The sequence below is a fragment of the Ochotona curzoniae genome, unplaced genomic scaffold, assembly GCF_017591425.1.
Source record: "Ochotona curzoniae isolate NIBS_2020 unplaced genomic scaffold, NIBS_Ocur_1.0 scaffold_1852, whole genome shotgun sequence".
Taxonomy (NCBI): Eukaryota; Metazoa; Chordata; class Mammalia; order Lagomorpha; family Ochotonidae; genus Ochotona; species Ochotona curzoniae.
The window spans coordinates 36996921-37105459 of record NW_024467087.1 but is presented as its reverse complement, the minus strand read 5'-3'; the positions used below and the strand labels follow the sequence as shown (position 1 = coordinate 37105459).

General features: G+C 40.6%; 2 protein-coding genes and 1 pseudogene across 6 annotated transcripts; 2 read left to right on the top strand and 1 right to left on the bottom strand.

Annotated features, from left to right (window-relative positions):
- The first annotated feature begins 25678 nt into the window (after positions 1-25678).
- Positions 25679-25852, top strand: LOC121169608 (annotated as a pseudogene).
- Positions 25853-52865: 27013 nt separating this feature from the next.
- On the top strand, positions 52866-85260 carry CSTF2 (cleavage stimulation factor subunit 2). Of its 3 annotated transcripts, none has more exons than XM_040999685.1 (15): positions 52866-52949; positions 54647-54725; positions 55662-55831; positions 56356-56492; positions 56974-57093; positions 57209-57346; positions 60858-60981; positions 67924-67986; positions 71018-71077; positions 71739-71880; positions 72487-72662; positions 72949-73238; positions 77573-77683; positions 78333-78458; positions 82590-85260. In XM_040999685.1, the coding sequence occupies exons 1-14, from the start codon at positions 52892-52894 to the stop codon at positions 78453-78455; spliced, it is 1791 nt and encodes a 596-aa protein (XP_040855619.1). In that variant the 5' UTR covers positions 52866-52891; the 3' UTR covers positions 78456-78458; positions 82590-85260. The 3 variants fall into 3 exon arrangements, with proteins under 3 accessions (XP_040855619.1, XP_040855621.1, XP_040855620.1); XM_040999686.1 differs by lacking the exon at positions 71018-71077 and adding an exon at positions 59452-59502 and having other exon boundaries at positions 52875-52949; XM_040999687.1 differs by lacking the exon at positions 71018-71077.
- A 222-nt stretch (positions 85261-85482) lies between these two features.
- On the bottom strand, positions 85483-108122 carry NOX1 (NADPH oxidase 1). 3 transcript variants are annotated; one of them, XM_040999691.1, is made up of 13 exons: positions 108057-108122; positions 104796-104891; positions 97732-97842; positions 97410-97494; positions 96955-97106; positions 96665-96846; positions 96404-96536; positions 89996-90088; positions 89160-89395; positions 88832-88994; positions 88064-88210; positions 87391-87515; positions 85483-85609 (listed from the first exon to the last, which is right to left on the bottom strand). In XM_040999691.1, the coding sequence occupies exons 1-13, from the start codon at positions 108099-108101 to the stop codon at positions 85483-85485; spliced, it is 1695 nt and encodes a 564-aa protein (XP_040855625.1). In that variant the 5' UTR covers positions 108102-108122. The 3 variants fall into 3 exon arrangements, with proteins under 3 accessions (XP_040855625.1, XP_040855623.1, XP_040855622.1); XM_040999689.1 differs by lacking the exon at positions 88064-88210 and having other exon boundaries at positions 108057-108101; XM_040999688.1 differs by lacking the exon at positions 97732-97842 and having other exon boundaries at positions 108057-108101.
- Between the last annotated feature and the right edge of the window lie 417 nt (positions 108123-108539).

Below are 108539 nucleotides of genomic sequence, written 5' to 3'. Positions count from 1 at the left end.
AAGAGGCAAATTCTTCTAACTTTTCTTTATTGTGGAAGAATTCCATTTCATTTTCAAAGAAAAAGAAAAACTTTGCAGGGTATGTTATCCTGGACCAACAACTTTCGGCTTTTATACACTGGAATATGTCGCTCCATTCTCTTCTGGCCTGTAGAGTTTCCTGTGAGAGGTCTCCTGTGAGTTTAATTGGCATTCCTTTACATATCAACTGATTTTTTCATGAGCACATTTAAAGATCTTTTCCTTATGTTCAATTGAAGAGAGCTTGATGATCATGTGTCTTGGTGAAGAAGGCTTTTGATCAAGCCTGTTGGGAGTTCTGTGCCCCTCCTGGATGTTGTTTCCCAATTCTTTCTCCAGATTAGGGAAAATTTCCCTTATTATTTCATTAAATACATTTGTAAACCCAGCTTCTCTTTCTGCACCTTCTGGAACTCCCATAACTCTTATATTTAGCCTTTTGATAGTGTCTTTCAATTCTTGAATACTTTTTTTTGGCCTGATCCAGCTCTGCTTCCAGCTTCTTGTTTGTTTCCCCCAGGTGACAGGAAATAGCTTCTAAATTTGAGATTGTTTATTCTGCCTCCTTTATTCTATTTCAGAGACTCTTCACTGTACTTTTAGTTTGCTCCACTGCATTCTTCATTACTGATATATCAGCTATCATTTGATTCATTTCCTGTGTGACATATTCCCTAAATTCTTTGAATGCCTGTTTTACGTGCTTCACGTTATTGATAAGAAGGTTTATAATAAGTGTTTAGAATTCTGTATCCCCTATTTTCTCAATGTCTTCCTCAGTGAACTCTGAAGTTGGCAAAGGGTTTTGCTCCTTTGCAGGGGAGTCTTCAGTAATATTCATTGTGCCTCTGTCTCTTCTTTTGCTCTTGGCCATTGTACTTCTGGTTATCAGATTCTTCTCTTTGGGGCAGGTTCCTAAGCTCTGTCACACACATGTCTACAGTTCAATTTTACTTATTGTACACAGGTCTTTGTTTGCAGTCACTTTGTCACACTCCCACCAGTGAGCTCCAGGTCTGGGTTCTTACGTTAGATTTCCACCATGGTCTCTGTAGTCCAGCTCCTGGCTCACCACTCTCCACCTCCTGTGATAGCATGCTGAGCCTGCACCATTGTCTGTACGATGTTTTTGATTTGGCTCTAGGGGGCTAACTGGGCTGTGAAATCCGCTCTGTTCCCACACTGCTCATCTGGGATCTGCCGCTCTGTCTCTGCTCCTGTTCAAATCAAGCAGATCAGCAGAATGGGAAGTTCTTCCTGTGGGTTCAGCTTCTGAGTGCTTGGCGATTGCCCCTTCCCACCTTGTTGCTGATGGAGTTCCTTCTGCTAGTGCAATTCAGATCACCACTCGCTGAATACCACTGGTGGTGTCAGTCACTGCAACACCACACCGATGTGTCCGCTGCTTTCCTGTGTCTGTCAGTCTCCAGGTACCCCTCTGCTGTTGTTCTGTCCTCTCCTATTTCCTGGAATATGCCCTCTCTGCTTCACACTGGCTAATGCTTCTCTATTTGTTTGAATATGTCCTCACCCTATTCCTCCCTCTTGATTCTCTCCATGCTTTTTGAAAATTTTATTTGGAGAATTATTAAGTTTTTTTTTGCCCATTTTGATATCAGAGTTCTTTGTTTTGTTTTATTATTTGTTTTGCTATTGAGTTACACAGTTCCTTTTATAGTTTTGATATTTACCTTCTACAACATATATGACTTGCAAAAATTCTTTCACACTGAAATGTCCTTCCATTCTATAGAGTGTTTTTCCATTCTGTTGATTATTTCCTTTGCTTTTTAGGTTGATAGAATCCCACCTGTTTTTGCTTTTTTTTTAACCTATGCTATTGAAGTCATATCCAAGAAATCATTGCAAAACAACATCAAGAAGCTTTCAATTTGTTTTCCCAGAGAAGATTCATAATTCCAGGTCTTATGTTTGAATCCTCAATTCATTTTCAGTTGATTTTATGCATAAAGATAAGGGACCAGTTTTCCTCTTTTATATGTGGATGTCCAGTTTTCACAACACAGTTTATTGGAAAGACAGTTTTGAAAAGACACCTTTGTCACTCAGATGCAATTTCTATCCTTTGTACAAGAGAAATCCCATCTCTAACACAGAGGAGACACAAAACTCTATGTGGTGTCATATCAATGTGAGGTAGTGTTCATTCGCTTATATACCTATACTTAATGAAAATTTTATATTCCCATCACAACTAGATTGTTCATCAAGGAAGCAAAGGAAGGAGAATGAGAAAATGAACTGTTGACATAAAATCAGCATTATTGTTAACATTCCTCAGTTGCTGAGAGATAGCATTTTCTTTATCTCCCTTTCCACATGCACAGGAAATCTGTTTTCCTCTACATTGCATATTTTTATTACATACTACTGGGACAGTTGCAGGATATACTCATTTGAAGTCTTTTCTAGATCCACATTCTCCAGTTCCACAGGAGACAGGAGACGTAGATAGAAAAAGGCATGAATTATACAAGACAAAGCCTGGTATGGTGTGGTGTAGTATGATGTGGTATGGCGTAGTGTGGTGTGTGTGTGTGGCCAAGGGGGAGGAGGAGGAGAGGGAGACACCACCCTATATTCTGAAACAATCCTAAGACATTACCAGTTTATATTGACAGGATCGCAATAAACATATGCAGAAATGAATTCCAAAGGTGTTGACCAATGGGAAAGAAATAATACTGATGGGATGTGTTCATTCACATAAATCTACAGATTTGGATTTCAAATTTCAAAACTCAGGCATGAGGGTATATTGTAATGGTCTGTTAAACTAATTAATCAAACCCTAAATTAAAGATGGTTTATATCAACTTTAGTAAAAATGCCTAAACATTTCTAATTATCTATAGAAAAAGCAGGCAAAGATTCAGGAAAATGGATATAATGGAATAGATCCCCACACAAACTGCTTACCTGTCCCCTATTTTACCTCCTGGGGACACACAGAGGACATTTCAAAGCTTTTTAAAAACACATTGAGGATCTTAGGGCCACTGTTGTGGTATACAGAGTAAGGCTTCTGCCTGCACCGCCAGCATCCGATATGGGAAACAGTTCATATTTAGGATACTCTGTTTCCATCCAGTTTCCTGCTAATATCCTGAGAAAAGCAGCAGAATATGAGCTCTATCATCCATGTGGGAGGGTGAAGCTCCTGACTCCTGGCTTCAGCTTGGTGCAGCCCCAGCTATTGTGGCCATGTGGGGATTGAAACAGCAGATGGATGATTTCTTCCTGTCTTTCCCTCTCTATACATAACTATGATTTTCAAATAAATAAATGACCTTTTTAAACACACAATGGCGATCTTCTCTCTCGTTTCTCAGAAATTTAGTTTGAAAGATATTAGTTGGGGGCAAAGTTAGAGTTGTTTGGAGGGCAAAGCATTAGAGTCTTTCTCTCTCTCTCTCTCTCTCTCTCTCTCTCTCTCTCTCTCTCTCTCTCTCACACACACACACACACACACACACACACACACCACTCCCAGACATTCCATGTTTAATAAGACTTCCAAGAACATTCACAAGTCATGGGTCCAGCATGGTAGCCTAGTGGCTAAAGTCCTCACCTTGTATGCGCTGGGATCCATTATGGGTGCAGGTTCATATCCCAGCAGCCCCGCTTATAATCCTGCTCCTTGCTTGTGGCCTGGGAAAGCAGTAGAGGACGGCCCAAAGCCTTGGGACCCTGCACCCACGTGGAAGACCTGGAGGAGGCTCCTGGCTCCTGGCTTCAGATCTGCACAGCCCCGACCATTGTACCCACTTGAGGAGTGAACCAGCAAATGGAAGATCTTCCTCTCTGTCTCTCCTCCTCTCTGTATTACTTGACTTTCCAATAAAAATAAATAAGTCTTTAAAGAAATATTCACAAATGATGCCCCTGATAGATCCAAAAAATTTTAAACATGTCTGCTTAGTCATTTATAGTGACTGGAAAGAGTAAAGCTCTAATTTGAAGATCTGTAGAATTTGGCAGAGAAAAATAGGTTTCAATTGGCTCCAGTACCATATAGACAGATCTGGAATTAAGTATAATAAAGACTTCCCAGAGTGAATTTACCAAATACATTTGGTAGAAAATTCAGATGAGTTGGTCGGTTACATGATGTAACAACAATGAAAACTTGAGTTTAAAAATACGCCATTGGGCCTGGTGCGGTAGCCTAGCAGCTAAAGTCCTTACATTACATGTACTAGGATTCCACATAGGAACCAGTTCTAATCCTGGCGGCCTCGCTTCCCATCCAGCTCCCTGCTTGTAGCCTGGAAAAGCAATTGAGGATGGCTCAAAGCCCTGAGACCCTGCACCAGAGTGGGAGACCCGGAAGGGGCTCCAGGCTCCTGGCTTCGGATTGACTCAGCTGCAGCCATTGTGGCCACTTGGAGAGTAAATTAATGGACAGAAAATCTTCCTCTCTGTCTCTCCTCCTCTCTGTATATTTGACTTTCCAATTAAAAAAAAAATGCTTCATTTGTCTGTAGAAGCATTGCTTCTAGCTGACAATATTCCTGGAACTTTAATAAATTAAATCTGAGTTTATCCAAATAAGCCAACGAAGTTCCTGACTGGTTTAAAAAATAATTATATGCATGGTAGTATATGAAAACACATAGTACGATGCTATTTGCTGATCAATCACCAATATCATTTCAACTGAACTGGTGCTTTGTTATATGAGTGCACGGAGAATGGATTCTCACATTCCCAAAAAAACACAGAAACCTGGCACAGGAGACAGGCAAATGTAATAGGGAGTTCTCACTTCAGTGTATACAAACTCACACAAACAATTCGAAAAGACCAGTGTCATGTAGTAAGTGAATTAAATAAATAAATAAGTAAATAAATAAGCAAACAACTAATCATCGTAATGCAAGACTTCAAAATATAATTCATGAGTTTGAAAGTCAGCCAGCTTTTTTAAAGAAGAAATTTCTTTGAAATGTGGAGTTAGAGAGAGAGAATCTCCCATCCACTGCTAATTATTCCCCAAATGGCCACAATGGTAAGGGATAGGCCATGCTGAAGCCAAGAGCCTAGAATTCCATCCTGAGCCACACAGCATATGTCTGAGCACTTGGGCCATCGTCTACGCTTTCCGAGGCACATTAGCAAGGGAGCTGGATCAGAAGCAGAGTAGCTGGCATTCTTATAGGATATTGATGTAACAGATGGTGATTTAACCCACCATAAAACAAAGCCAGCCCCTCATCTTATCATCATTCCCAATACTCGAGGTATAAACTGTATGGCATTTTTAAGAGTTCCACTTCATTATATGTATATATATATATATTTTTTTTTGCAAATTTGACTCTCTGTAAGAATGCAATATCACAATATGGACTTCATGTGCAAGTATTTTGAGAGTCTATAAAAGTGTTGAATCTGTTTCAGCAAAGAAAAAGATATCTTTTTTTACATATTTGCCTTTGTAAAAGATGTTATTTCTTGAGATCTGGGCTCTTTCAGCAACTAGATATGTGGTGGTGACACAATACCATTTTTTGAAATTAGCTTCATCAAAAGATTTGGATTATCCATAATGGCATTTCAGATGACCATACTTATAAAGCTGGGTGCTCACAAAATACTATACCTGAGTATTTTTGCTTATAAAAAGTTATTATTATTACTTACTTTATTATGTAGAATTATCTATGAAGTGTTCTGTCCTGTTTTTATATATGTTTCTCAAATAAATTTCCTTTTCAAATGTGAATAAATATTTTTGGAAATTTTTCAAATTATTTTATATAATTTTATTTTCAGGATTTTGATGTTTTGGGATTTTTAGACTTTAGGGATTTTTATATATTTTAGGATTTCAAAATCTACAATGATAGTATTCAGGATTGTGACTTTCAGGATTATGGCCCACACTTGAGTGCTAGAATCCAAGTGAGATTAGATGTGTGTCCACACTGAAGAACAATCCATGAGAATAAGAGCCAGGGCAGAGTGAGTACGCCATTGTCGAAAAAAGGTGGCCTGGGAATAAGCTAGCAAAGTCAAAAGACGGTGAGGAGAACATCCACATGAAGTGAAGGGGTTTGCCTACAGTGGCGGATCAGAGGCCAGGGGGGAGGGAAACCCTATCCCTTCAGAATGAGTGGCCTGAGAACAGAGTATTAGAGTCTAAGTGATGCTAGGAGAGTATCCAAAATAGAGTACAAGTCCGCATGCAAAGTCTGAGTTAAGCAGTGGGAGAAAAGAATCCATGGAGAAATGCTGCTGCCCCCCTCACCGTCCCACCACCAGCATGCAGCGTTAGAGCCTGAGTGGAAACACAAATCCATAATAACAGGCAGACCAACACAGGGCACCAGATTATGAGCAAGATGAGGAAGGAAGACATGCATATATAGTGTCTGACATGAGGAGTTAAGAGTCCAAGGAGAGTGAGTAAGGTGCCATCGAAAGGCAGAAACTTCCTGGTACAGGGAGTAAGAACACAAGTTGAATGAGAAAAGCTCCCGTGCACGTGAGAAAGAAGCCTAGAACAGGAAGTTTGTACTCAAGCAGAGTGACGAGGATGTGGCAGAGGTCATAGCCCAAGCAGTATATATATATATAAAAAAAAAAATCCACATGAGAATATTGGCAGCTTGGCACTGAGGAGTCAGAGCCAGAGCAGGATGGCCTGCATGGAGTGTCAGAATGCACATGTAGTTACAAGGTCAGCCACACAACAGAGGTGGCACAGTGATGCACAGCGCTCAGCATCAGCTGATGGAGAATAGAAATTCCCACCAGGAAGTATCCCAGTGTAGGATGTCAATGGCTGGGAAGGATGATGAAAAGGATATACATGCAGAGGGGTGACTTCTGACCTCAGCTGTTGGTGTCAGAGTGGGTTAGGGAGTTTTCTCTCTAAATGTAGGCGTGATAGAGGAGAAGCAAACTAATTATATATGGGGATCTAATCATGTTATTAAGGATAACTGAACCCAGGTTTCTCACTGTGAAAGAAGCGAAAAAAGGGAAAACCTTGTGATATTGAATTGGAATTAGATGTATCAATGAGAAAACATGACTTTTAATATAAAATGTTAATACAAATTTACATATCTGCATACATACACATTTAGATCTAGATGCACACAAATTTACATGCAAAAACACATCTGTCTCCTGAGAGAGTCTAAAAGCAATGACAACTTGGCAGAAACTATCACTTAGCACCCAGATATTGGCTTCTAAATACCATTTTCTGTTCAAAGAAACCAGAGTTCTGTGTGAAAATACTGGTTATAGACTTGGTGCAAGAAAATGATCAACATGAACCTGGAACAACTTTTTGTGCCATAGAGCAAGAAAGCATTTAAGCGCACAGGAATAAGGGGGCATGACAAAGCACAAATAAAGCAGCTTGAAGGGATTCCCAGCGATAAAATCAGTTACAATTTGAGCATTAGATTAATGATAGTAACCAACTACTAAATAAAATTGGAAACCATAAGCCCACTCTGACATAAACAAAGAAGGAAACTTCCATTACGATGATGAATGGGCTAGGTGCATGCTAAGTATGTCCTCACAATATGCTCATCAATTACTAAAGATGAAAACAGTAATTTTGACAGTGAAGAACCCTGGCATACATTGACCTCATTAAGCATATTAGTGAGCATGATTGGTAATATCAAAAATATAAATTATTTGTCATCTGATAGAAAGTGACAAGAATAATGTACCCTAATTTCTGTGTTGTTCCTCTCAAAACATACTCTTCTAGACAGGTTCAATGAGAGAAACCAATCCACTAAGAATTTGTTACAGATTTGACCTACAAGTATGGGAGATGTTTAAGCAATTTCCAATAGGCTGTTTCCTGTCTTTGCGTCTGATACTGGAACTTGAAGTTCACTAAGCAAGTGGTCAGAAAGGGAAGAGAAATGTAACATGGAGGAGAACAAGGGAAAATTGCAGTCCACATGCAGAAGCTGGCAGTTCTTGTTCCTTCTGGCCTTAGTGATGTGACTATCCTGTAGAAGCTGGAACCTTCGTCATGGAGCTAAACACATACCTGGCCCAGGAGTCAAAGGAATTGAGAAACAATCTAGGGGAAAGTGCAGCAGTTGCAGGCCCAGATGGTGCCCCACACCAATAGAGTGAGTCAACAATAAGCAACACCGTGTTTAAACTACAAAACGGCTTCTGCTTCATTTCTACCCTCCAAATCTTCCACAATAATCTCTTTTGTGGCCCTCTCTAACAGAAAAAAGGGGGGCAGGAATTCAGGCAAATGCCATGCAGCTGGTCGGTTGGCATATTATAAAAGTCACCAGAGATAAGCAATATTAATCCAATCATAAGGAAATATTTGAATGTTCAAAATTGGATTCTACCAAATAATTCCAACATTTATAAATTTCAAGACCACAAAACTGATGAAGCTTTCTACATCAAAGGAGATGAAAGTGACAATATAATTTTCTTTTCAAAGGTTTGTCTATTTATTTAAATGTAGAGTTGCAAAAGAGAGACTGGGGAAAGACACACAGAGATTACATCTTCAGGTTCACTTCCCAAATGGTTGTAACAGCCAGAACTAGGCTGGCCAAAACCAGGTGCCAGGAGCTTCTTCCAGAACTTCCACATGGGTGCAGGGGCCCAGGCATTTGGACCATCCTCCACTGCTTGCCCAGTGGCAGTTGCAGGGAGCTGGATATAAAGTGGAGTACTTAGGACCCGAACTGGCATTCATATAGGATGCTGACCTCACAGGCAGCAGCTTACTCCTCTATGCCATAATGCCAGCACCCAGGGCATTATTATTTGGTACAATATACAATTTTGTCCTAGATCCTTTTGTTCCATAAGACAATTGGCACAAGTTGAATGAGGAATCAGACATGTAATATATTACTGTTAATTTTTTGATGTTGCTGGTTCTCTTGTAGTGTTATAGCAGATTGTCATTTTTATCAGAAATACACTTTTAAATATATGGAGAAACACACACACAAGATTTGGGAATCAACAGAGAGCAGGTTGGAAATTCATTCTAAAAAGGATACAAAAATACATATTTTACCTGCCATTTGTCGATAATGTTTCTCTATAATTAAAATTATTTAAAAATAAAAAGCAATAAAAATGTGTTGATGGCTCCAGCATGGTAGCCTAGCAGCTAAAGTCCTCGCTCTGCATGCACCAGGATCTCATATGGGCGCTGGTTCCAATCCAGGCTTCTCTACTTCCCTTCCAGCTCTCTGCTTGTGGCCTGGGAAAGCAGTCGAGGACAGCCCAAAGCCTTGGGACCCTGCACCCATGTGGGAGACTCAGAGGAGGCTCCTGGCTCCTGCCTTCGGATCAGCATAGCTCTGGCCATTCACCTATGGAGTGAATCAGCAAATGGAAGATCTTCCTTTCTGTCTCCCCTCTTTTCCGTACATCTGACTTTCCAATAAAAAAAACTAATAAATCCAGAAAGTGTTGACACGGAAAGCACCTAAATTCTTGACAAAAGCATTAGTGATCATGTTCTGAAGAACAGAAATAATGAGAAAGAAATTGGTCCCCCTGACCTCACTTGGGAGCAATGAGCTCCCAAAAATATTACAGAGAGATAGAATAGTAATACACAGGGACAGAATGTTAATACAAGTGTTTTGTCTCACATGGATCCAAAGCATTGATTAACTGAGCATAGGATGCCTAAGAGTGAAATGTATTGTCAGCCTACAAAAGTGCTGCTTCTCGTACTATGATGGTCATGTTCCGTTGTCAACTTGACTAGGTTAAGGATATACAGAGAACTTACAAAGCATGATTTGGGGTATATCTTGGAAGAGAACAGACTGGTATGGCGCATTCTGGATATCCCATATGAAACGGAAGTCCTTGTATGTGTACCATCTATTATTTAGAAAAAAGCACAGTATTTCATGAGACTCTGAATTTTAAAGGTAACATGTATCGCATTTAGTAATGCTGCTTTGACCCATTTATTGTGACCCTTGTTAAGACTCCATTTTTGAATGAAAATCCTACTCAGAAATAAACTTGCAGCAGGTCCCAGTTGCAGCAAGCTAATGTCATTCAGTCGATCCAAAACTGTTCACAATGTCATGTCTGTAACAGCAAAGAAGCAGCACAAATATTTGACAGACGCCAGTAGGAAATTACTGTGAAGCTCAAAATAACTAATGAGCAAAGCCATGTTTTCCTCTATTAGCAATGACTCCCTATTTGAAAATTTCACTTTCAGGCATATACCTTAAAGAAGAGACAGCAATGATTATAATAAGACACTTGTATACTTAGGTTCCCATCAGCATTATTCACAACAACCAAACATTAAAGCTACCCAAATGTTCAGTGATTGATAAACACAAAACTAGTGCATATACATAATAATACATATATACATATGTATGTTATACACACACATGTATATAATAGAAATTTATTCAGTCTTTAAAAACTGAAGAAAACTCTATTATGTACCGGACAGCTGAGCCAGTAGCATGGACACGGCGAGGGTCAGGGAATCAGACACCGACAGGAGACCAGTAGTGGTGGAAGAGGTCTCTCTCAGCCTCCCTTTATTCAGCCATATATACCTTTCCCCCAAGCCTCTAGCAGCACAATCGGATGCTAATGAGTCTGACAGACAAGGTGCCACTAGTCTCCAAGCCATTTCCTGCAGGAGCCAACAACAGTATGGCCTTCTTTGTTTTAAAGCAGACTTGTCTGCACCTGTCTTAGGTTGTGGACTCTAGGTTACCAGCCTTACCCGTCATTGGGAATCTCCTGTCTTAGGTTGGTCAGTGCCCGGTCCATCTTACCCGTCACTGGCTGCCATCCAACGCATTGTCTGCTGCAGCTGCACAAACCATACTTGGGGAGGTTGGTTACCCTGTTCCATGGCTAGGAGTGATTTACCTCGGTAGCAACGAGCAGGCAGCAATTCTTGGGCTTGAGAAAACATAGCACTACACAGGTGAAACATACATAGAGGCATAATGGGAGACAAGAGGCCCTGACCATAGAAACATCTTAGTTCGGTAGCAATGCGCAGACAGCAATTCCCGGGCCTAGAGAAACATTTTGCACTGCAGTGGTTACACACAAAGAGGCATATGATGGAATACACGAGGCCAAACCAAATCTCACAGCATCTGCTGTTCTATGCCAACAAATCAACCCACAGTTACAGCGTAAGCATGCCCAACCCTCATGTTCATAGTAAAGTCCTGTTGTTCCAGAACACTGGCAGTCAGATCTACGACCTCGATCACTGTCACCACGATAGCTGCTGGTGGCAGCTGCGGATGTACTGGCTACGATGGTCGCCGTTATGCCAAAGTCTCTTTTGAGCTTATCAGGCCAACAGAGGCCTCTCCGTCAGTTCCAACAGGCACAGGCAGGATTCAGGGCGACTGCAGGATAACAGCAGAATCACAATAGCGATTCTAGCATGCTGTCAGGGTGCACTGGAACTCAGTGTCATTCACTTTAGAGGCCTTTTCTGTATGTAAGAGAGAAACATAGGGATAATACAGGCAGACACAAGTTCAAAATTCAAGGAGTTGAGGTACATCCACGTGAGCGAGTCCTCAAGTCCAGAGGAGTGATGGTACTGATAAATTCCATAGGAATAATTGCATTCCTAAAGAAGGGAAAACGGGGTGCATGCCAGTGCATGTCCATACCCCAACAAGCTGCCACATAGAAAAGGTGGGTATTTTCCCCGTGGTTATAACAGGGGAATAATAAGAAAAAGCACAGGCAGAAATTGAGCTATTATAAAGGTTGGGCCAGACCCCTAACAACTGGGGTCGCACACCAGATAGTCTGAAGTCTGGTTAAAGGAGAAACTGGCAGGAAATCCATAAACAAAGAAAATTCCTGCTTTCCATGGCACTTTGCCTTGGGACAAAAGGCCATAAAAGTGCCAGACATAGGACATTCCAGGCCTAGGGCAGATGTGTATTACTTCTTCCTGCCCTCCTTTCAATGATAAAGAGATCAGCCTGAGGCCCTCCCACAATGGCCAGAGGTAGTGGCCGACACTTCAGGTGGGGAATTGATATCTTAATAGCATCCTTGTCCCTTGGAAGAGAAGTGCTCTGGTGAATCTAAGACACGGTGGGGGATTTTATATTTTTTGAGAAAATGACTTGGGTACCCAATCTAACTCCTCTCTCAATAAGACAAAGAAAAGATAAAGAGAGGGGTGCTTACCAAATACTAATATACTTATATAAAGGTCTAATATACTTGCTTGTCCCATTGATCTTCCGATTCAAATGCCATCATCTTGGCTAGTACCTGAGCTTTCACAAGACTCAGCAGCAGGAGCTTGCCGGACAAGCCTCTCAGGAATCCACCTTGGAGCATTTTCGTTTTCTGGGAAAACACAAACTGAACCTCGCCCCCATATGAGGACAGGATCTGGGCCTTGCCACTGCCCAGTCAAGGGATCCTTCCACATCACATAACCCTTCTCCTTATGAGACGGATTCCAATGACGATCTGCAGCACACCGTCCGTCCTTCAGCATCCAATGTTAGGAAATTTAAGATAAATAGTACAAGATTCAAATGATCTCGGGGAGAAAAAAAGATAATCCTAAATAGTACGGTTGGCACTTTCCATAATATCTGTCCTTGAAGGTATTAAGCAAGGGGGGCTTAGGTCTGAGTTACCAGGTTGTTTACTGTAATGGGGACAGTATAGAGTGAAAACTGTCAAATAATAGCTTTATATCAATGACATAATATTTTTTGAAAAGACTATTAGTAATTTAAATTATAGAAATTAAAGAAATTGTGTTAACCAGTAATCTTATTCAAAGTAAATGAGTTTGTAGCAAAGTTTTAAAATCATTTAGATACTTTTATAGTCCTAAAAGAAAGCTCTGGGAGTATCTGTAGAATTCAGAGCTCAAGGCAACCTGCATTTACTATTGATATGCAAATTATGTCTCCTGGGTTTGCAGCTAAGGATCTAGATAGCTGATGAGACAGATGTGTAAATTTACCTGCTTTTTAAAATGTTTCCTATAGGAAGTTTAAACTTAATTCACAAAAAGCTAGAACATTTTCTGACTAATAAGGAGACAGTAACATATTATTACAATTTTAAACAACTTACACAGAAGACAAACTTAAGACACACATGTGCGTGCGCACAGACACACACACACCCTTTAAAGACTTAAAAAAAATTGTTCTCAATTGAACTTAGTAGTAGTAGTGTTCACCAGAAACTAGTAGCTGAAAAACCATGAAGTAAATAGCTTTGAACCACGACTTTGAGAGAGAAAAGTCACTATTATGAAATTCTTTTATCATAATAAGAATGTAAATTTTAGTCTTTTCAGTAAAATAGCTATGCTAAGAATACATAGTGAATAACCAGATACAACTGCAGAGCTAAACCATTAAAAGTGTGTAAACTAAAATTTAAACTTTCACAATTCCATAGATGTGTACAACATTTTGACAGGACAAAATTTTACTCCATTTAGCACTAATCTTAATCCAATCAGCCTGATCAACTGTCTCCACAAAACGGGAGATAAATTTGTGGGCATTCTTGAGGCTTTATACGAGTACCAAGGGAAACCCTAGAATTGGAAACTTGAATTCTTGGATGCCTATTTAAGGATGGCTAAAAATATCTTAAAAAAGGTTTTTGTTGTTGTTAGTATAACGCATTATAGATTAGAATCCATTATTGACATGGAATCATCACTCAAATACCTTAAAAACAAATACAAAATCTTTACCAATTAAAGCAGTGAGAAATTTGATAACCAGCCAAAAACACAAGACTTATTTAAAACTATAAAAATGCTATGTATACAATACCACATTAATTTAACTTATACCTTGAAATAATTTAGTACTGCGTTAGAGTTTACTTCTAAAACAAATTATTTGCGATAAAATTTCACATTTTTGAAAATATCACAAATGAAACTTAAGAGATTTGCCTTGTATTACTTGTATTTCTTAGAATTCTAAAACCCCAAAAGTTGCCATGGGCCATGGATATGCAGATGAAGCTAGCTTGCCAAACATTTATCACAACAAAAGACCTACCAAAGTACAATTTGCAAGCCTACAGGACAAGTTCTGTAAAAATTTTTTTTCTTGACTTTAGCTTTTTTCCTGATCATATTATAAAGATATTTAAAAGGTGGACAACCAGGCAACAGAAAACTTAGAGTCAGGTATTGGAGGTCTGGATGAATCAAAAAGCAGCCAGCAAAAGCATTCAGCCAAACTTCCAATGGGCGGGGGATCCTCGGAAGACTCACTTCCATCCTCTACCCCTTCCTCGTCCTCAGAAGAGGACTCTGAATCTACTTCGCACAATTGCTCTAGACTTTGTCTGTTCTGCGGTTTCTTTTCCTTATTTGCCCTGGTTTGGAATTCCTTCTGTCTACTTATTCTGGTTCGATGTTCCTTCTGTCTACTATTCCTGGCTTGCAGCTCCTTCTTTGTTACCCTGGTTTGGAGTTCCTTCTGTCTACTTACTCTGGTTTGCGGCTCCCTCCCCCTTCTTATAGATAATTTTTGAAGGAAGGGATGCACCACCGCTTGACGGGATGACAAAGCAATATTTACCAAGTGCCAGAGGAAAAAGGTGGCTACAAGGAGAGCAAACCATGGGGATACGTCGCAGATAGTTTCAACGAACTTCTGCGAGGCCTTAAGCTTACTGTCGGTGCCTTGTGAGTGGAGCAGATCTCGGACTCCCTTAATTACCTGCATTTTAGCGAATTATTGCTCCCTGATAAATTTACTTATGTCCCTGCGAAAATTTTTAAACCTGCCTCTACATTTCCGGGGTCCCTCAGATTGTCCCTTGTGCCCCTAAACGGGGAGAAGGTCTGGGGATTAAATCAATTATGCCCCTCCAAAGTTAAATCCTAAACTTGCCTCTGCATTTCCGGGGTCCCTCAGATTGTCCCTCGTGCCCCTAAACGGGGAGAAGGTCTGGGGATTAAATCAATAATGCCCCTCCAAAATTCTTAAATTCTAAACTTACCTTCGCAGGTCCAGGGGTCCCTCAGATGTTCGTGCCGTGCCGTGCCCCACGTTAGGTGCCACCTGTTCAGGCCAGCTGAGTCGGTAGCATGGACACGGCGGGGGTCAGGGAATCAGACACCGACAGGAGACCAGTAGTGGTGGAAGAGGTCTCTCTCAGCCTCCCTTTATTCAGCCATATATACCTTTCCCCCAAGCCTCTAGCAGAACAATCGGATGCTAATGAGTCTGACAGACAAGGTGCCACTAGCCTCCAAGCCATTTCCTGCAGGAGCCAAGCTTAACAAATGCTAATCAACTCCTCAGTCCACACTATTACATACTACAGTATGGATAAACTCTGAAGATTTTATAGTAGAAATAAGCCAGTTACAAAACGACAATATGTGACTCCGCTTATATGAGAGATCTAGACTAGGCACATAAGCAGAGAGCTGGATCAGAAGTGGAACAGCAGGGACTTGAACAGGTGCTCAAAAATAAAATAAAATGCCAAACTTGCTGGCAGAGCTTAGCTCACAGTACCACAAAGCTGAAAAAGCAACAAAAGTATTTTTTATATTTTTAATTCTCCTTTTAATATTGCTTACATAGTTGAGAGGGATGTACACCCATGCAAGCCTCCCACTAGGGTTGAGAGGGTCGAGGTGTGGATGAAGGTGGATAAGACAAATGTTTCAATTTTTTTCTTCTGTGTCTGCTAGGGCAGAGATGGGAGGGGTTGCTCCTTACTGTCAAACAGCATCAACACCTGAGGATGGGAGACAGTCATTTGATGACACGTTAGAGACCTCAATGTGGGGAAGAGTGTTCCAAAGGTGTTACTTAGGTGATTGTGATAGTTCTGAGATGTTGTCAGCTTTGGTGCACCAGAGTTGAGAAAATCTTTCAAGGCCTTTTGATTGACAAAGTCCACCCTAGCACATCCACAGACCTAGACACTTGCTGCAAAGCTTGACCAGAAGAGTTGCCCAACCTGTTCTGCTCCTGACAGGGTAGTTGATGTGCTTTCCTGACCTAGAGGAACTGGCCATCATGTCCCCTGCGTGCATTTGTGCATGCTGTCCACTATACAGCATCAGCAACTGAGGAGTCAGTCCCAATACATGTATTTCAAGTTCAGACCAAATATCTCATGATTTTCCCCTGTGCCCACGGTTTGAGTCCTGCCAACTGGTTGGGAATTCCCCCAAGAAACCTTGCTTCAGGTGACCTCAGACTTGACCTTTGTATGCACCAGCCAGTGCAGGGTCAGGTTCTGTCTGTCACCTGCACCAGCCAATACACATACCGGCGGATGCAGTTGCCAAGTCAGTTCCACAGCAGCCCCATATCTCACATGAACCATGGATACTGCAGCCTCACTCAGCCCAGCCTGTCACATGCTCAGTCTTCACACACACCAGCATGGCCTAGTAGGGGCGACCCACAATAACTTCCACAAGGCCCACTCCCCAGTTTTCACATGTACCACCATGCAGCCTTGCTCAGTCTGTCCCACATTTCATATGGCTCTCCTGCACCCCATGGGTGCTGCAGCTTAGCTCAACCTGACCCATCCACAGACCTGGCCCACAGGTGTCAACAGGTGCTGCCACGTTGTCCTGCTTGGCTGCCATATGTAAGTGTCAAGGTTAAAAAAATGAATGTTGGCTTTAATTTTAATAATTTCTATCCCTTTAAACAGTATTCAGTGGTCTTAAAGACTTTGGATTCTAGTCTTATCATTTATACACTTTAAAAGAAGCATGAATCACATGTCAGCATGATATGTTAGATATACTGGGATGAGTAAAATATATTAATAAATTAAAAACAAAAATTAATTATCTAAAATCTGTTTTATTACAGTACTTCAAAAAGCTTGTGGAAAATAGAATTGTTTTGTGTAAAAAAATTTGAAACCTATGCATAACTTTTTTTCATAATGCATATTTTCTATTAGCTTTTTTCCCATTTTATGAATTTTTCAAGTATCCGCATTTACCTCTACTTTTTAAAAATGCACCAAATTTATAAATTATTAATGTATCTCTCAAATATACTGCTACATTTGGCTATTATGGCCTTGATATCTAAACTCATGGCTTAATTGCAACCTGTTCATTTGTGCTTTACATTCAATAAATGAGTTCTGACTTATTTACTTGGAAACAGTGGAGAGAAATTTTATTCCGGATATAAATTATTATCAAATTTAAATTAATGCAAACCAAATAGTATTACTGTTACACATTCTTAGACAAAATTGCTTATGCATGTTTAAATTGCCTAAGCCTTTGATTATCTCCATCATTATGGGTGATCACAAAATAACTAGCTCTTTATTTCTCACTATCTGGAAGAGTATGCATTATGCTTGCCTTTCATGGTGGGAAAAAATCATGGTCTCATTGATGTGGAAGTTCCACATGACTTCCTGGGGAGTAATTTTACACATTAAGATCTCCTAATTGGTCAGAATCTAAAAAAAACTTACTTTGTATATATATCCTAGAAGCTAACTAGAAATTCATCAAGGTTAAAGCCAATCCACATATGCCATAGTCCACTTACTGAATATTCGTTTGTTACAATTTCACTGAGTGGTCATGGCTATACATAATCGATTATTGTGTTACAGATATAAATATGAATCCTCTTTCAAGACATGGGATCAAAAATACGTCATAAGATATTGAATCTGCACAGCTCAAGGTGAACTGAAGAAAGGGAACCACAAGGCATAACTTACAAGTCCAACTAGCATGTGACAGGCATCAATTACTCAGGCTTAATGGTTTGCCCAACTGATTCCATGAATTCTGAGACAAAATCAAGAGTTGATGGAAAAGTTCTGCACCTGTTGTGAAACATGTAACATTCCGGAGAACATTTCAGGAAATATTTAACATCAAGACACAAGAATAGTGACATCAAAATTGCTACGTTAGGCCCACCCTCCATATGTTCATCTGGAGGCTATAGGGATCCAAGGTAAATTTCACACTTCTGTTGTTGGACAGCTCAAAACCACACAAAGCACTTGAAAGATAAATGACCTGTGTGTTCAATGATGACAGTTTTCACATGTACCACCATGCAGCCTTGCTCAGTCTGTCCCACATTTCATATGGCTCTCCTGCACCCCATGGGTGCTGCAGCTTAGCTCAACCTGACCCATCCACAGACCTGGCCCACAGGTGTCAACAGGTGCTGCCACGTTGTCCTGCTTGGCTGCCATATGTAAGTGTCAAGGTTAAAAAAATGAATGTTGGCTTTAATTTTAATAATTTCTATCCCTTTAAACAGTATTCAGTGGTCTTAAAGACTTTGGATTCTAGTCTTATCATTTATACACTTTAAAAGAAGCATGAATCACATGTCAGCATGATATGTTAGATATACTGGGATGAGTAAAATATATTAATAAATTAAAAACAAAAATTAATTATCTAAAATCTGTTTTATTACAGTACTTCAAAAAGCTTGTGGAAAATAGAATTGTTTTGTGTAAAAAAATTTGAAACCTATGCATAACTTTTTTTCATAATGCATATTTTCTATTAGCTTTTTTCCCATTTTATGAATTTTTCAAGTATCCGCATTTACCTCTACTTTTTAAAAATGCACCAAATTTATAAATTATTAATGTATCTCTCAAATATACTGCTACATTTGGCTATTATGGCCTTGATATCTAAACTCATGGCTTAATTGCAACCTGTTCATTTGTGCTTTACATTCAATAAATGAGTTCTGACTTATTTACTTGGAAACAGTGGAGAGAAATTTTATTCCGGATATAAATTATTATCAAATTTAAATTAATGCAAACCAAATAGTATTACTGTTACACATTCTTAGACAAAATTGCTTATGCATGTTTAAATTGCCTAAGCCTTTGATTATCTCCATCATTATGGGTGATCACAAAATAACTAGCTCTTTATTTCTCACTATCTGGAAGAGTATGCATTATGCTTGCCTTTCATGGTGGGAAAAAATCATGGTCTCATTGATGTGGAAGTTCCACATGACTTCCTGGGGAGTAATTTTACACATTAAGATCTCCTAATTGGTCAGAATCTAAAAAAAACTTACTTTGTATATATATCCTAGAAGCTAACTAGAAATTCATCAAGGTTAAAGCCAATCCACATATGCCATAGTCCACTTACTGAATATTCGTTTGTTACAATTTCACTGAGTGGTCATGGCTATACATAATCGATTATTGTGTTACAGATATAAATATGAATCCTCTTTCAAGACATGGGATCAAAAATACGTCATAAGATATTGAATCTGCACAGCTCAAGGTGAACTGAAGAAAGGGAACCACAAGGCATAACTTACAAGTCCAACTAGCATGTGACAGGCATCAATTACTCAGGCTTAATGGTTTGCCCAACTGATTCCATGAATTCTGAGACAAAATCAAGAGTTGATGGAAAAGTTCTGCACCTGTTGTGAAACATGTAACATTCCGGAGAACATTTCAGGAAATATTTAACATCAAGACACAAGAATAGTGACATCAAAATTGCTACGTTAGGCCCACCCTCCATATGTTCATCTGGAGGCTATAGGGATCCAAGGTAAATTTCACACTTCTGTTGTTGGACAGCTCAAAACCACACAAAGCACTTGAAAGATAAATGACCTGTGTGTTCAATGATGACATGGAGGCAATGTAACTCTGCCAGACTTTCCACTGCAAGGCCACAAAGGTTGGTGTTCAAGACTTGGATGTCTTCCTACTGCCTAATGAGTTTTCAGACACACGGGGCCAGAGAGGCCAGAAATGATCTCATTATTCTGTTTGTCATGTAAATATTGACAGGTCAAATCATATTGGCCCATAGTTCACAATCTCTCCATTACTACGTCTTTGTATTTTGTGATTATCAGAGAGAATGGATGATAATACACATCAGGTATAGGGAGAATGATCACTATGCTTGGAATGTATTAAAGGATAGAAGATTCCATCCTGGCCATGGAAATGTACACATTTACCTTAAAGAACTTGGAGATAGATGGCGGAGAAGCTTCCTGCATACAACTTCCAGTAGGAATTGAAGTCATATAGGTGGTTATTGCTGTGTATTCTATACTGGTGATTTTAAAGGAAGCTGCAAATCTCCAGTTGATTAATTTGGGGGATCTCATAAGCTATTCGCTATAATAGCCCAAGATGTCGAAGAAATTAGTAAAGACTTCCAGAACATTTTCAGACACACTCCTCTGGGTTGAAGTGTTACAAATGGAAGGTAGCAGCAGGTGGAGTGGTGAAGGTTCCACTGGACAGTAGCATGAGTAGACAGACAATTCTGGTAGGGCCAATTGAAGAGGCTGTGACAGTGTACAGCAGGAAAACCAGACAGCTGTAGGGAAATACAGTCATCACTTCTGTATACTTTTGTTTCTTTGTTCTCATTTTATTGCATGACCTAGGACCTTTCATTTCTTCTTCGCCTTACTGCATAAGCAAGAACTTCCAGTTTGATTTAACAGGAATGGAGAGAATGGACATTATTACCTGCTCCTATGCTTAGCATTCTCTCTTATACTATTATATAAAATGTTAACTGTAGGTGTTTCTTGTAGATGACCTTTGTTCTCTGTGTTCTGAATGGAATTGTGCTCCTCCAAATTCATACACTGCTCTGACGTCCAATATGACCATTTTGAGATAGGTGCTTTACAGAGGTAATTAAATGAAGTCATAAGAGTAGGGCTCCAATCCAATATGACAGATGTCCTTGGAAGAGACACCAAAGATGTAAGCTCACTGAGAAAAGGTCATGTGAAGACTCAGCAAAGGAGAGGCCATCCACAAGAAAAGGAGATAACTCTTAGGAGGAAGCAATCCTACTGTCACCTTAATCTTGAACTCCCAAATGGCAGAACTATGAGAAAACAGATCTATTAATTAAGCCTCCCAACCTTCAAAATTGCATTATGGCAACAGCCCTCACAGCCTATTACACCTTATTTTTCTGGCACCTTTTATCATTAAAGTATGTTGAATTTAATGAAATTTTTTCTACGTCACTTGATGTGATCATGCAGTTTTTCCTTCTCATCCTGCAGTATAATGGATTACGTTGATTATTGACTTGGTCTTACATTTCCAATATAAATTCCATATTATCATGGTGTATTATTAGTTATTATTAGCTTTGTATGTACATGAATAGAATTTGTTACTATCAGAATTCCTATGTCTGTGTTCATGGAAGATGTTGGTCCACAGCTTCCTCTTATTGTACTGTCTATCCAATCTTAGTATCAGATAATTTTATTAATTATCTCTTTACAAATGCTTCAGTGTTTGAAGGTAAAATATGAAACAAAATATAGCAAATTAGCATCTTATTACAATACTTAGAGTAGTAGTCAAAGACCAAATGCTTTATTAACATTTATGCCAAATCAATAAAAGTAGACCCACAGATTAGAAAGGAAGAAATAAGAGTACCTATATTCAATGACATGATTATCTACATAGACAGTCCCAAGGTACTTATTTTAAAAACTCCCAGACATAATAATTTAATTTACAAAGATTATAGGGGACAACATTAATATGCAAAAATCAATCATTTCCACATATCAGTACTTTAACAATTCAGAAACAGAAATTTAAAAAGGAGTTGCGATTTGTTTCTTCCTCTTTTATTTTCTGGAAGAAATTGTATGTAATTAGTGTTATTCCTTCCCTAAATGTTTGGTAGAATTAGCCAGTGAAAGCTTCTGGGCCAGGCGATTTTTTCTCTTGGAATGTTTTCAACTGAGAATTCAATTTCCTGAATTTCAAGTTATTCATTTTGTCTTGAGTGATTTGGGGTAGTTTGTGGCTCTCTATTACTTCTAAGTTTCAAAATGTACATGCACAGTGTTGCTCACAGAATTCTTATTGTTATTCTTTTAATATATGAGGCTCTGTAGCGATATTTATTCTTTCATCCCTGATCCTGGCAATTTGTGTCTTCCATTTTTCTTTGTTAATATGGCACCAGTTTATTGAGTTTGTTAATCTAATTCAAAGAACCAGTTTAGTTTCTTTGATTTATCTATTGCTTTCTGTGTTTATCATTTATTTCGCCTTTCTGCCTTATTATATCCTTCATTTTGTTTGCTTTGGGCTTATTTTGCTCTTGTTTGCCAGTTTCTTAATGTGAAAGCTTAGATTTCTGCTTTGAGACTTTTCTTCCTTTATAATATGTACATTCAATACTATGTTTTCCTCACAGCACTGATTTAAGTACAAATACATATTTTGATATATGAAACTTTAATTTTAATTCAATTCAAAATAGTTTCCTGGTTTTCTTACAAGTTCTTCTTTGATCCATGAATTATTTAGAAATGATTTAATTTTACAGTGCTGAGTATTATACATTTGCTACTGATTTTATTTGATTCCCTTATGGTCATGAAGCATATTGTGCCTGATTTAAATTATTTTAAATCTTTTAAATTACAAATCTGCTGTGTCATAATTCTAGCAGTGATTGGTCAGCATATATTTCAATATTATTGTCTGGTTTACATGCTCCTACGACTTCCTTGTGAATTGACAGTTTCATGATCAGATAATAACCTTGTCTCTTTCTGATCATTTCCATTTCTTCTGATTTCTCTGGATTATTTGAATTACACACACATGCTTATTTTGTAGTATATAATTATATAAAATTGCTATGATAACTACTATATAATTATATACTATAAATTATATATGTGTGTATATAAATTCCAATACGTTACTTGCAACCTACCTATATAAGAGAACTTTTAAAAATTCATGAAAAATGGGGGCAAAGGATAAGGGTGTTTTTGTTTGTTTGTTTTGTTTTGTTTCGTTTGTGCCCAAAACCTAAAGACATGTGTGTGCATGAACTTTACCCTATATGAGCAAAATTGACATTTATACATTTGATTATTATTTACAGTGTTGGTCTATAATCTTGAAGAATACTAGGGTTTTTTTTTTTCTGCTTGCTATGTGTTAAAATCTTTACCTAATGAAATGTAATGAGCCTGTGATTGTAAAGTGAAATGTAAGTATACCATTGTAAAATTTTGAAAAAAAAAAAACAAAGAAGAAGAAGAGTGGAGGAAGGTGAGTAGAGAATACAGGCAGGAAGGGAAGGGTGGGAGGTATCACTATGCTCCCAAATCTGAAATTGTGAAATATGTGAAATTTGTTCACTTTATATAAATAACATAAGTTATAAACAAAGAAGAATCACATGCCTAGAAAACTTGTATGTACCAAAATAAATTTATCTTTTACTTTCAGTTTCCACAATCTTTTTAAAATACTGTCATATTGGTATACGTATAGTGAATTTATTAAGGAGGGAATCTTCGAAAACTTCTTCTATAACATCAACAACATCTTAATTCCAAAATCAGAAAAAAGATACAGCAAAGAAAGAGAACTATGTACCAATGTACATCCCTGATGAACATTGATAACAAAAGAATTGCAGGTTCTATGGGCTGACTGTGGGAGTGGATGTGTCAGAGCTGGGCCTCCTCAATGGCTCAGACAGAACAGAGCACCGCATATCCAAAAGTACATGGAGGATATGGCAGTACATTGGAGCCTCCAGAGGACACCTGATACCATGGCAGAGGATGGAGAACAGAACAAATTGATCAACTACCAGCCAATCATTTGCAGTGAAGATCTGGGCAGACAGAGACACTAAGGTGGACTATAGCAGCCAGTTGATTCAGGATCACCAGCAATCCAGGACTGTTGAATTGTCAAAACCTCTTGAGAAATTCATGATGCTGCAAATTTCTCTTTTTCTTCCTGTTGTTGATTTTGTATTGTGGCTTTTCATTTAAGAGGGATGTGTGGTGACTGTGTAATGGAGACTATCATGTCCAGATATGAGAATGCAGTGCAGTGTGCATCTCTAACTCCAGATCAAAGTTGGACTGCTAATGAAACTATTAGTTGTATCTTGGCAATGGGATGCTGGACTCTCTACCATCGTCCATGCCCGTAATGATGAATATGTAACTGTATATGAAGAGTTATGCTATAGTAATAATATAGAGGAATTCAGTGGGGAGGGCAAGGGGGCAGAGGAAATCCCAGGGTCTATGGAACTGTATCATAGAATGATGATAATAATTTTAAAGGAAGTTAAATTTTTAAAAAAAGAAAAAAGAAATATAGATGGTAATCATATGCTCTGGTTTTTTGTGATGTGCAATTTCTGTATAATTATTTCTCATATTCATGATTTGAAATTTTCTCAAAATGAAATAACTGAATTAAAGAGTATGAACTTTAAAAAAAGTTATCTGGACTCCTTAGTTCTATCAGCTCAACTCACAATAGCTAAGATATGTAATCAACCCAGATGTCCATCAACTGATGAAAGCATAAAGCAAATGTGATTTGGAGCCAGCACTGTGGCATAGCATGCTAAGCCTGAACCTGAGGCACCAGCATCCAATATGGGTGCTGGTTCAACTCCGGCTGTCCCACTCTCTGTTTATCGCCTGGGAAAGCAATAGAGGATGGCTAAAGCCCTTAGTCCCATGTCCCACACGAGAGACTTGGAAGAAGTTCCTGGTTCCTGGCTTAATAGTAGCTGAGCTCTAGCTACAGCAGCATTTGGGGAGTGAACGAGCACATCGGAAGATATGCTTCTCTCCCTCTCTCTCTCTCTCCTCCTCTCTGGCAACCATAAAGGATGCTGGCATTACAGGTGGTGGCTTAACTCACTATGCCGCAATGATGGTACCTCTTTGTACAGGTTCTGAAGTGGCTGATCTAGGTATTGAGAAATATACATGCTGTTTACTTACCACAGAGTGCTGGTATTAAACTTTTAACATTTAAGTGAATTGTAGAAAATTTATTTCTACTTAGGTCTCTTCATCCTCCAAACATTTTGAATAAATTTTCCTGAGTATTTTTTCCATATACATTAACCAACACATTAGATGTTACCATAAGGCATAATTTTGCTTCAATAATCAATTTAAAACAGGAGGAAAAGGATGTTCTATTATATTTATTCCTTTTTTAAACACAAATTATTATTCCTTTCTTAAAGTTATAATTTTTCTTTACTGTTTCTTTTCTCTTTAGAAGAATTTCTCTAAGCTTATTACCTTAAACATTTTAAGTGCACATATTATAAATATCATCACGGGCCCAGCAACGACAGCTAAACTGGCTGATCCTCCACTTGGAAATGCCAGGATGTCATATTGGCACCGATTCATGCCATGGTTGCCCCACTTCCCATCCAGCTCCCTGCATATGGCCTGGGAAAGCAGTCGAGGAAGCCACAAGAACCTGGGACCCTACACCTGCATGCGAGATCTGGAGGAGATGCCTGGCTTCTGGCTTCAGATCAGCTCAGCTCTGGCTATTGCGGCCATTTGGGAAGTGAATCAGCAAACAGATTTTTCTGCCTCTCTTTCTTTATGTGAATCTGCCTTTCCAATAAAGTTAAATCTTTTAAAAAAATAAGTATAGTGACACGGGTATGTATTCAATCTCTAAAATTTTTCATTTTGTGGAATTTAAACTTTATACTCATTAAATATTAATTATTTCTTCATCCAGCCCTTAACAACAGCCTTTCTGCATCGCTTCTCAGCCTTTTGGTTAAGATCAAGTGTAGTAACAACAGCCTTTCTGCTTTCTGTGTTGAATATTTTATCTACTTAGATTCTTCATATAAGTGTAATCATGTAGTAGTTGTCCTTGTGTGACTGACTGATCTCACTTAGCATAAAGTCTGAGGATCATTCATGCTGCAGCATGCAACAAGATTTCCTTCATGCTGCGTACATTCCATTGTGTGTAACTTACATTTAACCCCACTCATCTGTCAACGGACATGTGAGCTTCTTCTACCTCCTGACTACTGTGAATAATGGTGCAGTGAACATTAGTGTGCAAATATCTCTTTGAAGTCCTGTTTTGAATATCTTTGTATTCATACTCAGAGGTAGGCTCTCCAGGTCATATGGTGATTCTGTTTTGAAAAAGTTTTAGGAATCTCCATACTGTTTTTCATAGTAGTCTCACCATTTTGCATTGCCAACAACAATTCAGCAGTGTCACAACTCTCATTGTCCTTAATAATACTTACTTCTGCTTGGAGAGTGGCTACCCTGTGGGGTGTGAGGTAATATCTCACTAGGTTTTGGTTTGCAATTCTCTTGTGAGTCTTAACATTGAGCATATTTTCACATACTTGGGGGCCATTTGCATTTCTGCTTGGAGAACCGCCCATTCTATTCCCTTGATCATTTGCAAATTGGATTATTTTGTGATTGTTGTTGAGTTTCAGGAACTCTGAATATTAAGCACTTATCAGATGTATAAGTGGCAAATAACTTCTGTTGTTTTATGGGTTGTTTTTCATTTGGTTTAGATTATCATTTCCTGGGGGATGTGCAGGGATTTTAAGTTTGAAGGTTCCTGCTTGTCAATTTTTTTTTTTTTTTTTTGCCTGTGTCTTTGGTGTTAAGAAATCATTACCAGGCCCAATTCCTGATGCTTTTCTCCAGTCATCTTGTAGTAGTTTTACAGACTTGGGTCTTTCTTCAGGTCTATAAACCATTTTGAGTTATTTTTTCTATAAAGTGTCAGGTGAAGCCCCAATGCACTCTTTTGTCTGTGGATGATTAGCTTTCCAGCACCTTGAAGTCATGGCAGACTTTTCAAAATTATTTATCCATAAATGAAAGGGTTTCTGTTCTGTTCTATCAGTATATAGATTTGTCTTATATCAGCACCGCACTATTTTGATCACTGTTGTTTTATAGTTTGTCTTGATTCAGAAAGTATAAGAGCTTCTGTTTTGTTCTTTTGAAGATTGTTTTAACCAACCGTTTCCAGAGCTTTCTTATGAATCTTAGGATGTCTTTTACTTTTTCTGCAGTTATGTAATCAATTCTGCTTCTGGGTATACATGCTACAGGCCTGAGATCAGAACCTCAAAGTTACATCGGTCCTTGCTCATTGCAGCATTATTCACAATAGCCAATACATGAAATTACCTAAATGCCCATTGATAAATGAATAGCTAAAGAAAATGTGGCTTATACATACAATGACATATTGTTCAACCACAGAAGAGAAGTAAATTCTGACACTGTAACCACATGGATGAACCTAGAAGACACTACAATAAGTGAAATCAGCTAGTCACATGAACAAATACTGCATGATTGCACTTAGATGAGGTATCTAAAATAGTCTCACTAAGGAGGCAGAACATAGAATTATAGTTGCTAGGGATTAGTAAAGGGGAAAATAGGAAGCTGTTGTTCAGTGGGTATAAAACTTCAGTTAGACAAGTTGAGTAAGTCGGTGTGTACAACATAGTGTCCTATAGGTAACAATACTGCATTTCACATTCAAACATTTGTTAAGAGGGTAGCTCCTATGTTAACCATGCTTACCACAAACAAAGCAGAGAAGCCTATGGAAAATTTTGGAGGTGGTTGATGTGTCTATTGCCTTGACTGGGTTTATTTATAGATCGGTGCTCAGACTGCAAATCCTCGAATCCATGAGTATCATAACATGATGGGAAAGCGCAAAGGCTCACAGGCCCGTGCAGGAGAGAGGACGCAAGAGGGTCTGGATTGGCGTTGTAACAATCAAGTCTCATAAAAACTAACCCAGCCCTGCAAGAAAGGCACTAATAATCTCTCCTGATTATCACATCATCTAGTAAAGCTACAATGGCAATCCAATTTCAATGTGAGTTTCAGAGGGGACAAACGACATACACACCACAGTAAATTACAAGTATTTTAAATTGGTAACTACTTAATTTCAATTATATACTCTACCTTTCTGTCCCACTCTCACTTTACATTAATGATGATGAGCATTACTTCCTAATTTTTAAGATTTTATTTGGGGGCCTGGTGCTGTAGCCTAGTAGCTCGAGTCCTTGCCTTGCATACACAGGGATCCCATATGGGCACCAGTTAATATCTCAGCTGTTCCTCTTCCCTTCTGGCTCCCTGCTTATGGCCTGGGAAAGCAGGGGAGAATGGCTTAAGGTTTTAAAACCTTGCACACAGGTGGGAGATCTGGAGGAAGCTTCCGGCTCCTGGCTTCTGATCACCTCAGCTCCGGCCACTGCAGCCACATGGGGAGTGTCTTTCTCTCTGTCTCTCCTCTGTGTGAATCTGACTTTTCCATTAAAAAAAATAAATCTTTTTAAAAAATGTATTTGAAAGAGAGAAGGATCTTTCATCCACTGGTTCACTTACTAAATGTCCACAACAGCCGGGGTTGGGCCAAGCTGAATCCAGGAACTGGGAGCTTCATCCAGGTTTTCCATGTGGGTTGGAGGGTTCCAAGCAATGGGGCCATCTTCCACTGCTTTCCCAAACACATTAGCAGGGAACTGGTTCAGAAATAGGAAAACAAAAAACAAAACAAAAAAAAAAACAGTCCATGAGCCATAACCCATATGGGATGTTGGCATCACAGGCAGTGGCTTAAGTGAGCCAAAGCCCTTGTAGGATTTTGCCAGTGCAGGCAGTGGCTTAACTTACTACACCACAATACCAGCCCCATAACTTATGTCTTAAATTGTGTACACATTAATCTATAGTTACTTTTTTTGTTGTTGTTTTATAAACTGGAGACCACATTTGGAATAGTATTTTACACACATTGCCATTCTACAGAATCATACATGTCTCTGTAAGTTAACTTTTATCCTAGAGTTTTCTATTTTCATATTATTTTCTGTCCGTTTTTATCTTTTTGCTTCAACTTAACAGACACTGCTTTCAGCATTCTCAAAGGGCAGGTCTAGTATGATTAACTCTATCAGCTTTAACTGGGAAAAGTCTTAAGTTCAAGTTCACGTTTGAAGGATGGTCTTGTCAGATACAGTAACATAGCAATCATTTTCCTTTGGACACTTTGATTGTAACATTCCACTCCGTTTTATTCTACAAGGTTTCTGATGAGAAATCTGCTGATAATCTAGTAGGAGCTTACTTTATTTAACTGTTTTTCTGGCTGCTTTTAAGATTTTCTGCAACTTTTGACATTTCAATCGTGTTGTATCTTGGTGCAGGTCTCATTACATTTCCCTTAGTTGAATCCATTTGAGCTTCTTGAATTTGTACATTTTCTCTCTTTAGAGGTGGGGAGTCCACAGCTACTAGTTTATCAAATAGCTTCTCTTGCTAGTAGTCTCGTGATGCATATGTTGCTATGCTTCATGGTGTTCCACCAGCTCTTCCTTAGTCTCTGTTTACTTTTAATTATTTTTTCTTTTCTTTTTGCTCCTGTGCTTGGATAATTTCAAATGTCCTGTACTGAAGCCCAATGATTCTTCTCGCTGGTTAAGACTACAACTGGATTCTGGTAATAGTTTTTTTGTTTTTGTTTTTGTTTTTAAAGATTTATTTTTATTATTTTTTCATTGGAAGGGCGGATATACAGAGAGGAGAGACAGAGAGGAAGATCTTCCGTCCGATGATTCACTCCCCAAGTGAGCGCAACGGGCCGATACTATGCCGATCCGAAGCCAGGAGCCTCTTCCGGGTCTCCCACGCGGGTGCAGGTTCCCAAAGCTTTGGGCCGTCCTCGACTGCTTTCCCAGGCCACAGGCAGGGAGCTGGAAGGGAAGCAGGGCTGCCGGGATTAGAACCGGCGCCCATATGGGCTCCCGGGCGTGCTAGGCGAGGACCTTTAACCACTTGCGCCACCGCGCCGGGCCCTGTTTTTGTTTTTAAAAAAGATTTATTTTTATTATTTTTTCATTGGAAAGGCGGATATACAGAGAGGAGAGACAGAAAGGAAGCTCTTCCGTCCGATGATTCACTCCCCAAGTGAGCGCAACGGCCGATGCTATGCCGATCCGAAGCCAGGAGCCTCTTCCGGGTCTCCCACGCGGGTGCAGGGTCCCAAAGCTTTGGGCTGTCCTCAACTGCTTTCCCAGGCCACAGGCAGGGAGCTGGAAGGGAAGTGGGGCTGCCGGGATTAGAACCGGCGCCCATATGGGATCCTGGGCGTGCAAGGTGAAGACCTTAACCACTTGCACCACCGCGCCGGGCCCTGTTTTTGTTTTTGTTTTTTTTTAATCAGGATTATTATTATAGACCCTTCAGCTCGGGAACACAGGCTTGCCTCCTCATCAGTTTCTCTCTCTTTACTAATGTTTGCATTTTGTTCATGGGCCATTTCCCTGATTTTGCTTAGTTGTCGATTTTATGCTCTCTTAAATCACATTGAGTATCTTTATGCTGACTATTCTGGCTTTTTTTTTGTCTTGTAATCTATATATGTCTATTTTGCCAGGATTTGTTTCTGGATATTAATCTGTTCTCTCTCTTTTTAAACTTTTTTACAAAAAAAAAAAAAAAACTGGTTATTTACTTGATAGAGAGAAAGAGTCAGAGACTGAAAGAGATCTATTTGTTGGTTCATTACCCAAATGGCTACAAAAATCAGGGCTAGGTCTGAACAATGCCAGGAAGCAAAAACTCCTTTCTGATCCCCCACAAATATCTCATGGGTCCAAGTACTTGGACCAAGCGCTACACACTTCAACAGGAAGCTGGATGACCTGGGCTTGTAAACAACGCTCCAATATGTGATGCTGACGTTGCAGGCAGAAGCTCACCTTGCTGCTCCACAATGTCCATACTTTATTTTTTGACAGGTCACATTTCCTACTTGTTTGTATAACTTGTTATCTTCGTTTGGCCCTTTAGCATTCAAAAAAATCATCCACCCCACCCAGTCTTTGGAGTTTTACTTCTTACAGGAAAGATTTTATCAAGCCAGTCTGGCTAGAGACCTGAAGACCTCTCAAGAGGTTTTCTAGGAATCTACCCTGTCTGGGCCTCTTAATTAAAGCATCCTGCTGATTTAAATTATGTAGCATCCTCTGGTATCTATATTTGGTATTGCAGGCTCGCCGTTGATATAGCTATTAAATGGTACTTTTGCTCCATCTAGTGTCTGTTCGTGATACTGCACACTGATGTCAACGCTTGGCTTTAGGTAACCCAGAAATTCACACTCCATTTGATGTAGAGGTCAACATGTTACTTGGGACATCTGCATTCCATATCAGAGTGCCGAGTTATGTGTTCTACTGCACTCCTGATTCCAGTCCCTCTTAATGCACCTGGGAGGCAGCAGGTGATAGAACACGTAGTTGACTCCTGTAACCCACATGAAGAGACCAAGAAAGAATTTGTGGTTGCTTGTTTCAGCCTGGCCAAGACCTAGTTGTTGGGAGTAGTTGGGAAGCCAATCAGTGGATGAAAGGTCCCTCTCTTTCTGTGTCTCTCCTTCTCATTCCATTGGAAATGAAAAGGAATAAATAATAAATTTTATAGATTTCATTGTTGTGTCTATATTCCATTATTCTCCTTCCCTACTCAGGGATAAGAGAAGACTTGAGAGCTTTCTCCCAGTTGCATCTGCTGTTCTGGGAAGGTAGATGCGAGTAAGCATCATGACTTCCTACTAGTCTTCGCAGACTCCCATTGGCATAGGATTCTTTTTACTGTTTTCTGGATTTCTCGTAAGAACAACTGACTCTGTATAAGAATACTTCATAAACCTCACACCAAAGTAAAATTAAAAGGTAACGCATCTTTTCTGTAAGTTTTTTATACTGTTCATACTAATGTTGCATCATTGTCTCTTTGTTGAGGAAGTAGTATCTGTGATGGCTGCCACAGGTGCAGGAGCGGGGCTGGGTTTATTTAAGACCCAACACATCACTCTGGCTTCGGCTGAGAACTGGAAAGGGCCACAGAAGCCAGACCCATCATCAAACTAGCAGGGCCCCAGCCAGCCAATGTGAGCCTCGGCTGACATTCCCTACACAATTAAGATTTTAACAGATCCTGTGCCATCTTCCATGTTGGAAGGTGTATAAAACCCTCCTGTGCGTCCCTCTGCCTGCCTTTGTTCCCTTGCAATTCCTCAGCTCTTTCTCCCTTCTCCTCCTCCCCACTGTGTGGGGGTAAAGGCCTGAGGGCAGATTTCAAATAAAAGCTCTCTACATCTTTTTTTTTTTTTTACAGTTGGCTGGTATTTTCTTTTCATGGGTGATCAGCAAATCTAACATTTTGATGCCAAAATCCACACAGGGTTGCCAGGTTGCCCCCATTTTGGGGCCAAGGCCTCCCCTTCAACCTCCCTCCAAACAGCTGACCTCCTGGGACCTCTGCCTGCCACAGAACAACAGATGTGAGGAGGTAAGTCCCTCCACCTAGTCCCTGCTGTCTTGAAAGTCATCTCTGCTTCATTCCAGACCTCTGAGTCATGCGCAGGCCGGTCCTCCAATTCTTGGACCTCTTGCCAGGCGGGAGACATCCCCCTCACACTGGTCATCTGTCTCTAGGGTCTTCAGTGATATGGGAAATGTCCCTTTCACTGACTCACCCTCATCACTAGGGAAACAGGTTCCCTCCTAGCTTGGACTCCAAGGAAGGGACACCTTCCTCATACTGAACTAGTCATGAGGCAGCTGATTAGGACAGGATGGACAACACTAAGTCACAAGCCTATGATCACCAGACTCCCTTAGGGTGTCTATTGGATAACTAAAAACTGGGGGCTAGGCCAGGACTTATGCCAAAGACATCTCTTAGTCCATGGTGGCTTAGCCACAGTACCCCTTACAAAATGATTCAAAGTAGCTGGTGGAGAGTACGCGTGATTTTAATGTCCTCACAGATTTGGACAATTGCTGTTGCAGCAACAGCAAGTGGTTTAAAGTGCCGCCTGTACAGCCTTTTTGAGATCCACCTTATGCTCCTCTTGTTCCGTTACTCAGGTCCTCCTTACCCTAAGCCCGCAAGATCCGTGCTGTCAGCTCCCCACTTCACTGGCCCTCTCAACTCACTTTCTATCCAGAGGCTGCGCAGTCCTCCTAGCCACCCAAATTCCTTGTCCCCAAATTCTGTGCCTGCATCAATTAACCTCACCTGTTCCACTGCCAGCTCCTTAGAAAACGGAAACTTCTCCAACACCTCTGACTACTCCTCCACCCTCCTAATTCCTCTGTTGTCTGTCTGGCCACCACCCAGGCCTTGGACCCCAGGCCTGCACCACCTCAGCCAGTGATTACTCCTCCTGCAGTCCTGCTGACCTCCTGCAACTAAATTGGACCCTCCTCCTCCCACCACCCTCTCAGACTCCTACATGGACTACTTGTAAAAAAAAAAATAAGACTTCATAGGCTTTCAGTAACTGTTGACACAATATACTACTCCAATCAGATTAATGGTGGCATACTACTCACTCCAGCTTCCTCTCCACATGTCAATTCTCACACTTCACCCTCCATGTAAACCTGAGGTTACACTAATCCCACCACCTTGGGCTCTGGGCATTCTGGCCAGGCTGGAAAGTTCAACCCCCTACAGAGTTGCCATTTGGCTGCCTTGAAAAAAAATCTCAAAACCCTATCATTCAATCTGACTAGCAAACATTCTCCCCAGGAAAAATGCACCTTTCCTCCTAAGTTCCTCCTCCCGCCCAGCAACCTCAGGGTTAGATTCTGACACTCCCCTTCCTCAGCAACAGTCACCCTCCTTCCCCTGTCCTCCTCCTTCTTTCTCTGTTAAGCCACTTTGCCCACAGCTGCAGGTTTTTTTTTTTTCAATGATATTTTTAACTTTTTGTTCCTTCTCTCTTTATCAAGCCCCCTATGGACAACGTTTATACATAATTTAATACAACTCATACACGATTCTCTCAAAAAATACAATGTTATATCAAGGATAAAGTGGTACAAAATTAAAATCTAACCCACTATTACATTGTTCCAGGGTGTGAGATGCATCCAGACACTTTTATCTACTAGTTTTCCTATTAAGATAAAAAATAATTGCAAACACAGAAATGTGTTTTGGATGAAAAAGGTTGTAAAGATAAGAATCTTTGGGTAAAAGAAAAAAAGACACAAGCATGGCTTGTAACATATTCTGTCCTACAGAAAAAAAAATGGTTACATTGGACTGCAAAGGTGAAAAAGGACAAAATATTTAAAAGTTAGAGAATGTTGGAGAAGGGGCGGGGAAGAGATGGGAGATGGGAGAGGAATACATGGTCTTTAAAGTATTGCCTACAACATTTTCTAAATATTTATCACTGATACCTGAAATTAAAGTCCAATCTTTTGTTAAAACAACATTTGGAAATATACATGTTGTTTGAACATCTCCTTTTAAATGGATTTTAACTAATTGATCACTAAGTTTTCTAGTTACCTCCAGCAAGATCTAGATCTGACTCTGTTAAATTATCCCAGTATATAAGATAAGCCAGTGTGCTACCTCTTATCTACAAGTAGTTTCACTTTGAGATAATCCTTGTGTTCTCTGCTTTTCACTAGGTTCTCAATGTTTACAATCAGCAAAGTTATGTGCTTGTTTTAAAGGTATTTGAGTAATCACTACATGTCAATAATTAATCTGATCTATATTGTGTCATGCAAAGAGAGAGTTTATTTCAATCAGATATTTTAAACCTTGTTGGCATCCCTGACAGGCATTCAAAAAAACAAAAGTTTCAAATTTTGGCATTTTGATATTTGCAGTAAGGCCTCCTGCAAATGTCAAAGGATTTCTCTTAGAGACAACTGATTGGGCTAGTTGAACTACATTAGAAATACTGTCAGGGTGCAAAGTGGTGCAAAATCTTGTTATATTAAAATACTCCAGGGTGTCTCTCACTCTCTCTTTTCAAGAGGCACCCCACCTCCCAGCTCTCTCTCTCGGGAGGTACTTTCCCCTTCCCTCTTCTTTCCCTGCTCACCTGGTCCCTTCATAAATATACTTTTCTGTCTGAAACCGGTTCCTGGCTTTTTATTTCTGTATTGAGGAAAGAACCCATCGGACTTTTCTAGTAACATATTGTAGACAATGCTCTGAACTCCTTAGAAAGAGAGAGGGTGCTGTAAAAGGCTCGCGAGGCTGAAAACAGTTATTAAGTAGCCCAGGGAAAAAGCTTGAGAGACAAAATGAATCTCTCCATTGGAGCAGAGACATGGTACCTATTCAGCTGAGCACTGGCAAATGGACTTCACCCATATGCCAGGGGGCAGAAGGCACAGAGTAATGCTGATCATGGTAGATACTTTCTCAGGATTGGTTGAGGCATTTGTATGCAAGACTGAAAAGGCAAAGGAAGTGATAAGGATATTATTACAGGACATTATTCCATGCTTTCGGTTTCCATGCTCAATACAGAGTGACAATGGCCTGGGTTTTAGGTCAGAAGTGACTGAAGGCATAACTCAGGTAATGGGCATCGATTTCAACTTGCACTGTACATGGCATCCCCAATCCTCAGGAAAGGTAGAAAGGACCAACAGACTTAAAGAGACATATTTGCAAGCTGTCCCAAGAGGTTCAGGCACCTTGGTGGCAGCTGCCACTCTTAGCTCCAGGTATTGCTGTCACTTGGGCAACAAATTATTGGACGGAAGAGCTTTCTATCTCTCCTCTCTGCAAATCTGACTGCTGTTCATGCTGTTCATGATAATTTATTTTAAAGGCACAGTTGGAGAGAGAAAGGGCAAGGCAGGTGCTGGGGAGAGATTGACAGAGAGAGACAGGAAACTTTTCTGTCCACTTGTTCACTTCAAAATGGCTGCAGTGGTTGGCGCAGGACAAGGTCAAAGCCAGGATCTAAAAACTCCATCCAGTCTCCCATGTGGGGGACATGAACCCAAGCACTTGGGCCATTTTCATGATACTTTCCCAGATTCATTATCAGGGAACTGACTGGAAGGAGAGTAGCTGAAGATTTCACGTGGCACTCCAAGATGGAATGTCAGTATTTCAGGCAGTGGCTAACCCACTGAGCTGCGATGCCATTCCTTGTTCATTATGTTATTTATCAGTCAACATAATCCACTATAGTAATAGGTTCATTTTTAAAAGACTCTCAAGATAGCAACTCATAATATAAAACACTTGGCAATTCAGGGACTGGCATGTGGCATACCAGGAAAAGCCACCACCTGTGATGTTGTCATCACATGTAGGTATTAGTTCATGTTCCAGCTGCTCCACTTCTGATCCAGCTCCCTGCTTATAATCTGGAAATGCAATGAAAGATGGCCCAGATGTTTGAATACCTGCTACACTCCTGGGAGATCTGTAGCCATAAGATCTGTAGCCTTAAGGTTTCAGCTTAATCCAGCATGAGACGTTGAGACCATTTAAGAAGTAAACCAGTGGATGGCAGATCTGTCTGTCTTTATCTATTCATCTCTATATTATGTAATTCTGAATTTCAAAGACATAAATATTTTTACAAACTACTTGACAATTCATGACCTTTATGTAAACCTCAACATAGTTTTTAAAAAGTGTTTCAAAGTGGACATTGTGGTGCCCTGTGCAGTAGCCTGGTGGCTAAAGTCCTCACCTTGCATGTACCAGGATCCCATATGCTTCTCACTGCTCCTCTTCCCTTCAAGCTCCCTGCTTGTGGACTGAGGTTATGCAAAATTGTTATTGATTCTTCATTTTTAAAATGTTTATGTTTTTATTGAAAGTTACACTTAGAAAAAGAGTGGGAGAAACAAAGGTCTCTCATCCATTGGTTTACTCCCCAGATGATCACAACAGCTGGGACTGCACCAGTCTGAAGCCAGGAGCCAGAAGCCCGGAGCTTCATCCTGGTCTCCCATTGTGTATACAGGAGCCCAACGACTTGGGCCATCTTTCATTGCTTTTCTCACACCATTAACAGGGAGCTGGATTGGAAGTATGGAGCAGCCAAGACTCAAACCAGTACCCATATGGGATACCACAAGTCTAAAATCTATAGGGTGAATCAACAGGCTATAAAAATTGTTACTTTACATATAATCTTGAATCTGAAGACCACAGGCAGGCCGGAATCTATCTTTTTTATGACAGCCATCCTGGTGTGTATGAAGTGGTGTCGGTTCTAATCCCGGCAGCCCTGCTTCCCATCCAGCTCCCTGCTTGTGGCCCGAGAAAGCAGCAGAGGACGGCCCAAAGCTTTGGGACCCTGCACCTGCTTCGGAGGCCCGGAAGAGGCTCCTGGCTTCGGATTGGCTCAGCTCCAGCCGTCGCAGCCGCTTGGGGAGTGAATCATGGGATGGAAGATCTTCCTCTCTGTCTCTCCTCTTTGTATATCCGCCTTTCCAATAAAAATAAATTTTAAAAAATCCCATTTACAACAGCATAAAAATACTTCAGAATGAATTTTTGCATAGAAATGAAAAAGCTATAAACCAAATGTTACAAAATGTTTATGAAACAAATTAGACTCAAATAAACAAATATCTCTTATTCATGAAAATGGGAAAAGAGATCATGTTAAAATGTCCCTGCCACTCAAAGTGATAGACAGATTCAGTGCAATCTCTAGCCAATGACATTTTCCACAGAAATATAAGAAGTAATCTCAGAATTTGTATAGAACCACAAATAATCCTAAACAGTCAAAGCAATCCAACGAAAAGAATAAAGCTGGAAACATCACATTATTTAACTTAAAAATATACTTACAGGGCTGGCCATAGAACAGGCTGTGAGAAGGGAGGAGGTTTGGCCAGAACGACCTCTGACCTCTGTTAGCAGGTGAGTTTTGCTCATTGGGGGGTCCTGGCATCTGAGGCTTAGTGGTTGAGGACTTGGGTCCAGGCCTTGTGGGGTCCTGCTCAAGCCCTCCTGCCACCCAGTCAAGTATCACTGGGGAGGATTCAAGTGAAGGGATTTGGAAAATGGGAGCTGGAAGCTAGGGACACAACCTCCCCCACATTGCTGCATGGGGACCCGGGAAAGTGTGCTGATAGGGCTCACAACTTCTCAAAACTTCAACGCACCCTTCCCTGCCCCTCAACCCAGGCTGCCTCATCATCACCCCTGGATATCCAAGTGTCTGTGTCCAAGGCTGCTGCCTAATGGGGGAAAAAATAGCCCCTTGTTTTACATTGTGTGTTCTCTCTCTCTCTCTCTCTCTTTTTTTTTTTTGTTTTTGTTTTTGCAATCTTGTGTTCTTACACTTTATCTTTTCAAATTATTTTTTTAAAGATTTATTTTTATTATTTTTTTTTATTGGAAAGGCAGATATACAGAGAGGAGAGACAGAGAGGAAGATCTTCCGTCCGATGATTCACTCCCCAAGTGAGCGCAACGGCCGATGCTATGCCAATCCGAAGCCAGGAGCCTCTTCCGGGTCTCCCACGTGGGTGCAGGGTCCCAAAGCTTTGGGCTGTCCTTGACTGCTTTCCCGGGCCACAAGCAGGGAGCTGGAAGGGAAGCGGGGCTGCCGGGATAGAACCGGCACCCATATGGGATCCTGGGCGTGCAAGGCGAGGACCTTAACCACTGCGCCACCGCGCCGGGCCCTCAAATTATTTTTGAAGCTCTTACATCTGCTGCTTCATTCCTCAGGTTGCTACAATGGTCGGAGCTGAGCCTTTCTGAATCCAAGAGCAAGGAGTTTCTTTTGGGCATCTCACATGGGATAGGAAGCTTCCCAAAAATCTGCACATCTACAAGTAATGATTTTTTTTTTAATGTGCCATGCAGGTGACTCAGGTTTGGGTCAGTTCATAACACCCAGTGGCAGATCTGAGAACCAGGAAGGGGTGCAGGAGAGAATGGGTCTGGCCACAGTACCAGGCAGTTCACATTAGGGCTGGAGCTGAGGGCTGACTGCACCGGGTTGGGCAGCATCCACCAGCACGAGTTGAAATGGGGACAGACAGGGCTGGGCCAGGCTGCAGCACCTGCTGGCAAATGGGAGGTGAGATGGGCCATGCCAAACTGGGCTGCAGCACCTACCAGTACGTTTGAGACTGGGGGTAGGATGTGAATCCAGTAGGGAAATATTAGGAACTCCCCTGGTGAGTCACTGCCGCTGTTGGTGAGCGAGTGTGAGAGCTGGGACAGGGGGTAGACTAGGCTGGGCAGGGCTACAACATCCGTTGGCCCACATGTGAACTGGGTTATGGGGAGAGGTAGATTGGGCTAACCAATTGTATCCATTGTTACATACATGAGTCAAAGTAAGTTCAGGCTGGCTGGGCTTTGTCCCAGCTGGCAAGTGCCAGGATTGGGGAACTGCAGAACCACCTGGAGAGTGCAAGATCTAGGGAAGAGTCGTCCAACAGGGGGCTGTAGGCACCTGTCTGATGAACTCATGCTCCCACCAGTGAGAATAAGAACAAGGACTAAGGGTGAGCCTAGCTGCACAGGTGATAGCACTGGCATGACTGTGGGCTGAAAGGTGGAGTTGGTTGGGTTGAGTTAGGCTTCAATGCCCAATGAAGTATATGAGATCTGAATGGGATGTGGGACAGACCGGACCAGTCCATTGCACATGCTGGCAGACACAGGAACCAGAGCTAGGGACCATTTCAATGGGGGTTGTTAGGGGTTGTTTTGACTGGGCTGGAGCCTTGTTGGGTGTACCTGAGGGCCCAGCATGTGGTAGACAGGGCTGGGCCAGGCCACAGCAGCAATTGGTTTGCAGAGTATACATATTTAAACACATTAATGTAAAAACTGGTATGGTATAACATCTTTTATTTCCCCTCAAGATGAGTGTTTTCTGTTGAAAGTATAAATTTCACAAAAATAAAACAGAATAATATCACTCAGTAAAGATAAATGTGGCAAGAACACACAGTGGAGAAAGAAAAGTCTCTCTAATAAATAGTTCTTGGAAAACTGGATAACCACACAGAGAAGAATGAAATTGTACCCTCTTCTCACACCATATTTTTAAAATCAACTCAAACATGATCAAAGCTCTGAAACTTCAAACTACTAGAAGAAAACAGGATTATCTTACATGTGCCTGGGCAATGAATTTTCAGATAAGATCCCCAAAAGCATAGGAAACAATGGCAAAAACAAATAAATGGGATTAAATCACACTAAAATGTTTCTCACATCAAGGTAAACAAACAGTGAAGAGATAACCTACAAATGAGAGAAAATATTTATAAACCATACTTCTGATAATGGGATATGAGGAATACAAGCAATTCAATAGCAAGATACAAATAATCCAATTAAAATGGGCAAAAGACTCGAACACACATTACTCAAAAAAAGGACATACAAATGGCCAGACAAGTGAAAAAATGAATTGCATCACTAGCCATCAAAGAATTATAAATTATCCATACACTGTAAGTTAAATAAACTCATAATTACAACTTTTAAAACTGTCATATCTGAACTTTCTTTTTAAAAACATGTATATTTGCTTTGATTACATTTATTACACAACATTTTGACATATTTAAAAATTGATAATTTAATAGCTTTTAGATAATCACCTATTTATTGAGTGAGATCATCTCAGTGATGACATGTACTGCATAGCAGGCTGACAATTGTCATGGTGATACAAAGCTTATTGTTATAATGGCTGGTATAATAATTTTGTAGTTTTTGGAATCCTAGATATCACTCCAAAGCCGATTTCAGAATAAAGCAAAGTTACAGAAAAAAAAAATCAAAATTAGCACAACAATTAAATATCACCTCACACCTAAATGGCCACTATCTAAATAGCATAAAAACAAGTACATAAGGTCAAAGAGAATACACAACCCAGAAATTAATTATGTGCATGCAGCCAACTAATATTTGATAAGAGTGCCAATAATATATATATGTATACATAATGAATATACATATTTGTAATTTTTATTTTGATAATCTTTACATAGTTGATTAGGGCACAAAGGGTCAAGGGCCATGGGAAAGTGAGTAAGACCATTGTTTCCATGTTATTATTATTATTTTCTGGATCTGGGGTAAGGGGAGAGATAACGGGAGAAGCCTCCCCCAGCTTCCCACCCATCCAATGGTCCCTGATGTGGGGCATGCTCCAAGGGTCCTGCTCAAGTGGTTTTGATAGTTCGTTATGAATTGCTGCCAATCTTGCCATCCCAAGCAAGATAAAATCTCTCCAGATTCCACTGGCTGACATAGTCCACCTTAGAGTCTCTGTTTGCCCAGATTTTCACTGGCAACACAAGGCTGGGGTTGTTGAATGGTTTGTTCTTCCCTCCATCCTCCGTTATGGTAACAGATGTCCTTTGCAGATTTCGATGGAGTGCCATCTCCTCCACTTGTACCTGGATATGCTGTCCACTGCTCCATCTGAGCCTCTCGGGAGGCTCAGCTTTGATTCTTACATTCCACGGTCAGACCATGGAACCTGCACTTCTCTTCATGGTTGGGGTTCTGAGATCAGCAGTGCAATTGGAGGGATCCCCAAAGAAACTTTGAGGTGATCCCAGACCCGATTCTTGTGTGTGCCTGCCAGTACTGGGTCCGGCACAGTCCATCACCCGAATCAGCTCATGCATATGCTGGTGGTTGCAATTGCTGGGTCAGTTCTGTTTCCAGTCCTGTCTTCTACACAAACCAATGGGTATTAAGGTCCAGCCTGATTCTGCCCAGCACACACGTGATCCTCAAACAAACCACTGGGAGCTGCAGCCTAGTCAGAGTGTCACGCACCAGAATATATATTGAAGAAGGAATAGTCTCTTCAATAAATAATGCTGGCAAAACTATATATATATATATCTTGTATATATATGTATATCTTGTATATATATGGCAAAAGTTTATATATATAAAAGATATATATATCTACAAACATATAGATATATATATGTAAAAGAGTGAAATTAGATCCCTACTCTTATCATATACAAAAGTCAACTCCAGATGGATCAAAGATCTAAGTTTAAATCCTGGGACTATAAAATTCCTTGAAGAAAAAATGTATTAAAAACACTTCAAGATATTGGTGTAGACGAAGACTTCTTGGATAAGATCCCCAAAGCACAGAAAACAAAAGCAAAACTAAAGAGAAGATTCTATGCAGCAAAGATAGCGTTAAGATGAACAAACATTCAACAGGAGAAGACATTTGCAAGCCACTTACTCTGTCAATATCCAGAGTAGATCAACAACTCAAATAACTTAGCAACAACAAAAAAACCTACCCACGTTAAGAAATGGTCAAAGAACATGAATGCACAGTTCTCAAAATAAGAACGACAAATGGCCCACAAACATAAGAAGAAATGCTCAACATCACCAGCCATCAAGGAAATGAAAATCAAAACCACAATGAAACATCACCTTCCCCCATCAGAATGGCTATTATCCAGAAGACAGAAAGCAACAAATGCTGGTAAGAATGTGGAGAAAGCGGAACACTTATACGCTGTTGGTGGGCATGCAAATTAGTGCAGTCACTATGGGAAACAGTGTGGAAATGTCTTAAACCCTCTCCCTGCAAAAAAAAAAAAAACAAAAAACAAAAAAACAAAAAAACAAAAAAAAACTTGACAAAAAACACACCTTGTCATACGATTTAGCAATCTGACTACCCAAAAGACATGAACTCATCGAATTAAAGTTATTCCTGCTCCACTGTGTTTATAGCAACACTGTTCACAATAGACAAAATATGGAACCAACTGAGGTATCCATCATCAGATGAATGGATAAACTTGAGGACAAGAGTGACACTTCAAATCCAGGACTATGATCCACATGGTAGTTAAAAATTTCACTGGTTGACTTTGTAGGGTCTGGATGTTCCACGGTTTCTTGTGCACTTACTGAGGAACAAGAGCAATTATAGTGTCTATAAACTGAACAAACATTTGCCATGAAATTCACAGATTGCTGCCGGCATTTTCCTTTCAGAATTTCTGATACCTTTATATTTCCACTCGTAGTGGAATGCTATCCACCATTGTAGCAATCTTCGTTATCAGATTGAGTGTTGTAATATTGGATTTGTGTGTGTGTGTGTGTGTGTGTGTGTGTATTTAAATAAACTTTATTTAGTAGTGGGCCCAAAGCATAAGAGTCATATTGGATGGAAGATCTTCCTCTCTCTCTCCTCCTCTCCATATATCTGACTTTCCAATCAAAATAAATCAATCTTTATTTTAAAAGCCATACTGAAAATTCAGACTTGCCAAAGAAAATCCAAAAGGTGCCAACTTTCAATGAATACATGAAAGTTCTCAATTCATTGAGGGAAAAAGTCATATGCTGTGGTTGCTAAGATCTAATAAATGGTTTGGTACCACCTGAAGTTTCAGGCATCTACTGGGGGCCTTGGAATCAAGTCCCTGCAGCAAACTCCCCCAGTTCCCTTTTGAGGGATGATGAGGGTAATGGCAGTTCTTGTTTCATATAAAAAATGTCCATGAAAACAGACAGTGTGACTAGAGTAAGATTTATTTAAAGTGATAAACCTCCTACCACAGGACTCAGGAGGGAGACCCGAAATGCAGAGCAGCCAGAGAAGCTTGCCAGTGCTTGCTGTTTTATGCACAAAGTGGCTTTCTGATAGATCTCTTTCTGAAACCTAAATACAGATTTAGCCAATCAGGGAAGGAGCAAAATAATAGCCAGTCAGAAGGCAGGATAACAACCAGGGAACTAGAATAATTACTAATCAAGAGGGAGGGATAACAACCAAATTAGGGGGCTGGAATAACAACCAATCTGGAAGCAGGAATAGCAAGCAATCAGGGGGCTAGAATAACATCAATCAGGATCTTGAATAGCAACCAATCAGGAGGCAAGGAAAACAACCAATCACGGGGTACATTAGGGCCCGGCGCGGTGGCGCAGTGGTTAAGGTCCTCGCCTTGCACGCCTGGGATCCCATATGAGCGCTGGTTCTATCCCGGCGGCCCCACTTCCCTTCCAGCTCCCTGCCTGTGGCCCGGGAAAGCAGTCGAGGACGGCCCAAAGCTTTGGGACCCTGCACCCATGTGGGAGACCCGGAAGAGGCTCCTGCCTTCGGATTGGCATAGAATCGGCCATTGCACTCACTTGGGGAGTGAATCATGGGACGGAAGATCTTCCTCTCTGTCTCTCCTCTCTGTATATCCGCCTTTCCAATAAAAAAAATAATAAAAATAAATCTTTAAAAAAAAAGTGTACATTAATGAGACAGACTATGCAAAACAATGTTAAAAACTGATGTATATGTTAATAAGGCATGCCACCTGTAACAATCAGAAAGCTGAAAGTGTATGTTAATGAGGCATAGTAACAAGACAATCAAGGAACTGACCATGTATATAGAAAAAAAGGAGCTAGCATTGTGGTGCAATGGGTAAATCTTTTGCCTGCAATACCATCACTCCTTATAGGCAGCAGTTCAAGTCCTAGCTGCTCCACTTCCAATCTAGCTCCCTGATAATGCACCTGGGTGAACAGCAGAGAATGGCTCAAGTACATGGGCCCTTGCACACCTGGGATACCCAGAGGAAGCCTTTGGTTTCAGACCAGCCCAGCTCCAGCCACTGTGCCCGTGTGGGGAGTGAATCAGCAGATGGAAGATATTTCTATCTCTCTGTCTCTCCCCACAACTTTCTCTGCCCTTCAAACATAAACATCTTTTTTTTTATTATTGGAAAGGCGGATATACAGAGAGGAGAGATAGAGAGGAAGATCTTCCGTCCGATGATTCACTCCCCAAGTGAGTGCAACGGCCGATGCTATGCCGATCCGAAGCCAGGAGCCTCTTCCAGGTCTCCCATGCGGGTGCAGGGTCCCAAAGCTTTGGGCTGTCCTCGACTGCTTTCCCGGGCCACAGGCAGGGAGCTGGAAGTGAAGCGGAGCTGCCAGGATAGAACCAGCGCCCATATGGGACCCCAGGCGTGCAAGGAGAGGACCTTAACCACTGCGCCACCGCGCCGGGCCCCAAATATAAACATCTTTAAAAAAAAAAAAAAAGGAACTTACATTGGAGTTGCCGTTTTGTAACAGAAATATATAAATAAATAAATATATATATATATATATACGCACACACACACTCCCTATCCTCCAAGCCACAGGTTTCCTGTCACCCTCTCTCAGGGGTCCTGGAGAGTTACATCATATATGCTACTACTTTTTCTCTTAGCCATGTGCCCATGGCAAACCCTGCATCTCTGGCATCCCTGCTGAGGTAGCACTTATTTGGTAAGTGATAAACCAGCCTTCTTCACAGCTAAGAATCCTCTATAGAATCACCCCATCAGCAATGTTCAGTGGTGTTATCTGTTTGAAATATAAAGAAAATAAAATAGGTAAAAACAATAGTTTCAACAAATGAGACAAAGCCACAGCACAACAAAAGGGAAAGGGACTGCATCAGTCTTACCAGGTCTTCATTCCAAAAGTTGATCATGAGAAGAAAAGGAAAAAAAAATCTCTATGTTATAGGATATGAAAATGGGCTTTTATTCTAACAAATCATCTCTCCCATTGTGTTCCTTTCAATTTCTTTTAGAGAAGGTAATACACATTGCTAGGCAGTATTAAAAATATAAATTCCCATAATTTCATTTCAACTGTTTTATAATTTTTCAGTATTTGTTCCAGACCTCCGCTGCTTATTTAACCCTCTTCCACCACATTATACATATTTTACTTTCTAAATAAGTTGCATCACCCAATTTTTCTGGGTCCAATCATTCAATTTAACTTCAGTACTTTGTATAATGAGACGACAAAGGCAAGCAATACAGTTTCCTTATTTGGATTGTGGAGGAATGGAAATTTTTCAGAAGTCATTACCTGCTGGTAGCTATGAAAGGTCACTTCTGTGTTGACCAAAAATACATTTCCTCTGCACTCACCTTCCTGTTATCTCCAAAGTAGATTTGGCACCACCTGCTATTTATATTTACATTTTTGCTCAGAGCATTTACAGCAAGAGAACTCCAATGATAGGTACGGACAGAGGCAGTACCAAAAGGAACTAAAAATGGCAAAGCAAAATAGTCAATTCCTATCGAAAATGAGACGTTACTTAGAGTTATGGGCTGTGAGTGGCTGAATATTCTGAATAAAGGTTCCAAGTTGTGAGACTCAGTAATAGGAATCTCCTAAGGAAAAACTCATCTTAGTTTGAGTAAAGAAGTCTCCTTACTCAAAATGCAGGTGATCATTTTCTATAGGCATTAGAGTGAATCTTTTCCTCTTCATTAGCATATGCATAGTAGTATTTTGGCTGGGGTGCCTACACAGAGAAACGACACTAATGCAAATATTTGTTGGACATGTCAGAAGATAACAAAATATGTAATATTTTGAGCATTTATACCATGCACAATTCAGTGGCTAGTAAAAGTAGTGCTATAAAGACACGAGACATGGAGGTATTATTACTCCATAAATTACAACATATTGCATATGAAAAATTATCTGACAGTCTAGTGAAAAATTATTAGAAAAGACATCTCAAACACGGGGGACGATTCAAAGTTATAAAATATGTGGCATCTAATATGAGGTTCTGACACTCAAAGATCAGGGGCTTCACTCAGTAAGAAGGGCATTAAAGAGGAGGAACACATAATCAAAGGAAGATGATTCTTAAAGGAATCACATTCAAGAGCTTACCATTTCTAATAGGCGAACAAGAATTTCTATTCTACTAAAAAATAGAAACTTGTCAGTATACCCTGACACAAATATATCACAATTCAACCAAAAGGGTCTTTTTGCATAGAACAAACAACACTGATAAAGAATTAAGAGTAGACAGAATTCAAATGGAGGCCCAGGAAAATATGAGGATATTTAACAGTAATGGTTCCTACAATTATCTGTCATCTACACAGAGACTCCATACACACAACTCAGGTATGGGGCAGTGGTGACATGGGCAGCACCTCAGTGATGAGTCCAAAGGACAATACACATTGGGTTACATCAAATTTAGAGAATGAAATATAACCAAAGAATAGCTAAATAACACAGGCATTAAACAAAAAAGTGATTTATCGCAGTTGTTCATGGCATTATAATAATAAATGAATTAAAACTATAATAACAATAGTAGCTAGGCCCAGCACAATAGCCTAGTGGCTAAATCCTTGCCTTGAATGTGCGGGGATCCCATATGGGTGCCAGTTTGTGTCCTGGCTGCTCCACCTCCCTTCCAGCTCCCTGCTACTTGTGGCCTGGGAAACCAATAGAGGATGGCCCAAAGTCCGAGATCCTGCACCCATGTGGGATGCCTGGAAGAAGCTCCTCACTCCTGGCTCCTGGTTTCAGACCAGCTCAGCTCTGGCCATTGCCAGATTTTATGACTATGAAAGACATTTTGATATTCTAAAAGGAACTATGGCTGCTTGGAGAAATGAGTAATTCTTGGGCTGTAGCAAGCAACACACACAATGAGTATCTTACAGTGTTTTAAAAACAGTAATATGGGACATTTCAAAGAGACACAGAAGCCAACCTGAAGGAGCAAGCTTCCAATGGGCAAAGCTGAAACAATTTGAGTAATAAAACAAAAAAAAATTCATCCTTATATAAGAATTCTAAATAATTTCTGCATATATCTAGTCTCCAGGAAGTAGATTTTATTATTCCCAAACCCTCTAAAATGTAGAATTTATCGACTTCTTTCCAAAGAACAGAGTATACCAGGGGGGTTGGGGGGGTGGGTAATTTCACAATGTGAAACATGGCAAATGCTATACTGCCCTCTGATCAAAGCCTTAATACAATATGGTGAAAATTGGCACTCAACTGTAGTCTTTCTCCCAAACACCCATAATTCCAACCTAATCACAAGGAAAGTCTCCGTGAAATCCCAGCTTAGGGACAAATACCTGAGAAGTGCAGCAGGCATTTAGCCTAGAGGTTAATGTGCCTTGTTTAGATATTGTCATCTCATACCAGTGTGCCTGAGTTTCATATCTGGCTCCAGTTCCTGACTTCTTGCTAATGTGGGCCCCCAGAGACAGCAGCTATGGATCAAGGAGTTAGATTCCTGTTACCCAAATGGGAAACCTGGATTGAGATCCTACCTCCTGGCTTTGACCCAGGCCCAACAACAGCCATCACTGGCATCTGGGAAATGAACCAGCAGATGGAAGCACTGCATCTCAATCGGTCTCTGTCTCCCTCTCTCAGATAAATAAATACATAAATAAACATACAATATTCTGAGCAGTACTCCCCAACAGAATGCCATCGGTGTCATCAAAACAAGCAAAGTCCAATAAACTGTCCCGGTCAAGAGAGCATACAGACACAAGACAACAAAATGGAATTTGGCATAGTAAAATTAATTCTGGAATATAAAAACACATTAGATAAAAACTAAGGAAATCTGAACAAACCGTGGAATTCAGTGAACACTGACTTATTAATTTTAACAAACGTACCTTTCTGATCTAAGATGTTAATAAAGCTATGTGCAGGTTAGGGGAAATACCTTTATACCTTTTTAGTATACATAAAATTATACCAAAATACAAAAATTTTTTAGAAACATCAAAAAAACAGGGAACAAAGAGCTAAGTCTCATCTGTATTCCCTATTACTTGTAAAATCTCATAAAACACACTTTCTGAGTGGCATATGCAAGATGGCATGATAGGAATCTCCAGCACTTCCTTCTTCTGCACAGAGACACTTAAAAACAATCATATATTGACTAAAACAACTTATAAAAAGTCTAGAACATAGCTCTAGATCTACAGCAACCCAGAAAATATCAGGTTAAAAAAATGAAAGTGCGGGTCCGGCGGCGTGGCCTAGCGGCTAAAGTCCTTGCCTTGAACGTGCCGGGATCCCATATGGGTGCCAGTTCTAATCCCGGCAGCTCCACTTCTCATCCAGCTCCCTGCTTGTAGCCTGGGAAAGCAGTGGAGGACGGCCCAAAGCTTTGGGACCCTGCATCCGCATGGGAGACCCGGAAGAGGTTCCTGGTTCCGGCTTCAAATCAGTGCAGTACCAGCCGTTGCGGCTCACTTGGGGAGTGAATCATCAGAGGGAAGATCTTCCTCTCTGTCTCTCCTCCTCTCTGTATATCTGACTTTGTAACAAAAATAAGTAAATCTTTTTTTAAAAAAATAAAAAATAAAAGTGCATTCAGAACAGCGGGAAATTTCGTGGCATTTATACTTGCCTGCAGTCTAACCATCCTTTCTCTGTGAAGACTTAGGGGAGGCCTAGGAGTCAATTGCCTCCCAGGAAGAGATTAAAACAGACTTTATTTGCACCATTCTAGTCTGTCTAGGAAATGCCTAGAATGGATTTCTCTTTCATCTAACTCACACAGGGCAAAGCTTGCATCTCTAGCTAGGAAAAGCAACCAGAAGCAGTATGCACTGGTCATGAAAAGCTGCCCATCTGGAACAAGAGATTTAATTTAGAATGCAGTAGAAGGTCCAGCCCTCCACCCCCAAGAAGCAGGGGTGAGATTCTAGGAAATCAGGACATTTAAAAGCATCCATGCATCCAGACTGGGTAATAAACACACATCCAGAAAAGGCCTGAGAAAAACCCAAGAAATAAAGCATGTCCTGTTATGAAGGTTCGTCCTGGTATAGAGCCAATCCATAAAACGTGGGCAACATTGCTGTTCTTTGAAATGCCCACTTTTCAACAATAAAAAATAATCACCATATATACAAAGAAACAGGAAAACACAGCACCCACCCCCCACCCCCCCCACACACACAAATGTGGCAGCCCAGGTGACATAAAATGGTGAAAGTGAAGCTGGGCCCCCTAAAGTATTCTGAAATGTCCATGTCTTGACCCTTGCTATAACCTCGAGTTCTAGAGGAGTCCTTTGCAAGAGTGAGAGTATGTATCACAAGAAAATATCTCATTCTGGGATGGGATCTTACTCTTTGTCTGGCAGAGCCTCTGAAAGTTGCAACCTGTTTGACGCAGGCCTCCCAGGGAATGAGAGAGATTAGAGATAGAGTAACATAAGTAACAATCTTATTGTTTCTGCTAGTGCTGCTTGTCAGTTGGGATGCAGGTAGTCGACCTTTCTCTTATCCTCAGATTAACACTCAGCTACAAAATTTCTCCAGGCTAAAACACGGGTCTTTTGTGCATTTATCACCAACTTTACCAACCAATTGGCTGGTTCTGAGCTTGGGTGTTCCTGTGGTTCCGATAAGACAACAAGAGCAACCCTGGGAAAGAAATGTGTCTAACCAGGAGAAGACAAGAATTTCTGACAGTTCCCCTTTTGTCACACTGCACCAATGTTAGCCTAGTTCATCGCATAGTCTTTTGCACCCATACCAATGTTAGTTGATTGGCTAGTTTTCTCATGCCAGAGTGAGGTAAAAAAAAAAAAATTGTGACAGCTGTTATTTGGGGTTGCTCCCCTGTTCCACTTGTACTGGTATGGGGCAGTCTGTCAGCCAGCGAATGAAGATTCCTTAGCTTGTAAAAGTTTGCCTCCAACTCATTTTGGGGATAAAATCAGCTAATTTGCAGCAAAAACAATGTGGAAACTCTTTGAAAAAAAATATAGGCAGGGCCCAGTGCACTAGCTTAGTGGCTAACGTCCTCACCTTGAACACACTGGGATCCCTTGTGGGCGCCAGTTCTAATCCTAGCAGCTTCCCATCCAGCTCCCTGCTTGTGGCCTGGGAAAGCAGTGGAGGACAGCCCAAATCCTTGGGACCCTGAACTCACATGGGTGACCCAGAATAAGCTCCCGGCTCCTGGTTTTGGATCAGCTCAGCTCCAGCCCTTTGCAGCCACTTGGGGAGTGAATCAGTGGGCAGAAGATCTTCCTCTCTGTCTCTCCTTCTCTCTGAATGTCTGACTGTCCAATAAAAATTAAAAAATCTTTAAAAAAAAACAGGCATCAGACATGCCAGACAAATATGATGCAACTTCTTTAAATATGCTTAAAGTACTAAAGAAAAACTCCAACAATTATGGGAAATCAGGAAAGAAATCTATACAAAAATAACATTATCTAGAAGAAAGCAAATAAATTCTGATGGTAAAAATACAATCACAAAATTGAAAAAGTCACAAGAGTGGTTTGGCAGTAGAGGAAAAGAAGAAAAATCAATAAACTGGAGGATATATCCTTTGAAATTACACAGGCTGGGAAGGGAAAAAGCAATTACTGAAAGTAGACAGTTCCTAAGAGACTTATCAAACACAATCAGGCTAAGTGATACAAATCAGAGAAGTCTCAAAAGGTGAAGAGACAAAGGAATAGAGGAATTACTTGGGAAAGAAAATGGCCAACATCTTTCCAAATTTGAGGGAGATCAGATTGACGAATCTACCAATCTCAAGGGTCTCTATTAGGATAAATCCCAAACTATAGTACAATACATTATATCCATGTATCAGGAGCCAAAGTGGGCATTTTTAAAGCAGAAAATAAGAAGTGACAAAGTAGCATCATTTAAAAAGTATCTGCAGGGCTCAGCACAGTGGCCCAGTGGCTAAATCCTCACCTTGCCCATGCCAGGATCCCAAATACGCACAGGTTGGTATCCCGGCTATTCAACTTCCCATCCAGCTCCCCGCATCTGCACTGGGAAAACAGTAGAGGATGGTCCAATGCCTCAGGATCCTGTACCCATGTGGGAAATGCAAAAGAATCTCTAGGCTCCTGGCTTCAGATTGGATCAGCTCCAGCCATTGCAGCCATTTGGGGAGTGAACTAGTGGATGAAATACCCATCTCTCTCTCCGTAAACTTGATCTGCTTTTTCACATATATATTTATAAATTTATATTTATAAAACTTTGTTACCTTTGCCACAATTGTTGAAATGGCACACTCAACCAGGTAAAAACCTCCTTACCTTACTTTTTTTCTTTTTTTTTTTTTAAGATTTATTTATTTTTACTGTAAAGGCAGATTTACAGGAAAAAAGGACAGGAAGATCTGCTAATTCACTCCCCAAGTGGCTGATCTGAAACCAGTAGCTTCTTCCTGGTCTCCCATGCAGATGCAGGGATCCGAGGCTTTGGGCCGTCCTCTACTGCTTTCCCAGTGCACAAGCAGGGAGCTGGATGGGAAGTGGAGCAGCTGGGACACAAACTGGTGCCCATATGGGATCTAGCCACTAGGACACTGTGTGAGGCACCTTAACTAATTTTTAAACTATCTCAAGCAGGATTTGGCACTTCTAATACATGTGGAGTTTAACATCAATGCTTCACATTCTTTGTTTATTCTATGATATCTTTCTATTTTGGAAGACAGGAAGTTCTTCCAAGGCTTATCAAGTTCTTTTTTCATCTCCTAACCCTGTGCCTACTTCTGCGCTTCCTCTTACTTGGGTAGGATTTGTCTTCGGGGAGTCAACCTTGACTTTGCAGTTAAGCGATGTTCCAGGAACAGTAAGTGTGTATCTTTGCTCAACGTTTTCTGCTGTTTCCAACACCCTGCCTGCCAATATCCTCTGCGACAATGCCTCTCCACCTAGCACAAGGAGCCTAGAGTTACCGGTGTACACACGCATCTGTTTTTTTCCCGCCCCCCTTCTTTTTTCACCTCCTTTGGTTAGATGCTTAGACCTACAGAGCTGCTCGTTCTCTCATTGTCTTGTCTGGCGCGCCTCTTTCCCCATCTCACTTCATATTCCGTTTAAGCAAAAGGACGTGGGCACCACTGGAAAAAAATCGTTACCATGGTAACTGCCGTGGCCGACATTACTGTGTTCGACAAGTGTCGGTGTCAGCCTTCGGAAAAAACATAACAAACCAAGAAGAATTTCGCAGGCTAAAAGCTTTCAAATTAGCCCGCCCCGGCCTGAATTGGAATCAAGAAAGAGTTACTCTCAGACTTCAGCGCAGCCCAGCCCAGCAGCAGTTAGCTGTCTTACGGACGTAACGAACGCTCAGAGGCGACGGAATGACGCTGGGGGCGTGGCCTTGCGTATGCCACGCCCAGTCGTTTTCTGCTCACGCGCCGTAGGGAAGCGTGGTCGGTGCTGGGCTCACGCGCGGTACGGAAGTGTGCTGAAGTGCACCGGAAGACGCCGGAGTAGAGCGATGGCGGGTTTGGCTGTTAGAGACCCAGCGGTGGATCGTTCTCTACGTTCAGTATTTGGTGAGAGGAATTTGGTCCAGTCAAGTATCTTCGGGGAGGGCCGCTCCCCCCGGCACCCCCATGCTTCTTGAATCGCCCCGGGAACTTGTGGCACTCTCCCTACGTAACCTCCGGGGCGGCCAACTGGTGGACTCACGGGCAAAGACGCTCCCTTTTGCAGAGGTTTCGCAGGCTTTCTGCAGTATCCTTGAAGAAGTTAGATTTACGTTCAGCCTTTACCCATTTCTCCTTTTATGAGCTTCACTTATTGTCTAGAAGAGAGAGTGCATGGCTGTGGTCCTGAACTGTCCCGTAGTACTTACCACCCCCGGAATACAGATTGTTTGTGGAGTATATAGATTCCCCTGTCCACTTCTCCGTTGTATTGTAGGAATTTTCATTCTTTGCTTCTTCGTTGTAACGTTTTAGTTCAATGGTAGTGGCAACTAATCATCTGTCTTCCTGAAAGGGACTGTGAATAAATGAATGAATAATAATAAAGATCTCCTCAGAGGAACTTAAAGAAGACCAAAACAGTTCTGAGTAATTTTGTTCGGCTGGAATAAGTTTGTTTTTGTTTTTTGTTTTTTAACGTACGAAAGGAGTCGTGGCCATTCTTCTTTAAGGGTGTATGCATCTGAAAATATGGACATATGAACTCATTTTCAAAATCCTACACATTTTTGAAATTTTTTTGAATTATTGTGTTCACTGATACAGTATTGTAGGTATAGGAATTGGCCCTTCTCCCTACCCATTTGCCCCTCCCATTGTTCCCTTCCAGATAATTACAGTAGTGTAGTCCTCCAGCAACAGTAACAAGTTCAAAATTATGTTACCCACCTACACCATGGCATTGTAGGTAGAGACAAAGGTAGGAAATCTAGCATCAGATTGTCAAGGTATTTTTAAGCATTTCTTTAGGAGTCCTCCTTTTATTCCGAAGTGGTGATACAGATTGCAGCATATCTTAACTTCCCTGTTTGCTAACCACCATGGTACAGGTCATCTATGAGAATATACTTATACTTGTTCACCTATGTAGTTATTCGGTTTGTATTTTTTGTGTGAAGGTTACACACAGAGAACATGATATTTGTCCTCTTGGGATTGGCTTATTTGATTGAGCATAATGCTCTGCAGTTCGGACCATTTTGTTGCAAATGGTAGAATTTCATTTTTTATTATTATTATTTTTATGTTGCGCTACATAGTGTTACAGGTATAGTGCTTCTCCCCTTTGCTTTCCTCCTTCCCCCTTCTCTCCTCCCCGTTGTCCTTCAGGTGTAATCCTGACTCCAGCTTTCTGCTCCTCACATGTATCATGACATTGTGTAGATAAGCCCTGTAGAGAGTCTAGTATGTTGTGATCAAGGTATATTTAACAGTTTATTAGAGGCCTTCTTGCTGAGTAATTATTGATAGAACTTGCAGACCTTCAGGTAAATACCGATGCCTCAATATTAATTTCAGCAAAAGTTTAACAAGCTAATAGTAGACAGATCTGTAAACTAACATTCATCAATTCTTGTACCTTTTGTGTTTAGCCTCAATGGTTTATTCACTTAGTAAGAGGCCTGAATAAGTACATTGCAACTGAGATTTTAGGAACACTGTTTTGAGCCTGTTGTTATGTCAGTGATGTGAGTGGACACTGCACTTTAACTAAAGATCTGCAAGCTCCAAATTAAAGTATTATCTGTTTTTTTTCCCCCTAGTGGGAAACATTCCTTACGAAGCTACCGAAGAACAGTTAAAGGACATCTTTTCTGAGGTTGGGCCTGTTGTTAGTTTCAGGTGAGACATACTTTTATTTCTTGGTTTCTTAAACATCAGAGCAAATTTGACTTTTAGTAATAATGGCAAAGTTTTTTTATTTGTATTTCAAACTGGTAATTTTCCACATTGTTTATTTGTGTAGCAACTTTAGTAGTATATAATTGATACTATGTAATTACCGTTCATTCTTACCTAAAAGGTCTTTTATTTTTTCCTTAAAAATGTTTTAAAAGGGGGCCAATATTATGGTGGAACTGATTATGCCACTGCTAGCAATATTGTCATCCACGTCAGAGTACTGGTTTGAGTTCTGGCTGCTCTGCTTCCCTTACTTGCTTTCTGCTGATGTATCTGAGAAGACAGTAGAAGATGGCCTCTGCCACCCAGGATGGAATTTCTGGCTCCTGTTTGGCTCCCACGTAATTTGAAGCTGTTTGTAGAGTAAACCAGTAGATGGGCAATCCTTCCTATCACCCTATGTTTCAAATAAATATAAAGGACTTTTTCCTTTATTTATTTGACTCAGTGATGCAGAGGCAATGAGAAAGAGAGATCTTCCTTCCCCCAGTTCACTCTTCAAATGACTACAGCAGCTAGGATTTGGCCAGGTTGAAGCCAGGAGCCAGGAGCTTCATCCAGGTCTCTCACGTGGGTGCAGGGGACCAAGCACATGGGCCATCTGCTGCAGCATTCCCAGGTACATTAACAGGGAACTTTGGAAAGTAAGGCAGCTGGGACTCAAAGTGGCATCCCATGGGATACTGTCCCTGCAGGTGGCAGCTTTACCCACTGCTCACAAATGTTAGCCTCTTAAATATTTCAGTGAGGCAGTTATAAGGTTATTCATGTTATAGTGGACCAAATTAGAATGTGGCATTGTTAGCAGGAATGCTGTGTGTGTATATGTGTATGTACCTGTACCATTTGTTCCTGATATCTGGTTCTGCTCTCTAGATTGGTATATGATAGGGAGACAGGAAAACCAAAGGGATATGGCTTCTGTGAATATCAAGACCAAGAGACAGCACTTAGTGCCATGCGGAACCTGAATGGGCGTGAGTTCAGTGGAAGAGCACTTCGAGTGGACAATGCGGCCAGTGAAAAGAACAAAGAAGAGCTGAAGAGTAAGTGTAAACCCAAGTTGTATGAAAATATGAATTATGATTAATGTGATAATTAAAGTGTTCTGTTTATTATATGTTTTAGCATATCTTGACATGCTTACCCATACCACTTTTTAATCAAGGTGCCTGAGTTAGTGAAGCGTGTGTCTTTTGAGAACACAAAGTGGAATAAAGTTCCAGGTTCATCAGGCCACTAGTAGTGCTAAAAATGTCATAGTAATAGACCCAGGAATTTTGTTTTGAAATCAGCATCTTTTTTCTGTTAGCACTTTTTGCTTCTGAAATAACTTGAGAAGTCAATACGAATTGCTTTCTAGTTTTTATCTGTGTGATTATGCTCCCAGCTCTCCTTTGACAACATTAACTATCCTCTGACTTTCCTCCATGGAAACCAGATTTTCAGACCTTCAAAAAATGGGAGGTTATCAACTGACCCATACAACAATCCTGAGAAATAGATGCTTGCAATGACTTAGCTTTTTATTTCTCCCCCTAATTTCTACCTTTTTTTTTCTCCCAATCAGGCCTTGGCACTGGTGCCCCAGTCATTGAGTCACCTTATGGAGAGACCATCAGTCCTGAGGATGCCCCTGAGTCAATTAGCAAAGCAGTTGCCAGTCTTCCACCAGAGCAAATGTTTGAACTGATGAAACAAATGAAGGTGGGAGGAGGCATTAGGTTAAGGATAAAGTAATTTACATTAGATTTCCAAGAAGTTAATTAATGAGTTAATAGAAAGCATTTCCTGATCTTAAACAGAACTTGTGGCTGAATACCAGTATTTCTAGCACATTCAGTAGTCCATGTGTACACAGTATATTTATTTTGTGCAAAAACTTGCTATTTTTATATGTACAAATGAATCCGTTCAGACAGCTGGGTTTTTATGACCCATAGATATCAGATACAGATATTTAAATGTGGCTTTTTTCCTAAATGATCTTGTCACTAGATTTAAAATGCCTTTTCCTTCTCCTGACTTCCGTGACCCAGACTTTATGTGCCATGTAAAAAAAAAAAATCTGATGGCTGAAGCAGCCTCTTGAGTATTAACCTTTCTCAGATGGGAAAGTTCTAGATCACTCTCTGTTTCCAGGCAAATAAACACGAAACCTGATAATGGGATTTGCTTCTCTTCTCAGCTCTGTGTCCAGAATAGTCCTCAGGAAGCACGGAACATGCTACTTCAGAACCCTCAGCTGGCTTATGCTCTGCTGCAAGCACAGGTAGTGATGAGAATTGTTGATCCAGAGATTGCCCTGGTGAGTGCTTCTGTTTCTTCTATGGCAATGGGACGACATACCTTGAGTGGGATAGGAGCTGCATTATTGTGTTGTTAAACAAGACAGCTCACAGGGTTTTCTTTTCACTTTTTAGAAAATTCTGCATCGCCAAACAAATATTCCAACACTGATTACAGGCAACCCCCAGCCAGTCCATGCTGCTGGGCCTGGCTCAGCACCCGGTGTGCCAATGAACCAGCAGAATCCTCAGGCTCCTCAGGCCCAGGCTTTGGTAGGACTTATTCTTTCATATTTCTTTTGTCTGAGAATATCATGTACTTTTTAGGAGAAAGTCTTGAAAAAGAATGGTCAGGAAATAGAGATGATACTTGACAATTTCCAGGTTTCAGAAATTAACAGCATCTGAATCAATAATGATTCAGTTTTAGTTCTGTGAAATAGAGATTTGTTTTTTTTTTTCTTACAAGTTAACTTTGTATGTATTACCAGATATGCATATACTGTGGTTGGTCCTTCATTATTCCATGTACATTATCATATTTGTCTTCACAGTGTTTAAATGAGGTTAACATTCTTAATTTTTGTTTAATATTTATTTATTTGTTTGCCTGGCAAAGATACAGAGAAGAAAAAAAGAGCGAAACAGATTATTCTTCCATCTGCTGGTTCCCTCCCCAAATTACCACAGCAAAGCCAGGAGCTTAGAGCTCCAACCACGTCTCCCACCTGGGTACAAGGGCCCAAGTGTCTGGGCCATTGTTTCCCAGGTGCATTAGCAGGGAGCTACAACGGAAGTGGAGCAACCAGGATTAAGATGGGATGCTGGTGTTGCAGGTGACCTCTTAAGCCACTGTGCCACAACACCAGTCCTGAGGTCGCACCTTTGTTTTCTTTATTATCAAGGAAAATAGAAATTCACTTCCCAAATATGACAAAACCCTGAAGATGTGAACAGAGAAAAATCAAAGACAAATGATAAATTAGGAAAAAAACTATTTATCACACATAAGAGAGATAAAAGGCTGATTAATAAAGAGCTGTAATGGGTGTTTAAAATTATTTATTGCCTTATTATAATAGCAAAAAAAAATTGTAAATATTCTTGGGCCAGCATAGTGGCACAACATGCTGATCTGCCCTATTGCAGCCGCATCCTATATCAATGCTGGTTCATGTCTCAGCTATTCCACTTTCGATCCAACTCCCCACTTATGACCTGGGACAGCAATGGAAGATGGCCCAGATCAAGTCCTTGGGACCCTGTACCCACATGGGAGACCTGGAAGAAGTTCCTGGCTCCTGGCTTTGGATCAGCTCAGCTCCAGTCATTGTGGCCACTTTGGGAGTAAACCAGCAGGTGAAAATATCTCTGTCTCTCTTTCTCTGTGTAAGTCTGCCTTTCAAACAAAAATAATGGATTTTTTTTTAATTGAACACTTCCTAAATGTGCATTGCTGGGAGAACAGAGAAAACTTATTTACCCAACGAAATACTCTGCAAAAGTTAAACTACATCTGTCAGCATGGATGACTTTCAGAACCATAACTGTCTAAAGCAGTAAGATGGACTAAGATGTGAGGCATCAACTTAGATAAGTTAAAAACAGTACCATGTGAAAGTGAAGCAGTGAAAAATTTCCCGAAATGTGTCATGTTGTGTTTCTGCATCAATCTACAGAAATAAATCCTGAAGATATGTTGAGTAAGTTAGCAAAAATATATTCAATATGTAATGATTCATATAAAAAGTTTATAAACATCTGGTGCAACCCTCTGACACAGTGATTAAGCCACTGTTTGTAATGCCTGCATTCTATGTTGGAGTGCCTGGGTTTAATCCCTGGCTCTAGCTCCTTTCTCCAGCTTTCTGCTAATGCAGAACCTGGGAGGTAGTGCACCTGTCTCAGGTGATTGAGTCCCTGATACTTATGTGGGAGACCTAGGTTGAGTTCCCTGCTCCCATCTTTGGCCTTTCTCAGGCGCAATAGACAACTGGGGAGTGAACCAACCCATGGGAGTATAAGTGGTCACCCCCCTCTCTCTCCCTCTCACAAAGTTTAAAAATTGTTAAATATGTAAAAAATGTCTAGTGTTTAAGAAGAGGATTCAGTATGCAATTTGGAAAGATCATATGGAAGATTTTGAACTTATAATTTTTTGCAAAGTTGGGTGATTATTTTCTAATGATTTAAAACTCTGTAATTTTTCATAATTAAAAAAAAACCTCTTATAAATTAGTTATGAAATCACCAATAACCCAGTAGTAATTGGGCAGTGAATGTAAGCAGTTTACAAAAGTAGAATATATAAATGTATGAAAAAGTATTCAAACTCAAGATAAATATAAACTATAATCTACCATTTTTTTACCTATTAGGGTGGCAGAGCTAAACAAGATGGATGGATTGTACAGATGTACAGGGCAGAGGTCAGCAAACATTTTCTGTAAATTCCAAGATAGTAAATACTTTTGGCTTTGCAGGTCATCAGGATCTCTGTCACAACTACCCTACCATATTACTGTAAAATCAGTCATAAATAATACCTAAAGTGTGTGTGGTTGTGTTCCAGTAAGATGATGTTTATAATACCAAATAGTTTTGGCCCTTGGACCATACTTTGCCAGCCTCTGCTTTCAAGAAATACTTTCCCTAAAGAAAGGCAAGATTAAACTAAAAGAAAGTAGCTGGTCCAAAATTAACACAATTGTAAATGGCAAGTCAGGCATCTGAACCAGGTTTGATTTGACCTCATAGCCTATTTTCTCTTACCCATCTCTGTGTATGGCTTCCTCCTTTCTGTTTCAGTTTTGTTCGTGTTCTCCAAGTGTATGTGTGATTTTTTTTTTATGGCTTAGCTTTTTATTTATTAGACTCTTTCTTTTCAAAGATAGTTCTCAGTTCCCTATGGAGTACAGAAGATAAAAAGATAACATTTGCCTTTCCTCCAAGGAACCTTGTTTTCTCTCCAAGGATCTTTATAACATTCCAGCACTCATATTGTGACAGAGGGATGGGCCTCATCCTTTGATGCTGACATCCCATATGGGCACTGCTTCAAGTCTCAACTGCTGTGCTTCTAATCTAGCTCCTTGCTAATGGGTCGAAAGAACAGCAGATGATCCAAGTTGCTGGGCTTCCACTACCCTCAGGGGAGATTTAGATGGAATTCCAAGCTTCTGGCTTTCGCCTGGCCCAGTCCCGGATATTCCAGGCATTTGGAAAGTAAACCAGCAGATGGGAGATAGATCAGTCTCTCTGTCCCACTGTGTTTGTCTGTCACTCTAAATCTTTTTTTTTTTTTAAAAATCTGACATTTCTCCCCTCCCAGACTAGAATTATATGTGAGGACAGGAGTGAGGGAAAATTGATGAAAGTTTTAAAAGCCGCTTTTCATCTGAAAAACAGATGACCGGTGGTTGTGTCTGGAGTTTGGGGCATTCCTTGTTGTTGTTAATGCTCTTAATGCCTGGCCCCAGTTATAAAGTTGACAGCTTCTATGCTCTATGCTGCCTTGCCGCAGAGATAAGGCTTATCTGTCTCAGTTTGTAGAATATGCTGAATCTTAACTGTGTTTCATATAAACATGCTCATGATAAGTATTGCCACTTGCTTCTTTGAAATTCAGAGTGTATGATAGATTTAATGTCCTGTGAGACATTCTATACCAAAAGAACGCTTGGTAATATACTTAGGACTGTGAATTTTATGAAGCTTTAAAACAGACTTAGTGTGTTAAGTCTCCATGAAAGCAACTACATACTATGCTTTTTGTCTTGGTCAGGGTGGAATGCATGTCAATGGTGCACCTCCTCTTATGCAAGCCTCTATGCAAGGTGGTGTTCCAGCACCAGGGCAGATGCCGGCTGCTGTCACAGGACCTGGCCCTGGTCCCTTAGCTCCTGGAGGTAACTCTCATTTAGAGTCTTTTACCATTTCTCTACTTTGCTAAAGTTTTGTCATCACAGCTGTTGAGGTGAAGCCAGATTGTTTTGTGGTAATAGGATCTTGATTATAAAATGAATACAAGAGAGTATATTAGAAAGCCATGGAATGTGCATGTTTTAAAATTTCATGGTTTTTAAAGTTATTGCACCCCCAAAAAATTTGTTATTTGGGTAGCTGTGAATGGACTGAATTCTCCCATCAAAAGCTAGAGACTATTAGACCAGGTTAAAAAGCTCATAAAAAAGACAAACACAAGCACAGAATACATAGTCCCATCTGTTACTGTGTTTGTCAGGCCAAAAACTATGTTTCAATAAATATAATCAGAACAACAACAACAAAAAAGCAGCTTAAAAACTCTGCTCATTGAAAGTATATCGATAGGTAATTAAGAATATTGCTATTACAGTTAATTTTCCTTTTAAAAAAGATTTTATTTAGTTGCCACAGTAACTGAGAGACAGAAAAGTCTTGTATTAGCTGATTCACTCCCCAAATGTTTGCAATAGTCAGGGCTGGGCCAGGCCATGACTAGGAGCCAGAAACTCCAGCCCCGTTTTGCACGTGGGCAGCAGGGGCCCAAGTGGTTGCTCTGTCTTCTCCTGCCTTCTCAGGCGTGTTAGCAGGGAACTGGATCAGAAGAGAACATCGGGGATTCAATTCAGTGCTCTGATATGGAACGGTGGTATTGTGAATGAGTGCTTGTCCCCATGCACTGCAATGCTGACCCAGTTAACATCTCATTGTACCTAAAACCGCTGAGAAAAATAACCCGTTTTTATATGAATACCTTTGTGACTCTAAGATGTTTTATCGACATTTAAAGTTTTTTATACAATAACTTTCTTTGTTTTATTTCCCTAATATGAGTTAGATTGACCATAATGCTGCTCATGAGAACGATTTAGATGACTGTTTTGTAGAGAAATCAGTCCACACAGCTAAATTGGCAGGGATTGGATTTTTTTTTAAGATTTTAATTACTTTTATTAGAAAGATACAGAGAGAAGGACATACAAAGAGAAAGATCCTCCATCTGCTGGCTCACTCTCCAAGTAATTGCAATGGCTGGAGCTTAGCCGATCTGAAGCCAGGACCCAAGAACCTCTTCCAGGTCTGCAACTTTGGTGCAGGGTCCCAAAGCCATGGTCCATCCTCTGCTTTCCCAGTTTATAAGCAGGGTGCTGGATAGGAAGTGGAACAGTTGGGACATGAATCAGCACCTATATGGGATCCTGGGCATGCAAGACAAAGATGTAGCCACTAGGTTACTGCACCAGGCCCCAAGGGTGGATTTTTTTAAAGATTTATTTATTTTTATTGCAAAGTCAGATTTGTAGAGAAAAGGAGAAACAGGAAGATCTCCCATCCGCTGATTCACTCCCCAAGAGGCCACAATGGCCAGAGCTGAGCAGATCTAAAGCAAGGAGCCAGGAGCTTCTCCAGGTCTCCCACACGGGTGCAGGGTGCCAATGCTTTGGGCCGTCCTCGACTGCTTTCCCAGGCCACAAACAGGGAGCTGGATGGGAAGCAGGACTGCTGGAATTGGAGACCATATAGGATCCCGGTGCATTCAAGGCGAGGACTTAAGGTGCTGAGCTACCACATTGAGCTGCAGGGGATGGCTTTTTTTTTTTTTTTTTTTTTTTTTTTTAGTTTTAGAGCAAGATTTATTAGAAAAGCTGAGAAGAGAGACTCTTCTCAGTGACGGGAGGGGGCTTTGAGATAGAAAGGACCCTTACCCCTGCCATAGTGGCAGGAACAAAAGTGAAAAAGACCCTAGTCCACTGCCATAGTGGCAGGAGGATAAGAAGAACCCATATTAATGGTGGGGAAAAGCATCTTTTTAAAGGTTTACCTCAAGATGTTTCTCCATAAACAAAGAAAATTCCTGGTTTCCATGGTACCTGGCCTTGGGACAAAAGGCCAGAAAGGTGTCTCTGGCCAACTTCCTTGGTCCCTTTCTAATGATAAAGAGGCCAGTCTGAAGCCCTCCCACTTGACAATGGCTGGAGACAGAATGGGGCTGATGCTTCAGGTGGGGAATTGATATGTTAATGTCACCCTTGTCTCTTGGAAGAGATGCGCTCTGGTGAATCTAAGACATGGGGGATTTTATATTTGAGAAAATGACTTGGGGACCCAGAATACCCTAACTGCCTACTGCCCAGTCTAACTCCTCTCACATTCCGCCCCCCAGAAGAAGTAACCCTAACTGCTGTTAGCGGGGAAATGGGACAGTGATGGCTCTGGCTGCTTCCGCTGACAGGGGATGTAGTTCAAAGGCAGCAGTTGGGTATTCCTCTGGGGGGGGGTCTGTCTAAGGGTCCCCAGCAGAACGCAGAAGTCATCAGAAGCGCCTGGCAGAAGTCATCAGAGGTGTCTGGCAGGTTGTTCAGGCTCCGAGTGTTCCTTCTTGTTGAAGTCTAGATGACAAAACAAAGACAATTATAATCTCTCCCAACCTAATATGTAATGGGCTCGGCGGAAGCACCAGTTTGAATACTTGAGTTTTAGAACTTAGATATGAGAAACATTTTGTTAGAGCAAACATTGACTTGAGCAGTTTAGTTTAAGACTATGAACTAGATTCATAGGTTTAAATTAACTCTTTTAAAGCTCAAGTTTTGAAACAGTTAAACTCAGTGAGCATTATAGAACACATGAAACTTTCTGAGCTACATGAAATTGTTATCTAGGACCATTAGAAGGCACAGAACCAATGAAAGTTAACATGTGACATTAAGACTTGAACCTATATAGTACATGTAAACGTTAAGTTTCCATGGAGTTACAATTTCGTCTAGCATTGACAATCCTGAATTAAGATTTAAACTTACTTGACTTTTGAAAACACTACAGTTGTTTTGTATACAAGTGATGGATTTTTTAAAATAACAATTGTACTTTACCAGTTGCTGGAAACCCTAAGAGTGTCAGAAGACATTGAGCCTAAAACATAAAGCACAACACTAAAAACATTTCATTACAAGACTTATCTGGATCATAGCGTAGATGGCAAAAGATTTAACTAGTTGTGAATTATAATAACCCAACAGCTTATGACATTCTAGTAAGAATTCACAAAACTTCACACATTAGGGCAAAGGCAATGAACTAGTCCTGTTTTTGTAACAAGCCGTACATTGACAGTTGGAGAACAGAAGAGTCTTAAATATATGAACAGAGAAATCCCCAATGGTTTAGTAAATGAGGAACACATGAACCCTGCCTCTGAATAGTGAGGGTGTCCTACCTAGTGATGTCTAGCCAAGAGCTGAAGAGGGAGATGGCATATATGCCCTGTCAGGAGCCTGGCAGCAATACAGGCTGAGCAGTTACAGGCTAACTAACTTTTCCCTAGAAAAGCTGCTTTTCTGAGCTTCTAGATTAGTCTGTCTGTCACCTAAGCTAATTTGGGGCTCCTGAGAGACCCTGATGGTGACCCTAAGAGAGGGAAGAAACCAAAGCTAGCTAGGACAGTTTTCCCTTCCACTGTGAGAACCACCCGGGGCTCCTGGGTGCTGTTGTGAGGTGTCCCCGAAGTCTGTGGATGGCCTAGAGCCTGTGCAGGTTCCCAGGCTGCTTCTTGTCCCATGTGGGAGATCCAATGGGAAATGACTGACCTGAAGTACTTGGCCTTCGAGGACAGTCGGATCTCCAATGACCTCCTTGGTAGTTGGGACATGGCCCTGGGCATTCTTTCTGACAAAGTGTCTGTTGCTTCTGCAATGAAGAGCACTTGGGAGGTCTCCAGGAGTCTCACTGGAACCAGGAGCACACACCTCTCTCATCCTGCTCTGCCATGGCACAGGGGATGGATTTTTAAAGAAATTTTCAGTAAATCAGATTTTTCATTATCCATATTATCCTAATTGAGTTCTAAATCTATAAAAGAAAAATCGGCTCAAACTTTTATGCAGTTTTGATTTATAGGAGTCTAGGTTACCTTAAAATGTTGCAAGTTGTCCTTTTATATTACATGTATGCAAGCCATAATAGTGTACAGGTTGTTACAGGTGTTGAAAAGTGCTTGGATTGGTCCATATCTTGTTCAGTGAGACACATGCAGTGTGGTCTCATACTTGAATGTCACAGCAGTGTGAGAGTGCTATAAAAGTTTCTATGTGCCCGCTCTCCATTTCTGTCCTTAGCTTGTCATAAGCTGTTAGCACACAGTATGTAGATCAGCACCGTTGGTGGGTGACATTTTGAATAATGTGCTAGTGGGCAAGACTACATCTTTAGGCATAAGATAAAATCTTAGCAAATTTAGAAGAAAAGACAGTTTTGCAGACCATATTCTTTAATTATAAGCCAATTAAGGTAGAGATATTAAAATGTGACTAAAATAATCTGTTCTTGGAAGATTAAGGGACATACTGTCAGTAATCTTTCAATTAAAGAGGAAATGTCAAAGATTATGAATTTCCTGAAAGATAGCAAGAACCATGTGTGTGAATGTACGTGAGCGAGACAAAAAGTGTGAGTGAGGCCAGCATGTGGTAGAGTGGGTTAAGACACTGCTTGTGATGTTAGCATCAGATATCCTACAGCCAGTTCAATTCCTGGCTGCTTTGCTTCTGATTTAGCCCTCTTCTGATGTGCCTGAAAAGGTACTGGGAGATGTCTAAGTGCCACTCATGTGGGCAGCTCAAATGGAGCTCCTGCCACTGGTTTCGCCCTGTCCTAGACCTGGCTGTTGAAGCCATTTGGAAAGTGAAACAAAAGATGGAAGATTGATTTCTCTCTCCTTTCTCTTTTAATCTGTCTTCCACATAAATACATATGTTTTAAAGTGTGAGAAATAAGGAAGGCAGCACTTAAGGGAAAATGAATACCTTTAAATACCTGTATTAATAAAATACAGAACTCTATGTGCTAGGTTTAAGGAATTAGAAAAATAATGAACCAGAAGGTATCAGGACAAGGAAATCAATAAGGATGAAAATTGAAAGTATAAAAGAAGTTTAAGTAATTAAACTTTCAAATGATTTTTTGTGAATTTGTAACATTTGCCCTTCTAAAATAACACTTAACTAAGATTTTTTTTTTTGTTTCAGATACAGAGCTTTTCCATAGTTGAGGAGAGAGAGCCTCAGAACAAAGTGGTCAAAGAAAATGAATAAGTACTTCATAAAAGAATGAGTCCAAATAACCTACCACAACAAATTCATTTTCAGTTAGGTGATTACAAATTAAATAACAGACCTCACTTAGCCCAAACCCATCAAATTAACAGATTTTTTTTTTTTTAAGTGTGGTAACAAGGATCCAGTGAGATAGCCTAGTGGCTAAGTCTTCATCTTGCATGAACCAGGGTTTCATATGGACACTGGTTCATATCCCAGCTGCTCCACTTACTATCTAGTTCCCTGATTGTAGCATAGGAAAGCAATCACGGATGGCCCAAAGCCCTTGGGACCTTATCCCCGCATGGGAGACCTGGAAGAAGCTCCTAGCTCCTTGCTTTAGATTGGCTTAGCTCTGGTCATTGCAGCTACTTGGAGGTGTGAACTAGCAGATGGAAGATCTTTCTCTCTGTTTCTCCTTCTCTGTAAATCTGACTTTCCTAGAAAAATAAATATATCTTTAAAAATAATAATAATGTGACATAACAGTATTGATGCAGGAAGTAGTATTCACACATTGCTGATAAAAAAGAAGTTTGGGACCCAGTAGGATGATTAATTGGTTCACACTTCACTTCCCAGGGCCACATCTTCTATGGCCACAGGTGCGTGTCCTGGCTGCTCCACTTCCCATCCAGCTCCCTGCTTGTGGCCTGGGAAAGCAGTAGAGGACAGCCCAAAGCCTTGGGACCCTGCACCTGTGTGCGAGACCCAGAAGAGCTCCTGCCTCCTGGCTTCAGATGAGCTCAGCTCTGAGTGTTATGGTCACTTAAGGAGTGAACCAGTGGATGGAGGGTCTGGCTCTCCTTCCTGTGTAAATCTGCCTTCCCTATAAAAATAAATCTTGAAAAAGAAAAAAGAAAATGAGAAGCGTTTCAGTTTTAATAAAGTCAGCTAACATTAAATATTCCCACACAGTTTAACCCCCCAATTATACTTCTGGGAATTTAGCTCATACGAATAAAAGCACTGTTATAGGATAATGTATAATGTAAAAAAATTATACCCTAAATGTCTTCTGCTCTTCCCTCAGATCTTATCTTTTGGTTGCTTCTGGTAATTGATTTTAATAGAACGAGTAGAACGGAACAGAATGTTGTGGCAAGATAAGGACTTTTTTTAAGATTTTATTTTTATTGGAAAGTCAGATTTTACAGAGAGAAGGAGAGACAGAAAGATTTTCCATCCATTGATTCACTCCCCAAGTGGCCATGATGTCCAGAGCTGAGCTTATCTGAAGCCAGGAGCCAGGAGCTTCTTCTGGGTCTCCCATGCGGGTGCAGGGTCCCAATGCTTTGGGCCATCCTTTACTGCTTTTCCCAGGCCACAAGCAGGGAGCTGGATGGAAAGTGGAGCAGCTGGGATACGAACTGGTGCCCATATGAGATCTGGAACATGCAAGGCGAAGACTTAGCCACTAAGCTACTGTGCAGGGCCCAAATTTATTAAATGTTAGATTTTAAATTAGTGCCCCTGGCTCCTTGTTTAGTTCGGCTCAGCTGCAGCCATTGTGGCCACTAAGGGAATAAACCAGTAGGCTAAAGATCTCTCTGTTTCTCCTTCTCTCTTTAATTCTGACCTACCTCTCCAATTTAAAAAAATATTGTTAAAAAAATGAGTAAGCAACCAAAATTTTTTAAATGTGTAATAGATGAAAATTCAGGTACAGCTCTACAGTAGAAGCAAAACATAACAGGTACTTGCAGCCTATGCTGCCAGTGTAAAAACTACTGTCCTCATTGATTTTTCTTTCCACCCTTTATCTTCTAGGGGGAATGCAGACCCAGGTTGGGATGCCAGGAGGTGGACCGGTGCCCATGGAACGAGGACAAGGTAAACACATATTAGTGTCGGATTGGACTTGGCTCATGTTAATGTTCCATATCTGCACTGTGGAATATACCACCAGTGACTGTTTAAATAAAGTTAACTGAAACTCAGTAAAATTTAAATTCAGTTTGTAAATTAAACAAGTCAGCTTTTCAATCCATGTACCCTATTGGACATTGCAGTTATAGAACTTGTATCTCTCATCACAGAAAGTTCTGTTGGATAGTGCTGGGCTAGACTTTCCACCTAGTGATTTAGAGCTCTGCTCTGCAAGATTTGATGATGAAGCAAGCGGAGCTCTTGTTTCCTGATAGCCTAGTGACTCCACTTACATGTTCTTTCTCCCTCTGTGACCGTTTGTTGATTGAGAAATTGTGGTTATGAGCATTTATTATGGCTTGGGTATGCCGACAGTCTGTCAGTCCTTTAATTGTGGCAGTAATATAGACAGCAGGGACAGTGACCGTCCCAAATCTCCACATCATTTATCTGTGTTGAAAAAGAAATGCAGAGGTTTGATTGAAAACAGCATCAGGAAGAGAGGGAGAGAAAAGAGGAGCCATCTGCTGCACACTGTGTCACACTGCAGCTTGCAGTAACAACCTTGAGAGTTAGGTGGCAGCACATCAGCTTTGCAGGCAAAAAGATGGAAGCTCCGAGTTGGAAGTTACTTGCTCAAGGGAACAAGGTAAGTTGGCCCTGAAATCTCAGGTGACATGAGCTGGTGTTGGTGCGCTCGTCCTCTCCTCCAGATAGGAGGTGGCAGAGTTAAAATACAGAAATCTTTGATTTCAGAAACAATAGTTACCCTGTCACATCACATTGCCTCTTATTTTTTAATATTCATTTGTTTATTTTGAAAATCAGAATTACAGAAAGATCTTTCATCCGCTGCTTCATGGCCAGCTGGCCATAGCAGCCAGAGTTGGCCAGGCTGAAGCTATGAGCCAGGAGCTTCTTGCAGGTCTCCCACATGGGTGACAGTGGTCCAGTGTATGGGCCATCCTCTGCTGCTTTTGCCAGATCGCTAGCAGGGAGCTGAATAAGAAGCAGGTCAGCTGTGACACTAACTGGATTACATATGGGATGCCAGCATTAGAGTAAACAGCTTAACAGGCTACACCACAACAAAGCCCCACATTGCCTCATATTAATTTCTTTTTTTTTTTTTAAAGATTTATTTCTTTAAAAGGCAGATTTACAGAGAGAAGCAGAGACAGAGAAAGATCTTCCATCCCCTGGTTGACTTCCCAAGTGGCTGCAAATGGTTAGAGCTGAGCTGATCTGAAGCCAGGAGCTAAGAGCTTCTTCTGGGTCTCCCACATGGTGCAGGGTCCAAGGCCCTGGGCCATCCTCTACTGCTTTAGCCACCAGGCCATTGCACCAGACCATAATGTTCTTCAGTGTTTTCTGCTTCTATGCACTGGGTCACTGTATTGAGAAATGACTTCTTTGGATAAGCATCTAGAAGCTAGAGTTGTTTTTTTTTTTTTAATCCTAGTATAGATCCCAAAAGTGAAACCCGTTTAACAGCAAAATATTAATATATAGGCCTTGGTCCAGTGCAGTGGCTTAGCAAGCTAATCCTCTGCCTCTGGTGTCAGTATCCCATAAGGGTGGCAGTTTGAGTCCAGGCTGCTCCACTTCTAATCCAGTTCCCTTCTTATGGCCTGGGAAAACAGCATAGGGTGGATCCTTGGGACCCTGCACCCCATGGGAGACCTAGAAGAATCTCCTGGCTCCCAGCTTGGAAGCAGCTCAGCTCTGGCCATCAGAAGTAATTGCGCAGTGATCAAGTGAACGGAAGAAATCTTTCTCTATGTTTATATTTCTCTCCCCACATTGTAATTCAGACTTTCAAGTAAAAATGGATCATTTCAATTTTTTTGAAAAAGATATAGGCCCATAATTTGTTGTCTGACAGCAGAACAAACTCCTGGCCAAGTACCTTGTCTTTTGTCTAAGCGTCCTGTGTTTTTCTGTTGTGGACCATCCCCGCTGGCAATCTGTGTACCCCAAAGTGTTTTTGTAGGAGCAAGAAAGAATTAAGGCTTCAGTCATGCTTCTGTGTCTTCCCAGGCTAGCCATTAATCAATGAAACTTTAGCTGTGTAACACATATTTCCAGAAGACATCTTTTGTTCCTGCTGTAGTTCACTTTTCTGGTCTAAAATTAACAAAGGAAAATTATCCATATGGTAAGGGTATGTGAAGGGTGTCTTCATGAAGAGACAGAAGTATGGTGAAATTTCTTTTATAATTTTCTTCAGTACCTAGCAGAAGAGTAACATCTTTTCATTTGCACCCAGTTTCTCTTCCTTTTCTGTAATCTCATGTTTGTTTTCGGCATGTGTAATGGTGAAAAGAGGCAATGAGGTATTTGAGAATGTTCTTCTTGCTTTCTAACCATCTTTGTATATAGCAGGTGCCTTTACCACATTACTTTTTTGTTTGCTGTGGTCATGCTATGTGTTAAGAAAACAATGGTTATGGCAAAGTGCTTGTGGAGTAATATCATCTGAAAATCATTTCATACATTTCCCATTTCAATACTTTTTTGATAATGAATTTTTATGCTCTTTCCAGAATAAATCTCGCTTCCAGATTCAGTGTCATTTTTTTCATGTTTTACTTCTGAATATATGTTCACTTTTTTCTTTCTTTAACTAGACATTCAAAGTTCCCTTTGTATATTTTGTGTGTATGTGTGTGCGTGTTTTAATAGCATCACCAGGACATTAAGGGGAAAGACGTGGTTGTAGGGGTAAAAATGGAAAATGGCTGGTTATTCCTGCCAGATAAGTACAGCCCTGCATGTTTCCCTTTAGGAAGCTGTCTGGTGAAAAGTGGGACACTTTCGGGTACCCAAAAAAGCTTGTGTGCTTTAGGAAGATTTTATAGCTGATGGGAAGCTAATGGACCCTTGGCTTGTTAACTTCCTTGTATACAGCTCCAGTTTCCATGTGTGTATGTGTCTGTGTGCAAGCTGTTTTAAGTATCTACTTTTTCTCCTTTTGAACTTACTGCTCACCTAGGAACCCTACAGCACTCGCCCGTGGGACCCGCCGGGCCTGCATCAATTGAGCGAGTTCAAGGTACCCATTGCATCTGCGGGTTTCCTTTTGCTTGTGGTGTTCAGGGTGGGGCTGTGAGATAAAAGTGTTGTCTGGCAGTCATTCTTGCATTCAGAACTCAAAAGAGTAGTGTTTGGGGGGAGGGATGTTGGGATGTATTTTTTCCTAATTTTTTCCTACTGCGGCCACAAGCTGAAGATTGACCTTTTCACCTACAGCAGGGACCATGGATGATATTGATGTCTGTCCAAGGCTGTACTCCCTCCCTCCTGGTGTCAGGAGGCTTGGGTGGAACAACAACAGGTTGAGGAGACAGCAGGTTCTTGTAGAACCATAGCAGTATTTGCTTATGCCAGGACCCTACCTCTCATTTGTAACTCTGATACTTGAACTAAGACTGATTAGAAGGAAACACAGGAGCCTAAGGTTCTTCAGGTTGCAGTGCTTGACCTTGGCAAGTTGTTCCCCAGTTTGTTCTCTGTATAATTCCATCCATACTTCTGACATGTCACAGATCCTGCCTACACTCTACTTCTGTTCTTGAGCTACAAGAGGATTCTGCTGTGGTGCATTGTCCCCCGCTCTAAGGTGTCTGAATTACATTGTCAGTGGTATATAGAGTCACCTCTGTTTTCTTTATGTGTCCTTCCCAGCAGTAACTCCCCATTTGTTTCCCTGTCAGTGCCGATGCAAGACCCCAGAGCAGCTCTGCAGCGAGGATCTTTGCCTGCCAATGTTCCAACTCCTCGAGGTCTTTTAGGAGATGCCCCGAATGACCCACGAGGAGGCACTTTACTTTCTGTCACTGGAGACGTAGAGCCTAGGTAAGTACAAACACAGAAGAAAACAATTGGAAAATTGGGGTTTTCCTTTGTCTTGAGAACAGTCTTTCTGTACAAGTTATATCAGTTGCCTACTTCAAAAGATAAAGTTCATGGTCACTGTCTAACACAAGCTCTTCTCTTAAGGCAGATATCCTTTCAAGCTAACCATGGCTACTATATGTTTTCAGAAGTTGGAAATCCTAGTATACATATCTAGATAGGGAAAATGTGTTGGTGATAACATCAATAGTAATAGTTTACATTAAACAAGGATTATATCTGACTTTCCTCCCGAGAACTTTTCCTTAATCATCTCAAACCCACAGAATGACCTTTCTAAACGCTGGTTAATGTTAGTTCTGTTTTATAGGTAAGAAACTATGGGAGCATAGAAAAGTTAAGCAAATGTGCCTAAGATCACACAGCTAGCAAATGATGGGAGCTAGTTTTGAACCCATGTGTTCCGAATCCAGAACCAGTGTTTCTTTTCATATAATGACTCTCCATTAATTCTTCCCTAATTATGAGTGCTACCAAATATCAAATTCTGTAATAAATAGATACATATCTCTACAGCTTTTATGTAATATTTCTTTTCATCTCTAGAGGTTACCTGGGACCACCTCATCAGGGTCCACCCATGCACCATGTCCCTGGCCATGAAAGCCGTGGACCACCCCCACATGAGATGAGGGGAGGGCCTCTAGCTGAGCCTAGACCTCTAATGGCCGAGCCAAGAGGACCTATGCTAGATCAGAGGGGTCCACCATTGGATGGCAGAGGTAAGGAGAGACCTCATCACAAAACTAATTGGTAGTCTTAAGTTGATAGTGAGCCTAGCTTTCTTTGACTATAAACTGGGAGAGAGAATGCTGGGACAGGGAGGGAGCTGTAGGGGTCATCAAGCATCTTTAATGCTTATGTACAAATCTGAGAAACTGAAAAAGAGACAGTCTCACAGCTGAGGGGAAATGCAGCAAGAATAGATTCCTGTGTCTCTTAGCCTTGCTGGTTCTTGTAATGGAAGCGAGTAGCTCCACAGTAGTTATCTTACAAATTTATTTACAGGTGGACGAGATCCACGAGGAATGGATGCACGAAGTATGGAGGCTCGAGCCATGGAGGCAAGAGGATTAGATGCCAGAGCAATGGAAGCCCGTGCTATGGAGGCTCGTGCCATGGAGGCTCGCGCTATGGAGGCCCGTGCCATGGAGGCCCGTGCCATGGAAGTCAGGGGGATGGAGCCCAGAGGCATGGATCCCAGAGGCCCAGTGCCTGGTCCTAGAGGACCTCTACCTGGTGGAATCCAAGGTCCCAATCCAATGAATATGGCAGTTGGCCCTCAGGGAGGTAGACAGGTATGTGTAATGTTCATTTCTAGCAGCTGTGTGGAATCTTGCTGTATTCAGGAATTGGTTGTTGAGCCTGTTACTGTGTTGTGACTTGAACTCTTTCTGAGATTACTAGAGATGGAAGGATCTCCCTTTATTTTCTGTGTTCTTTAGGATAATGGTTTTTCTGGCCACTAGGATTGTGATGCCAGAGAACAGCTTTATCCTATAATATCAGTTGCTATTTACATTCAGAGCGGAGCTCTTTGAAATGAAGGCGTTATGGGATACTATTCATTGGGATACAAACCAATGTCATATACAAGGCTTCTTCCAAAATAGACTTGCCTGCATCTCATCTGCAGGCTTGTTAGAATCTATCATTAGGCTGTCAGCTTGGGTAGTTTAACAAGGCTTTCCCCAAATGACTCTAGTATGCAGCCCTGAGAACCCCCAGGGTAGAGCATATGAAGAACTATTCGTGGTCATTTAGGTAATTGTAAGATTTCAGAGATGTGCTTTATTTAATTTATTGTCTCACACAGCCTAAGTGAACAAGGGAATGAAAAGATATTTCCTGATGAGTACCCTTTTAAAGCTGTGGAACTGAAGTCTTCTCTCTGTATTGGCTCTCCCCAGCTGTGTGCTTATAATGGTTTCTAGTTGCCATCTCCCCTCTCCTTATCCCTCATTGGCTGTGGGAAGGTGGTTTGCACGTGTATTTTCCCTGAATTTTTACATGTTAGCGCCTTCATTTCCCTCTAGCCCCCTTTCTCCTTTTTCCTCTCTCTGTGTACTTGTCTCTTACATCTTCATGTTTATATGTCTTCCTCCCTGTTTGTGTGTGAGCAAGAGGAGGGGATGTCAAAGCTGGATTGAAATGGAACATGTCAGTCATCCAGTTCCCTCCTTTTATAGGCTTGGAAACCGAGGCCCAAGAATCAGGTGATTTGATCAAATTCACATAGCTGAAACGCAACAGGGCAAGGAATGGAATCCACCGTTTTTCCACTGCTGCTGTCTTGTTCTTTTACACGCTTGTGTGTGTGTGTGTGGGGGGGGTATATATATCCACATAGTCCTTGAAGTAAACACATGATTTTTCTGATATGTATAACTTTTAAAAATGCGTTCCTGGGCCTTAATTTTTATTGTGCCTCTGTGGTCAGTAACTTCATAATAGAATTTTTGTGTGCATGCATTCACTCATTCAACAAATGGGTAGATAGCATCTGTTGCATACCAAACAGGATCTAGATAGGGGAGACAACAGCAGTGTGAACAAAGTCCCTGTTCACATGGTGCTTACATTTTAACGGATTCCTGCTGCTAATTCTCTGGATATCGACATGGAAAGTAATAATGGGAAGACCACTTCTGCATATCTTGCTCTATTTTCTTTGCTGGTCATTGAATCATTACTCAATACCATTAGATTTATGTAGTTTTCATGAACAGAGTCTAGCAAGGTGAGCAGATCTGAGGTGGAGACAGTAAAAGACAGTTTTATTTTCAAATCTTTTTAAACATTTTTAGTAAGAATCACATTATCTTATACGTGTTTGCACTATGGCATCCCCCTTCCCCCCCCCCCAGGGTCCTGTAGATAAATGCTTTTATTCGAATTTTTGTGTATCTGTTTACGGTCATACCACCCTGAACGCGCCCGGTCTTGTCTGATCTTGAAAGCTAAGCAGGGTTGGGCCTGGTTAGTACTTGGATGGGAGAATTTTTGTGTATCTTTCTAACAAATACAAGTGTTCTTTTCCCCTTTTCATTGTCTCATACCTTTCTTTTTTTCTTACTTAATAAGATGGCCAGAATTCAGGATTTTATTTATTTTTTAATTGGCACACAAAAATTATACATGCCATCCAAAGAAAGAAATATATTTTAGAGTGCTGTTAATAGTTTACTCTGGGCAAAAGCAAAACCTGAGATTGCCTCAGATGAACCATGAGGTATGGTCACTCTTTCCTGCACTTATATGAAAACGTCCCCTTCTAGAAACAAAATAGCCGTTATTGAATTAGATCACATTGTAATATTTCAAATAAGAATATTAGTAATATTAAAAAATCTTACAGGTATTTCAGATCCTTAAAAGTGTGAGGGTTCAGTGCAGTCTCTAGATTCAATATTAATTGAAAGAGAACAGTGATAATATTCTAGCACTCTGTACAAAGCTATACAATGCTTCATAGACACATTGTCTTTGCAAATTAGTTAATGCATGTAAATGATGTTCCAGATGATAGAACTGTTCTGTCAGGCTTTTGAACTATTTTAATGAAAAAATATCAAGTGCATTTTATACTTTCTTTCTTAAGATACAAAAATTATTTCTTTTATTATTCAGGATCATCATTAAATAGCTCCATTCATATATATGCTATAATATAAAACATAATCTGTCTCCTGCTTGGTTTCTGCTCTGCTTCACTGTCAGGCTTTTGCCTTGGGCATTCACATTGCTGTCATATTATCTGATCCTAATAGATGTTTGGCAACATTTCTTTTATGCTTTGTTGCTTCTAATCTGCTGGAGAAGCAAATAACATGTTCATTGAAAATTTGTATTTGGTCAGAGTACCTAAGTTTTGGATGAATGCTTGGGTGTGAGTATAAACTCTTTGTAGAATGATCTCACAATTCTGCTGGGTACTCAGAAGCCTTTCCCTGGGTTCTGGCAGTTGTACAAAGGGTTCAACTTACTGAAGAGCTTAGATGATTTAACTGCACTTTTATGTGAGTAGTCATATGCAGGTATGTCAGAAAATTCAATGGAAAATGCATGCTACTTTTTTTTAAGTATCTTTTCGAAAGGCAGAGAAATAGAAGATAAAGAGAGACAGAGTTCTTCCATCTTTACCTCCACCCCTCAGATGACTGCCAACAGCTTAGCTAAGCCAGGCCTCATCCAGGAGCCCAGAGCTTTGTCTGGCTTTCCCATGAAGATGTGACCACCCAAGCACTTGAGCCATCTTGCTACTTTCTTGGGAACATTAGCAGGGAGCCGAATTGAAAGTGTAGAGGGTAGAACTCAAATGATGCCTATAGCGGATGTTGGCCTTATTTATTTATTTGTTGAAAATCATCCACATAGAGGAGAGAGAAAAAGATCCTCCATCCTCTGGTTCATTCCCCAAGTAGTTGTGATGGCCAGAGCTTAGCCAGTCCAAAGCCAAGGAGCCAGAAGCTCCTTCTGGATCTCCCACGTGGGTGCAGGGTCCCAAGGCCCTGGGCCATCCTCTGTTGCTTTCCCAGGCCACAAACAGGGAGCTGGATGGGAAGTAGGGTATCCTAGACACGAACCGGCCCCATTATGGGATCGAGGCACATGCAAATTGAAACTTTAGCCACTAGGCTACTGTGCTGGGTCCATCCCAACATTACTTTTAATTACACTTTTTTTTTTTTAAGAAAAGATTTGCTTATTTTATTAGAAAAACAGATCAGATTTACAGAGAGAAAGAGAGACAGATCTTCCGTCTGCTGGTTCACTCCCCAAATGGCCTGCAGTGGCCAGAACTGAGCCAATCCAAAGCCAGGAGCCAGGAGCCAGGAGCATCTTCTTCCAGGTCTCCCACGTGGGTGCAGGATCCCAAGGATTTGGGCTGTCCTCTGCTGCTTTCCTAGGCCACAAGCAGGGAGCTGGATTGAAAATGGAATAACTGGGACACAAACCATTGCCCATATAGGATCTAGGTGCTTGCAATTTAGCTATTGAGCCACTGTCTTGAGCCCTAATTCCACTTTTCCACAAACGTTTTGGAGTAGCCTTGTATTTTTGGTGTATATTAAGCAAGAAGCATTGAATATCTTCTGTTGAAAGCTATGACAAGCAAATGTAGGACTAATAGCAACCTTTTCCCCAGAGGCCTTTCCATCTCATTCCTGTCTCTATGACCTGTGATTATTTCTGCCTTCCTAATGGGATAAGATTCTTTGGGATAACATTGAACTAGGCAGTAGCTCTGTGAATGTAGCTTCCCCGGTAGATCAGCACACATACCTGTTGCCTTGTGTTGTGTTTCCACTAAGCACTCCTTCCCAGGGTGATGGTGTTCTGTCTTCTCCGTGCTTATTTGGCTGAATTTTGCTAGATTAAATGGCATGCAATCATAGTGTGTGATGACACTAAAGCTTGGTTGACAGTATGTCTAACTTGCTAGTTCATCTCTGACTAACCCCTCTCTTCTACCATTGCTAACAATAGAAAATGACGCCCAGAGTCATTAGTGTGCATTCGCAAATTCATATCCATCTGGAGGTCATAATTTTTCTTACTGCTGTCCCTGGGTTCATGTTCTCCAGATGTTAGGAGTTCCAAAAAATCTCTTCCCTTTTTTTGCATTTAGGTCCCAGTCATGCAGGGAGCAGGGTTGCAAGGAGGAAGTCTGCAGGGTGGAAGCCAGCCTGGTGCCTTTAGTCCTGGGCAGAACCAAGTCACTCCACAGGATCATGAGAAGGTAAACAATAGTGACTAACGGCTACCATACATACACATTTCATCATTTTGATTTCCCTTTTCACAGTTACCGTGTGGCAACTCTGGGGCCTCAAAGTCTTTATGGAGGTGGTGATTACTCTTGTGTTAGAACTCTTCTATAATATTGTTGCCCATGGCAGTTTATCTTGCATTTCAGAGTCATCTGTTGAGAGTGATTTTCTTGTATAAGCCATATGGACCTGAAAATCCAAACCTCTTTCTTCTCTTTCTGTTTTCACATGTGATCATTGTGGTGAGTTCATATCTTATAGGCTAACACTCGTACAGTAGAGAGACTTTCAAAACAGGATCTGCAACTGAAGAAATGCAGGGCCCGTGGGAACTTTGAGTTTACAAAGAGGTCTATTTTGAGTCATCTAATCTTAGACCTGTTGTTTTCATTGTACCTTTTCTGACCAGGGTGTGGTTTTTTTTTTTTTTTCCGTTTTGTTTTTTTGTTTTTTTCCGGTCGGGGGGACTGTTGTTTGTTTTCTGTGTCAGAAATATCCTTTTTTCCAGTTTGCTTCATCCTCCACTAAGGTAGCTCTTTGGACAGAAGCTGGTGGTGTTGGGAGTTTTCTTTTTCATGGCCATCATTCAAGCTTACTGCCGCCTTTCCTTTTGCACAGGCTGCTTTGATCATGCAGGTTCTTCAGCTGACTGCAGACCAGATTGCCATGCTGCCTCCGGAGCAAAGGCAGAGCATCCTAATTTTGAAGGAACAAATCCAGAAATCCACTGGAGCGCCTTAAAAGGTCAGCAGCATGGGCTTCCCCTGAATCATACCAGCTCTCTTTGTTACCTTGAGTATATGTGTTTGGTCTTAACCAAAAAGATTGTTCTCTGTGAGACCTTCCTTTCTCTTAGCCAAACTGTCTTTTCACTGCAGACTGTAGGTCACCATCTGGAGGGACAGGCCAAGACTAGAGAACATTTGTTCAGTTGTTGAATGCTTGCAATCTTTCTTAATATTTCCTAACGGTAAAACCTAGTATATGATGAGTTTAACAAAAATGAATCAGATGTAGAAATGAGAAATATAAGAACAGAAAACCCTTGCTTCTACAATCACTGACTTCAAAAGGTAGTTTGGAGTGTGTCATTGCACAATCATGTGTGTTGCTTGAGTTCAGATGTCCCATGAAAATGGAAAAAATGTACAGCATTTCAACGAAATACAAATATTTTAGCTTTCAGTATTTTTAAATAAGATTTACTCTATTTTAAAAGCAGAGTGACAGAGAGAGAGAGGAAGAGACAGAGAGGTTTTCCAACTGCTACTTCATTCCCCAATTGGCCACAGCAACCGGCGTTGGATCAAGTTCAAGCCAGGAGCCAGGAACTCAGTCCAGGTCTCTCACGTGAATGGCAGGAGTCCAAGCACTTTCTTCTGTTGCATTCCCAGGCACATTAGCAGGAAGCTGGGTCATAAGCTGAGCAGCATTCCCACATAGAATGTCAGTATTATAGTCCGTGGCTTGACATGATGCACCAAAACAGCAGCCCCACCACCTGTTTGAAGATTGCTGAAACTAATCCTGTGTCTCTCATTTATCAGTCAGGTGAAAAGGATCCCCAGATAATCTACCTCATAAAATGTTGTGAGACCAGTGTAGTGGTTTAGTAAACTAACCCTCAACCGGCAGTGCTGGCATCCCATGTGGGCACCAGTTCAATCCCAGGCTGTTCCACTTCCCATCCAGTTCCATGTGTATGGCCTGGGAAAGCAGCTGGCTCAAGTCTTTGGGTTACTGGCTTCTAGCTCCTGACTTTGGATCAGCTCAGCTGTGGCTGTTGTGGCCATCTGGGGAATGAATGAACAGATGGAAGTTCTCTCCCCCCCGCCCCTTCTCTCTGTAAATATGCCTCTCACATAAAAATAACTTTAAAAAAAGAAAAATATTTAATTTTAAAAAGTTGTTTGACTTTGATTATACACTCTGTATTTATTTTATTCTATTGTATTTTGAAGGCAGAGTGACAGAAAGGGATCATCCGTCCACTGATTTACTCCCCAAATGGTCATATCGACCAGGTCTGGGGCAGGTTGAAATTAGGAAGCTGGAACTCCATTCTCGACTCCTGCATTGGTGACAGTGGCCCAAGTACTTGGGCCATCTTCTGCTGTTTTCCCATGCACACTAGCATGGGCTGAATCAGAAGTAGAACAACCAGGACAGGTGCTCCTATATAGGATGCTGGGGTCACAAGCCACAAAACCAGAAGCTGGGTGCTTCAGCTGGGTCTCCCACATAGATGCAGGGGCCCAAATACTTGTACTCTCTTCTCTGCCTCCCCGGGTGCATTAGGAAAGAGCCATATCTGAAAGAGTAGTTGCAGCAGTTACTAGTACCCATGGGGGACACCATCATCACAGGCAGTGGTTTAATTCTCTGTGCCGCATTGTCACCCTTAAAATAGTTATAAATGCGCATTGTCCTTCTATCAGCTGAAATATCCTATTTTGAATGTCTACTTTTTAACTCTATCTGTATTATTCCCATGCATGTTGTCATAACTCATATTACATAATCAGAAACTCGTATATATAATTAGTGTTACAGTATATGATTGTTATTTTAAAAAAAATAACTACTTATTTGAGAGGGAGAAAGAAAGCTCCCATCTGCTGATTCAGATCCCCAAATGTCTGCAACAGCTGGCCAGGAATTCAATCCGCATATCCCTTAGGATTTCAGAGACTTGAGCCACCACCACTTCCTCACAGAGTCTGCATTAACAGGAAGCTGAAATCAGGAGCCCCAGGCAAAGTCCTAAATCTTTCTTACTCTGATGTGGGACATGGCCATGTTAACTACTAGGTCAAATGCCCACCCCAGTATGTTGGTATTTTAGTCTTTGTGATGTCTTCAAAACACCTATGCTCAAATATGCATCATATCTGTATGGGAAACTGTCATAGATGGATGCCCATCTAGGCTTTTGCTCTGACTGCTACTTTAGCATTTTATTCCAGATATGCACAGCATTTAAAAAATAAATAAATAAATAAAAGCATAGAGGCTAGCTATAGCAGTGACATGTTAATCTGCTTTTAGTGCTGGCATACCATATGGGCATCGGTTTGTGTCCTGGCTGTTCCAATTCCTACTCAGTTCTCTGCTTATGGCCTGGGAAAAGAGTGGAAGATGGCCCCAAGCAAGGCCTTGGGCCCCTGCATCCATGTGGGAGACCCTGAGTAAACTCCTGGCTCCCAGCTTCGGATCAGTTCAGCTCTGGCCTTGGCAGCCATCTGGGGATTAAACCAGCCAATGGAAGGCCTATTTGTCTGTCCTCTGTAGAAAAAAAAAAAATCTGCCTTTCAAATAAAAATAAATAAATCATTTTTAAAATTAAGTAACAAAAACATAGACTATCTGTTATATTCAGAGAAATGCTTTTTAATTGATGTCTGCCAGCTAAAGTATTCCCTTCAATGTGAGGAAATTGCTATTTTTGGATAGTGAACATAGCAATATTTCAGGTGTTCTCTTTTGCTTATATCTAACTTACAACCTTGCATACTAATCATAAGATAAAAATTTGTTCCTGCTTTTATATTTTTTCTTTTGAAATGGTCATAGACTCAAAGGAAGTTGAAAAATAGCCCCATGTACCCTTTACCTAGTGATAACATCTTTTTAAAAAGATTCTTATTTTTAATTTTTATTGGAAAGTCAGATATACAGAGAGGAAGATCTTCCATCCATTGATTCATTCCCCAAAAGGCCACAACGGCCAGAGCTGAGCTCATTCAAAGCCAGGAGCCAGGAACTTCCTCCAGGTCTTCCACACGGGTGGAGGGTCCCAAGGGTTTGGGCCGTCTCCAACTGCTTTCCTAGGTCACAAACAGGGAGCTGTTTGGGAAGCTGGGCCACTGAGATTAGAACCAGCACCCATATGGGATCCTGAAGCATTCAAGGCGAGAACGTTAGCCACTAGGCTGCTATGCTGTGCCCCCAGTAATAACTTCTTAAACAGCTGTAGTATGATCCTTTTTTTATTTTAAGTAGTACAAAACCAAGAAATTGATATTGATATTTTATTGTTAGACTACAGATCTTGTTTAGTTTTTGCCATATTTTTTTAAAGTTCTTAATTTATTTAAAAGGTGAAGAGTCATCCACACAAAAAATGATCCTCCCTCCACTGGTTTACTCTTCACATGCCCACAACAATCAAGTTAACTCAATCTAGGTCTCCCATGTGGGAGGCAGGTACCCAACCACTTGAGTCATCGCTGCTTTCTCCTAGGGTGCGCATTAGCAGGGAGGTGGAATTGCAATCAGAGCTGGAACTTGAACCCATGCACTGTGATATTAGAAAGTGGGCATCCCAAGGGGTATTTTCACCATTTTTTAAACCTACAGTAAATTGTACGTGCATGTATGTATGACTATAATCATGTAACTTTATGTGGGTGAAGTTTCACTGTTTGTGTTAATATTTGTTCATACTGTGGCCAGAGTGTTCCTGTGTCCTATACCTGGTTCGTGATGATCATTCTCTGCCATCATGGACAGACTTCTGTACCATCACCATCAGAGATCAGTGCTAAGTGGGATATTTAGAAGTGTCTGGAAACATTTTTAGTTACATGACTTTAGAAGATACAGTATGCCATTGGCATTCAGTGTCTTAGAGACCAGAGATGTTACTGGGCCTCCTATGCCTGTAGGACAGCCCCCTATCTCCAGAAACCCTGTTGCAAGCAATGATGGCTTTGGGGATGTGGGAAGCAGGAGACAGTACCTTCAAAAACTGTCCTTATGATTTGAGTTGATTACGACCTTCCTTTCCCCAAGTCTTGTAACTTTCTTCCTGATGTTTGGGGAAGAGAACTTTGTCCCCACTTCTGATATGTTTCTTCCAACTTTTTCTTTCAGGGTTTCAAAGCTACCTGGCAACATAATCTGGAAATTACTTCCCTACTTTGTTGAAATGTTGCAAAAAAGATGGCTTCAGTATCCTAATTCTTGACTGACTTGTTGGTGCCAGGTGGAGGATTTCCATCACCTTCTCTCAGAAAAAAAACAAACTGTTCCATTTTGTTGTCTCAGTTTGTAAATTTTCTGTGACTTGAAATAAACTATCAACACCATTTTAGTACACTGCAGATTGATACACATGACCTTTTGGGGGGTTTAAACAGCTCAACACCAAGGGTAAAACCTTAGATGTGTTTTCTACCCTTCCTTCAGCATTGTAATTTGAGATTATATTGTCACTCGCTCTTTAGATTAACCATTCATTCTTCTTGATAATACTTGAGAATTTCTTAGAAGCAAGGCTTTCTTGAATTTATTAGTATTTGCTTAATTTGCTTCCAACAAGAATAATAAGCCTTCTGCCTTTGGAAACTTTGTCAAACTTACAAGTCTTCTGGGAGAAAATAGCACATGCTTAGAGCTGTAAAACGATTACAAGGCCAGCAAAGCGAAGAGTCTAGCACAGCAATGTGTTTACAAAAATCAAAATATCTAAATGCATTTTTTTGTCAATAGCAGATCTGAACATGCATAGTTCAGAATTAAAACAAAGGTTGTGTTGGCACTGGTCTGAGTGTATCAATAGAGGACACTGTTGAAATTCTCTCATTGTATAACTTCAGTATGGCAGTCAACTTCTAAAGTTGAAAAACTCAACTAACTTTCACATGTTTGAGGTTAAAAAAACAGTCAAGTGAGCAAAATATGTTTCATCCTATCTTTCAGGAAATCACTAACCTGCTGCCCTATGTTATAAGCCAGATTTATTCTGGGAATTTAAGCAGAAAGCCTAAAACTTTTGCATTATTCTCAAGAAGACCAAATGTAGAGAACAAGTATTCAGGTTGCCTGTTAGGTCTGCCCTTGCTTCTTACCTTGCAGATATTTCTGAATATAATCAGTGCTCTAACATGGGGTCCTCTGCCTATTCTCTCTCATAGTGGCATTAAGGAGAAACATAGTTTCTCTCCATCAGGCCAACCTCAAGAGGTTATAAGTTGCCTTAATCCTTAGTGAAGTTCTATTGGAACTACTTTTGATTCTATTTGTATTCTCGGAATCCTTCCCACAGGGCTAGGATTATGGTCAGGTGTATTAAAAGCCTGTGTAGACTTAGAGAATGTAATAGCATATTGCTTTACATGTCAAGCAGCAGAATGCAAAGATAATCAGCCTGATAGACATTGAAATGGAGGGATTTTCTATTCTGATACAAAATCATTTACAATAGAAATGTGCTGAGTAAGCTATTTCTTACTAACCTGGTGAAGAAAATGTGCGGAAACAGCTGAGGAGCTTTCTGGCTATCCTGCACATCCCCAGTTCAGCTTGGATGGTAGTGATGCATAGAGTTTATTATTTTCATTATCTTTTGTGTTTACTTCCATGACTATCAGAAGGACCTTCAAATGTTAATTTTGGCAACATACTGAAGTGTTAGTATATTTAGACAGCCTTTCTCATTAGGAACTCACATTTCAGGGGACACTAGCATTCCAAATTCAAAGGCCTTCAAGATGCGATTATTTGATCAATAATTCTCTAACAAAAACTTCATTTTCAAGGTTCCATTATATGTTTTCTCAAAGACACATTAACTTAATTTAGGTAACCTGGATTCAAGTGAACAAATCAGAAACAGCACTAGTATCCCAGTCTATCCCTACAGAAGCACCTATCACTGTCTTACTGGTGTAATAAAACAGTTAACTACCATGGGTCCATGGGCTGCATTTATTGTGTTCAGACTAGTGACTGAAAAACCAAGCTCACTAATCCTTCCTGAATAGTTAGTAACAATCATTTGTTCATTCTTGGCCAGTTGATGGTAGAAAAATTGATGCTATAATGCTAATTCACTGGGTACATTATTAAAGGTCTATAGTAGGTGAACTCTGGGTACACTGAAATGCAGAGTTTTTTCCCTTCTTTTGAGGGCCTGAGGCTTCTTTCCTCCTAGTCATTGGTGGTGACTACTAATATCCCAGAGTGCACATGTGCTAATTGTGGGCTAAGGTTAGATAGATGACAGAAATAGAAAGCATAAGAAGAACAAATTTTGCTGATGTCATTTGATGAAGCCAAAAAAAAAAAAGCTATTGAAATTGTAAAGTCTTTATTTTTAAACTAGACATTAATAAATCCTTTTAATAAAAACAGTGATAAAGAGCCTTTGTGTTGAACAAATAAGTCATCCCAAAATGGAGTTTAAGGTTTTTTTTTTTTTTTTTTTGGTTATTTTCAGCAGAATAATAGAAACTGACAGAATAGCTCACTTTTCAATTATAATGGAATTTCAATTATAATTTACATACTTTCAAGAATTTCTTTTCCAAATGGAAAGCCCAAAATATAACAAAAGATTGATTCACTAAGCAAAGAAGAAAATCCTTCAGTTTTTGACAAGCAGGATTAAAGCATAAATTGCTGTTCACACTGGATAAGATTATGTTTAATGTAACAGAGTATGTGCAGTTGATATTATGTGGGGTTAGAGTTCTTGATAATTTTATGCTCATTGTTTATTTATGTTTATGTTTTGTCATTCAATAAATTTTTATTTAAAAAGCCACCCTACTTAGAAATCTTCTATGAGGGTAGCAGGGTGGGGTGATAACCACAGACCATGAGAGAGTAACAGCTGGAATCAACAGAGCTACCCGGGGTTACATTGTGTAACTGTTCAGCTGCCAGAGCTCTTGAGAACTGTCATGGCTTTTGAATGGCTGTCCAAGTCTGACCACAATAGTGGAAGAGATGAAATGCAGATTGCCATCTTCTTTCCTGTGATTCAGAAGTTTTCTTGGTTGAAGTAGAATTGAACCTTCCTGGGATCCAGGCTGGAATGTCGGTGACAGCATTTACGCAGGCTCTTTGCTATACCATGAGGACCACATAGGAAAACCCCCACCGCGGACCTGCACAAATAAAGTAATAATTAGAGGTAGAATTCAGTAAAGATCGTTGGGTGTCAGTTGGAATGAACAGACTTCCTCTTTAGGCCTCTGTTGTTCCAAACACCAGTTAAAAAAATTGGTTGATTTCCTGTTAGTTTATCTTTTCTGTTTTCAAGCCCCAGCTATGTTGCCAAGATCTCACATTACTGTCAGCACTCAACCTTACATTTATTGAGAACACAGTCAAAAGATGTATTATAGTAGTCAAGTATTAGACCCTGGATCCAGTCAGGTTAGATTCAAATCCCAGCTCTGACATTTGTCCACCTATGTAACTTTAAGAAACCTTTGTATTTCAACTTTCCCACCTATAAAATGGATATAAATAGTGCCCACCTACCTCAGGGTGGCTTTTGAAGAGTAGATGAAAACATGGTTTTCATACATGTTTTCATACAGTTGGGAAAATGTGTGGCTCACAGACAAGTGCTTACGTGTTACTTGCGGTGAAAGCCATTGACCGTGATCTTATCCCCACCTCAAAATTTCTCATAACAAAAGAGGGGGATGTTCTTTCCAACTAAGCTGTGTCTCATCCTCTCTTTTAATTGAATTATGGCATAATCATATACCATAAGTTCACTCTTATTTAAAATGTACAATCAGTACATTTTAGTATAGCCACAAAGTTGTGCAGTAATCACTGTCTAATTCTAGAATACTTGCATTAATCTACAAGATAAATCTCATCCACATTGGCAGTCACTCATTTCCTCCCAAACATCTGATCCTACCTAACTGCTAATCTATGTTCTATAGATTTGCATGCGCTGAACATTTCATATAAACGAAATCATGCAATATATGGCTTTTGTGGCTAGTTTCTCTCATTGGGTATGTCTTTAAGGTTTGTCTGTGTTGTCAATATTTAATGCCTTATAAAACTGAGGAGTTCTATGTAGATATACTACATTTGTTTTATCCGTTCATCTGCTTGTAGTACATGGGTTGCTACTACTTGAATATTATAAATGAATTTTTACATGCTATGTATGTTGAAGTAACAAGCTTTTATATAGACATATGTTGTCATTTTGGTTGTATACTGAAGAGTGCAATTGCTGGGTCATAGGGAAACTTTTGTGGAGCTGCCAAAGAATCCTGTACCATTTGACATTCCCACAAACAACGTAGGATTTAAAGCTCTCCATTTCCCATCCACCATCTGCTTTTGTCCATCATTTACTAAGCCCATCTTAATCTTCTCCCCTCTTTTTTACATTTATTTCATTTCTATCAGACCCTTTCCTATCTATAAATGTGCCAAGATTGTCATTAGGCTGAACAACCATTTTCTTGGTGAATTGCTTGAATAAAGCTTGCTGGGGCAGCATTCTCTCACCAATGATAAGACTGTGACCCTTGTTCTTGCTAAGGTCCCAGATAAGATTTCTTCAGTTTTAAACAAAATGTAAGAATGGTTTCTGCTCCAGAGAGATCCTGTGTGTGTGTGTGTGTGTGTGTGTGTGTGTGTGTGTGTGTGTGTCTGTGTGTCTGTGTGAAGTGGAATTTAAAAACAAGCTTATTTTGTGCCAAATTATTACAATCCATACATATGGGAGGTCTTCAAAAAGTTCATGAAACATGTGCTACGAGCACCTCTGCTGGTACATCACAATTCCTGTGCCTACATTCACTGCATTTTTTCATGTGTTTTCAGTTCCCCAAGAATGTTCAAAATGCAATTATATCTTTCCTAAACCTCTATCTTGGTAAACTCAACTAACAGAGAATATACTTACTTGGGGTGGGCAGATGCTATAGAAGAAAATTCATTGTCCCACATGGGTCTCCCAAAGGAGGTTTTCTGTTTCAGACCTGTCAAGATGTCAGTGGTCTTGTCATAGTTTAATGCAGCATGGCCGGCCTGGAGTCAGAAAAATAGCAAGTTAGAAAAAGCAAGTCCTGATTGCTGCCTCTTTCTGCAGCCTCTTTTAAAGTTGGATGTAAGGAGGCCAGCACAATAGCGCGACTGACTAAACCTTTGCCTGCAAGTTCCAGCATCCCATATGAGCACTGGTTCATGTCCCGGCTGCTCCACTTCCCACTCATTTCCCAGCTTATGCCCTGGGAAAGCAGTGGTAGTTGGCCCAGAGCCTTGGGACCCGGCACTCATGTGGGAGACCTGGAAGAAACTCCTGGCTCCTGGCTTCGGATCGGCTCAGCTCCAGCTGTTGCAGCCATTTGGGGAATGAAGCAACAGATGGAAGATTATTCTCTCCATCTCTCCTTCTCTGTAAAAATCTGCCTTTCCAATAAAAATAAATAAATCTTTTTTTAAAAAAAAGTTGGATATGATGCTGAGGGGCAGTAGGATATCATAAGAAATAATTATCTCTAATCATCATGCACTGTCTTTTATCTGACTTGCATCCTGACAGTTAACACGAGAATTAGTGTGTTGTTTAAACTCACGATGTTGCTGTCCCATCCAGTGAGGAAGAGGCGGTAGTTTAGAAAATCCACTTTGCCTAATTCCTCCATCTCCCGTTCCAGGGATGTCAGCAGGTCATTGAACCAGGCAAAGGCACCTGTCTCCCTGCAAATCCAGTAGAAATAGATCTGGAATAGGCAAAAGAACATATCCTTGTCAAGTGCCCTTTATATATATGAATAACATATACTATAAATAATATCCATATATATATTTATACACATGAGGGGACTTAGAAAAGTTAATAAAAAAAGGAATGAGCATAATTATTGGTGCAAAGGGCTTCTGACATATATGTATAATTTCTCATAATAGATCTTTGAAGCCCTCCTGTATGCATGGATTTTAATCATTTGGCACAAACTAAGCTTATCTTTGAACTCCATTTTCCACAGACTTTGTGTTCTCGTAGATGCTCTACATTTATTGACTAATCTGGGAAATCCGTGTTTACAGAACAGCAGCCCTAAGACAACAGGAATTTTCCGTGTTCTGACAATTTTCATCAGGTTAAAAACCCTCCCGCAAGACTATATCTGGTTTAGGGTGATTTGAAGCTCCAAATCAAAAATCAGCCTCTGCTCTTGCAGGAAACTGGCAGAAGCTGATGCCATGGCAGAGAGAAGTGATTTCTCATTCTACTACCTCCTGGGAGAGTTTACTCCCTTAGCGATTGTAAAGAGCTAGCCCACAAGCCCAACAGACCAGTCGAGCCGAGGCCAGATAACAATTACTATATAGAAGTGTACCTTTTGGGTTTTGAGGTTCTGGTCTGCAAGCCGGAATTTGTGCCAGATGGATTTCAAGATGGAAGCAAAAGGGGTGACCCCAATTCCTGCTCCAACCAGCACAGCCACTTCATACTGGAAAACATCTTCGCTGACTGTGCCAAAGGGACCGTCTATCTCAATTCTGGCAGAAGACAGAAGACAACAGGCAAGTGAGTCACCACACCCTCTCTAACATAGCTGTTCCCGTGGCTGATCTCTGCTTGTTTATTTCTATTGTACCCCACCTAAGGGTCAGTGAGAACTTGCATTCTTTTGTCTGCTGACTCTGATGGCCTGAAAAACCCACCTGGGCAATGGTGACTGCTGTTGTTCAAAAGCCTCGATGAGTTTTTCTGTCCAGTCCCCTGCTACTCGGATATGAATGGAGAAGAAATCTTCCTCTGGTGCAGAGGTCAGAGTAAAGGGATGCCACTCGAAGACAGAGACTGAAGGACAATTAACAAAGACATATTGTCCCACTTCCATGCTGAAGCCCTTCTGCTTCATCTGCAATTCCAAAACTTTGGCTGGGTGCATGACCACCTGTGAAGGAAGCACACACAACGCAGTAGGCAAACTCATTCATTCCAGGTCAGGGATAGGAAGGTGAAGTACATGGGTAGAGTCAGTGACTTGTAGAAATGAACTGCAAACCCAAGTTTTTCCGAAAGGGGGCAGCAGCTACTCAACTGTTCAAAATGTTTGCAAAAACCCCAGGCCATTGACTTGGTGTTAAGGTTTTCTCACTTTTCAAGGGAGGCAAGAAGTGACCCTGTGTGTGTGTGTGTGTGTGTGTGTTGGGAGTGGGAGAAGACAAGAGAGAGAGAAGAGAGAACTTTCATTCGTATTGTAAAATGCTAGGAATGAATTTGACTTTTAAAACAAACATTGGGTGGGCCAAGCAAAATTTAGCTATGGACTAGGTCTGGCACAAGCTACATCAAAGACAGTTCTGAAGAAGATCCATCCTAGGCATTTCTCTGACAGACCTTTCCCATCGTTTTTGTCCCACACTGGAGAAACCGAGGTATGTTGACCCCATGTTATTTTTTATTTCCTTCTCATTGACAATGTGACAGTGGGGTCTGGAATCCAGCAGAGAAAAAACTCTTCCACATCAAGAGAAAAGCCCATATTCTTTACCTTGGTAATCACAACCTCCTGTCGGGAGCGCAAAAGACGGAGGATCCTTTCAAAAGTGTAGAGAATGCACGGTGCAAGGACCCACTTCCAGGACTGCAAAGAAGATCATACACTAAGACTGATTGTGTCACAGTTTATTCTTTCAATTAATAAATATTTGAGATTGCTGATGTGTACTAACATTAAACCACTCATTTTAAGCCTTGAGGATGGAAATCAAAAAGAAATGTTGCACAATCATGTGGTTTGCTAATCTGTTACTCATAAACAGAACAGTTTCTGGAAAGCTACAGATCTGACCAGGAAGGAAAAGCACAGAAGCAAAATACATGGCTAGATAACGGAGAGAGAGAATACAGATATACATATATTCTTAAATTGTATGTAAAATTTAATTTTAAGAATCTAAGACAATCTTTCAGGGAAAGTTGTCCAACCTGAAGAATTGATGGAGAAGACAGATGTGAACTAAAAGTAGCTGATAAAAAAACAAAATATAGCAAAAAGAGTGGGCAGTACATGTCTAAAGTGATTGGTCAATTGACCAGTAACAGAGACTTTGACACATATTCACCATCTCTTTTCTCTGAAGTTCAAAATTTTGCATATTGTTTATATTTTTATTTAGTCTAAATTTTCTAAAAAGTAGCATTTATATTCTTGAGATCTTCTCAAGGTATCAGGTTACTTAGATATATACAAAGTCTACTAAAAATATATTTGCTATAATACTCAATCACAGTTGCTCAAGTGTGACATATTGGAATGGTGCAGAATAAAGTTTCCATTTGTTTACTTAAAGGCAAAATGCTGGGGAGTGAGGGAGAAAGAGAGAAACAAAGAGAATGTCTTCCATCAACTGATTGATTCCAAAATATCTGCACTGGCCAGTCCAGGGCCAGGTGGAAGCCAGGACCCAGGTTTCAATGTGGGTGGCAGGGAATCAAGTACATGGGCCATATTCCACTGTCTTACCAGGTACATTAGCAGAGAGTTGGACCAAAAAGAGAGCAGCTGTAATTCCAACCAATGCTTTGATATGGGACACCAGCAGTGTTATAAACAGAAGCTTAACATACTGCACCACAGTGTGAGCCCCTTCTTTGCTCTTAATATTCGTTTTTTCTTTCCATTTACTTGAAAGATAGGCAGAGAAGGAGAAAGAGAAAAGGAGAGAGAGAATCTTTCATTTGCTGGTTCATTCTCAAATGGCCAGCCACAACAGCCATAATAAGACCAGGCTGCAGAAATCTAAACTCCAATTGTGTCTCCAATGTGGGCAGGAGGGCCCAAGAGCTTGAGCACCTGCTGCCTCCTAGGGTGCATTTCCAGGAAATTGGATCAAGAAGAGCTGGGATTCCAATCAGGCACCCTGATGTGCAATACAGGCACATCAATCCGGAGTGGTGACTTAACCCACTGCAACATATGTGCCTCAAGGGCTTAGTTTTCTTGTGCTTTTGCGGATAACTTCCTTGGCAATCTTTGAGGTAGGGATGGAGCAATGTAGTTTTCATAAAATTGAAAGTGAACATTATATAATTTGATATTATTTCTTATTTGAAAAAAAAAATCTCCAGATGAATTCAGAATACTTGAAAAATGATGGCCATTTAAGAAACGAAAAGCAGGTAGAACATTAATCTCTCTATAAATCACTGAAACACCGCTTTTAAAATAAATATTTTAAAAACAGAACTAGGTAATGGCAATATGAAAATTTTTGACCTCAGGAATAGAGAAGTTAATATTAAAATAAGGTAGCTTTTTCATCTCTCAAATTGAAAAACCTATTTAAGAAATAATACTGATTGTATTATTTTTATTTCTTTTTATTGGAAAGACAGATCTACAGAGAGAAGGACAGAGAGATCTTCTATCTGCTGGTTCACTCCCCAAATGGCCACAATGGCCCAAGCCAGGAACTTCTTCTGGGTTTTAGGGCTTTGGACCATCCTCTGCCGTTTTCCCAAGGTCATAAGCAGGGAGCTGGAAATGTAGCAGGCTAGGACACAAAGCAGCGCTTATATGGGATCTTGACACTTAGAAGGGGAGGATTAACCAACTGAGCCATCATGCCAGGTCCCATAATGCCCATTGTTAACTGGGATTCGGAGAAATAGGAATGCTCACACATGCAGCTAGTGTAAGTGTAAATTAGCAGCATCCTCCCAGAAGGTAATTTAGCAATGGACCTCACTGGTCTCAAAGGTATCCCTTCTCTTAGGATTTCACGTCCATGAAAGGCAGGTAAAGAAAACAATTAAGGAACAAGCATTAAGGCACTGCAAGTTAAACCACTGCTTGGGGCACTGATATCCCGTGTCAGAATACCTGTTCAAGTCCTAGCAATTTCATTACTGATCTAGCTTCCTGCTAAACTGCTGGGAGTCAGCAGATAATGGTTCAAATACTTGGGTTCCTGGAACCTAAACTGGAGACCAAGATGCAGGGCTGCAGCCTGACCCAGCTTGCATGCCTTGCCTGTTGAGAAGGCATTTGAGAAGTTAATTAGGGGGTAGAAAATTCTTGCTCATAAATGCAAAATAAATACATAAACAACTAAAATCAATAACTGCTATTCACAAAGCACATGTGTAACATCTAAAATATTTGCTAAGAACAAAATACCATAAAGCTATTTTAAAACAAACATTTCAGAAGAATATTTGACCGTAGAGGAAAACATATCTGACATGGGAGAAAGACGAAGATACTTACCTTAGATAGTAGAACTCTATACATAAATATATTTTCTACAATTAACATGTATTTGCTAATTTTCAAATAGAGGAACTATGACGGGGAATGTTTTTTGTAATGTGTCTAGAAGGAACACAGAAGTACAATAGAGTGACAAAGGTAATGTTCTTTTCTTTAGGGTATTATGTGACTCATCAAAACAACCTTTAACTTTTAAGCCTGTCTCCATAAAGGTCCGGTGTACATTAGTTCAGGTATCAGATTGGAAAACTATAGAAGCTGACATACAAGGTCAAACAAGGTATTAAGTGTGTTCACTGGTAAACTTAACTCATAAGTCTTTGGTAGTTCCTTGTCTTTAAGGTTCTTTTTGTCTACTAATGAGATAATATAGAGGGTTATAGTTTTAGTACTTCTTCTGACTTCAGAAATGAAATGTACTATTGACATATACCAGATATGATCTTCCAGAATTACATCTACAGTCATGTGTTACATGATGATATATTTTTTTTGGTTGATGATGGACTGCATATGTGATGTAATTGCCATGAGATTATGCCACCTAGTGACACTGTAGCTATCCCAGTTTGTTTGCACAATGATGACATGGCTCAGCATAGCATTTCTTAAAACGCATGCCCATTGTTATGTGACACGTGATTGTAAATAGTACAAAACTCAGTAGTACAAAGAACATTCAGTGCAACAGAGATCTCCCTTGCATTCTTGCCTCCCAGCTTCCCAGAAGCAAATAATGTGGACCATTTTATGAACCTTTCTACTAAATATTCATTAAAATCATTTAAAATTATTTATTTGGAAGGTAGAATGATGAATGGAGGGTGGAGGGGGGGAGAAAGAGAGAGAGAATCTTCCATCCACTAGTTCATTCTCCAAATAGCCACAATAGCCAAGGAGGAGCCAAGGTGAAGCCAGGAGCCTGGAGCTCAATCTGGGTTTCCCACATGGGTGGGGCAGGGACACAGGTACTTTGGCTATTGTCAACCACTTTCCCAGGAATATTAGCAGGGAGCTGGATGGAAGCCAGAGTAGCTGGAACTCAAATTGTGCTCTCATATGATATGCATGCATTACAGTCAGCAGCTTAGTTCATGGCACCACAACGCCAGCACCTATGCTATCACTTTAATGCAAGTCACAACAGATCATTCACACCACCCTATTTATATTTAATGTCTTGGAGACTTGTTCTTTCTAGTCCCTATCTCACTACCTGCAGAGTAGTCCATCATCTTAAAGTCCTGTAATTTACTATTGATGGAGACTTGTTTCCAATCTTCTGCGCCATCAAACAGTGCTGCAGAACTAAACTCATAATACATATAATTTAACATATAGAACTCCTGGAAATGGAATTATGAAGTTTGATGGATATTGCCAAATCTACAAGTGTAAATTAACGCTCTCAGCAGCAACACATCAGAGCATTGCAACACATTGTTTCATCTTTGCTAATCTGAGAGATTAAAAATTCTTTACTCATAGTTTTATTTTTCATTTCTTCCATTTGAATAATGCTAAGCACTATTTCATATACTTAACATTAGAACATGCCTTGATTATTCTGTTCTTGCCTTTCACATCTCTTCTTACCAGGCTCTGTCTTTCTTATCAATTTCCATGAGTTATTTATATATTAAGCTATTAGTTGTTGGTCTGTGAGTTGTTAATCTATTTCCTGCTTAATGATTTGCTGTCTGTTTTTATTTCTAATAGTTTTCTTCTGTTTGGTTCTTTCCTTTTGTAGCTTTAAGATTATTTATCTTATTAAGAAGTATCTTCTCCCACATCAACATTTTTTTTAATCCGGATGTGGGACCCAGTGCTATGGCTCAGTGGCTAAATCCTTGCCTTGAATGTGCGGGACCCCATGTGGGTGCTGGATCATGTCCTGGTTGATCCACTTCTGCTCAACTCCTTGCCTGTGATTTGGAAAAGCAATAGAGGGATGGCCCAGTTCCTTGGGACCCTGCATCCACATGGGAGATCCGGAAGAAGTTCCTGGCTCCTGGCTTCAGATTGGTTCAGCTCCAGCTGTTGCAGCCACTTGGGGAGTGAACCAGTGGACAGAAGATCTTTATCTCTGTCTCTTCTCTCTGTAAATCTACCTTTCCAATAAAAAGAAAAAAAAATCTTAAAAAAAAAAACTCCCCATGTGATCATAAGAAGCTTTTATGACATTTTATAACTTTTTATAACTGTAAATCCTTGCCCCATGTACTCTTAATCCATATTTGAGTATAAGGTTTAAAATGAAAATATAGCTTTTTTTCCCCCTAGATGATTGTCTTACTGTCCTAAGAAATTTTAATCTAGGTTTTTCCCTCATTGAATTGAAATGTCAACTCTAGGAAGCCTTTTCTTTCAGATATCATATTACATGAGGAACAAGCTATTGTTCTTAACCCTACATCTCCATTTTAATCATCCTCAAATAACTTTGAAGCACCTCAAATCAAACTTAATTTTCCATTCATTTCTCAATATAACCTATTTTATGAGCAGGAAAAGTTGAATCATAATATTCTCGAAAATTACTCTGGGGCACACCTTGAGTTACGTAGAACCCAGTTTCTTAATTATGCACTATCTGACAATAACTTTCAAGCACATCCTCATAACACTAAACAAGGCCCACTTGAAGAATGCTTTCCCGCAAAAAAAAAAAAAAAAAAAAAGATGGATTTTACAGTTGAGCTTTTACAGTGACTATGAGTAGTGCAGTTTTTGAAGCCAAAAAGCCTTGGGTTGAATTCAAGCTCCTCTATTCACTTACTGTTGCTTAATCTCTTAGAATCACAATGCTTTATTAAAAAAAAGCAAAGATTTCTTTGCTCATTCAAAAGGCAGTTTCAGACAGAGACACATAAAGGTAGACAAAGATTTTCCATCTGTTGGTTCACTCCTTAAATGATCACAACAGCTGGGGCTGGTCTAGGCCGAAGCCAGGGGCTCGTAGTTCCATCCCGACCTCCCACCCATGCATTTAGGCCATATTCTGCTGCCTTAGCAGGAAGCTGGATCAAAAGTAGAGGATCTGAGACTCCATGGTAGCATCCTCATGAGTTTTTGGTGTTGTAGGCAGCAGCTTATTATGCCACAAATCTGGCCCCGTGATCTCAATCCTTTTGTCTCAAAATGGAGATGAGAAATATGTACTACACAGGTTATTTCTGCTTGTGAGCAAGATCATGCATATTATACAACAAGGCTGACACGTGGTCAATATTACTGATAATTTAAGATATTGTTATTACTTTGACTGAGGGTCTTTCAACATGCAACATACATTGGTCCTTTTTCTTCAAGATCTTCTGTTATAAAATGTCATAAAAGCTTCTTATGATCACATGGGGAATTTTAATTTTTTTAAGATTTTTTTTCTTTTCATTGAAAAGGTAAATTTACAGAGAGAAAGAGACAGAGATAAAGATCTTCTGTCCACTGGTTCACTCCCCAAGTGGCTGCAACAGCCGGAGCTGAACCAATCTGAAGCCAGGAGCCAGGAACTTCTTCCGGATCTCCCATGTGGATGCAGGGTCCCAAGGAACTGGGCCATCCCTCTATTGCTTTTCCAAGTCACAAGCAAGGCTGAGATAATAAAAGCGATAGTCATAATGAGTAATGATAATAGTAGCAAGAGTAGCGCCTAGAGTCTGTCCATATCCTTAGGATTCTTACCTCAGGGAGGTGCCCTTCAAATTCAGGAGGCTTACATTTGTGTTTATCATCACCCCATTTCTGAAAAGATTCAGCACATTCATGAGGATGATACTTTTCCATGCTTTCCTGGGTTTGACCTCGAACAATTCCACTGAAGCAAACAAAGGAGGACATTTGTGGGTAAACAATTATGCAAGGTTGGAGCTGAGACTAAAATAGAAACACACACACACACACAGAGAGAGAGAGAGAGAGAGAGAGAGACTTTGAAAACCTTACCCAATTCCATGAAGCACTAAACCAATGATATAGACGACGAAAAGATGGTGAGTATACCAGAAGACCTCAAAATAATGCCTCCGGATAAACTCCATAGCTGAAGTTACCATGAGAATCAAGGCTAGCGTGATAATAACTCCTGTGAGGCCAGCAATGCTGGTGAACGTCACATACAACAATGTCTGTGAAAGCAGAAATGTCAGCAGGACACAAATATCCACAAGACTACTCTACCCACCCTGCCCTGCCCATTACCAAATTCTAGATGCTTTACCATTGAGCCAACTCACCGTGTTTGGGGAATGGATGGGATTTAACCAAGAATTCCCGTCTTCCTTGTGTTGAGATAGGTTAGAGAGAACGGAGGCCAAGGATCCATCTGTGGCCTGCCGACTTGTGCTGTAGCGTTCAAAGTTGAACAGGTGTGCAATGACATGAATAGCTAAATGAAAAGATGGAATAGAGTATAAGAAGCATCTGTTGGAACATCATGACAAGCATACCCCACCAAAATAGAAGAAACCCATAGAAAATACCTAGCAGACGGAAGAGTTCCCAGCAGATTTACAAGAAGGCAGAGATTCAAGATCTTTTTTATATGCTCAGGAATGTGAGCTCTATGAAAACAGTATAGGGCAATGCCTTACAAATAATGCTGATAAATATTTTTCAACGTTTGTGGACATGGATGAATGAATCTGGACTCTAAATGCCTTAGAGCCTACAGTTTCGGTGTTGGAGTTACCTGTGTGGAGGCAGATCATATACGCTACCAGCTTGTGGAAGGTCAGATTGTGATCCAATGGTTTTCTCAGTGTGCGGTTGCAAAACTACAAATAAAAGGTGATTATGATCAGGTACCCCAAGGCAGCCTTGGTTCCGCTAACCGGAACCTATATGCTTTGCACACAGCATGCAAATATCCACCAACCCTCACCCACTCATTTGGCCACCAAAGGAGATCTCTGGGTTCCATTCCCAAGGACTGAGTGTTGATCTGTCCCATGAAGAAGCCAGAGATCTCTTCGGTTAATGTGGAATTTGACATAGTAGTGGTTGAGACTCACTGAGCAAGTGCCCCTTATGAATGACAGCAGATTGCGACACACAGGAACCAGGATCAACAGGCTGTTAAAATTCAAGCAGCGAGCAGAGGCTCGGGCCCAGGCCAATGATGACTAGAGGAAAGGAAAAAGAGACACATTGCTGTTTCATCTAACCATCTTGCAGGTGAGTGCTGGCCCAGTCCACTTCTCTGACATCAGCAACTGGATGGGGCTCTAGCTTCTACCCCACTCTCTCAGTAGCCAGCACAGTCAGGCTAAGTACTCTACTTGCAAAAGACAATGAACTGAACTTAATGTGGAACTGAGACATTTCCCTGACAATGACTTGGAAATATTTTACTAAACAGTTATTAATATGAGAGAGAATATAATTTAATTATTCTAAACTAAAAAGTACATTCTATAGATGTAACACTTTGCAATGAATAATTTTGCTTAATGCACTCAATGATGATTTTATTATTTGCCATTTACAGAATAGTTTTAAATATTATATGTACTTTTATTTGCATCTTTAAATAATGCTTGTACTTAAAGGTATAATTACCAGTACTGACTCTTTCATTCTTTTTTCTGTCTTTCTGAATGTAGCAATTATAAGCATATGATAGCTGTACAAAAAACAATAAAGCATTGGGTATTTGGAGAAGTAGTAAAGATGCCAACTGGGTTACCTACATCCCATATTGAAGTGTCACCCACCCCACCTCTGAAATAAAATAAATAAATGTTTAACAAACAAAAATTTTAATAAACAAGTAGAAAGATTTCATCATTTATATATACAAGGGCTCCTCAACAGATTAATGGAATATGAACTTAAAAGATAAGTTCATTTAGTGCAAAAACTTCTGAAATCTATCCATACAAGAGGTCTTCAAAAGGTTCATAAAAATGTGTAATTTGAGGGGCCAGCACAGGGGGTAGCAAGCTAACCTTCTTGCCTGTAATGCCACCATTCTATATGGGCACTGGCTTATATCCCAGCTGCTCCACCTCTCATCTAGCTCCCTGCTAACGACCTGGAAAAACAGCAAAAGACAGCCCAAATTCTTGGACCCCTGCATCTGCATGGGAGACCTGGAAGAAATTCCTGGATCCTGACTGTGAATCAGTTCAGCCCAGGCTATTGCAGCCATGTAAAAAGTGAATCAGTAGGTGAAAGGTCTCTCTCTATGTCTCTATTCTCTGTGTAACTCTGCCCTTCAAATAAAAACATTTTTAAATGTATATGGTTTTTTAAAGATCTATTTATTTATTTTGAAAGTCAGAGAGAGAGAGAGAGAGAGAGAGAGAGAGAGAGAGAATCTTCAGTGTTATGGTTCAGTCCCCAGAAAGCCACAACGTCAAGTACTGGACCAGACTGAAGCCAGCAGCCATCTAGGTCTCCCACATGGGTGCAGGGGTCCAACTACTTGGGCCATCCGACGCTGATATTCCCAGACTCTTAACAAAGCAGGATCAGAAATAGAGCAGCTGGAACTTGAATCCATAGCCATATGGGATGCTGGTATAACAGGCAGTAGTTTTATCCATTATACCACAGTACCAACACTAAAAAATGTGTATTATGAAAAATCTATACATGCAGTCCAAATTTGTTTTTCACAAAATAAATAATCTTATAAATTTCTGCAAATTTTTGAAGTACTCTCATTAAATATCTTTCTTTTAAAATTGATTTTGTTATTGGAAAAGCAGATGGCAGATTTACAGAGAGAGAGATAGAGTTCCACCCACTGGTTGACTCCCCAAATGGTGACAATGGATGGAACTGAGCTAATCTGAAGCCAGTAGCCAGGAGTTTTTCCCAGGACTCCCATGCAGGTGCAGGTTCCCAAGGCTTTGAGACATTCTCCACTACTTTCTCAGATCACAAGCAGGGAGCTGAATGGGAAATGGAACAACTGGGACACAAATCAGTGCCCATATGGGATCCCAGCGCTTGGAGGTAGAGGAATAGCCATTGAGCCATTGCACCATTCTCTTTCATAAAATACCTTAATAAATTGAATATGGATTAAACAGCCTTCTGCAGATCTTGCATTCCGTATCCAAGTGTTGGTTCAAACCCAGCTGCTTGGCTTTCATTCCAGCTCCCTGTGCCTAGGAAAGCAGTGGAAGACAGCCCAAGTACTTATGTCCCTGCTATGAACATAGGAGGCCCAGATGGAGTTCCTGGTTCCTGTTTTTGGCCTAGTCAAGCTATGGCTCATTCAAGCACTTGGGAAGCAAACCAGTGGATGCTTCTGTGTGTGTGTGTGTGTGTGTGTGTGTGTGTGTGTGTGTGTGTGTGTGTGTGCACGCACGCGTGTGTGTGCACAGGCATATATGTAAGACTCAGCCTTTCAGATTAATCAGTCTTAAGAAGGTAAGTTCAGTGTCCAGCACTGTTTTTCACAAATAGAATAATTTAGTTTGCACAAATAGGTTTTTTTCACAAATAAAGCTTAAGCAAGACTAGTAAGTTCCTCAGAAAAAAAAATCTTAACCTTATGTAGACATTCCAGAAGAGAAAACTTCTGAGAGCAAATTTCAAGCTGATTTCTGTGGGTAGGTAAGCAGCATAAAGAATAACTTGAGCTAGCAGCTTAGAAACAGGCTGAGCTAGGTACAGACTGGCAGAATATCCTCCACTCCATGGCAGCTTCTCACCTCAACTCTACACAACCAGTTTCTGAGTCAGCTTCATGTACTTAGGACTGCAGGCTAGGAAATGTGGCCATTTGATAGAAGTGGAGGTAGAGTGGTAGCCAGACAATTTCTTTTGCAGTAAAGCCAACTGGCCAGCCTAACATCCATGCCTGTCAAGTCCTTGCTAAAAGGAAGAATACGGATCAGTGTTACTACTCACTCAGCCTGTCCCTAGCAATGGGTAAAGTACAAACATGAATTCAGGGGAGAGGGTGTGGAGAGCAGGCTAAGTCTACCTGCGGCACCAGCATTCCATATGAGTGCTGGTTCAAGTCCCTGCTGCTCCACTTTCTACCCAGCTCTCTGCTAATGACCTAGGAAAGTGACAAAGAATGGCTCAAGGCCTTGTGCCCCACACTTATGTGGATGACCTGGGAGAAGCTCCTGGCTCCCAGCTTCAGCTTTGGCTGTGATGGTTACTTGGTGAGTGAACCAACAGATGGGAGATATCTCTCTCTCTCCATAAATATTTCAATTAAAATAAATAAATCTTTTTAAAACATCCTAATTTTCCATATAGCCTGCATCAATGTGACATCAGGTGAATAAGCTAGGTCAAGATCTGCCTAACATCGCTAATGTCTCACAATGCTAGGCAGTGCAGTGAACAAGAGGTGCCCTACTGTTTTCCATTTCTGACTCTTCCACATGACCTGCCTTTCTTGCTCTGCTGAGTTACATTCTGACTGTTTTTGGTAGAGACAGCCTGTTCTATTTCTGAGTAGGTTTTTTTCTGCTTATGTTGGAGACCCTGCATTTCCACACTGGTTCCTACAGCTTGTTTATTTGAGTCATAGAGGTTTCTTAAAGCACAAATTGCCAAGTGGATTGAAAATATTGGACTATGATTTTATATCCCCATATTCTGTGGCAGCTATCTGTATGGGATGAATTCTTTTCTGAGAAAATCTTGCAGCACAGTGAATTATTCCAATGTGCATTCATATTTCTCAGTCAACACTTACAGATTGAACTTAATTGAACTGCTGCTGTCAGTAATGCCTCATTGACTATAGACTTCAACTCCTTTCTCTGCAACGCACTTGCTACCTCTGTACATGCCCCAGTAGAGCATGAATTTAAGAAACACTCCGTAGAATGATTTAGTAGATTATGAAAAGGTGTAGGGTTATAAGGAGACATATTCGTGCCGGTACATATTTTAACATCAGTTCCCTAAAACCCAAGTGAAGGTGATTCCTGATTTCCAGCATTTGCCAGTTTTAATGTTGCAAACATTCTCACCATGATAGATTTCAAGACACCAACTAGATGTCATCAGATCCTACATTAAGTAGAGTTCAGATAAATTGCAGGTGTGGGGGTGGATTTTTGGCACAGTGATTAAGATATTCCTTGGGGTCCCCATATTCTAACATGGGAGTCCCTGGGTTTGAATCCTGACTCTGCATCCGATTCCTGCTTCCTGTGTGATGTACACCCTAGCTTAAGTGGTTGGGTCCCTAGAATTCGCATGGGTAATCTGGACTGAGTTCCTGTCTCCTGGCCACAACCTGGCCCAGTTCCAACAGTTTCAGGCATTTGGGAGTGAATTAGCAGATGTGAGTAATAAGTAAATTTATTTACTACTGGTTCATTTCCACAAAAAATCCATAATATCTGGCCCTGGACATAGCTGACTCCAGGAGCCAGGAATTTTAATCCAAGTCTTTGTTGTGGTGACAGGAGCCCAAGAACTCGGTTCATCTTCTACTGCTTTCCCAAGTATATCAGTAGGGATCTGGATCAGAAGTGGAGCAGCAAGGACTTGAACCAGCGTTCACATGTGATGTCGGTATTGTAGGCAGTGGCTTAACCTGTTGAGCCACAATGGCAGCCACAACAAAATATTGTTAAAGCGAGGTATATAGAGAAGATGATTGCAAGCTGGTGTGAGCTAATTCTAGCATATGCCTGTATTCACATGTAAGATATCTGAGGTACATGGAGTATAAGCTGCAAATTGTGGTGAATACCTATAAAAATGATTCCCTTTGTTGGTTCGAACAAAAAGCAACACGCCCTTCTGTAAATTTTAATTAAAAAAACTCATAGAACTCTACATGCCAAAGAGCAGATTTGACTATACAGAAACTGAAAGTTGAATGAAGGGTAATGGCTAGGTGAAAAACAAATAAAGCCTGTGTGTGTGATGTCATGTAAGCACGTGCATCTTTGCATACACTCATACGGAATTCCCGATCTCTGGGGAGTGAAACAGGAAGAAGCCTCCATTTCTATATGATTTGGTCTCATTGAGAACAATGTTATTTCTTCTGAATGTTTTAAATACGGCTTTAAAGAATGAGATGTCCACAGGACCTTGGCATGATTCATTTTCCTGTTGCTGACTTTCTTGCCATCAAGTAATCAAGCTCTTAATAACGAGCCATACTGATTGCATCATTCTCTTAATAAAAAACTATTTTTAAACCAAATGAGCACTTCCTCTAATTTCTATAGAAAGATCAGGGACAAACATTTTAAAAGGAAAATGGCAGGGGAAAATCAGCCTTAAACAGAATATTCAAATTCATTATGATCACAGCTTGGGTCTTCTGATTGTGGAGAGAAAAGTTTTCTTATCTATTGGAAATTCTCTGGAACAAACAAACAAAAAGGTACTGTGGAGATGCCAGCCATATAGGCAAGACCTGATGTGGTGTAATCAACTGGAGATAGCAATTACATTGTCTCCTCTAAGCTGGCAGTGCCCAAGCAGCAGCCTGCAAGAGAACCTGCTCACTTGCACACCCACCAGCTTTCCACTGCAGTTCTCCAGCCTTCTCCATTCTATTACCCTGACCTGACCTCAGTTCTTGGCAAGCACCAACCATACCTGAAACCTATCCGGGAAGAGAATCCAAGGTGCAGAATGCTTTTTCTTATTTCTTTCTGTTTTACTTTGTCCTGCCTCCCTCTTCTTGCTTCCTTCCTCCCCCCTTTGTCTCTCCTCCCTCCCTCCCTTTCTCTTTTTTCTTTCTCTTCCTGCTTCATCTTTCCCTCCTTTTTCCCTTTCTCTTTTCCTTGTTTCCTCATTTCTCTCTTCTCCCTCACTCTCTTTTCTCTCTTCCTTTTTTATCCTTTCTTCCTTTCCACTTTTCTCTCACTCCCTTCCTTCTTTTCCTCTCCTTCCTCTCTCCCTTATTCTTTCTCTTTCTCTCCCATCTCTCTCTTCTGTTGACCCTCTCTCTCCTTTTCCCCTTTCTTTGTACTTTCTGTCTCTCCGTTCATCTTTCATTCCTTCTTCTCCGTTCCTTTCTTCCCTCCCTCTCAATTTCCTTCCTCCTTTCTTTCCCCCTTTCTCACCTTGAAACAGCCCTCTCTCCATCTTTTCTTTTTTCTCTTCTCTCTCTTCTTTCCTCCTCCCTGCCTCAGTTCCTTCCTCCCTCCTTTCTCTTTCTCCCTTCTCTCCTTCCATTCCTGCCTCCTGCCCCATTCTTAGTTTTTCTCTCTCTCCTTCTTTCTCTCTCTTTGCTTCATTTCTCCTTCTTTCTGTCTTTCTCTTCCCCTTTTTTATCCCTCCCTCTCTCCTTTCTCCCTCCCTCTCTCATTTCTCAATCTGTCTCTCTTAACCCTCCTTCATTCCTTTGTTCCTTCTTCCCTTTCTTCTTTTTCTTCCCCATAAGACAAATTAAGGCTTCAACATTCAGTGAGTCTTTGCTTCATACCTGGCTTTCCAGAAACCATTTAAAAGACTACTGCCTGAAGTTTTTCTTTACTGTATGTCTTTAAAAAAAAAAGATTTTTTTTTAATTGGTTGGTTTATTTGAAAGGCAGAGTAACAGAATGAGGAAGAATCACAGGTACACAAAAGAGACAGAGAGATCTTGCATCTGTTCTTAAATGACTGCAATCACCAAGGATGGGCCAAACTGAAGCCAGGAGACAGAGTTTTTTGTGTGGATGGAAGGGGCTGAGTACATCTGCTGCCACCCTGAGATGGGAAATCAAGAAACTGGGACGTGAACCAGCATTCAAATATGGGATGCTGGCATTGCAAGTGCTGGTTTAAACCGCTGAGCCATGAGGTTGGTCCCTGAATGTTGTCTTTATCAGATCTGGGGAGTTTTCCCTACACAGGGTTGTCAAACTTAATAAATGAAAATGCAAGGACACCCCCACTAACTTTGAACTTCAGATTGCTTAAAATGAATATTTCAGTATACTTACATTGCATGCAATATTTGGAGCACACTTAAGTCGAAAGTGATTTGCTGTTTCTCTAAAACTCAAATGCAACTGAAAATCCTGTCATTTTTCTGAAAACCTTAGCCTTAGAGGAAATGAGAGTATTGGGTCAAACTAGAACTGGAATCAGAGATAAGGAAAAATCATGCAGATTATCTCATTACAATCGTGATACTCACCCCGAGGATTTCTCTGGTGTAGTAGTACTTGTCTTCCTTCTCAAATTTCAAGAAGGCTTGTACAAACAGGAAAACATTGAGCCCGATCCAAGCAGCCTAGAGGAGCAGAATAGACACTGGAACTGGGGTGTGGGAAAGAAGTAATGATGTGCCATTTGGCTGCTTTGTGTTTATCTATAGTTCTCATTTAAAATGAGTACAATCCTGCCAGTATTGGATTTGCTTTCAGAGTTGGCAGTTTGAAATGTGCATTCCCTGCTAATCATCAGCAAGGTCAAAAGCAAAAGCCCCGGAGGCCACCTCTGGCTCACCACCAATTTTGCACATACTGCAAGCTAAGAATGGTTTTTTCCTGTTTTTGTTTTCCCATTTGTAAATGGCTGGAAAAAAAAGGGTATAATATTTCATGTCATGTGAAAACTATATAGCTTTTAAATTTCAGTGCTGTAAATAAAGTGACATTGGAACTTAGCTGCATCTACTCCTTTCTGTATTGTTCATGCTGTCTTCATGCTGCAATGACAGAGTTGAGGTGCTGGAACAGACATCATTTGGCTTGCAAAGACTACAATATGTGCTGTCTCACTTTGGCCAGAAACATTGGCTCATTTCTGGTCTAGAGTGTTCAAATGATTGCACCAAAAACGTGGCAGCAAGTGAATAATGGATTTGGGAGGAAACGGGGACTAAATTTAACATCTGTAACAAAATGCATCTGAAAAGGCTTCAACAACTCCAGATGGGTTTGCCTCTTTAATTACAACATGACACACACTTTCCTGTTTTTAGATGTTAAGCCTTTCACATTAACCTCTTGTGGTTTTAGACTCATTTTAGCTTCTAAGATTGCTTTGCCTGATCCGAGCTCTATCTCACGATTGGTTGAACAAGAAATTTGGAACCCACTGCCCTTTGTCTTGGAGACCTGCACTGGAGCCCTAGTTTGGAAGTGCTTGTCTGTAATTTAGCAGGTCTCCAGGGAGCTGGCATGGCTTTAGAATGTATCCCTTTCACCAGGATAGGTCAGAGCCATATCAACCAACAGGTAAAGGGCTTTTAGCTGAACACATGACCCATTTAGAATTTCTTAATCTTGATTTCTCATTCATATCTAGCAAGATAACATTTAAAGTGTGATATTAGAGTCAAAGTCCTTGGGTTCAAATTCTGACATCAGCTCTTACTGGCTCTGTACTCTTAGGTACATGGTTTCACATCTCTGAACCTCAATATTTTCACTTATAAAATGAAGTTAACAGCAGTATCTCTCACACAAAGATACTTACATAATATAGTGTATGTGGAATGATGCAGGCAATGTTTGGTACTCAGTAAGAGCCCAATAACTGCTGGCTACAGAGTTGAGTCATTGCTAAACTGGCCTTATAAGTCAAGTTCTTTCTGTCTCTTTTCCTCAAGTAACACCCTTTCTAGATTTAAGTTTCTTCCAAAGAATCTGTAACTCCAAAGGAAAAAGAGAGTTGCCAAGTAGCAGCTATCAGAAGCAGGTGGAACACAGGGAGGAGAAACTGATTTAGGGGCAGTAGAAAATTTCCAGGATCCAAGACGGACACAGGGTAATGAATTTGAATCCTATTTGCAACCATAAACAAGATAAATGAGGAAGTACTTCTAAGAGGAAGGAAATCCACTTCCCACCTTGGCTATCATTCCTTCCACAATGAATGGAGAAAAGATGGAGCACAACCCCTGAGAGGAAGGAGAAGTTAAAGTATTTCTTAGGTAATTTTTAAAATAACACTACACACGTGTGCGCACATGCACACAGCAGTGTGTAGGAGTATATGCCAGAAACAGCAAAAAATCAGAGGTTGTCAGCAGGATGAGGCTGGGGGGGGGGTGGAGGGTTAAGCTGGAGAATTAAATATGAGAGTCACCACCAGCAAAACAGAGAGAGAGAGAGAGAGAGAGAGAGAGAATGAAGGCTGAAAAACCATAGTGTGTTTGAGAAGTAGAAGCACCCTGATATTTATGTCTAATCTAGTCACTCCATTTCCCCCTCCACTCACTTTCCCCCTCGGACTCCCATACTCACACAGGAGACCCAAAGTCTAAAAAAGACAATTTGATCAAAATCACTCAAGCACTGAAAGTACCTGCCAGATTCCCTGTCTCCTAAACTAATATGCTCTGTGACCATGCAAAAGGAATTAAATATAGGGCACTGAACACTCAAAATATGTTATGAGATAACCTAATAAAATAAACATGTGGCTTTCATTAAATGTCAAACCAAAAGTTGGTGCATCTGGGCTGTCCTATGCAACCCAAAGAAAAAAAACTGGAGAAAAGACAAAGAGCCCTGTAAAGAGTGAAACATGATATTCTAAGACAGAGAGAAGGGACGTGGTGGAGCCCAGTCTTAGGTACGGCTCAGAAATGAAAGAATGAGAACAGAGAAGGAAGAGGGCAAAGAGAAGAGACTGTGCACACCTGAGATGGTGACGAGACTCTGGGCTGAACACTGGGGAGCTGGCTTTCAGTGATAGCTCTTCAATACATTTACTGCACGATCTTGGATTTTATTCTCCCTTGTAAAATTAGGGAGTTGGATTATATCTGCCCTGCTATGTGATGCTGTAGTCGCTAACCACCTGTGGTTACTGGGCACTTAAAATGTGTCTGCTCCTAACTGAGATGTGCTATGAATGTAAAATACACATCAGATTGTAAGGACTTAGGGACAATAAAAGAATATAAAAGACCTCATTTCTATGTTCAACATGTATTACATTCAAAATGAATAATATTTTTGATAAATTAGGCTAAATGATACTTTTAAAATTGGATTGAGCTGTTTCTTTTTGGCTTCTTCAGTAAACGCCCTTGGGAAGTTCAGAAATTATGTATGTGTCTTGCAATATGTTTCCAGCAGGCAGTGCTGAACTAAGTGGTCTCTAAGATCACTTTCAACTCAAAAAGACAATGATTCTAGGAAATCTATGTGAGAAAAGTCTGGGAAGGATAGGGAAAAATCAGTGCTCCAGGGTAGTGGTTAAAAGTGAGATGGAAGAGAAAAGAAGACAGAATGAGAACAGATTGAAATTCCCCATACTCATCATTATGAACAATTACATAGTATTTGTCTCTGCCCTCAATTGTGGTCAGAATTAACTTCTTAAACTGATACCTCCCTAAGGACCCCATAACTGGCATGGCTTCTCCCTTTCAAATAATTTACAAATCCCAACAAACATGTTGTCTCTTTATGTAATTAATACAAATTGAAACATCACTTACCAGAAACAAAAATGAGAACCAGTGATCAACCACCAAGTTTCCCATTGTTAGGAGGTGGCCTGGAGCCTTTCTCAGCAGCAGGGCCGATGCTGCAGTCTGGCTTCAGGATGAGAAGTTCAGGGTGGGGAGCTCTGGTTCAGTCTATGAATCTTTAGGATGTGCAAAATGCGCAGGTGCCCACAAGGCTCCCAGAGATGAATAATGTTATTCTGCCTTCCTTCTCTGGAAGGAACTGTTATCAGTTTCTGTGGACCAACCCTACTTGTGAGAACCACAGGGATTTTCCCTGCTAGGGTTTTTACCTCTACAGGAAATAGCAATCTTCAAGGGTGAAAATGCACTTGCTCATCATCTTATCAACATGACTTCACGTGAAGCATTACCTTTTTTGATAAGAACTTTGCTAGATTTTCTTGGAAGAAATATAATTAGGTGGGCGTTAGCATCTGGTTGCTCTGGTGCAGCAGGGTGGGAAGTGAATGT

Excerpts from the sequence above, each read along its gene's own strand:
- NOX1 (XM_040999691.1), bottom strand. The coding sequence starts at position 108,101 with ATGGGAAACTTGGTGGTTGATCACTGGTTCTCATTTTTGTTTCTG. Across the intron at positions 97,107-97,409 it reads TATGATCTGCCTCCACACAG|CTATTCATGTCATTGCACAC; the intron begins GTAACTCCAACA and ends CTTTTCATTTAG. Across the intron at positions 96,847-96,954 it reads CCATCCATTCCCCAAACACG|ACATTGTTGTATGTGACGTT; the intron begins GTGAGTTGGCTC and ends CTGCTTTCACAG.
- CSTF2 (XM_040999685.1), top strand. The coding sequence starts at position 52,892 with ATGGCGGGTTTGGCTGTTAGAGACCCAGCGGTGGATCGTTCTCTACGT. Across the intron at positions 56,493-56,973 it reads AACTGATGAAACAAATGAAG|CTCTGTGTCCAGAATAGTCC; the intron begins GTGGGAGGAGGC and ends TTCTCTTCTCAG. Across the intron at positions 71,078-71,738 it reads ATCAATTGAGCGAGTTCAAG|TGCCGATGCAAGACCCCAGA; the intron begins GTACCCATTGCA and ends TTTCCCTGTCAG.